Genomic DNA, 140996 nt, shown 5'->3' with positions numbered 1-140996 from the left:
CAAGAAAGTAGTGTTGAACAAGGACCTGAATGCTTGAGACAGAAACTGCTGGCAGCCAGTCCCCATGCCTGTCCTTGAGGTGATGATGGGGTGAGTGGGTTATCCCTGCCCACCCTCAGCCTTAAATGGTTGACTACTGAAAATCAGGGCCTGTGCTCCCTGCAAAGCAAAGGGGGGAGGTCCTTTGAAAAGAGCTTGCTCCCTTGCGGCACAGCTGGGCTGCACTCGGTTGTCCTTATCTTCCCCTGCCCCGCTACCAAAAACCCTGCCACACACACAAACCCCACATGTTACCTCAGACCTGGCTTGTGCACTGGGGTGTGCTTGCTGCTAATGATCTTTCTTTCAGCCCCACAAGCCTAAGGTGAGGTGGTGTCTCTCACTGAGGGTAGGTGGAGTTACTGGGGAACTCAACTGAGCTTTGTGTTCCTACCTTCTGGTTTTAGGTCCAGATATCTGGAGTACAAGACCAGACTGGTACCTCAGCCAGGAGGTTGTGCTTGTGAGCAGAATAGGCTTTGCATTAGTGCTTTGGTAATTAAGGTGCACTACTACAAATGGCAGGCAGGAAACTATGGGGACCTGATTGCTTAGTTACTTAGGACAAAACATTGCCAATTTTTTAGGAAAAAATGCTGAAGGTATAACGTGGTTGCCTAGAATTCTTGGGGGGGATGGGGAAGAAGAGGGGTCAGGAGAGAATCTGCTCTGTGCTGGCAGAGGCTGGGCTGAAGCAATTGGCTGTGAAGTGTTACTTTTCTGGATGCGATTGTTGCTTGGGGCTTTGGATTATATTAGTGTGGAAAAAATGCCTCCAAGTGAATGGCCACAAATCATAGCTGGGCCAATAGGGAGGGGAAGAGGACTATAAAACAGGAAATCAATTTAATACTCAGTGGGTGTTTGCAGCGTGCTCACCCTTCCTTCAAATTGCCAAAAGAAAGATTAATTAAAGTTATATTGAGCAGCAAAAATGATGGAGGGTGTGGGATGGGGCTTGTGTGGTACAGCTTTCTCCATAATTAATTGACAAAAGCATTCTTGGATTTCATTACCCAGAACCTTGCCATCTCCTGCTCTTAAAGGGCAGCTGAAGCAATACTGGATTTCTAAGCAGGTGTTCCTCCTTTGCAGGTTGAGCCAGCAAGGATCACTTCATAGGCATTTGGGGAAAGTGCTGCTTCTGTCAAGTGGTGGCACTGTGCTATTTATGGGTCCTATCATTTAGGATTGGACCATGAAACACTTTTATCTGCTTGTGGCTTTGTTTCCTGGTTCCCAGGAAACCCATTTCTGCTGAGGTTGAGAGTTGTATGCACTGCAAGTTGGAGATGTTGGCAGGGGATGAAGATAGCTGGTATCTAGGTCTCTCATCTCTGTCTGCTGCCTTTATTTAGTCAGAAAAACTTTTGAGCACGGTGTGACAAAAGTTATAGGAGCTAGGTCTTATCTGGACTGCTTACTGTCAAACAGGGAGAGAATTGTATGTGGGTCCCTTTTCCCTGCATCTTGATCCAGCTGCCATCTGTGTCCCTTCTGTACTTTTCTTGAAAATCTGCATCTGATCTCTGCTATCTTTGTGAGACTCTTCCTGCTTGTACCAGCTGCTTTTTGGGGCTGTTGTGTATTATTTTCCCTCTACCTCTCTGGGGTAGGCTTTGGAGACACTAGGGCCTTGCCTTTGTGATGCAGTTTTAGAAGCCAACTCCTGTAAGCTGAGATGCAGCTCAATCTTCCAGGTTCTACCTGTGACTAGAGCATTTCCTCCCAAATTTTCCCTTGAAGATCTTCACCTGGTTTGATGCCAGAGCTTCCCTTAAATCAGGCTGAATATGAAGGTTTCTGCTCTTGTCCTTTTGAAAAGGAGCTGCAGAAATCCTCTCTAAGAGTATTTAAACTCTTTGAAGTGCAAGAGGGAGTTTCTACATACCATGCTGTTATAAGGGGAAAGCTCTGCACTCTGCACAGGGGTCAAGGTCTGGCAATCCTGGAAGTTTGTTTCCTCTGTTGATTTCCATAGTAAATTACTGAGTATGCTCACTAGTGCATGGCTGGGAGATATAGAGCAGGCTGAAGCTTTGGGTTAATTGGATGCAGCATCTCTAGTCTTTATTGGCAATATGAGCACCATGGCCATGCCCAACTTTTGCTTGTTGTGTATTATTGCTGTGATGGCTGATAGCACCTGAATGTGGGATACTGAAGAAAAGAACCTTTTTGTTTAAAAAAATATGTGTATGTATAACAGTCTCTTGATGCAAGGCCATCACTAGACGTTCCTAAAATCAATTGTAATTGATTGTGCCTAGAAGAGGAGAAAGTGATCTCAGCTTAGTGCAAATGCTGGGTTTGACACTTCTTAAACCAGCTAGGACAGAGAAACAATGGTTGAATTGGTTAAATCACATGAAGTTGGCAAATCAAGGGTTTGTTTTTTTTAGTTTGTTTTGTTTTTGGCAAGGTCATCTTGCTAGGCTGTTGGCTTAAAGAGAACTTACCATGTCTATTCTGAGTCACCATTGGCTTTTCATCTGCGTGGCTCTGAACTTTGTGTAACTTGGAGAACAGACAGACTTATGAACACTATCCCTGTTTAAAAGGAATTTCCCTGCACTACAGGCCAGGAAGGTGTCAGCTGCTCAGCTTATGGATGTAGATAGCTAAAGACCCAAAATGTGTGCTTTCTCATCATCCCTGAATGCTCTAAATGGAGATTGTTGCTTCATAGTCCCCTAGCTCAGTGCAGTTAAAGACTTTTTTTTTCTAGCCTACCTTACGTGCAGACTGCTTCCTCAAACACTAAGCAATAGCAAATGGAGAGATGTCCAGGCAAGGATGGGATGGGGTGATACCCAGTTGAGAGCTAGATGTTAGGGTGGAGGGAAGAAATGCTGAGCTGGCAGAAGCTGCAGAGGAAGAATCTGACTTTGAAGTGGTGGCACAGGGTGGGGGCATGCTGCTTGCACTTGGGAACAGCCTGGATCTGAAAGCCTTTCCTGGCTCATGAGAAAAGAAGGTGTTGAAATCAAGCCCCCTCCTCAGCAGAGTGGAGCATGCATGGCCATGGTGGAGTTAGACAGGAGCCAGGAAAGGTACCTGTGTCCAGGGTTGCCTGGGCAGAAGGACAGCCAAGTGAGTTGCAGAGCTTGGTTTCACTTGCATGGGGTTGAGGTCTCCAAGTGAGTTTAATTGCCTGTGGGGTGGCTCTGTGCATGTCTGTCTCTGTTGGGGGTAGAGATCAAACTACATATGTTTGTGTGTCCATGATAGCTTCCTAAAGTCTGTTGCCTGCCTACATGTAAAATGTGGCCAAGAGGCACTCTGCGGACTGCATACAGCTTTCATGGAGAACAATTCAGAAGTGCACAGCCAAAACCCCGTCTTGTATCAGCATTGTCATGGGACATACACTGTCACCTAGAGCAGAAGGCAGAGAGCACAAAAATATTACGAAGCTCACGTAGCTCAATTTACTTTGGATGGAAACAGGAGGGGTTAAGCCAGTCCCTTGGGTTTTGCATTCCACATTACTGGGGAGTAGCATCCTTAACCCTGTAAGGTGGTCTGAAGTACTGGGCAGCAGACATCCCCCTGCAGTGCTTTCTTATGAAGAGGCAGGTGTTTAACCATTTAAGAGCCCGTAGAGGGAGCTGCTTTGCTGCCTGTGGCATGGATTTCTAGATCTGTGTGTTCACATATGCCTTCCTGCATTGCTCATTGTACCAGGAATGGATTCATAGATCACTGGACTGGAGTCACTGCCATGTCGATGTGGGAAAGATTAGGAACTTGAGTGAGGAAGCAACCAGCAGCAGGACAGTTATGAATATTAAAATGAAAAGATCTTTCTCCTAACCTAATTATGGCAGGCACTATAATCTATGCCACTGAATTGTTCAGTTCTTGGTTAAAATCACATGGCATTCAGCCAAGGGAGAGCACATATCATTCCTTAAAGCTGGTCATTGTTTAGGCTCACATGTATGTTTGCAACTTTGGACAAACTCACGCCCAAAGTATTTCTTTGTTCCTGCATCGTCACCTTTGAAGAACGGAAATTCATTTAATATGAATCGAAATTTCTGGCCTAATTCAGTCTCCTGCAGATAACTTCCCAAGAGAGGGTGCTGTGGGAGCACTACACATGATAATTTAGGCAATCCAGGTTTCTGCAGAAGTCTGAACAGGGACCCAAACTCTGATTCCCAGAAGATTTTGTCATTTTTGAAATATTTGTTGCTGTTTAGAAGTGGACCATCTTCTTAGACATTCCTCCAAAAACTGAGATTTGTTTCTGAAACGAAACATCCTCCCTGGGCAAGGGAACTCCTGCCCACTGAAAAATGAATTGCTGAGTCCCTATTGCCAGGAAACCCTGCTGATGCCAGACACCAGCTCTGGCTCCAGACACCCTTGCTGTGTGGAGGGATTTACTGCCAAAGCCAGCAAGCCATCCCCAAAGCTAGCCAGTGGGAAACCTTTGATCATTCCTACTGAGGAGAAACAAACTGATCCAGATGAAAATGTCATGGCCGAATATGGCAGTCTTGATGCTTTTCTTTTACTCATTACTGCTGCTTGTTTCCCATCCTCCTTTGGCTTGAGTGTTCGATGCTCAGGATCTGGCCCTATTTCCAAAGTATTGGTTTGGGATATTTTCTCACTCCCCTTTCACTGGTTTCTGTCTTATTTTGAATCTTTGGTCTTCTCTCTGACACAGTTGTTACTTTGCCCAAAGGAATGTGTTGATTTTTTTTCTTCAAGGTATAAATCTTAGCATACTTCAGAATACTGTTCGTCTGGTTTCTGTGCCAGCAAGCAGCAGCAGACCTGTATTCCTGTGAAGAAAGAAATACAGAGGTGCTGGGAATGCACTTTGATGTGTTTATTTATTTATTGTTAGACTGCAGAGCGTTAGCTCTAATGAAAGTGTGGCCATCCCTGAAAATTAAATCTCCCAGCACTCAGACCTGTCAGGTTGGGAAGCATCAGCAAATGCTCGAAAATAACTTAAATGTTTTTGCCAGTGCATGAATAGTCATACTGTTGTTTGCCAGGAGGTGGCACTCATTATTGCCTACCTGTGTCTGCATATGCCCAGCACTCCTTGCCCGTAGCTCATGTTGCTAAGGTGGGACCCGACATTGGTTTTCACTTGTAGTGTTTGGATATAGTACAATCGACTCTAGAACAAGAAGAGCTGGTGCCGTAGGATATTTCAGTAATGCAGGTGATGGAGAGCAGAGATCTGGGTGGGGATAGACATTGTCCCTTATAAGTGCATGTGTGATTGATCTAATGGGGGGGTTCAGAGCACATCCTTTGATTGCACTGTGAGACACAGTTGGTGCATCTCATCACTTGGGTGACACAGGTGAGTCTGTGTCAGGCAGACACAGGCAGGCTGCCTGGGTTGCCTGACAGTGGCATCTGCTGATGCTCACAGAATTGGAGATGCCAAGGTTAATTGTGCAAATGCTTCTTCTGCCGATACTTTGCACTGGCATGAGTAGTCATGAGGCATCCCTGCTTAGGAACCCATCTGTCATCTCCACACAGAGGTTGTGAACACTAGCGAAAGATGAGTTTGAGTCATGAGTATTGATGAAACAAGTCTGAGGCATCTACTTGGGTTCACGTTGCTATTTGTTTTCCATGCTCATTGCTGTACTGCGCTCTGGGAAACCTGCTGAGCGAGAGTAAAGTACTTCAGCAAAACTGTGTTAAAACTATGCTGGAAGAACTGAAATGAAGTCTGTCAGTGTGAGCTGTGCCAGCTGGCTGTGAGTTCAGATGAGACCCTCGAGCTGATGACATATACTAACTTAGCGTGGCTCTGGCCCCACTGAAAGAGGGCTCCTTTGGCTCAAGTTAGAGGGCGTAGTCCTCCCTCTAGGGTCAGATCCCATTCAGCACTTAAACCTGTCATTTCATGATAAAAGCTTCAGTAGGTGAAAGAGTCTATGTTTGAGGTGGAGTGGGATGGAGGGAGCTTTCCTGGCAGGCAGGGTATGCCTGTTTCCAAGGCCTCTTTTTCTGTGAATCTCTGTCACAGCCATTCCTAATGGGTGCTACAGGAAAAATTGCACTGGTCTCCCATAGCATCCAGAAGGTGACTGCTTTGTTAATTCCTGTCATCAGGGTAAATCTATGGCCTATACTGATGCCTTGGTGCAGGAATGGGGTCTTCATGGCAAGGGCTTGTGGCAGGCAAATGGGTGAAAGTTTTGTTCCAGCTTGGTGGCTGGTGATCAGTTCAAAGACAGACAGCATGTAACATTTCTCAAGCGTGGAGTTATATTCTTCTTCTGCCAGCTCAAATGGCCCTCATATACTTGTATAAACTTGGAGGTGACTATGGTGAGGGTGAAGGATACCCGTCCCCAGGTATTTGCCTTGAATGTTAGAGATCAGCCTGTTTTTAACAAATCACAATATTGCATTTTGTTTGAGATTTGTTTTTAGGAACAGTGTTAGTCAGTTTTCTGACTGAATACCAGAAGCTTTTCTTGGTGATTTTTTCCTGCTTGTTGTCTTTGGGGGAGGAAAAAAAAGAAATTAAAGAGGACAAGAATTTTGTTAAAAGACCTGGATGAAAACACTTTTTATGGAAAGGGCATATTTTAAACTTTTATAAACAGTTTTGTATTGAATTCTTGTAAGAGACAGCAAAATTATTTTTCTCCTCTGAAATCAGATTGTGCTACTCAGAACTAGGGAAAGGAGAAAACACAATCAGGAAATGAAAGATGGGAATTGCTTGGAGGTGTTGGGGGAAAAAAACAGGTTGGAGGTGATTTGCAGGGAAAAGCAGTAAAGATTTTAGAAAGAAGACACTTTGGGCTGTCACATTGCTTTGGAGTGGGACCCTGCCAGAGCCACCCCCAAAAGTTACTGTGGAAAATGAGAACTGTGAAGGCATGGGTGGGTTTGGACTCTGTGGTTGGGTGTGAAGCACCTGGAGAAACTGTTCAGCCTGTCCTCTGCCTGGAAGGAGGTGTTCTGCTTCCTGGTGTCATCTGCCATACCTTCCAGGTGTCATGGCACCTCTGTGCTCAGCATGTGGACTGTTTCCCTGGGGGAGAAATCTGCTGAAAAGACAACTTGCCAGGCTGCTTTTCTCATTTGGGTGCTGGATTTGTTTGTTAAACACAACTGTCCTTCCCCTTTGCCCCAACAGACAAACGCAGTCTGGTTGTATATGCTGGGAGGTGGTCAGGCTAAACATTTGGGGTGGTTGGTGCAGGTTACTAGTCCAGTGTAGAAGCAAACTCTCTGATACTGGCTCCATCAACCTCAATAAGAGCTGCTCTGTTCTTACTATCCAGATAATGCATCTTCTTAAAGAAAAGCTGGCATGCTGTTGCACTGAGTGTTAAGGGTTTGCACCTGGCTGTACACTGCAGAGCACTCTGCCAAGAGAAATACTGGTTTCCAAGTTTGTTAGCCTGCTGTTTGGAGATTTTAAATTTTTTTGTTTGTTTCTGTTTTCTTTTTTGGAAATCCTCCCACATTAAATTAAAAAGGAGACCTTGGTAAAGAAAATCAGAAGGGATACTTTGAAATGCTTCATTTAACAGCAGTCTCTGAACTTGTGACCCTTTAAAATAAAGTACTTGGACTTTCCTGTGGGATGGCTCCCTTGGGGTGGAAGCAAGTGTCTTTCAGGCTTGCATGCCTTTAGGAAGGAGCCTTTGACAGCACAGGAGAAGTTGCAGTACAGCATTCTCATCCAGGACTTCCAGAGAGGAAAGTTGTTCAGCTGGTTCAGGACTGTGATAAATCATGGTTCCCCTGGAGCACACTGGGACTGCAGAGAGCTGGAAATAAATGCTAGGGAAATTCAGCTTTTGTAGTGGGCCATCTTTCAGGATGATGTATGGCTTTGTAACAGAAAGAGATTCCTTTGCTAGGGCTGGGAGAAAACTGCTGCATTCCATTGGGAAGAAAATGTAACAATTCTGTTGATATAAATCCATGCTGCAGGGTTGCTCTGAAAGCTGTGCTCTGGCATGAGCTACCTTAGCCTGAGAAACAAACTGTGTGGTACTAATGGAAAAAAGCCACTGAGACCCCAAGGTGGTGGCAATTAGTTTGGGGCTGAAATAGGACAGTAGGTTTGGCAGGAGAGTAGGAAATGGATATCAGTTGGCCAGTGTAATTGTGACTTACCAAATGTGTCTGGGGAGGGAATCGGATGGCATGGGATGCCGTTTGCATCTCTGCCCCTTGACTGCTACATTGTCCTGAGCAAATAATTTCTCTGGATGGATGAAATGGCTTTTCTTCAAATTGCAGTCACAGGAGCCTATGTCTCTGCTTTCTTCTACTGGCCATTCCCAATCAGATTGGGATGTTTGGCCGTTCTGGTAGACTTGTTAGCTGGTGAGGATCTGACAGTATTTTAGGTTCTTTGTTCATTGTGGAGGCTTGGATTGCCAAGAAGTTGGGGAGAGCCAGACTTCTGTGTTTGTGTAGCAAACAGAGGCTCTGTCCTAGTTATAATTGATGTCAGTCTTGACATCTAGTGCAGTCAGGTCTGTCTGCACTATTGTCACTTCTGGAGCTGTTGCTGTGATTCTGTAATTTGGGGTTTGTTAGCACTGTTAAGGAGACTCGACCGGAAAGACAGCCTCAAGGCTGGCTCCCATTGTTCTGCTGTGGCCAGGTAACCAGGGGTAGATGGCTTTGTTCCAGGGAAAGGGTGAAGCATCTGAGTCCTCCTCTGCTCATGCCAGGGCTTTGCTGCTCGTAGCAGCTCTTGGCTGGGGCAGTTTGTGGTAGCTGGGATGTGCCCAGTAGCAGGCAAAAACTTCTTGCTGTTCCCATGTCCTGGAACAGCGAACTGGCAAATGCTATTGCACTGACTGAAGTGCTGAGATGCAGAATAGAGGAGGCAAGCATTGCATCAGAACCAGTGCCACGTTGTATCAGAAAAAACTCTGAGTTAACCTTTCATAATTCAGTTGCCACAGATCTGATTACACGTTTCTGATATTCAGGCAAAGATCAATATTTCATTTCGTCTTGGCAGTAAAAATGAGATGATCAGTAAAAACCCATTGGTTTCTCAGGCCTTACATACTTTGATCAGTAATGTTGCTAGTGTAGCAATGGGATGTTTTTCCCCCCAAGTAGTGTAAATGTTGTTGAATTAACAAGAGAAGAAAAAATGGTTCCATCATTGCAGACACAGACTCACATTGCTCCTTGTGTTACTGAGTTCTCTTGAACTGTACCACTGTTTAATTTGGTCTGGGTTTGTTTTTTTTTTTTTTTTTAATTTTTCATCAACCTACGCAGGCTTCTTGCTTGAGTTTTAACAGCTCTGTTTGTAACCTGTTTGTTATCTCTGAAAGATCTGTTCTGCTTGGTCAACTACTTCATCGCCTGTGTTTATTTTGTTCAAATTCCCAAAATAGTAACTATACACTGCGGTGTCAACTTGGTCAAGATACTCCTGGGGTATAATTTTTTCCACTGAAATGATTTCCAGTCTGTTTCTCTGAGCTGTGAATGTCGAGGTAGCAGTTTGTTTACCTTAGTTTCATGGCTTCTGGCTGAAGCTCAAGGATTTTTACAAAATTAAAAACTCTGCAAACTTAAATCTGGGTAACTGATCCACAAGGGAACAAATAACTGGCATTTCTCCACTGGAGTGGAAATGGTAGGCTGGCTCTCAGCTTGGATTTAGAGCCATGCAGTGTGTCCGAGTGCTAACTGTGTGTGTGAGGTCCTGCAGGCTGACAACTGTAGCCTCTAGATATACGCTGCTGAGCTTGAGTCCTTCATCACTGTCCTCCTGTCTTAAGCAAATTATTGGCCTGGGGATGGTGCAGATGCAACATCGTGGGATCTGAGCTGCAATTTAGCTAACTCCTTCACACTAACTAAGGAAATGCCAGTGACTGTCCTCCTTGTAGGCTTTAATGAAGAGTGAACCCCACCACCTTAGTGCTTGGTTGAGTCAGGCCTGTAACAATGAGCAACATGAGGAATCCCAGCTATTTAAATGATGTTGCCTGTCCCCCACCGATGTCCACTCCGTCTGTACCTTTAAAACTACTGCTGTATGTTACCTTTTTTGGGTCCATGGAGTAATAGCCTTTTAGGTGTGATACAGGCCACATAGGAACTGTACTTTCCTTCCAAAATAAAAACTAAACTAATTGCAGTTTGTTTCTCTTCAGCTGCCTTTTGGGGAGATATCGCTTTAGATGAAGATGATCTGAAGCTGTTTCAAATAGACAGAACTGTTGACTTAACAAAGCACTCAGATGGAAACGCAAGACACACTTCAGGTAAGGGCAGCCCCGGGATGTTGATGCCTTCTTTTCCCTGGTTTTATTCTTAGGGAGTAAGGAGTTCCCTCTCACTTGTGATGCCTGTTCCCACAGGCAGGGAGGTGCATGCAGAACTTAGTTATGCAACTGAGGGTGGGATCCAACTCAGAACTTAGTTAAACAAAAACTGAATCACAATTTGATGCAGCTAATCCTATCTTGCTAAGGGAGAAGATTTTCAAATTTACAGCACTGGTCTCTTTCTACAAGGAACTGCCTTTCTACAGATTTTGAAGGAAATGTGCTTGAAATAGGGACGCTCAATGTATGATCTTAATGGAATAATGCATTTTTTCAACTGTCTACCTAGGTAAAACCCACTGCAGTCTTGCATACAGACTAGCTGTGAAGTGATGTTATAACTGAAATAGGTTAACAATTGTGTAGACTTTTCTGTAAAACCAATAGATGAGGTAACATATGCTTATGTTGCACAACTCTTACATATGCTCAGTCTTGTGCCAGACCAGAGTTGTTTCTTGACTCAGGAGCTCTGAGTTTACTCCAACTCTAACAGTCTCTGAAGCACTGCAACTGGTTTGGGGGGTTTGGAGGGCTCCCTGCAGTATTGTTGCCTCTACTCCACTTTATGCTGCAAGAGAGAAATTGTTGGAAGTCTGGGCTCTGAGCGATACCAGAGGGACTGGAGACAGAATAGCTCAGGACAAGCTTCTGTTTTCTCTCTGCTGTTACACTCTTAGGTTAGCAAGTAAGGTCAGAGTTTGGGTAGAGACAGAAATCACTGAAATCATATGTTCACCTGACCCCTGTGTGTCTCAGCTCATATTGTATCATTTGTAAGGACTGATGGCTGGTTCTGTATCTTTGTGACTGCCTAGCTTTGGTTTCAGAGCATCTAAGCACTGTGTAGGTCCTGTTCTGGGTATCAGTGCCCAGCTCCCTGTTGAGATGAGTGTGAAAGATGACACATCCAACACGGAGGCATGCTTTTGATGCTGATGTAACTGGTTAAACTTATGCAGATGCTGACATTCTGGGCAGAGGAGGGCTGTCCACTTCTTCAGATTATGGATTGCTCCCTGGAAATGTAATTATCCTGCGTTGTTATGTAACTTAGCCCTTTCATATCATGTTTTGGGCTGTGGCACATTCTCAAGTGAGAGGTGATTAGGAGTAGGATCAGAAAATGAGGACTAAGTAAGTGGGACAGGCAGTGTTCATCTCTTCCACATGCCTTTGTCAGTTCCTGAACTTACATGAGGATACTGGGGAAGAAAAGCCAGACAGTGTTTGACTTTTTTAGTTGTCATAGCTAGCATTTCTTTCGCTTGGCACTGGTGCCAGACCTGTGCCATCTGGCAAATGAACTGAATTTTATAACCCGCATCTGTATCATGTAATGCAGGCACTGGTCTCTTACAACCATGGCTCATGCTGTGTGGTTGGAGTAGTCTCTTCCTGACACCTTTCACCAACCGAGGCAAAGCTGGTGCATCATATGATGCTTTGCATTAGGTGAATGGTGATGTCATGTCACTGGCTTGGCCCCGTCCTCATCTCTGGCAGGCTTCATTCCTCCCGCTGGCTTTCAGCCCCTGGAAGTGCAAGCTGACAGATGGGCAGCCGCTGTGACTGCCATGCTTTCTGTGGAGTGTGCACAGGGAGATCTCTGTGTTCACCTGCCCTGGGAGGGGGCTCTCTGCAGGGATGGGAAGGGTTGATTCTTCTCTTGCGGGGCTTGCTTGACACTCATGTGAATTGTAAGAGGGTGGTCTACTTCGGCATGGTGGGGATTGGGACCCATTCTTCCCTGGGAGAAAGTCCAGCTCTCTGCTTTTTTATTTCCAGTGGGAAGAATGCAACCTCTCTACAGAAACAGCCTAAGACCTTTTATGAATGGGACCCCTTGAATTATAACATTTCAGAGTTTCCTAAAGCTGTTAATCGGATTAGCTGTATAGTGGAGGAAGTACTTAATATGTATATACAGACACACAGGCTCTTCGTATCTGGGAGCTGCAGTTCTGAACACGCTATTAGGCCAGGCATTCTTCTTCCCCTGTGTTGTTTCCTTGTCCCCAGAAAACACTGTTTGGCTGGGAGGAAGGGTCATGCCATTTGACACTGTTGGGCTGTTCATAGGTGTATGCTCTATTAGCTTGTGTGGAGCATCTGCAGCAGTCAGGCTCTGGAGGAAGAATGAGGTTCCTTCCCATGTACTTATGAGTGATGGGGAACATAGAATCATAGAATCATTCAAGTTGGAAAAGACCCTTGGGATCATCAAGTCCAACCATCAGCCCTACTCTACAAAGTTCTCCCCTACACCATATCCCCCAACTTCTCATCTAAATGACCCTTAAACACATCCAGGGATGGTGACTCCACCACCTCCCTGGGCAGCCTATTCCACTGTCTGACCACTCTTTCTGGGAAAATTTTTTTCCTAATGTCCAGTCTGAACCTCCCCTGTTGCAGTTTAAAGCCATTCCCTCTTGTTCTGTCACTAATTACCTGTGAGAAGAGACCAGCACCAACCTCTCTACAATGTCCTTTCAGGAAGTTGTAGAGAGTGATGAGGTCTCCCCTTAGCCTTCTCTTCCTCAAACTAAACAGTCCCAGCTCCTTCAATCGCTCCTCATAGGATTTATTCTCCAGGTCCTTCACCAGCTTCGTTGCCCTCCTCTGCACTCGCTCCAGCACCTCGATATCTCTCTCGTATTGAGGTGCCCAAAACTGGACACAATACTCAAGGTGTGGCCTCACTAGTGCAGAGTACAGGGGTACTATCACCTCCTACTTCTGCTGGTCACACTATTTCTAATACAAGCCAGGATGCTGTTGGCTTTCTTGGCCACCTGGGCATACTGCTGGCTCATGTTCAGCAGCTGTGGTTCTTCACTGGCTCCAACTGGAGATCATCTGCTTTAGTAAAAGGTCTGCCTTGGCTGGTGAGGGCTTAGACTGTCAGTTGTTTCAAGCTTTACCCTCCTTCACCTTCTTCCAGTTTTTGTGTAGAAAGATAGCTATGCCCTTCTCTTGGCCCTTGAGAGAGACAGGGAATCTGATCTGAGGACTGTCTGGATTCTGCCACAGATCTCTGTGCTGAGTTTAATTTCACAGCATGAATGTGCTCCAGGTTTGTTTTCTGCATTAATTTCCTGCTTGCAGAAATGCCATAGTTGCTATTCAGACCCTCAAAATTTCATAGAATCTTAGAATGATTTGGGTTGGAAGAGACCTTAAAGATCATCTAGTTCCAACCCCCCTGCCATGGGCAGGGACACCTTCTGCTAGATCAGGTTGCTCAAAGCCCCGTCCAGCCTGGCCTTGAACACTGCCAGGGAGGGGGCAGCCACAGCCTCTCTGGGCAACCTGATAAAGAGTCCCTCCCCGTCTTTCCTGTAGCCCCCTTTAAGTACTGGAAGGCCACAATAAGGTCTCCCTGAAGCCTTCTCTTCTCTAGGCTGAACAACCTGAACTCTCTCAGTCTGTCCTCATAAGGGAGGTGGTCCAGCGCCCCGATCTCCTTTGTGGGCCTCCTCTGGACTTGCTCCAACAGGTCCGTGTCCTTCTTATGTTGAGGGCCCCAGATCTGGACACAGTACTGCAGGTGGGGTCTCACAAGAGCAGAGTAGAGGGGCAGAATCCCCTCCCTCGACCTGCTGGCCACACATCTCTTGATGCAGCGCAGGACACAGCTGGCTTTCTGGGCTGTGAGCGCACATTGCTGGCTCATAGTCAGTTTTCCATCCACCAATACCCCTAAGTCCTCCATGGGGCTGCTCTCAATCTGCTAATCACCCAGCCTGTATTTGTGCTTGGGATTGCCCTGACCCATGTGCAGGACCTTGCACTTGGCCTTGTTGAACTTCATGAAGTTTGCACGGGCCCACCTCTCAAGCCTGTCCAGGTCCCTCTGGATGGCACATCCCTTCCCTCCAGCGTGTTGACCACACCACACAGCTTGGTGACATCAATGAACTTGCTGAGGGTGCACTCAATCCCACTGTTCCTGTCACCAACAATGTTAAACAGCACTGATCCCAGTACTGGCCCCTGAGGAACACCACTCATCACTGCTGTCCACTTGGACATCGAGCCGTTGACCACAACTCTTTGAGTGCGACCATCCAACCACTGAGTGCTCCATCTGTCAAATCCAATGTCTCTCCAATTTAGAGACAAGGATGTTGTGCAGGACAGTGTCAGATGCTTTGCACAAGTCCAGGTAGATGAAGTCAGCTGCTCTTCCCTTGTCCACCAATGCTGTAACCCTATCATCGAAGGCCACCAGATTTGTCAGGCACAATTTGCTGTTTGTGAAGCCATCTGTCTTCTTATTTTCCACACACCCTAACATAGTTTCCAGGAGGATCTACTCCATGACCCTGCCAGGCACAGAGGTGAGACTGACAGGCCTGTAGTTCCCTGGGTCCTCTCTATTTTCCTTTTTAAAAATGGGGGTTATGTTTCCCCTTTTCCAGTCAGTGGGAACTTTGCTGGACTGCCACTTCTCAAATATTAGTAGCTTAGCCACTTCATCTGCCAGTTTCCTCAGGACCCGCGAATGCAAATTTGTGAGCCTGCTTGAGAGTGGGATGCCTTGGAAGTTCAGTGTTTCCAAGCATTTTCTTAGCAAATATCAGAGCTAGTGTTTTATTCCTGGTATCTGGGACTTAAAGCAATGGACCAAATAGCATTGTCTTCCTAGTGAAGTCACAGAGCAGGGTCGTGGTTCCTTCTGTCTGAGGGATGTTGGCTCAGAGCTCTCTGGCGATCCTCTTGAAGAATGCTCATGTGGGGTTTTCAGTTAGGGGTAGCTGTCCCCTTGGTACCCACCTTGGTACCTTGCTTCAGAGCTCCAGAAACGATGTCCTCCTTTGGCTTTGTCTGAATGACTCTGTCCAGTATGCCTAGATTCTTTTTGTGTGAGTGGTCACATAGGGAATTGGCGTTATGCAGGGAATTGCATCACTTGTGTTCTGTACTTAAAGCCTTTTGGAGTGCAGCATATGACCTGATAGTCCTTATTCATGTGAACGTCCGTCTTGGGTGCATTTATCGAAGTGGGGTTTTCTTCAGATCCTGTTGAGGGAAAGGCAGGCATGGTGGCGGTCTACAGCTAAGTAGTTTGAGGTGTCTGCATGTTGATCTCTGTTGACTTGGTTAAAACTCTGAGCTGTGAGTTAGTAGAGAGTATTTGCATGCAGTGTGGAGTAACTCAGAGTGAATACCAGGAGAGATGCTCTTCTAAGAAGACTCAGGATTACCAACTAGTTAATTTCTTGTCTGTACCATTCCAGGATTTCCCTGAAGGTTTATTCCAAAGTGCTTTCCTCTGACCTGATTTTAAATCATTCCAGTTATATGACTTCTGTGCTCCTTTCCACAGGTCTCTCAACCTCAGCTTGACTTTACCAGAAGCTTAGTTTTACTCTCATCAGTCATCTGGTAAAAGAACTGTTTGAATTTGCACGTTCAACCTTTCTTTGAGTTCAGATAAGATTTTTCTAATCTTCTAAACCAGGAAAAAAAATGTCTGGGTTTTTTCCCCCCATTGGCTGTTCTCCTTTGAACATAGGTCATAAGCTCAGAGAATTGCTTGTGATCTTTTGTTTGCTGCCTTTCGTATTATAAGAGGTTCTGCAGGCCAAACCAGGCCCTCCACATCATCTATTCATCCTGCTATTACCATCTGTAATGCCATATAAAAATCTGCCAAATAGGAAGTTTCCTCCTCTCCCTTAAAAATGTTTTGCAGCTAGAAGAGGGGACAAACGGTAAGGGATGTTGTTAAAATGAAAGTGCTATTTTGCATTTAAAACGTTTAAATTAGCTACCTCCCTGCCTATTTCTATGGGATCAAGTTTAGATGTCACATTTACTATGAAAATCAGTTGTTCTCATGCAGTGGTGTTGAAGTGGATACCCTTAGGATTTGGCCCCATAGAGATACAGTAATGGTTCAAAACATAATGAAATTAATCCGGTACCTGGAGATCTGCCAGTGAGCGCTATCCTTAGCAAGCCCATGCTTCACCAACTCTAATCACTTTGATGAAACATTTTTCAAAGGGCTTACAGTTTTGAAAAGTTTCTCATAGATATTTTTTTTAACTTTAGTGAAAATATTTGATTTCACAATATAATTTTAGTTTAGAAGAAACTTGAGACAAAGCTTTGAGGATTCTTCTGTTGCTGAGAACCCCCGGATGGCTTTGAAATGGGAGACAAGAAGATCCACAGGCAGGCTGTGAAACTGCACAGTGTCACCTCTCTTTTGGACCCAAATGAGTCCACTGGTGCAAGGTGATTGTCTTTGCTTTATTGCTTTATCTGCTGAAGCATTAGCCACAGAGGAAGAAGATGACCCTTTCTTTTCTTGCCATGCCTATGGGAAGGATGTGCTTATTTAATCCTAACAGGTTTAATCTAAGTGTTTTCAGGCAGTTTAGGGATTAAGAGGACTTTTCTGATATATTACCTCTTTTCCTGATTTTTTTGTATCACAGAGGCAGTTTCTGGTCCTGAAAGGCACCTCGGTGAGTGAGAAAGGCAAGTTTGTCTCTTCTGAGCTTGGCACCAGCAGATCAGAAGACATGGGAGTCTGGCTGCCCTCCTCATGCCATGCTGTGCTGGACTTGCTGCTGAGGCACTGACTCTGCATCCTGCTGCCAAGAATGCTTTTCAAGAACAGTAAAAACAGGCTTTCTTTGCCTCTGATCCTGAGAGGTTTTTAGGCTGATGGCTTGAAGACCTTGATGAGACTTTCACGCTGCCACAAATGAGTGACAGGAAGGATTTACAGAGCATCTTTGCTAGCTAGAGTGAACAATGCTTCAGATAACAGTGCAGCTGGGACAGGGATGTGTTTGATCCCAGGATTTCTAGTGAAATCAGAGGGGATACAGAGGCTGCCATGAATAGCTGAAGGCTCTGACAGCAAATTCGTGCATGTTATCCTCTGGCAAACGAGGCAGACAGTAGTTCTACATTAAACCTTCTCTTAATAAGAGCTGGGAGTTGGTTTGTTGGCACACGCTAGCTCCCCTGTTCTTGAGCATGATGTGAAAATGCAGGCAGCTACCCTGCTGCTTCACCAGATCTGCACAATGCCCACATTTGCAGCAGGCTGCTTTGCTTTTCCTTGCTTTGGGATGCCTGTGGTCACCTTGTGTCAGAGGACTCTTCCTGTTTCAGGACTGGCATGTACATGACACGTTGTAGCATGACAACCCAGGAATCACAGATCTCAAAGCAAAGTGCATAAACTGCTTTGGGGCATTGAGGCAAACCTTGAAGAGATTTGGAAGAGAGCAGAAGAATGTGCAGTCCTGTGTGAGTGCATACCTGAAAGTTGTATGGTGCAGGGGGGGGGAGACTGCAGTGCTTTTCAAGTTACATAGCAGCTTTTCATTCACCTGTGGTGGGCTATCAGCCCCTGAAACATGTTTCACTGCTCTGTGGTTACATTCTTGAGGCAAGGTGTTGGTTCCCACCTGAGCTGGGATTGCTTGCAGGACAGGTTGCTGCTCTCCTGCTAAGAGTTGTGCTGTTTACCCTCGAAGTAGAGAACAAGGCTTCTCCTCCAGTGGAATGCTAAGGTGCTGGAAGCAGTCACAAGCAGGGCTTCTGCTGCTTCACTTTGGGAGAGGTTGCTCAATCTAGGGGCTGTGGCCAGGAGTAGTGCTGCACATTAATTCCAAGTCCTCTTTGACGCTACTGATGTGTTTCTAGTGCAAAATGCACTTCTAGAAGAATACAAAATCCAGGGATTTTAGACCACGACTGACTGAGATTCTAGGAAAGATCTGATTTGTGGATTTGAAGGAGAGACTACTGAATTTATGCATGCCAAGCTCAGAGCTGTTTTTCCCTTGTAACTCATGTTTGATGCTCTACTGTAGTGGCACTTGATTCAGGGTACAAGGGGTGGACTTCAGTATTGGTGGATTCAGGGCTGCCTGGGGCCCAACCTTTAATTTATTTAGGCTTAGAGCAAATATGTGTGTTGTGCTAACTTAATCTGAGCTGTATTGGTTGTAACTGGCCAGGAGCAATGCAAATAACTATGTATGTGCTGTAACATAACCCACATCTGTGAACTCTCTCCAGGGGTCTGTTCTTCCACTGGGAAATCTTTAGTGAAGGTTGTTTCCTCTTATGTGGGTAGAGGAACATCTTTGTTCCAAGAGACCTGTCTGAGGGCTCTTTCCATCTGTTTGTGTACCTCTTTTCAGTTTTCCACAGCACATGATGTGCACTCTAGGGATGTCTCTTTGCAGTCCATGCAGCTTCTTAACAGGAAGAGGAGCCTCAGCCCGCTCTGCAGAAAGGCAGGTGCCAAATGCCTGATGCTTGGCCTGATGCTGAGGTTTGTTTAGCTGTGCCAAATGATTTTCCTATAACTAGCCCCAATGTTTACCTTTTTGAGTCCATTCAGTCAGGGGTTTTACCAGAGCAGACAACCATGAAATGAATTTTCTGTAGTTTGCTAAGGCAAGGCAGGAGCTCCCCTTTGGAAGAATTGAGTAAGTCCTCTAGGGCTGAGAGTGTTCTTGTTCACACTCCTTTTCTGAGTTACCCCCTTGCCCAATTCCATGTTTCTGTGCAATAAGCCACTGATCTTCTCTTTGCAGAAAAGCAGATACTGTCTTTTTTCCTTCCAGCCCAGAGTATTGCAATCCTATTGCAACCTTCTCAGACCTGCCTGATTTTCTCCAGCATGAAGATAATTGCCTAGAAAGCCCATGACCCATCAGCTGTTGCTGATGAACCTTCTAATTCCCCCTGTAGTTAAGACTCTCCTGCTAGCAAATGCTAATCTTTAGGGTTGATATTTTCATTCCAAATGCTTTTCTTTTTTGATTCCTGAGTGCCAACTTGAAGTCCTTTTTGGAAGACATTGACAGGGATTTTTTCTCTCTAATTGCTGATCCTAGGGATGCCCTTTTGCTAGTTACAGGAACAGTCTGTCAGTCTGGTGCCTGAAGGTAGGAGAGGAGAGAAGGTGATGAAGTCAAGGTGCCCAGGCGTAGGAGGTGTATATGTCCAAAGAGGACTGATCTCCCTTGCAAGTTTGGAGAAGCAGCCCTGAGTCAGGATAGCGCAGCTGTCAGGAGCGGGGGAAGTTGGCTTGTCGGGCATGTCTGCCTGTTCTCATCCTGCCACTGCGACTGGATTGATTTGTCAGTCGGACAGTGCCTGTGGGGTGATAGCTCAGGCTTTGGGTCTAGAGCCCTGGGGATGTGCTACACAGTACATGTGCTGGCCCATCCAGTGAGCTGCAGCTCAGTTCACAGGCATGGATTCTGCTCTGGAGGGCTTTGCATCTTACACTTCCAAAAGCACAGCACAGGCCAGTTTTGTGCTTGGCTGGACCGTTTTGCCCTTTCCGCACTGCTTGGTTCCAGTAAGGAGGAATTCCCCTAGCTGTTCAATGTGAGAACAAGAGAGATGCAGCTTGTTTCTTTGCTTCTGTCCCTGTATGTGCAAGGGATTCTTCTGATTTCCTCACTCCACAAGCTCCTGTGTGTTGCACATTCAGCTCTCCTGCTTTAGAGATTCTCACTCATCTTTGGGCCACCCATAGCCCTTTCTCCTTTGCCCAGAGGGCTGTATTCTCCTCTCACAGGAGGCAGTTTCACCTTGCCCTCTGACCAGAGAGAGTTCGGTGTGTTCTGCCATTTTTCCCTTCCTGTATTCACAGGTGATTCACGGTGATTCATGGGTGATACCCATGGAGAGCTGTCTCACATGCTGACAAATGCTGCCTTACTGTTATCCCTACTTCCCAATGTGGTTTTTGTTCCTACTTTTGCTGTGTTTTGTACAGTCCCCATGTGACCTTGAAGTATGATGCAGGAGAGAGAGGTCCTTGAGTGGTAGATAACATTTGAGTCAACATTAGATGTTAATGGAGGGCTGTTCACTGCCTCCCTAGGCAGTGAGATACTGCTTGTGATGTGCCTGAGTAGCAACAAGAGGTGCTGGAATTTTTACTCTACCTGTCCTACCAGAAAGTATGCAGGCTCTGGTGCTTTTTTGGACTAGGGTCTTTCCAGTATGACACATTGCTTCAAAACCAGTTGGGACCACTGGGGCTTGCAGTATTCCTTCACACAGTGGGCTGTGGTGTTCCGAACTTGCCTGTGACAACAGAGAAATGCTTCACTCACCACAAGAGAAATAAAGTCTGTCTCCTCTTTACCCTTTGCTTGTGATAAAGGTCCTGAAAGGCATAGTAAAGAGAGTCCCAAGCAGTAGGTGAAGATACCATCTGGTCCTTGCCAGAGCACAACCCGAATGATGCAGCCCTACTACTTGCTCTGTGTTCTCCATGGAGTAAGATGTATTTTTTCATCTTGTCTAGGTTCCCGATGGCAGCTGGTCACATGCACCACAAAGTTTGTTTTGTAAATGCACTGTTCCCTGAAATCAAGTTTTCTGGATGGTGGCCTCCCGCCTGTCAAAATAAGTCATTTTATTTCAGCTGTGCAGCCAACATATTCAGCCTTACATAGTTTTTCTTTTAGTGATTTTATGAGCTCTGCAGTGTTGTTCAAATTAATCCACACAAGCAATAAAGCGTTCTCCATTGTAATGAAAATCCCCAGTTATTTCAAACTCTGCCACTTATTCATTCTTAGTGGAAACTTTGGTTGTGTTTATCCTGTGAGTCCTATTCATATGCTTTCAGAAATCAGCCAGGAAGGCAGGAGCTCAGTATCATGCTTGTCAAATGCTGCACATCAGAATTTAATCAGCTCAGATTTTGTTAATGAGCAATCAGCTCTCTTTAAGCACCCGAAGATATCTGCAAACACTATATACGTTGATGCTATGGTTGAAGCTGCTTCCAAACAGCGTGTTTCTATAGCTCCTTCCTATTCAACATGGTGCCACCATCAGCTTTGGGCATAGCTGCAGCAGTGTTGCTACACTGAAAATGCTGCTCCCTGCTTGACTTTGCCTTGGCTTTGGCTCCCAGCCCCACCACTTTCCCCATCCCCTAAGTTCTCTTTTGGGCATATCTCAAGCACCTGGAAGTTGGTCCTAGATAGCATTATTAACCCTTTAAGGAGCTGGGGTAGTCACCATGTAGAGCATTTGTAACATCTGATTTCTGTTTGCAACTGTCTTGCTCTTGATCTCTCTTAATTAAATTTTCTTTTGCTCTTGTCTACAGCTGGTGTAACACACTGGGAGGCTGTTCCTTTTACTGATGCCAGAAGAGTCTGAATAGTCTTTTGTGTTTAAGTGGAGGTTATTAAATAGCTTTATATTAATTAACTGTGATGCAGGGAACACATGGGCAAATGTACTTGAGGAGATCGATTTTTCCATATGGAAATTACACTGGAAGTTAAATCCATTACCCTAATAGTAAAATTCGACAGTGCTTAGCCAATAACGGCGGAATTGCCTAAATCATGCATTTGTTTCAGAGCTGGGCAAATGCCTAATTTCTTTGAATACTTGCTCAAATGAAAAATTGAATTTGCCTCAACTGTGTAGGCTGCCTTGTCATTTCCAAGAGTGTTTTAGCAAATTAATTTGGAGGCAGAAACAGTCAGTGAAAGAGTAGGGTCTAATAAGCTCTGAGAGCAGTCATTGCAGCATGGTCACTCCACGAGGCTGGCGTGGATTCCTTGACCCCCAGGCTTTCTCCTTTTAAGCAGGGATGTTGCTGTCTCCAGAACATAAAAGTCGCCTACTCTGTTCAGTGAAAAAGCTGTCAGGTCCAAGAAACAATCAGCAGCCAAAATGGCTTGATGGATAATAGCAAACAACAAATAAATTAGAAGTTGTAAACTGCTCGTGTTTGATTGTGAACAGAAAGGGGTTACATTTGTGGAATAAATGTGTTCACTTTGAGCTGCTTGTTTAGGCCTAATTTGGAAAGAAGGCTGGTGCTTGTAGCTGCAGTGGACAAAAAAACCTTCGCTGAGCTCCCCTTTTCAAATGGCAAGGACAAAGTATTTATTCAGCTGTTAAGTGGGAAGAGAAAGCAAATTAGTTTTAGGCTGAAACGCTGGACTGTTTGCTGCTGTAGTTCTGAGGCCAGATGGCGACTTGGACAGCCCTGGGGAACGGATAACAAGTTTCTCCGGGGCAAAGATCAGAGGCAAAAGGAAATATTCAGATCATCTTGCTGTTCCACTTCCTCGAGTGGAGAAGATAATGTGAGATGTGTAAGGTTGTGTTAGGGAGGGGATTGGCCACTCTTCTTTTTGCAGTTAATGGTGTTGCTGAATCCTGAAGTCAGTTTGTGGCAGAGTTGTTTTAAGACCTGAGTCCCCCACTGAACTGCAGCTGCCCCTAGGATGGATGGGGCAGCTTCTCTGCCAGCAGCTCTCAGTGGGCAGCTCGCTGCAGCAAGGGAAAGCTCCTCTGCCACTTACTCCCTCCCCCAGCTCCCCCGTGGCTTCTTTAATGACTGCAAATTATTTGGGCATCTGTTTCACCAAGAAGCCGGGACCTTGGGGCTGGAGGTGGCCTAAGGCTACCCAGCAGTGGCCATGTTTGGCTTGCGCTCCCACAGCTTTTCAAGGCCCACTTGTCCTTCTGCCTCAGTGCTGGCTCATGCCTCAGTTTCCCTGCTGTTGGCCGTCAGTTTTGGGTGTCCTTTAAATGAGCTGTGGTAGAGCCAGTAGGTAACCAAGCAGATGGGGTGTCTTGGCTATATCTACTTAGGGGGCTCAACTGCCTGTTAAACATGGTGCAGGCTCCTGGGGGGTAAGAAGGTATCAAAAACTCTCCAAGAAGCTCCAGGATTGGGAGCATCTGAATATCCAGGCAGAAAGAAAGCTGGAAGAAAAGTCTCTGTGCTGGCACCACACACTTTCCATGGAAGGAGTTTTAATTGCATTCAAACATAATTTAGCTTCCAGTGTAGTGTTTTCATTTTGAGTTAATTTTTATCCAGTATAAACAAGGTAGGGGGAAAACAAAAGGATTAGGAAGGGTGAGTGGGAGGAGCAGTCTGGCTGGGCTGTGGAGAGCCCCAGGCTCCGACTGGGAGCCCACAGCTGGAACGGGGCAGGGGGATGCTGCAAGGCAGCACAGGGAGCTGTGCGTGGCCGTGCCCAAAGGGGCCCAGAGCAGGCTGAGGCTGAAGCAATTCGACTGTGCAGGTCAGAGGGAAAGGGATCTTAGCAGAGCGGGGCCGGGAGGTTTTGTACTGCCTGCTAGAACAGTAATGGGCAAACCCAAACCAGCTCTTACAGTTTTCTTATCACCTGCAAGTTCACTTCTGGTTTTATTTCCTTTCAAAGGAGAGGCAGGGAAGGAGGAGGATTATTGTGAATTGAGAGTAATGTGGTGGAGAGGCAGACACCTGTTAGAAATAGGTCATGATCCATCAGATTGATGAGAAATTAAATACAACGGGGTGGGGGGTAGTTGGTGCTACACATTACTGCTTTGATGTGCTGGGAGGAGAGAAGTTGCGCACTGTGTGTGGGAACCTGGCCATACATGGTGAAAGTACTTGTGTATTCACTTTAGCTTTTAATTTTCACTGGCCTCTGTAAAAGCACAGTAAGCCAGGCGCTTGCAGGACTCTTTTTTTCACTGGAAGAAATCAGTGACATGACACAGGTTATAGGTAACTTTTTTCTTTCTTTTCTTTCTCATCTGTCTGTCTTTGTACCTCAGGGAACAGAGGTGGCTGTTACAGCCTGCAGGAAAAGGCTTCTTCCAGTATTCTCAGTCCTTCCTTGTCTCCAGAGAGTGTTGCTCCCCTTAAGAATTGACTCTTGGTTGAAAGGTTGGTGGAGAGGTTGGGTCATGTTCTCCCATTTCTTGCAGTGTCTTCTTTAAAAAGAAGATGCATCACAGCATAAAAGTGATGCTGCCACTTCCAGAACAGCAGGGAGTGTCCAGGGAAAACACAGGGTGTTGGGGAATGGTGCTGCCTGTACTTCTGCTCTGCCTGCTGTGCTGCTCCAAACATGGATGGCCAGCAGAAGGGCTTGGTGCATTAAGTGCTTTGTAGCTCATGTTCATGGCAGCCCTGCATTTGCTTAGTGGTGTTCACCTTCCTCTTTTCTTGAATTTCCCTGGGATGCCAGTGTCCTTGCACTGCACAGGCATTCACAGAGCTGATGTTGAGATGACACATCTGTTTGTCAAGCCTCTGGACCCTGGGATTCTCCTGAGTTATTGCAGCTAGTCAGCTTACTCTGAATATGAAAAACAGATTCCTGCAGGGAATTTGGGGTTCGAAATTCTTCTCCTCTTTAATTTATTTTTCTTTAAATAATTCAAGGGAACTTCAGCTGTTCCACTGACAGGAAATGCTGAACGATCTATCTCAAATCATTTGCTCAGATCTCCAGGGCCCAGGGGTTTATGAAAGGTTTTTGCTGTAGACTCTTCACCAGCTCTGGGAAACATCTGTTCCACATTCTGAATGCATTTTCCCAGCAGAGCTTGTTTTAATAAAATCATCACTTTCTCTGTGGTTAGAAAATCCAGTGCAATAAAGTGTTTTTTCTATGCTAAAAAGTTCTTGACCACTGGTTAATGAGGAAGTTACAAAGCAGCATGTAACATCAAGTTTGACTTACCTGTTCTTCCAGAAGCTTCTCTGATGGTCATAATATGACAGAGTTCACCAGAACTGAAGCTCTGAACAGTGATGACTGTTTAATATTACCTGCACTTCTTGGGTTTTGTTGATGCTTCATTGTAGCCTGTTTAAAATCCAGTCTCTAAACTGTGGCCTGTGACTAGCTTGTATATTGAATAAGACTATGAAAGTGAGATGTTTTAAGGCATAGGCAGGGGAGGTGAAATTGTTAATAATTTCTTAAATGTATTTTATGATGCTTTTTTCTCTTGGTTGTTTCCCAGCTCTGAAATGGCCTTTCCTTCGCAGTAAGGCATACTACAAAAAGTCTTGCTGCAGTTTGATCCACCTGTGACGAGATAATTATGTGTACAGTCAAGTTACTCTCTGCTAAATCAGAAAAACAGGAGAATCTGACAAAGCCCTCAGTGCTCACTGGGGATTCCTTTGTCCTTAACAGAGGTGATGAATGTAGTGGTGGTAGCTGCCTTCCAAGTTCAGCAATGGAGTCCTTCCCCTGTGTGGACAGCAATCAGGGAAGTAAGAGGAGCACCAGTGAACATGGAGAGAGTCTTCATTGGTCTGGAAAAGAAAAATTATTCTGACTTGGAGCTGCTCTGAAAGTGGGAGGGTTTGATTTTAATGGGAAGTTTTCCACTTTGGAAAAAAAGGGAGGTGTTGCAAGCTTCATCCCATCCAACTTCCCATGTAGGAACATTTTGTCTTCTCAAACTTCAGTTTGTCAGACACCTACAATTCCTATTGGCAGTAGTTGGGTTTTAGACTAAAATTCTAGATAAGCATTGTCTGACAATGAAACTTGATGTATCTCAGGATAGACTGATGTTTCTCCTTTGCTTTCGGTTGGGTAACTCATCTTGCCCCAGAGTAGTGTTTTCAGATAAAAGCTAGAAGACAGGTGGTGTTAAAATGATTTAGGAGTCAGCTGCCTCTCAAGCAACTTCGAGGTCTTAGAGGGACTCAATAGCAGGATGGTGGGTATTTCTAGGCCCACAACGTGCATCTTGATTCACCAGCGGGCTGCTTAGCTGCTTTGCCTAGCTTTCCTCTCCTTTTTCAGACAATAAGCCCCTCATGGTTTGTAATCAAGTGGAAGCAAGCACAGAAGCTTTATTTAGTAAGGGATCTGATTTCCCCCTCTTTGGTGGTTCAGACTACCTGGGCTGGAAAAAAAAAAAAGCAGAACATGCACAACAATAAATATCTTCAAACCAAAGTTGCATCCTGTAGAAGACACAATATATGGTCCAATATATTACTACTGCTCCTAGTCTTACCATCTCTTGTGGGAAGTATGCTGAATGGAGTCTACTTCCTGTTCTTTCTTCAGGTTACACACATCTCTTATCCTGTGGCAGTGGTACAAGGGAACTGTAAACAATACAGTTTTGATGGCATGCTTTGTGTATGCTCTCTCTCTTAATATGTTGTCTCTTATTTTGGTTCCAGCTGGACAACATGGACTTCTTTTAACAAAAATGGATTTTCATTTTCCTCTTCTGGAAGAGTGGGAGAAACTGCTTTCTTCCCAACAGTGCTGTAGCCTGCTGCTTTCTGCTTTGCTGGACCCTCACCTACCACCTCAGACTGCCTCTCTAGTTCCTGCAAACAATTTAGGCACCTGTTCTTCAGCCAGGGTTGCAAGCATGGTGGATTTATCTCAGATTTAGGGTGCATTGAAACTACTGGACATTTCTTTCAGTCAGCCAAGCTCCCTTGGCAGTGCTGGTCTGTGGGAAACAGAAAAAAGAGTTGTTGTACAAGTGCACTGTAGGTAAAAGATGAAATATTCCCAGTCTGGGCAGAGAATCTCTTGGGTGTTCTCTGCCAGGTCACACGCAGAGACTAAGTTATCTAGTTAGGGAGTCCAGCAGTGTCCTGCTGGGGTTGTAGCTGTTAAGCAGAACAAATTGTTAGGAACTTCCCAAAAATGTGGGAGTTGAAAGAGCTTAGGAGATCCTGTACAGCTTCCTGCACGGAGGCATGATCTAACAAATTCTGTGTCATCCTTGGTTTTGGGAGAAGCAGACAAAGCTTAAGCAGTCAGGCTGGAGAAAGGCAATGGCTGGTCTGGGATGGCAGCAGGTGGGAAGTACTGAGGATGAAAGTGATCTTGGAGGACTTGTTAACTGTTGAATATACATTAAGAAAAACAGAAAAGTTAGTCCTACTTTGCTCATCTCTTTATGGGTTACTGTAAGCGGTAGGCCAAGCCTGCCTTTTTATTACTATGTTGGCTTTCCACAGAGCAGTGTGTCAAACTGAAAATCTCCACTCTCCTCTCCAGTGTTTCTCATGATAATAGGCTTCAATACATACATGGGCATTTCATGCTCTGGAGCAGTAAGGCTGGAATCTGCTCTGCTGTCGGACATGACAGAATAGTCCATCAGAGGGTTACAACTTCAGGAATGTGTTGAGGGGGCAACAGGACCTGCACATTGACTGCAATCTGTCTGCAGCTGCTTCCATATTCAAGGTGCATTTCTTGGCTTCCTTATTTATTGATTTTGGCACAACAGTTGCTTATCTTTGTTTTGTTAGAATCCTGAATTAGCCTTCTCTTGGGAAGAATCAGAAGAGAGGACTAAATGTCTGTCAAGTCACTTTAATCTTTGGGATATGTTTAGGTATCATAAGGATAGGAAATACCTAAAAGCTCAAGGAAATCAGAACAGGATCTTCCAAAATGTTCATATATGATTCAAAAACACCCTTGTGGAAGACGAGGGTATGGGTGCTCCCTAGTACTAGTGAGATTAGTAGTGTTTGAAAATATCCGGTATATCTGCACACCCATATATGGCCTTTGTGTGTGCTCTCCCTTTTCATCGGCTACAATGAGACAAAATATGCAAAGATGTTGTAGATTTCATTAGTCACACTAGTTTATTCAAACATCTCCTTTGCATAAGAAACCAAGGCTTGCACTGATCTCTGGGAAAGAATGTGCTCACAGCTTGGAAAAGCAGTCTGCGCAAATGACACTGCAGCATGGCAGAGGTCAGCAGCTCGGGTGCAAGAGAGGGGGCCCGGCTGTAGGGTTTGGTGCCATCATTTGCAATTCAATCCCATACAGCTCCCTCTTAGGGGAACAATTCACTAAATACAGAGTTGTTCTTTTTTCTTAATTCACCATATAATTCACCTCCCAAGTTCAATTAAGAAGCAATCTGTTTGTGACTGAAGCAAGCTGCATTTATTTAGAAATACAAAATTATCCTTTGCTTCAGCAAAGACCACATGCCTTAATAATTCTGGTGGTGAATGACCGGTTGGGGTTTCCTTTAAATGGAATGGGATATTGTGTGAAGAATAGCATACTTTTGGGGGGGGTGAGAAGTCCTGGGGATGTAAAATTTAACTGAGGAGAGGAACTTTTGTTGAGCTAGGGCTTAAGGAAGTGACGAGGACTGGGCATGAAAGAACACAAAGGGAAATCTTAGGATGGGACACTGAGGCTGGAAAAGAGTGATAGAGTTCAGAGCAATCCATCTTGTTGAATCAGGCTTGTTCCTGTTCACACATCTAGTGGCTTTTGTCCAGTCAAGCTCTGTTAAACTATGGCACTTCCTTTGGGAGACAATCCCCTGATTTAGTGTGTCTCTTGGACCGGGAAGCTTTAACCTATAGTCAGCTGAGAGTCTGTGTATTTTATTATCCTTTGGTTCATTTTGTTGCTGTCTTTCATCATCCCTTTCCTGATATTCTAATTAGTTACAGTAGTATAAAGTTGGAGAGATAGAATTTGATACCATCCTCTCAGCCCTCCTCCAAGGTGTCAGAGATGTACCTTTTCCTCTGTCCTTGCCCCCTGGGAGGGGCTGGAGAAGAATTTGCAAGAAGCCAGCTCCAGAGCAAAAAGAAGGGTTTTCCAGCTGGCAAAGCAAGACTGGTTCAGGGGCTGGAAGATGTCCAGCTGTCTCAAAAGCAGGACATCCCTCTTAGAAGTGTCCACACAGCATCCAGCAGTGCTGTATGACTAACAGTATCTCCCTTTCTGCATGTGGTGATTGACCATGCTCTTTGTGCTTTACCCTGCCACCAAGACTGTAGAAACTTGCTCTTGGTAGTACCTCTGCGGAGATCAGCTCATTCAGCCTCCCTTCTGTTCCCAAGGGAGCCATGATACCAAGATAGGGAAGGAGGAGGCAGGGGGACAACAGTGGTGGTATCAGCACCACCTTCTTAAGGCTGTGAATGTGGTCTGTGCCAGTTTTATTTCTCTGTTATACATCTGGCTGTCTCATGTGTTGTGCTCTCTGACTCTAGGCACCATTTTTGAGTTTTCCCTCCTACTACAGTCACCATGGAGAGCTTTGCTGCCAAAGAGATGCTGGCTGGTTTTCCATGTTGGATCTGTGACTGTTCAGTGACTTGCTGCCTAAGTTTCTATGCTCTCTATAGTTCCTTTCTGGCTTCTGTGGTGTTCCCAAGTTGGGCCTTGCAAAATGGAAAGCCCAGGAAACCTGTAAGTTGAACAGCTATAGAAAAAGGAGCTGCCACCTTCTCTCTTCCCCCTCCCCCATTTTCCAACCATTTTTCTGTCCCTTTCACTGCATTTTCTTCTGCTGTCCCTGTCCCGAAGGTCCTCTTGCTGCTGGATGATGTCTTAGGGCTCCTTCCCTCCCCACACTCAGCGGCTGCTGGTGCTACATAGAATTCAAATCCAAGACTGCTGGTCCTCCCTTGGTGGGACAATCAGCAGATCCCTGGGTGATTTTATGGTAGGGTGCAAAATCGTTAAGCACTCTGAACTTCTTATTCATTTAGACATTTTTAAGAAACTGAGAAATACCACAGAAAACCAATACTGTGAAAATAGCTCTGCTTCTTTACCCTTTTTGAAATACTTAGCCTCTCTGAGTTTTGGGGTTGTTTTGGTTGGTTGGATTTTTTGATTTGCTGTCTAGTATTGGGGGAGTTCATTTAGAAACAGGCATTTTAGGGGAAGTTGAAGATGATGATGGTGGGAAGAAAGATTAGAAAATATGTTGTGAATAGAAAAATATACTTACACAATCAGGACAGAAGATGCATAATTCAGGGTCTTTCCAGTGCTTTGAAAACTGCTTTGATTAAAACAGTTATCCATGAGCTGCCTGTGAGCATTCAGAACTTCACTGTGTCTGGCACCTTGCTAGCACAGTAGCCAAGTGAATATGCAGTGGAACTTGGTCCTTCTCCTGTGTTACCCTGTTGTGATTCTCTCTTATGTGCTGCTCATGGGAGGGTTGTCTGTAGACCTTAGGACTGTAGGTACCAGGGTGGACGTAACTGTGCTTATAGAAATCAGGCTTCAGTGGTAACATTGTGTAAGGGAGGGAGATCTCAATTTGCTTCCTGCAGCACAGGTAAGTTTGCACAGCTGGTATTTTCCTTTGTAGTGGGCAGAACTACTCTGAAGTCCTTTGAAACAGAAGTGTGAACAAGTTATTGTTTTAAATTGGTTTCTGGCACTGGGTGACATTTTAAATCTTTTTATGTAGCAGAATGGATCCAGTATTGAGGGAAGATCCTATTTCTATGTCATACATCAGAAAAACTAAAATCTAGTACTGGGCTATTGTCAAGTATTGTGGTACTTTAATGGTCAAAACACCAGTAGGGGCTATAGACAGGGGTCTCTGTCTCCATTCCCTAGCAGTGACTTTTCTGGGGAGCTAGGATCTCTCCCTGAGTCTTCATCTTATGGTAGAGGATTCTGGATACACTGAGCCCCCTCAGCCCTCTTGGTGTGCCAGATAGCCTAACCTGGTGGAGTCGCTTCTTCAGCCCCTGAACCCTGCTGCCAGCAATGCTCTGCTCTAGCACACTGAGAGGCAGATGAAGCAGCAGTGCTGTCTGGAGGAGAGTGTTGGGCACAGTGCCATGGAACTGCTGTGGTTTCTGTGCCCAATAGCTGTGACATCAAGCAGTCAGATCCCTCTCCCAACATGTTGGTGTCTTGTGCATCATGGGAGTATCATGAGTCTGTTTTCCATGAGGAAATAGAAAAGCCAGGCAGGGAGGTACTCAGAGTGGGACCAACCAGTTTTGTTTTGGTGTCTGAGCTGGAGGGAGCCACCTCCATGGACAAGATGGGGACCTCTCTGTGCCTGGCAGTGCTGTTCCAAAAGGAAGGGGTAGCTGGTGCTGGATGAAGCACAAGAAATACCCAGGGGCTAACATGGCAATTCTTCCTGCTTTGATAACCAGTGGGTATTAGCATCACAGAGAAGGACTTTTATTTTCAGATTAAGCTGAATTTAGACCAGATGTATGAGTTGATAAGAATGTATTTGAACGTAAATCATTCTTTGCCTTGACAGTGTACCTTGTAATTTTGAGATTTAATAGTGATACTTACAATTGCTACCATCCTCCTTGTGTAGCTCCTATTCTCAGTAAATGGCCATGGAGTTAGCCTTCCCTAGAAGAGACTTTGTGCCTATTCAGTATATGGGGAAACTAAGGCACAGGGTGGTAATGAGTTGCAAGATGTCACTGTAGGCTAGGAACAAATCCAGGAAAAGAGCCCAGCTTTATCAGGCTCTTAGTCCCCACTCCCTGTACAGGGAAAGCAACCAATTTTTGTGGCCAGCAGACCCCCAAATGACATCACTGTTAGCTGCTGTCCTTCCCATGTCAGAGCTCTGGCAGCCAACTCACCAGGAGATGTGTCTCTGCTCTTTTTTTATTTTGCAGGAGGCCTGGGAGAACAGTCTCTTGTGTCAAGTGAGAACGCCACTTCAACCGGTTGTAGTAACAAAGCAGTTAAAAAGGGTAATGTGGTACCCCACCCAGACCTTTGGGTATCTTTTATTTACTTTTTTATCCCCTGTAAAACTGCGTTTTGTCCTGTGTACATGTGTGTGCCTCTGTGCCTAGGAGACCAGCCCTGCCCAGGCATCTGCATTTGTTGCTGTTGGTGGACTCTCTGCAAGGGTGGGTTTGCCTTGTATAGTGTAGTGGGTTGACCCCAGCCAGCAGCCAAGCACCCACACAGCTGCTCAGTCACTATCCCCCTCCTTCAGAGCAGGATAGGTGAGAGAGAAGGGAAAGCAAAAGTCAGAAAACACTGGTTGAGATAAAGACAGTTTAATAAGTGAAGGAAAGAGGGAAAAAACTAAAACCAAGGGGTATAAAGTCAATTGCTCACCCCCATCCACAAGCAGACCAGTTTCTGAGCAATGGCTACCTTTGGAGACAAAACTCCACAGATTTTATTGCTGAGCATGATGACATATGGTATGGGATATCTATTTGGCCAATTTGGGTCAGCTATCCCAGCTGCATCCTCTCCCAGCTTCTTGCCTATCCCATGTCTACTCACTTGGGGAAGTGGACAGGACTCAGTAGAGTGAGAAGAAGAAAGCCTTGATGCTGTGCAAGCACTTTTCAGCAATAGCCTGAACATTGGTGTGTTATCAGCACTGTTTCAGTCGCAATTCCAAAACATAGTACTTTATGGGCTGCTATGAGGAAAGTTAACTCCCTCCCAGCCAGACCCAGTGCATACAGGTAGCCATAACGCTATCACAGGGATGTTTCAGTTAAACCAGTTTATACATCTGTTCACCTGAAGCTATCACTCAGGCCAAGTTTCACAGTTGGCTTCTCCCACTCATATAGGTAGGGTATTGATTACAGGATCAGTCCAGACCTGTGATCTTACAGGCATTCCCACAGGGTTGCCCTGTTCTATACAAGATGTGGGCAGGAGGGGCTGTTGTTTGCCATGTATAGACAGAGGCACTGAGTCAGAGAGACCATGCAGCAGTTCAGTCTGTGGGGGAGATGTTTGCACTCATGGCTGCTGTGTTCATAGCCCAGTGCTGTATTCCCTCATTGGAGCTGCTTATGTCTCCTGAGGTGGTAGCAGGCCTGAGACAGTGGAGCAGTGGACTTGGGGAAGCACTTGGGGGAGATGCTTCTGCTTGCAAAGCTGTGTTGGTGCTTCTGGTGGCCTGTTTCCACTTAGACATGAGCTGTTTCTGCTCTTGGTGTAAAGCTGGGCTGTCTCTGCTGTCCAGATGAGGCTAAGAGACTCCTGAGTGAGTTTCAGAGAGCAGCAGGGACTGTTTCATGGCATGTCACAGATGTGGAGTGCTCCCTGGGATGTGGGCAGCGTAAGGAGTCTTGCACCCACAGCTGGTGTGGGTGTTGTTCATCATGGAGGGAGGGGGTGGATTTTAGAAAGAATCTCAGTTGTCCCAGGCTTAGCAATAGTACAAGTCAGTAAGAGAGGGTTTATCCAGGTACTCTAAGCATTAGCAAGGCTCCCTGGCTTTATCTTTCACTGAAGAAACCCCCTCCATACATGCAACTTGGTAGTGGCTGTAAGCAGTGCTTCAAGCATGCTGTCCAGACAGCATCTGCTGCCTGCTTTCCCCAAGTCCCTGCTAGGAGGGTGTGTCAGGTCTCTCCAAGGACTCACTGCAAATTTAAGTTGTTAAAGGCAGAAAATTTTATCAGGAATTAGGAGCAGTCAAGAGTTGTTGCAGGACTGGTGCAGAGAATTCACCCAAGGTGTGTTGCTGGCAAGGAATGGAAGCATTGGTGGCACAGAAGCATACACCCAGGGTCCTCTGTGCAGGTGCAGGAGAGTGCGGGGCAGATGGCTCCTCACTTGGTTTTGCTGGCAGGAGCTGTCTGTGTGCAAATCCATGGAGATTTTGGGCAGCCCCAGGAGCAGTCTGTGACTGGGAGACAGGTGTCCACAAGACTACTTCTGTCTAGAGACTCTCTCCCTTCTTCCAGCTGTGGCCCTTGTAATGCCACAGCACTACCTCTTTGGGTAGGTGTACGCAAAGAAGGGGAGGATGGTTCTTACTTCATTGGGGAACACCCAACCTTGGAGCATCTGCCTTCCAGGGTCCATTCCTTCCATCCTCCTGCACTACCTTAATTTCCTTCCCATTGTTTTGATCCCCTCGGCCTTGACAGTAGTGGTTTGCTTACTCGTGCTTCTGCTGGAGGGATGAATGGGAGAAGAGACTCTCAGCAACCCCTCTAGTCACTAAAGGAAGGTCTTGGCAAGGCTTGTGTTTTTTCATAACCCAGCAGCCCACCTCCCTGACTTGGGAAGCAAAGCTGTAGCTGGTCTTGCTGATTTCCAAACAAATCACAAGACCACAGCTGGAGCTTAGATCCCTCCTCTTGGAGCTTCAGAGAGGTCCACAGCACTGAGGAGCCACTGCCAGCAGTGCTGCCTCTTGAGGTGAGAAGGGAGTTCCCTCTGGTGTGATCCTTTAGGCCAGAATTCTCTGTAGGGCCAGCACTCTCTGCAGGTGTTGCAACCCCTGTACTCTATTACTTCTTTGCCCAGGTCCAGCTGATGTGTTGTCTGCGTGATGCAGGTAGCTCATCTAAGAAGTGGTGTCTATGCAGTTTGCTACACATGCTAGTAAAGCCCAGCTGGACTGTGGCAGCTTTGACAATTTGGGTCACCCATGGCACAGCAAATAGGGGGTGAACAGCCAGGAAGCTCTGAATGGAAGATATTTTCTGCTGGGTCAGACCCACACCACATTAAAAGTGCAGCTCATGTAGGCATAACCAGTATCCAAGCAGAGCTGCAGTAGCACAGATGCAGGGCAAGGGGCAGGGTCTGCCTAGAAGCCCGTGTGAATCCTCACACAGGTTTTATGGTCAGCACTGAGCACCACACAGCCAGGGCTCCTCTGCCTTTTCAGCAGGAAATGAGACACATGTCCTGCTCTCCCTTTTGTATTTTTTCTCCTTTTCATTAAAATGAAGAGATTCAGCATGGATGGAGATTTGTGCTAAGTATAGAATGCCTCAGCTTTTCCACCCTGAGCATCCCTCCTCCAGCAGAGACCATCTGATCTGTATATATTTCCAAATTACCCTATACTTAGCATGTGAAAACACTTTTATGTAATAATTTTCAGCCTTGAGTATAGGTTTCAGTCTAAGGGGCCTGTCCTTTTCTTCCAAGGCCAGCTCAAATGAATAGTTGTTGCTGTTGTGAAGCTAGCCCCAATAGAACAAACCTTTCTCTGCAGATCTGGATGAGTTGGGCAGGTTGAGAATATACAGTGATGTCTGGGCTTGTTTGACCCCCCTCCTCCTGTTCCCCTTGTTTAAGTACTGTGTCCGCATCTATGAAGTTGCTGTTGGAGAGAGTGGCTGATTAGAGACAGGGGGTGTGTCCCTTTACACCTTTCTGGAAGAATGGGTTTGGCATAGTGTGTATGGAGGCTCCAAGACAAGAAGGGCCAGGTTGCTACAGATTAACTGTCTCTAAGTCCCAAACAAATCACTGGCAAATCTGGCTATGGCTTTTGGTTTGGATTATCATCTTGCTTTTTCTGTTTTTCTTTTTCTGAAGCTCTGGGGTATTACCTGAGGGCTGCATGTGGAACTAAAGAGTATTTAAACAGTGTTGCCACTCTGTTTTGCAGATGGCAGACAGAACACAACGCTTGTGAGGAGACCGAAGAGGAAGGAATATAAAGATGAGTCTGGGATGGGTACACACTCCTCTCTCAGAGTACGCCGGGCCACCACATCCAGGGCTGAGAGGATCTGGCCAGGGGGGGTGATCCCCTATGTGATCGGAGGAAATTTCACTGGTCAGTAGTGAAAACATTGCTCCCTGTTTGCTCAGGGGTGAGTGCCTCAAAATGTGTGGGAAATCTTGGGAGCACAGTTTTCCCACAAATGGCTCAGGTCCTTGGGAGCCTCTCTTCTGAGGCAGGGTGGACATGTGGTTGTACAAGGAATTGTGCACTGTGGAAGCCTGAGACTGAAGAGTGCAGTAAGATGGTTCTTCTGTTGGAGTTCAAGAAGTAATTGGGTGACTCGGTTACTTTTCTTGGTTGCTTCAGGGTCCAGCACCTGTGAGCTGTGCTTTACCCCCTGTGTTTCCAGAAAGGAATCCTCTCTGCTGTTGGAAGAGCAGGAGCAGAAGTACCCTGGGTTGCTTTCTGAATCCCCACTCAGAGAACTTTCTCTATGCACTCTGCTTCCTGATCTGCTGTTTTCTGGGCATCAAACTTCAGGGTCTCCTGTAGGTGTGTGAGGGGGAGGAACAGTGAGCTGTGTCCTGTGGTGGATGAGGAGCTCTCCAAAGTATCCTTTTTAGGATCTTTATGACATCTCCTGGGCATTGTCCAAACTAAAATTTCTCTTGGGGTGCAGCAGATCTCTTTCAACAATCTCACACAAAGCAGATGGACAACTTGCTCTGATGCCACCTCTCTGTAGCTCAGTGGTTCCCCATGGAGTTGGTTTCCTTGACTCATGGATGACAAATGCTGTGTGCCTCACTGGAGCCAGCTCCTTCCTGTGTCCCCCAGGCTGCCTCCACGATCTCCCACTTAGATCCAGCAGACCTTATTCCCTTGGGCTGTCATGATGTACTTTGTCCCAGCACCCACACTGCTGCCAGGAGTCTGTGAAGCCCCAGTGGAAGGGTCTGTTCACCTCCTACAAAGGGAGGGACATCCTGCAACCTGGCAGGATATTGAGTAGCCTACTAGCCACAGCTGTCCCCCCACATTTGTCAGAGAACAGCCGTCCCCATCACTCAGGGTCTCATGAGAGAGTCTTTTCTGTGTTGCATGTGTCCCACTTTCACAATCAGTCCAGAGTAGGTAACACCATCCTTCCGTTTTGAAGAAATTCTGTGTAAGAAGCAGCTCTTGCCATAGCACTGTTCTATCTTGTGTTCATCTTGGTGTTTTCCCTCAGTTTAATCCTACCCTGGAGCTCCTCTCTGTATTCCTTGTGCCTTTCTGATGTACTTCTGGCCTTTCTCCACTCTCTAGTTCCCCTTGAGAGTGGCAGCTTGCTCTGCAGCCCTGTGTGTACCAGAGGCTATGCTGGTAAGGCCGTACAGTAGAGAAGCCTCCTGAGGCTGTCTACAGCTCTGGGCCATCGCTTCGCAGCTCTCTGTCTGACTGTTGCTGCTGAGTGACTACTGGAGGTACCCCCCTCCCTGGGGGTTTGTGGCCAGTATGTTTGGTGGCCTGTCTTCTTGCTAGCATGAGACAGGCATAATACCCTACTTCTCAGTGTCTCTGTTCAAGTCCTAAGCTGTCCCTCAGTTTGAGCACAGAGCAGCATTGTATCTCTACACCTTCTTATACTGCCCTGAGACTGCCTCTAGCTCCTATATAGTTTTTTCTTCTAATTTTAAAGATAAACTACCTGGCAACAACTTTGCTGTAGTTTTGAGGAGCGTCTGTAGGACTCATGAGATTCCTGGGTCTTGAAAGATGTGTGTAGCCATGTTACATTGGGTCATGAGAGCAAATTTGGCACACCACTGAGTAGCTGGTGCTCAAGATCAGAACACTCAGCATCTCTGCTAGAATGACTTCTACCTAGTGAGGTGAAATTTCTCGTATGCAGAATTATTGATGTGCTTAACCAATTTTGCTACTTGTTTAATTAGAGCAATTAATTCATCAAGCAGAAGGAGAGAAAAGGATGATATAGTAAGTTAGTGCTGTAGTTGGAAGTGGGTCCCAGATTCCTAGAGGTGTCTACAGGTGTAAGATTGACCGTTGGAAAGATTGACTGTTCCCTATCTAGATGAAGTCCTTTAGCGATTTTCCTGAAAGTCAGGCCTTCACTGTTTGCTCCTCTTGGATGTCTTTTTCAGGAACCCAAAGAGCTATCTTTAAGCAAGCGATGAGGCACTGGGAGAAGCACACTTGTGTGACATTTGTGGAGAGAACTGATGAAGAGAGTTTCATTGTGTTCACGTACAGAACGTGTGGGTGAGTGACACACACATTCCCTGCAGCTAACTGCACTGCAAACATCCCTTTCATTGACAAATGTCTTTGTAAGTCTAGCTCTGGCCAGAATAGACCAATGGCTACGTGGGGGAATGTGTCACAGAGATGCATCAGGTCACTTCCTGTAAGAATTACCAGGATAAACTAGTATTTGCTCAGAAGTTGCTAAGCCTGTCTGGCTTCTTTTTCCTGTGATAACACTTAAGTGTATATATGCATTTTTATAGATATGCACTTACATGTTTTCTTTATACATACACATGTAAATACATAGAGTGTATGCAACTGCTGGCCTGTCCTGGACCCTGCCAGACGCCATCCTCCATTCCTATGTCTCAGACTTCCTCAATTCACTGATGTGCTGCATGGGTTTGTGGGTTTTCTTTTGCAGATGTTGCTCATACGTGGGTCGCCGAGGAGGGGGCCCTCAGGCTATATCCATTGGAAAGAACTGTGACAAGTTTGGTATTGTGGCTCATGAGCTGGGTCATGTGGTGGGTTTCTGGCATGAGCACACACGGCCTGACAGGGACCAGCATGTCACGATCATCAGAGAGAACATACAGCAAGGTAAAATAGCACTTCAGGTTATTCCACCTGGCTTTTGGGTGGGTGGACACCTTTCTTGATGGACTTGTGGAAAATCCTAGTGGTCTGTGAGCTGGGATGGAGAAGAAGAAATATTGCAAGTCCTTGCCTAGAATAATAGTCAAAATAGTTGGGTGAATAGAGATCCAGCTAGAATTGTTGCAACATAGGAATATATATCACTTTCATTCTAGGCTCCCAGAGGTGGAAGGCTTTTTTTTTTTTTTTTTTTTAAAGTGATTTGGTTTTTTCCCTTTGTGTTTGGCATCACAGGTCAGGAGTACAACTTTTTAAAGATGGAAGCTGGGGAAGTGAACTCACTGGGAGAGACCTATGACTTTGACAGCATCATGCACTATGCTAGGAACACATTCTCCAGGTGATAATCCAAGGTTACATGTCCTTAGGACTGTTTTCAGTAGTTACAACTGGCTCTGTGGGATACATGGAGCCTAGAAGGAGACCTGTGATCTATTGCAGAGATGTGGCAGTTTCAGTGAGCTCTGCTGAATTGCAAAGCTTGAAAAATATTTGGAAAAGCAAGGTGGGTGAAGAGAAGTATGGTGGACTCCTGTTTTCCCCTCCCCACTATATTCACCCAGTGCTGATAATCTCAGAGACCTTCTAAAGCCATGTTAACATGTTTTGCAGCCTTTCCAGGCAGTGTATATGTGTGTCTGTGCCTATCTGCCCATGTGCAAGGAGGGTAATGCTAACACCAGCTTTGAATCTCTTGGTTGTCCAGCTCATGCTTTGGAGTCATAATTGCCTTCAGAGACCCTAGCAACTTTGCAAGGGGAGAATTTAAACTCAAGATTGTGATCTTTAATTGCTTGGGTATTGTTTTTAACCATTTAAGCATGTGCTTTAGATCATGGCCTCTGCAGCTTTGTGATTCTGTGGTTTTTGGTCCTGTCCTGTCCCAACTAACTGGCCCATTTCTGTGTAGGCTGTTTGCCCTTGACTCCCATTTCATTCCTTCAGATGGAGCCCATTTTCTGATCAGACAGCTCTAATGGATAGAGAGGTGAAATGAACATAGTTATTTATGTCCTGGATTTGGAATGAGAGTTACTGGATGACCAGCTTCATTTTGCTGCATTATTTGAAGCTTTTTTCCATAAATCCCACTATTGCTTCTTCCCAAGATCTTTCCTTCACTACATACAATGAGTAAAGGGGATGGGAGGCAGAGCACAAATATTCAAACTCTTGAGAACTTTTTGTTGCAAAAATTAAAGGTGTCTTTGCGATTTTTTTTTTTTAAATTTCTTACTACCCAGTTGTATGGAAGTGTCAAGCCTATTGTTTTGTGCTTTTGTTTCTAAAGCTTCACATCAACTAGGGGAAAATTATCAAACTTGTGAAAAGCTGCTTGTTCTGGCAGGAGGAGATGGTGGCGGGGCAAGGGTGCTTTGCAACTTTCAGAGATTTCTTTGGATCAAATACCCAAAGCAAACAATTTTTCTTCCCTTGAGGTATCTGCTAGACCCTTCCAGCATTTGCTAGACTCTAAATGGTTAGAATTGTCTTGCACAAAAACAGGATTAAGTTATTACCGCCATTTATATTGTAGATGCCTTTGAGTCTGTGTCTCTTGAAAACCAGGGTCCTTCAGAACACTGCTAGGCCAAAAAGGGATAAAAATGGCAAGAGTCCTTCTAAATTTAAATTGGTGCTTAATAGGATTTTTAAGTCTGTTTTCTTTAAGCCCTTTGTCTCTGTGACCCACCCTCACCCCAGTAGCAGTCTTTGTGCAGTAATTGAACTGAGCACTAAGTGCCTCTGTGGGCTGATTGTGCTCTCACCGTAAATAAGCAGTGCTGGGAACAGGCTTTTACTTTACCAAGACCTGTCTTGACATCTGCTTCCCTGAGGGAACGATGCTTACTTTGACCAATCAGTAGAGATTTGTGAGTGTATGCATGTCTCCTTCCCGCCTTACCGAGTTTTGTGAGTGCTGGCCAATTGCAACCCATAGAGCCCATGAAGATAGTAAGTTCCAGCAAGTTTCATTAAGATCAGTGGCTAGGAATGGGAGAGAGCCCTGTGTGACCCTGCAAGAGAAGGGCTGTAGTGGGTGTTTTAATACATTAGCAGACACCAGAATGTCTACATAGGAAAAAGATGGTATGAACACCCCACCAGCGGAGATGGGGTGTGTGAGTGAGGAGGAGGTAAAGGACACAAAGACATGTCTGTGACTTAGTGTCTTAAAGCAACTCTTATGTGGCACTTAGCTCAACCTTATTGTTTACAACTCCTGTGAGTATTGATGGTGGCAAATCATATGGTGTTTGCAATGGTCAAGTGCTGCTGCAAATCCTGGGCCTTTTTTATTCTAAACTTTGTACCTAGGACAGAAAGTGACAGCTCTTCTGAGACACAATGAGTCCTAGCAATGGAAATTGTTTCCAGTGGTGCTTTTGAAATTTGCTGTAGGAGTCACTCCTCATTTTCAGTTCACAGCAAGACTGACTTCTAGTCTGTGGCTAATAGGAATAGGAGGATGGCACAAGAGACTGTAATGATGGCAGTTAACAAGTTTTTACCATGGGAATTTCTGTTCTTGTCTATGTCACAAAGTTGCCTGTTTTGCAGAGTGTAGCTGCAGGTTTTTATTTCCTGGTGCATTCCTTACAGATGTGGCAGCAAATTAAATTTAATATTGCTGGCTCATTAAACAATTTCTTTTACAGCTGTCAAGACCCATAAATGGCAGCTTAGCAATAAGGAAGTTTAAACCTCTACAGAGCCCTGAGCAAATAGTGGGTCACCTTAATTCCTTAAATCATTAAGTCTCTTGCTAGCAGACATGGCAGCACAGCCCAGAGTTACAAAACATAGCCTCTGCAAAGCTTGTGTTCAAATTAGGATGCAGGTAGCACTGCCTGCATGTCAGCAGGCATCTTCTTGATGTAATTGTAACACACCATCCTAATTCTGCGCAAGATGTCTACGCATCCTCCACAGGTTTTACTGTGTGAAGTAATGTTTTCTCTCTTCTGCACGTGGGGATATAAATGTAGAGTTGGGACAAAATATAGCTGCCTGCAGCTGAGTGCTTAACCTGCCTTGAATAGCTGCTTCTTTCAGTGGTGTTTAAGCACCTGTATCAGTTGCCCTCAGATGGCATGGTGAATGTTCAGCATTTCTCAAGATTAGTTGATAATTTCATGATGTTTGCATAATGCTTTACACATTCAGCGTACTATAGGATGCTAATGACTCTTGAGAGTGTCTCTTCTCTCTGTTGTTCTTAGCTAGTAGCAATGGTGGGTTGTTGTGCTTGGCTTACCACTGGGTTGGGCAGCTAATGCATGTTCTGCCCATGCCTGGACAGCAGGAGAATGGGGCATCCAGGATTGCTGAGTTCTTTTCCTACCTCTGGGAGGAGAGGTTAGGTATCTTATTCAGGAATGGTTCTGGTGTTAGAGTTCCTGAGCTGCTCTGTTTAATGCTGTCTGCTTGGTGGTTTTTAATTTGTGAGCCAAAGTATCGGTGCTATTAGAGACACTCACCAAACATGCAGCTTAACATCATAAGTGTTGTTAAACAGATGGGGTTTGGGTGGACAGCATGGGACTGCTGGGACTTGTGTGGTTTAGGCCAGAAAGACTCTCCTCTGTTCTCAGTTCCTTTGATTGTAAAACGAGAGGAACTATACTTACCACCACCTAATTTGGAGTCATGTTCAGCAATGCATGTGTAGAGAGTACAAAATTCAGTTGGTGGAAAAGGCAAACCCAGAAATCTTACTGCCCCAACCTAGGGTACAGCCTTCTGGAAGAAAATGTGTTTGGCAGGTAATAAGGGTAATTTGAAGCTGTGGACTGTTTGCATTGTGTGAGCAATATCCTAGGCGTATGCTATGTGCAGAAGGCTGTGAGTACGTAGTTGTGAGGGCTAGAATGGGAAAAAGAATCAAAAGTTTGTATGTACAAGTGGTGGTTTCTCTATTAAACTTTGTCGTTCTTCCCTGGTTGAGCCTGGAGATCTGCAGAAAGCATTTCACTGGCCACAGAAGTACATCCCTGCCAAATGCCAAGTTCTTTTCTGAACTTCTGAGGAGAGTTGAAAACTTACTGCGAGCAAACCAACCTGCTTCTCTGTTCATGGTGTTTCTGGAATTGGAGGATTTATTTTTGATACATAAACTTAAATAAATTCAGCCCGAGGCAAGCAGCTGGCATGTAGAATGCCAGCTGGAATTTGTCAATCAAAATTTGATGGGCTCACCTCAGAGCTTGTAAGCACTGATTTTCGTGCTGATCAGGAGTTTTCCTACCACTGAAAGAAAAACATACCCCATGCAAGAGTTGATTCTAGTTTTTAAAACAGATTAAATTCCTTCCTCTCTATTTCTTTCTTCAGTCTGAATATTTACAAAATCATTTTCCCCCATAAAATGTGTTTAATAGTATGATAATTTCTGTTCAAGAATACTGACTGCAGCTCTGGACATCTGTGATCCAGTATTCTGTGATCTGCTTGCAGTATTTATTTAAAATCAAACCAATGCAAAAAAATCTCTCTAACTCTTTCCCAAGGCTCTTACACAGCTGAGCAGCCCAATGAACAGAATTATTTGTGTACTTAGAGCTTAACCCATACCTGAAGACTCTTGTATCAGGACTAGGCAGCACTGAGATTACTGCTTCTGCCCTGATTTCCCATCGGACTATACAGGTAGTTGTATCCTGTCCTTCAGAAAGAGAAGTCTTCCTCACTGAGCTGATGCTGAAATTTCAACTGTTAGCCTGGGCACCTCCAAGCCTGTCAGGCATTCAGGGGTGCAGTGAAATAGTTCCTGTGGTCTTGGACAATCTGGCCACAAAAGCTTGGCCTTCATCAACCTGGAGTTCAGGTTTCTGATTCCTCCCTCCCACTTTAGCCCTGCAGTCCTAATGTTGCCTTGGAGTCTCTCTTGCATGAAAGCTCTTGCTTGGATGCATGGACTTTGCATTTTCATGGAAGTGAGGCCCGGTCTTAAATCCTTTACTGGAGTGAGATCAGAAGTGCAGTAAAGAACTCCTAAGTATGAAGTACCACATGGAAGAAATAGTTGTGAGGAAAAAGAGTCAGAGACAAGTGGAGTTACTAGCTTGGAAACTCATGCAGAACAAAGCTAGAGCACTTGGTTTTTTTCTCTTGTCTGTGGCAACCACAGTCACTGCCAGCCCAACCCCATCTGGTACTGAACAAACTCCCCTTCCCTCTGCTCCTTTGGCTTAAATGTCCAATCTGTGCTCCTGCTGAGGCAGATGTACCATGAACCTCTGCAAGAACATTTCATTGCCTTTTCTGATTTATGGCAAGGAATGTGTCTGTACTCAGAGACAGCAGCAATCTTGATATATCAAAAGAGGAATTTACTGGCTTGGCAGACTTGCGTGTACATTTGGAAGTGATCTGCTATAGCAAGAAGGCCACCTCAAGATATGCAGTTATCACAATCGGCATTACTCTTGCTTGTTAGCATGGGATATATGGTCAAGGGGATGGTGTGGGAGACCTGCCAGGATGACTTTCTGTGCATCATGTCACTTTCCCTACTTCACTGCTCTGTGTCTCTCTGTTCTTCACTTTAGAGGGGTTTTCCTCGACACCATCCTTCCCCGTCGTGATGATAATGGGGTCCGGCCAACTATTGGTCAGCGTATTCGCCTGAGTCAGGGAGACATCGCTCAGGCGAGGAAGTTGTACAAATGCCCAGGTAAATATGGCTTGTGGAATGGCTCCAGCTTTATTGTAGACACATTATCTGGAAGGCCTTGGAGTTCAAGAGCACCTTAACAATCCCTTTGATGAAAGAGACTCAGGAAATGTAGACCATCAAATTCTTCAGGCTGGACCTGTGTGAGGATTGAACTTGCCTAACATGTGTCGCCTATTAATACTTTGCCAGTATTCCAATTTTGTTTAGGGCTTCAGGTTAGTCCGGTGGAGGCTCTGTTCATAGAAAATGAACTTGATGTACAAGACCATGGACAGAGTGGGGACTAGGAATTAGCAAAGTGGCAGAGGGATATCTGGTAAACTGGGATCCCTACACACCAACCATCAAACTTCTGTTGAATTAGAGATGAGCCTTAAGGAAACTGTAAGTGTGTTGCACTGAGGCTTGGGAGATAACACGGAAGAAAGCTCTGAGATGCTGATTTGTGAAACAAACAGGTGCTGGAAGCTGGTGCTTTGGGCTGTTCAGGAGAGGGCTATATCCCTCTTTCTGCTGCCGAAGGGTTGATAGACTGGGAACAGCTTTGATAGAGAACCCATCTATGTATGTGTGACATACTAAAGACCAATAGTCTGGGTCTTGCTTTATGTGGGGTCTGAAAAGATTGGCAAAAAGATCATTGGGATCACAGATATGGCTGGGAGACTAAATTTACCCATCGGAACAAAAGGATCCTTTTAAAGTGGAGGTGTTAGACAGTGAAAGTTTATGCCACAGTTTTAGCTGAATAAGTTAATAGAGAAAACCAGATTTCAGAGAAGCAATCTGCCAGACTTAAGGACAGTATGTAAAGAGAGGCTTCAAGCCAAGATGCACCCAGTCTGGTGCCTGTGGCATGGACTGCAGCAACTGAGAAGGGAGATAGCATGAGAGGTGTGATGCTTGGAGTTAGAAAATTTAACAGGCTTTGTTGAATTTCTGCAGGTAATGAAGCATCCATGAGAAGGTAGTGGAGAATGAGAGATGAGAGAGTTGCCCTAATTTTGCAGAATGACTCTGTAACATTTGTAATAATGCAGGGAGACAAAAAAAGGACTTTTGCAAGCATGGCCCAAGAGTTTATCTAAATGGATTGGTCTGGCCAGTGTATTGGTCCAGTTGAGAGTGGCTTTGATCATAAACCTAATATGATCATAAATGATTAATCCTCTTCGAATAAGCATATCACAGAAAAAGGGGAGAAGGTGAGGACGAGGAATAAGCTTTACCAGTATACAGAGTTGCATCTTAAGTGAGTGGCTGGCTACCACTGCTTTGTGAATCATTCATGAGGCCATGGAAAATGGTCGATAGCTAGTGTGCGAATCTGCTGCCTCTCTGTATCCACCTACAGGTCAGACAGTTCATAAGGGTCCAGAATAAATTCTGAGGACTTCAGGGTCTGGGATGTTTGGGGATCACTGCTTAGCTTATAGTGAGTGGTATAACTTTCTTAGGTGTGCTAGGTCTAATTAACTTTTTCTTTTCTTTTACCACTCGTAATTTTCTCTCGCTTTTGGTTGAACAAGAGGTAATTCTTGGAGAATTATCTCACAGGTTTAGGGATTAGTTCATTTGAATACTCAAAAAAAAAATTTAGGGATGTCTTGCACCATGTTTTTTTATTGAGTCAGACTTAATCCAAACAGGCTGTTCATTCCCATAGCTGGAAGTATCTACTACAGATTCAGATTTCTTAAGACAAACTGAAAAGCCGCTTTGGCCTGAGGCTAAAGTCAAACTAAAAGCTGCAAAACAACTTTATTTAAAATGAGGACCCTTCTGAGTCTCAAGTTTTCCACTTGCAAAGTAGAACTTTTCTGCCTTTTAGTTTTTTTTCCACAAAGCTTTAGCAGAGGTTGTTGCAGTTCAGAACTTACTTTGCAGCAGAATGATAAGAGCTTTAAGCCTACTAAACAAATTTTCTTGAAACATCTATTGTTTTGGTTTGGTTTTCTTTTTTTCTTTGCATCAGAATTTATACACAGGTTGCGTTTGAAGAGAAGAGATGCAGTATATTTAATGACATTAACATCTTCAGCTGCCATTTGAATCTGTAGCTTGAAAAGTTCTCTTCCTCTGCAAAATGCAAACCACAGGAGTTCAAAACCAAAGGACTTCAGTTGTATGTTCAAGCAGGGTCTGAATTTAGGCTGAGGACAACTTTGTTCAGTAGTCAAGCTGAGGATTTTTAGGTAAAATGCAACACCATAATCAGAAGTTGAGTGGCAGATGGTTTCCCTTTTAGAAAGAGAGTCTCCATCTGAGAATGCCTGAGAAAATCCTCCCAAAAAAAGAGCTAGCATGGTCAAGGATGAGTTACAAGCATGCACTGGTACAAGTCAGAAAAACTGCTGTGTCTATTGTAAGAAACAGGGCTCTCCAACTCATTAGACTGGAGCTCTTCTGGCTGCTACAGTTAGGGCTGGCTTAGCTTTTCCATTCTAAAACCCTGCTGTTTTAAATTGCTCTTAATTCCCCAAAGCTTATACCTGCTGGGTTAAAGTTAGTGCCAAGCCAGGTGAAACCAATTGAAGTTTGCTGAAGGAATTTCTGGAAGGCAAGTTGCATTCTGCTATGTAGTAATAAATGTTAGATTTGATATGGCTGCATGGTTGAGGATTTGATGAGTATAGTCACTACAAAATACTTTAAAACAGCACATCCTGCTGTTTTGTGCAGTGCTAAAGGAAACAGACCTGTGTGGCTGTGCTAACTGTGTAGGAATGGTTAAACATAAGTTGAGAATGGTCCTGCATTATATCATCCCTTCCAATTCTCTCTGCATTTTCAAACAGATGTAATGTACCAGTAACCAGCTGATGAGCAGTGAGTGCCTGTCACTCAACTATTTCGTTCACAAATGACCTATGAAGCATTCACTTTTTCTACTTTGCTTTTCACCTCTGTTCCTTTCTAGCTGCTTACGTGTAAAACAGACTCTTCACCATGGGCGAAAACCATCTCAGCTCAGTTTCTTGGATCCCAGAAGTACCAAACACTAGTCTTGTTGGACCTGTTGACTTCTTTGCTACTAAGTGGAATACAGTTGTATTGCTTTTTGGTGTGCTCTGCAAGAGATTGTGCCCTACACACAAATATGCATTACTCATTATTATCACGCTTCCCCCTGCATGTGCAAGCAGTCACTCTCCTCTGTGCTGAAAGGCCAGCTGCTCCCAGCATGTTTGGAGAGTTTCCTCTCCCAGGTAGATAGCTAGCTGGGTCTCCTTTCATGATGTTTTAGCAGAGTAATGTTTCATAGTAGATACATTAGTACCTGTTCCATAATTACAGTCTTGCCAGGAACTGTGTAATTACACTTAGGAGAATTAAGTCTGGGCTGTCAGAAACCTTCACTGTGGTACAGCTGAGGGCAGTAATCCTCTTTGTCCTGTGTTGTTATGGTCATGTAGTATGTGTTCCCAGTTATTTAGAGCTCTCTTTATAATTTCATATTTGTTTAAATAGATTTTTTGAGCAGAGAAAAAGAACATTTATTTATCTTGGTGAGTTACGGATTTGAATCCCCTCTTTATAGGGACACCTTGTCAGATGTTGGCATTCCTAGAGCCATCCTAAGGTGGTGGTCACTCCAGACCATGCATTGACCAGTGGTGATGCCAGAGGATCAGCTGAAGAATGGCTCGCTGTCCTCAGAATAAGTATGGCTGGGACCCAGCTTCTTTGAGATGTTTGTCTGCTGGGGCAGCATGCATTTCCTGGTTGAGGAGCATACTGGGAGCTGGAATTATCCTAACAGATTCTGACACAGGTAACAAGGCAAGGCATCTTTGCAAGAGGTAGAAAGGAATGAAGTGTATTTATTCTGCACATAGAAGTCCGATTTCTTCTCCAGTTCATGCAGGCTATCACCTTTTACAAGCATCTCCATCCACCCAAAGAATACAGACAGCATCACCTACTAAACATTTTGGGAGAGGTGGGAGGATATTAGCTATTTCTGCAGAACTGGAACTAAAACTTGCTGTGCAATGCTCCTTTGTAGTTGCAGGGGAAGTTGTCAGGGCTCAAAACTGCTTGAGAAGGAAGGAGCAGTGTAGAGGTTTGGACCTTTCATTTATTTTCTTCATTCCTCTGGGGCAGATGTGTGCATTTACCTGCCTGTTTTTCTCAGTGGTGCTTTCTTCTAGTAGTTTAATATACCTTTGGCTTTCCTGACCAGAATCACTTTGCCAGATCCCATGCTGACCTGTGCCTTGAAATATGTGCAACTTGTTCCTAGGAGTGACTCCACCTTCCAGAGCATCCCTGTGAGCTGTTTGGTTGGGCAAAAACCCTTTTTGTGCCCCTGCCTATTGTTCATCTAGTCTGATCTGTCAAGCTGTAGATCAAACTACTTCAGAGAAACTAAGAAATTCTGGTCTAGGTGACTCCCTCTCCCCTTTTTGAAGATATTAAACTTTTTGAATGGGACCAGTCTCTTTTCACCTCCAACTTCTGACCCTCCCATCTAAATGTAATCATGGCTGAAAAATTAGTGAGTGTGTGATAGCATCAGGCAGAGGAACATCCCCTGGAATTTCCATGAGAAAGGGAGCCAGATGTTCGGACTTGTCAGATCTTTCAAAGCACTGCTGCTTAATGAGGGATTTTTGGGAGCTGTCTTACTGTCACTGAGGAAACCAAGCTGCAGGTCAGGAGCAGTTTTATAACATCAGCGGGTTAGGAAATTGGAAAAACAACTGGAAAACAGGCAAGCCAAGGTCCCTGTTCCTTGCGATAGGTGTTTGCATGTGTCTAGTGAACACTCTGAAGGAAATGGGAGCTTTGATATTTGTGATCCTCCCATTTAGCCAGTCAGCTGCTCTGCAGATGTAGATGGTCACTCCTTGTTCCAGCTCAGTCTTCCTGGCTCAGAGAGCAGGAACTACAGTAGTCATGGCTTTCCCAGATGTTGGAAGCTGCAGTTCCCTGAAGTAACATATATGTGTTCATATTACTTGCTTCTCAAAAGTTGCTCTGGAATCTACATTTCATCAACTGCAGCAGGCCACAAAAATGGGAAGGTGGAGAGCAGAGTGAGCTGCAGTGCTCACGTTTTATCCTGCACAGTGTGACAGCAAGGGTAGGTGCTCGACAGCCGAAGCGTAAGGGCAGTGGGGCTTGCCCCACTTTTGTTAGGATGTTTTAACCCAAAAAAAAGACACTTAACAATGGTAACTAAGGAGAACTTAATTGAGCAGCTTGTAATGAAGGGAAAACAGATTTTCTGGCAGCAGTCTTGGGGTTGTGAGGTGGGGTGGGGTTAATATTTTGCATTTGATTAGTAGATGAGATATTCCTCTGTAGGGTTGAAACCTGAAAATGCTGGTGTGTGGAAGGAAGATGAAGGAAGAAGGGTGCCTTTTTAAAGCTGTTTCCCCTGTGTCCTTGCACTGATCATCTTCTATCCTGGGAATTCTGACAAATTTCACATCACCCTTTTGTCAAGGTCTCAGGTGGTCAATATGCTTTGGCCAGTACCATGAATGAACATCCTTAGAGTACCAGCCACCAATCTGCACACAGCAGCCATGTGCAAACGTTCTGGTAGACCCTGATATCTTTCAGAGAGTCACTCATTGTTGCTGTATTTTTTTCCCCTCTCCTGCAGCTTGTGGAGAGACCTTGCAGGACTCAACAGGAAATTTCTCAGCCCCTGGTTTTCCAAATGGCTACCCCTCCTATTCTCACTGTGTCTGGAGAATCTCAGTGACCCCAGGGGAAAAGGTAGGTGCCACACCAGCATAAGGTGTACTCTGCACTTCCCTTGCATGTGGTTTTGATTGTGATGACATTGTTAGCAGCTGCCAAAAGATCTCTGCGTGCCTAGAGTGCAGGGATGGAGCCTGGAAAAACTCCCGAGCACCACCGCTGTCCTTCCAGAGATGGGATCAGGAATACGTGGTCCTGAGGTGAGGAGAGGTAATGCTGGAGCAGAGCCCTCTCGCAGGTCTGGGCTGCATGTTGATCTCTGATCCTTCCTTTCAATTCAAGACTGAACGCTGCATAGCCTTTTCCTGCCATCCACTAGTTCTGGCTGAACTCACCTTTCAAAGCCAGGTGCCAGTCAGATGAGTTAGGTGAAGTGTGCCAGCAAGCTGGGGTCCTGCAGGGAGCTGAGGAGCTGTGAGTGACATCAGTGGCCTGGCCCTGTCACACAGGCATAATGTCCCTGCCAGGGGACTCCCACTCCCTGCCTTGAACTGCTGAGCCCCACTGAGCATCACTTTCTTCCCAGATCCTTTTGTTTTATTGATCTTCCTGTGGAAATGAAATCTTTCCTTAATCCACTAACACCAGCCCTTCAGGCCTTTCATGCCATACCAAGCTGCAAGAATACATAGCCTGGCTTGGGAGCTCCTCGGCAGAGTGGCTTTGCTGAGGACCACCCTCGAGATACACTTAAGACTCAGACTTGAACAAAGAAGAGCAGAGCTCACTCATTTTGCAGCAGCTGCCTTTCTCTGGGACCCAGTTCTGTCACCTGCAAGTCCAGTCCCATGCAGTGCTAAGTTCCCACCATTAGCTGCAGGGAGAGTTTCGCCAGGGGCAGAGGTGCCAAGAACCATCCAGGTTTTGAAACTATAGCACTGGGAGTTTTGCGGTGTAAATCTTGCTGTAAATTCTCCCTTTGTCTCTCAGCCTCTTCAGAAGAGCTGTATCAGTCGGGACCCAGCATCTAAATGCTGAACGACTAATGTTAAAAAAAAAATCAAGTTTAAATTAAATGCTTCAACTTATCTGTTTAATCAAATGCAGCAACTGGTACAAAATAACATCATAGCACTGAGGCATTAGCTTAGAACAGATATTGGGCTTGTAGTATTCATCTGCATAGAAACAGATGAACCTTCCTTTGCTGTCCAAAGTCAGAAAACTGCAAAAGTGTGTACAAAGCAAGCGACATTGTTACAGACTGCACTCTGCACATCCAGCCAGAGCTTTGGGGGAGAATATCTGTTTTAACCTAATGATGTTTCTGTGACAGACTATAGATGTAAATTAATACATGGATCAAATCTTGTGAGGACAAAAATGCCACAAGTACACTCTATTGGTGACTTCTGTATGCCCAGAGCAAGGCCTGTAATCCATGCTACAGAGGAAGGAGACCAAAGGGATAAAATTTTAACGCTCAACTCTGCTTGAAGCCACTGAACACAATTGCGTCACAGTGATGGTGTGAATGTAATTGTCAGGATGTGGAAACTTGTCAGCAAAATTAGCTATTGCTTATAAGCATTGTTTATATAAGGGTATAGACCCCAAACATCTGTGTTTTGGGGCAATGTGTTTCTCTATGATGTTCACGTTAATCAAAACCAAAGATCCAATTTTTAATTTTAAAAAACCCAAATTGGGCTTTTTTTAAGTAGCATTTTAGTAACTGAGGAGCAGTGACTGTGAATTACAGAATGGATAGCAAAATGCTATCTGCTGTCATGTACTTTCATGGTTTCATTAAAATAAAAGCAGCGTTTATTTTTTGAGGAAAGCTGATTAAAAAATCCAACTGTCTTTTCCTGCATACCTGCATACTCATTTAGGTAGCACTGTAGCAGAGGTGAAGCACATAATCTATTGGGTCTTCTCTTTAAAGTAGCTCCCTTCCCAAAGAGAAGTGTGCATTCTCTCCTTTCAGATTATGTTAAACTTCACATCAATGGACCTATTTAAAAGTCGCCTTTGCTGGTATGATTATGTGGAGGTGCGTGACGGCTACTGGAGGAAGGCTCCATTACTGGGTGAGTAGCTATTTCATTTTAATTGCATTTTATGTGGTGTTCTTGATGTTTAGGGAGGTGGGTGGGGAAAACAAACAGAAACAAACCTTCCTTTACCTGGAAGGAGCCTACATCCAGCCAGTGCACTGGCCATCCATTAATGTCACCATCCAGAGATGTTGGTGCGCTGTATTCACACCAAATGATCCATGCTCCAAGCCCTTTGGTAGCAAAGACTTTATTCCTTCCTTTTACAGCTTGAGAAGCAAGGCAGAGAGGTAAGTGAGCCAGGGGCATGGCTGGGACTAAAAATGTGGTCTCTGGAGTTTTATTATTGCTTTTTCCTAAGACTGGGGTGGAATTGTCAGACAGTCAGAATGAAGCAGCCATACAGCTCCTGGCCCAAGCTACTGCCATTATTTCTCAAGTGTTTGTGTTCTCAAATACACCGTAGTCTGTATTTTGAGCCTCTGTACTGCTAGCAGGGAACTTGCTAGACCATGCCTAGGATGTCAAACTGTGCAAGGCGTCTACTCTGCTCCTGTTCCCAAAGATCTCAAGATAGTGCAGCTCCTCTGTGTTTTCCCTATTCCTCTGCCTCCTGCTATCATAACTGCAAGTCTTCTGTTACCCTGAGTGGGCAGTCAGAAGCCCCACCTGCTTTGCCACTGGCTCTGAACCTGACACCACACCCTGACCTCGATGTCCCAGCTTGTAAAATGCTGCACTGCAAACAGCCCCTTGTGCCTGAAAGGAAAGAAGCAATCAGGTTGTGTAGCATCTCCAGCTGTGTTAGAGTTGCTGTGCCCCGTGCTGCAGCACAGGACTGGGCTAGTCGGTATGGGGTCAGTGGGCTTGGGGAGGCCTGAGTACTCTCCTTGGCCACACTGGACATCACAGCATTGGTACCAGGCAAGGTGCTGAGGCTGAAGCCATCCTGCTCTCCAGAAGTTTCTGTGGGCCTGCCTTTCAGCACATAGTTGGTAGCTGTAGCTGGTTTTACTGCTTCCTGCCTGTTTTGGGGTTGGCAGCATTTATTGCTGTTTTCTGCTGCACATGCATCAGGTAACATTGCTCCAGCAGCTGCAACTTAGCTCTTTGTTATTTTATTTTTTTCTGCCCAGTAATTTAAAGGTATTTCAGAAGCCAAGCACATCCCCGTCCCCCTAGTGCAGGTGGACTCATGAGTGTTTCCATCTGGAAGGAGACGCTGCATGAGTGGCCACAGCTCCCGCAAGGGGCTGAGCCCATGAAATTAGCTCGGAAGAGGCAGACAGACGGCAATTCAGCAGGGGGCGGGGAGGGGGATTAGTGTGAATTGTGAAAGCATGGGCTTCTTGCGGAGAGAAAAAAATACATGTGCGCTGCATATTTTCCCAGGGAAGTGTGTGAAAACCCAGCCTTTAAATGGTGTATAACTTTTTATGAATGGGTCCTTTATCACACTCTGAGGAGTTTGTTCATTCTCGTTCCTCATCTGCGTTTCCTCTCCTTGACACCCTTGTTAAACTCCAAGTCTAAATCCAGGAGGCAGTTGCTCAGTGACCCTCGAGGAAGGAGCTTTGCAACTCTGATGCTGTTTGTTAGCATCCCCTTTGGGAGTGGAGATGGGAGATGCCAGTGATATGCTTCAGGCTGTCATGCTGCCCCAACAGCACTGGGCAGCCTGAGGGCACAGGAGCTCAGAATTGAGTAGCTGAGTAAAGCTAGGGTCTGAGATAATATTTGGATGGGTGGCTCAACAAGAGAAAAAAGTTGGCAATTAAACTGCAGTTGAAGAGAAACAAAGTTTCCAACACACCTTCTGAATTGCACTGACTGACCTGTCACAGAGGCATAGCTCTTGCATCCTTGAAGGTCATAGCCTTCCTGAAGCTGCCAAGTGGTGAAGATGGGGCAGGCAGAGCCAGAAGTCACAGTAGATGACTGGGCAGCTGACTAAGCAGGGGGCCCCTAGCTTTTAATACACAGGATTCATGCCAACTACTCTGCCCTCCATACATAGGAAAAGCAATAGCCTTCTCTGCCTGCCAGCCAACAAGTCTTGAACTGTCTGTTTCCTTATTCAGTGTAGGGAACTACCAGAGCAGCCTGCTGATGGGAACTAAGGTGCTGTCTTGCAGGTAAGGCATTAATCAGGTTTTTACCCAGTGGAGGTTGTTCAAAGAAACCTTTGCCTGGTGTTGCAAGGCCAGGATCCCTATCACTGCTGCCCTGACTGAATTCAACCTGAGGAACTGCTCTCTGTCAAATTCCTACTGGGGATTCAGTTGGACAGGGTGCCAAGGCCATGTTGAATTCAGTATATATCCCTCCTGGTGCCAACCGAAGTGAAAAACGATGTTTGCATGAAGTGCTCTCATGCATACTTGATGTTTGCTCTGTTTCTGTGAGGAGATTCTTGTTGGAACAGGTAGAGGAGCACCAAATTAGGGTTGTTGAGGTTGTTTGGGCTGCAGATGCCATCTGCAGCTGTTCTGTTTCAGGATTCATCCTTGCTGGCAGGATTTGGGTGTTTACCAGTGCTGATTCATGCCAGAGAGCTCAGAGCTGGGTGAACCATGGATCAAAAAGGCTCTTGGTCTCTTTCTCTTGAAAGAGATTGAATGACTGCAGAGGCTTCACTGGGAAGAGGTGAGAGCAGAGGATGAGATAAGGGGTGTTTTCTTATCAGCATGACCACATCCTACCCTCAGTTTGACTTAGACAATTTGCTTTTGGGTGCAAAATGCTGATGGAGTTTCCAAGGCCTAGCAGGTGGAAAGGATGTTCCCTAATGTCACATCTTTAGAAGGACAGGGCATGGTTCCCCACCCTTGCAGCTCATTTGCCCAATTATGTGATCAAAGCAAGAGCCCTTTTGATTTTACCAGGGTAATAGAGGCTGCATCTGTGACTACTGGATTCTGCTCCCAGCTGAAGAAAACTTTTATTAATTTAATAATTGAATATGAATTGGGGGGGGGGGGGGGGAACAGAAACTCATTCAAAAGCACAAGTGGTGGGAGTGAAAGGGTGTTTTACAAAAGCAGAGTTCCTTTAACCACAGACTCTTTGCTTCCTGGAGCCACAGGTGCCTGCTACGTGGTGCTATCATCTCTTTCCTGCCTTCTAGGTAGATTTTGTGGTGACAAGATCCCTGAACCAGTAATCTCCACGGACAGCAGGCTGTGGATCGAGTTCCGGAGCAGCAGTAACATCCTGGGCAAAGGCTTCTTTGTGGTCTATGAAGGTACAGCCCTTAGCTAGAAGTCTGTTGCATTGCAAGGAGCAGCCAGAACAGGATGTAGGGGTTTACGGGATCAGCAGGAGTTCCACTTCACCGTGTGGTTAGATACAGCCCCCGCTCTTGTTTTTAGGGGAATTGGCAGATTTTGCAGACCGTTTCAGCAGACAAGGCATGGGTCTTTCAACTAGATCATCATCTTTTTGGGGGGACAACAGGAGCACAGAGCAATAGCTTCCATTCATAGGCCAGGTTCTGTTTGCTCTAACTAGCCCCTGCAAGCAGCAGTGCTGCGTATAACAGGAGTTCCTTCCAGTAATTGAACAGGAAAAGTTATTTTTTTGATCATACGTTTTATATCACTTAATGCAAGCTTATTTTGGAGGGGTTTTTTTTCCTCAAATGTAAAGACTCTTCTGTGGTTTCTTCCTGGTATGTTTTACTTGCAGAAGATTAGAAATTAGCATGTCAGGTCTTCTGCAGGTCAGGTACTGTGGAGACTTGCATGGCACTGGGATGCTGAAACCACTTCGGAGGAGGAGCCATACTACCAAAGTCACTAACAAATCAGTAACACCCATTCTCCATATATGTTTATTTCTTACAATAATGATTCTAAAATGTATTAAAAGCCTTCATTGTTCTCTGGGCAGCAGGCATTTTCTTAGAAGTACCGGTGTTGTCAGCAGTATTGAGGTTGACTGTATTGGTACTGACGTTATATCATCTTCTTTCTGCAGCCACAGGAACAAGCATGACACTGGAAGCCCAGTGCCCAAGTCTCCAATATACTCATATAAATGATACTAACAGAGGGAAGTGAAGAAAGCACAGGACTGTTGGGGAAGTGCAAATAAAGCATATGAGGATTTCACAACAGTGTGGGGCTAACAAATCTGTTTTATGGGAGAAATATCTGGTTTCTGCAGGAATTGTTGCCCCAGAGACAGAGGTAGCTTGCCTGATTTTTTTTTTTTTTTTTACATCTCTCCTGAGAAGCAGCTGTTGCCTGGACCATGTGGTTTGTAACACCCTTTTTATGGTAGTTTGTTGGAATTAGAAGTGATCAAACTAGTGTGTCTCTAATAGAGTGTTTTATTTTGGCTTATTGCTTTCGAGGGGCTAGTCAGCTTAATTCTTACAATGGGTTATTCACCAGTGATATCTGCTCCAGCTTTAAAAGAAAAAGAAAAAAAGCAAGGCAAGGCATGTTTTGAGGAAGCAACTTCTCTGTTCTTCATTATGCATGTTAATATGGTGTCATGCTTCATATTGCTAAATGATATTGAAAGAAAAAGATTTTTTTACATTGGCTACATGCCAAAGTCACTTTGCAAAACTTTCTTTTCTCTTGGTAATTTTCCATTTTTCCTGTTGATTAGTAAATAACCCTAAAGGTTCAGTAAACAAGAGCAATACTTGTTTCACTTGACTTTTGAGGAGAGCAGATGAAAGTGGAATGTGCATCTAGTGGTCAAACTTTGCATCCCTCTGACTGTTCCTATTTGCCTGCTTCATCAAGACTCTGTCTTTTTATTTAACCCTTTCCTGCAAGAAACTTCCATTGGAAAGGTATGAAATCTATGACTAAGCCTGAGAGCAAGCACAGACTGTGATTGGTGGAAGCCAGCTTGTGCCACAGAAAAAGTGATGGCGCTTTGCATAGTTCTTTTCTTAGCTCAGCCTCTTGTCAGAGCAGCAGGTAGTAAGATTATCTGCATCTGTCTCCATAACTTATTTGCTGAAATGGGAGAGTTTCCAAAAATCTTCCTTAATCCTTATTTCCCTCTCATGCAAGCTCTGGTAGTGGCATGTTTCTTTCTTCCATTGTCAGGTAGCTTACTCAGCTGTTTTGTGACTTCTGTGTCTAGGCAATAAGGGTAATTTTTATTTCCAGGAGGGATTGCCCTTAAATGTTTAATTTTCTATCAATTTTTGTCCAAAAGCTCTCTGTGTTGCTGTTAGTTCCTCTTTTAAACTCTTATCTGTCACATACTAAAAAGTCAAAGTGGGTTTTAGCACTTCTTCTCTGTCCCCTGCTTTAGTGAGAGTGCATGTAAATGCTCATGCATCTGAACTTTGCTGGGAGCTCAGTGAACGAGGACTGATTTTTGGATTTGGATTTCTCCAGATCTTGGCCCTAAAGTTTTCAGTAGATGAGAGGAAAGAGGCAGAAGCATGTAGTCACATGATGGGAAAATTACTTGATACTAAATGAGAGTTAATGTAGTGAAAGTGTCCTCATGGTTCAGTCATATTGTTCCTTTTCTTCCATGAGATTCAAGATGGGAAGATGCTGGTGGTTTTGCCCTACAGCACTACTGGCAGCCCCAAATTTGTCATCATTATTGCCTTCTCAGGCTCTATCAGCAGATGTTCCTTCCATTTTGCAGTAAAGCTTTTCCAGTACACTTGGTGCTCAGCTGAATTTCAGTGTGAACTACTGCAGTAGATAGAGAAAATACTGTTTGCTGGCTGACAGTTTTATGGCTGTTAAAAAAAACCTGTCAGTTCTCTGCTCTTGTAGTTCTCTTTCTATTAGGTGGGGGAGACAGTTGTCTAAAGTGTCCCTCAGAGGTTCTCTCTAGACCCACTTGTAGCTCTGAATATATGAACTGAAACTACAGCCTAAATTATGCCCTGCAGCTGAATTTTGGGTGCAACTACTTGGTGGTGCCTTAGCACTGATTCTCTTAAGAAAGAAGTTAGCACTGCAGTAGTGAAACAGTGCTTTTAATTAGGTCGAAGTTAAACATTAGCAGCTTACAATGCAAACCAAGACAATGTTACCCGATGCAAGCAATTTCCAGGACACTAAAGGGAAACCCGCATCTGAATTGCTAATGCAATGTGTTTTGGGGAGACCCCAAGGGTGAAGGTGGTTGATGTCTGACAGGTGTCATTGCAGTGCCATCTGTCTTGTACTTACTGTCAGTGCTTTTTGTCTGTTTGACTTTAAACACAGCCAAAATACTCTTTAGACATGTGCAATGTATCACCGGGTAACATTGGTTTTAGCCTGCAATTTTACTTTGTTGCATAGTCTTGCAGACAATTATGCTGAACTGTTATTGTCCTTGAGGTCTCTGCTAGTTTTGTATTAAACTAGAATTTAATTAAATTTTCTCTTCTTGATCTTTAACTTAGTCTTAACATTTAGCACAAAGCTTAATTTTTCATGCACAGCAGTCAACCTGATGGTCTCCTGGTGAACTGCTCAACTCATGCTTGTTAATATTGCCATCGTGTGGCTGGATTAGATCTGCAACTGTTTTTTATTTATTTTTTTTTCCCCAACTTTTCTTGGTCCTTAGCGCTGGTAGCAGGTTTTAAGCAGTTATGAAGGTGACCAGGAGTGTGAAACATGCAAATCCGTAAAAGTTCTCTATCCCAGTGAGTTCATCTTGTAAGGACGTTGGCACAGCAAGACAGGAGACACTGTCACTAAGACAAAATGTTAGATAGGTGAAAACTTCCTTGATTTGTAGTTGCCTTTGTGTAACAAATGGTATTGATACAGATTTGAATGAGGAAGAAGGCTATGTATGGAGCAGGCTTTACCTAAGGAAAAACCTTCAATCTCGTAGTTTTGATGTTTTTTTTTATGAAGCTATTTGCGGTGGAGAAATTCACAAAGATGCTGGCCAGATCCAATCTCCCAATTACCCAGATGACTACAGACCTTCCAAAGAGTGCATCTGGAAGATCACAGTTTCTGAGGGCTTTCACATAGGAATCACATTCCAAGCATTTGAGGTGAGAAATGTCATTGTATATTATATTATGGATTTTATTTTGCCTATGTAGATCCTTTAAATTAAGAAGAGAGTGATGTAAATAATAATTTTTTTAAAAAATCTTTTTAATACTTGAGAACATCCTTTCTCCTCACCAGAAGTTTGCTCAGAGATTTTGAAGTGAAGTTTTAAATAGGATGAGTTTTGAAAAACTGTTACTCTAGACAGAAGGAATTGGAGGGGACACAAAGTTGTTGATGATGTTAAGTAGGACCTCATGAGTCCTTAAATTTTCGCTCTGGCCAAATGAAATTGAATGGTCACAATCCAGGCGAAAAACTCCTGTTGATGTCACTGTGCCTTGGCAGATTGCAGGATGTTTGTGACTCTCCAGGGAAACACCATATTCCCAGATGGCAGACAGGCGTTGAAGAGCTCAGAAAGGTTTTCTCCTACTGGTTATAGGATGTCTTACACTCTTAGCTAGATCCCTAATGATCTGTTTCTGACTTCTGATGTATAAGTCACAGACAGGAGTGGACAGAACCTGAGTTGGTGCATAAATCCCATCTAGCCCATAGGTTTCTGTGGCTTGTGCACACTTACTGTGCTTGTCCTGGAACAGGCTGACACCGCTACCTCCTAGCTGTGACCCCACATCTATTCCTTGAACCTTTTTGTTTGTAGTTGTTCTGCTCTGTTCCTTACAATTTCTCATGGAAAAGCAGCTTGCAGATAGTCAGGGACTGGGTTTCACTGAAGGATAGCCATGAAATAGCAGTAGAACTGAGACATACCTGGGCTTGAATGCAATTTCAACTGCATGACCGTTCAATGGCAGCCATGAGGCAAGTACCTAGTTGTGACTGGTTGTTTGGGATGCTCCTTTGGAAGCTGATCTCTGGCCAGATTCTAACTGGGTAACTAGTCTGACTCAGAGCACTCATACTAGTGAGCTACAGGCACGCTCTTTTCCCATTGCAGATTGAATGGCACGACACCTGTTCTTATGACTACCTGGAGATCCGAGATGGCCTCACTGAATACAGCCCACTGATCGGTCACTTCTGTGGCTACGAGAAGCCAGAAGATATCAAATCCACTTCAAATAAAGTATGGATGAAGTTTGCATCTGATGCAACCATCAATAAAGCAGGCTTCGCAGCAAACTTCTTTAAAGGTATGTGATCTAGTACCCTCAATGTCAAAGTTGGAGAGTATTCATCCCTTCACTTACTGCCATCCCAAAGTGATCAGCTACCATTGTATCTAGTTGTAGTTAAGAGCTATTAGACTTGTCCGTACAACCACCAATATCAAGTTTATATTCAAATTGCTTTGAGAGTGTAGAGGGGTTTGATGCTGAGGCATGAACACCGCCTCCCTGATTAAGACAGAAAGCAAGCCTACTGGGTCAGTACCAGCACAGGCACTAACGCCTTGCGTTGCACAGCTGGACAGAAAGTGACCTCCCTTTATCCATGCCAGGGGACACTGACATTTTCAAAGAAGGTGCTACTACTGCACAAAGTGTTAAAAACACCTCTCTGCTTAAGTTCTATTCCAAAAGAAACCTCTGGAGAGAGGGTAAATTTGAATGCAAGTAGAATCCCAGGGAAAATTTCTGAGTGCTTTAGGAGACAAATGTATTCCTAAGCTGAGATCCTTTTCAGGAGGATGCGAATAAGACTTAAGATTTTTCTTAAGAACTGGACCCAAGACATGGTCCTTTACCAGCATCCTGGTGACTTGATGGAGGCAAGAACCAAATGTCTAACTATTTGGGAAAATACATGCGGAGCTGCTGCGAGGTAGATAGTCATGTTTCTCTTAGGTTCAGTGACAGTTGTACAGAAATAATAGCTACAATGTCAATATTTGGATTGCATAATTTACTTATGTCTACTTTAACTTTTGTCTTTCGTTAAAGGGTGTCATGGTCCGTTTGGATCTCTCAAATTTACAGGACAATGTACTCTGTGAATTAAACTTTATTTCATGAGCTTATTAAGAAATACAACAAACGTGTCAGGGCTCAATCCCCTTTGCTCAGACTAGTCTATCACATGACTTCACTTATTCACCATTCAAGTTATAAGGTTTCACAGTTTATAACCCGTAATTCTTAATCTGTGCACTTATGCGCAAAAAAAAAATATTTAAATAAAGCTTAATTCACAGAGTACTTTGTCCTGTAGATTTGAGAGATCCTAATGGACCATGACAAAGAGTTATTGCAAGATCACTGGCAAATACTGTGATGTTTAATTGCAGTCCCTGAAAAACTCTCACAGTGCCTAGACTTCCTTGTTTAAATTTCTCAGATTCCATAAAGACACAGAGAATACTTCTTCCTAAAGACATTTTGGCTTCTTGCAGGAGCCGATAGTGCAGACTAACTGCTGCAGAGATGTCTTCCAGAGACTGGCACTACACGGAGACTTCTTGGCCTGCAGCAAGTCATTCTCTAGAATCTGAGGTTCACCTGCAAGTTTGTAGGGGAAGAACGTTACACACTGAACCTGGGATGTTTTTCTTGTGATACAGATAGTCAGAAATAAATTTATTTCTTTTTTCTGTAAAAAAATTCATAAACATTCACTACTTAGTACAATTGCAGACACAGGTATTGTCTGTGAATTTTTTCTGGCAGACTACATCTTGCAGTGTCTGCTTGCGCTTCAAATGTTTGAACCAGAAACCGTGTGGCTCATGGATGGTTAGGGTGTTGCTAAATCCATGCCGATGAGTCCAGCTGAGGAGTAGAATATATTTGCTTGGACCAAGCACCACAGTAGCCATAGCTACACAACTTCTAGCTAGCTTGCATTATGGACAGAGCTGATGTCAGTTTGCAAAAGCTGGGTAGACGTACCTACAGGCAACATGTGGAGTTTCAAGCTGGGATCTGAAGTCTGCAACCTGTACCTCCATATCCATACCAGCCACTCCATGAACAAAATAAATGAACAAATTAAATGGCTCTGCATGCACTCTTCAGGCTGCCACCCATAGCTAATTGAGCAATGGGTCAGCTTTGCCTTAATGAATTATGACAGGAATAGAGCTTCAATTGCATATCTTACAACACTGAAAGAAAATAACTCGGCTTAAAAAACCCCAAGCAGAGTTAAGGATGGAATTGGATGTTATGCTTTGTGAGAACTTGCATTGGTAACATCTAACTTTTCAGAGAAAATAAACCTGCAAACAGCTAAGATTGAATAAGACAGCTCAGAGAGGGTAAGCCATTGGTCACATCCAAGAGACAATGTCAGGAGAATATAAAAAGCAATTACCTCATGTCCATCCCATCAGGTATATCTCAAGGGAAAGCTCTAGGATTATTCTTTATTACTTATCTTCATTTTTGTAACAAATTGTATCACTGGAGCCTGTTTTGTATATGGTTGAAGCCTTAGTAGTGATGTGCTTGTCTTACACTCACATTGTTGTGCCTTCCTTCCTCATGGCGAGCATTAGAGGAAAGACAATACTTTGCAAAATATACCTGCTCATAGCCAGGACATGTCCTTCTGTGGTAAAGACTGATCACAGGGGTGTTTGATGATCTGCAGGAGTTGTAGACTCTCTCTTCTCTCAAGCAAGTGATTTAACAGCCAGATTAGACGCTATTGAACCTGTACCCAAGCATGGAGCAGCAAAGAAATACTCTACTATCTTCATAGTGAATCCACAAACAGAAACCAGAACATAAAATTTGTTTGGACTGAAACTATTGCAGTTGGGGGTTCCTGACTGTGGGAGGGCTTTGCAGGAAGACAGTGTTATCAATAGAAGGGAACAGAATATTTCGGTTGGAAGGAACCTACAGTGATCATCTAGTCAAGACTGTTCCTATGTGAGCTACGTAACAGTAACTGTTACTGGAACATTATATCGGGTGTAGATGTCAAGGTCTTGGCAGTGGGAGGCTGTAGGGGCTGCCCCATGCCAGACAGATGTTTCAAGCTGGCTCCTCAGTGGACCCACTGCAGGACACAGCTGATCCCATCAGCTGAGCTGGTGGCACCTCTGTGAGAACGTGTTTAAGAAAGGTCAAAAATGATGGAGAGAGAGAGAGAGAGGAGAAGGGAACAAAAAGTGTGAAACAGCTGAGGTAACACCAAGGTCAGAGGAGAAGAATGTAGAGATGCTTCATGGCAGAGCAGATATTCCCTGCAACCTGTGGAGGACCCATGCTGGAGCAGGGGGGAAGTATGAGAAGGAAGGAGCAGCAGAGTCATGTACTGACTGTAGCTCCCCATCTCCTCCTGCCATTGCACACTTGTGGTTTTGCTGAAGGGACTGAATGTAAGCTGCACTGATACAAGGCAGGGGGAGAGGAGTCTGGAATGAAGTTGAGCCTGGGAAAGGGGGCAGAAAGGTGTTTTAAGATGGGGTTTTTTTTCAGGTTTTTGTTTCCCAATACCAGAATCAGTATTCCAATATTTATATTAATTGATAATAAATTAAGTTAAATTCCCCAAAGTTGAGTTTGTTTTGCCCACAACAGTAACTGATGGGTAATTTCCCTGTCTTAACTCAGGAGCTTCCTTGCTCATGTTTTTCCCCCATTCCACTGGAGTGGCGAGCTGGGGAGTGAGCAAGCAGCTGGGTGGGTGTTTGACTGTGAGCTGAGGCCAACCCACCACAACCATTTTAATAAAACCATCTATTAAGGGATGCACGTGGAATCAGGGGTCAAGGTGAGAAGCCAGTACCTCTGGCTATCTGTATATTAAAATGTCAGTTCAGGTCGTTGAGATGTGATTGGAAGAACCTGACTTCAAAGTCTAGGGTAGCAAGACTTCATGTGTCTGTGAAAAGAAAGAACTACTTGCATGTCCTCCCAGCTCCCTTTCTGCACCCTGTTCAGTGGGGTGTGGCATCCTGCAGTTCGATTGCTGTGGGCATCATAATGGGCTGGTTCCTGCTAGCTCAGGTCACTGAAGAGCACGAGGAATTTAAAAAGCAAAAGAAAAAAACAGGGGCAAATGAGAATAAAAGGCAGTGAATTCTTTACAGGAGACTGTGTTTTCCTGCTCCTGTCCAGAAAAAGCACTCTTGACTAGTAACAGTAATTGTAGTCCTTTATGGTTTTGGTGGTAAGCTTGCTTTAGCACTTGTTAGTTGCCTGCTCTGTGGGCTCAGCTCATCAGCTGGTGCTCTGGTTCTTCTGTCCGGATGTGTTGCATGAGGAATATGAGGGGGTATGTGTGGTCAGGAAAGTGTGACTTGTTCTGGTTTTCTCCTGACAGAGATGGATGAATGTTCGCTGCCGGACAATGGTGGGTGTGAGCAGCACTGTGAGAACACACTGGGCAGTTACAAATGCACCTGCGAGCCTGGCTATGAGCTGACAGCTGATAAAAAAAGCTGTGAAGGTGAGTAACCTACAGATTGAGCCATCTGTCTGTAGGATGGGTACTACAGCTAATAATGAAGTTGAACCATCTTGGAGATTGTTTTCCTTGCCCCTACATCCTCTTTCTTTCTGTTTACCTTCTCCCACTGAAAAATTTATTTTTGTCAACGTCTTCCATCGAAAAACAAGTTTTGGTTGAAATACTGAAAATATTCTGATTCTCTACTGCTAAACATCTCTAAAACCAGTTGTTCTTCATTGCCAGAGATCCCTGTTCAGACCACATCTCCCACCGTGCAGCATAAGGAGGGTGGGTATTAAAACCTAACCACTGAGTGGCCCAAAAGTATTTCAATCTAAGACTGAATTTATTATTTTTTTAAAGAAATTTCTTTTGTAGAATAAAATATAAATGTTTTGCATGTGCGCAAAACAGACATTCTCCATACTGAGGAGTAAATTCCCTTCTGTTATGGGGGGGGAACCCCCATCTTCGATAGAAACTGTTTCTGTTCACTTTCTATTTATACAGTTAATCTCTTGCAACAAGTGTTTGCTCCCACCAACAATACAGGTGTTGGTGTGGTGAGAATCTACACCTTGTTCTTGTCTCGTAGCTCTGCCTTTCAGCTGAGATGTATAGGGAGCTCCACACGCTGTGAGTGGTGCTCTCAATGTCACCTGGTTTGCCCTGACTTCTACTTTTGTCAGACTGTTTGGGGAAGGTTGCTATCGACTTGGTGAGGGCAGAGTTAAATGTGTGCAAAAGGCTTTTGGAAGCTTTACTTTTATTTAATAATTTCTTGCAATTTTGAGCAAGCCGGTTGGTTTAATTTGGCAAGTGTTTGTTGAGCACTCAACCTCTTATTTTAAACTTCATTTGTGGGCAATACAGGAAGGATAGTCTTTGATATTGTAGTGATGCACATCAGAGTAAATTGCTTTTGGTTCTGCAGACACACTTGCTTGCTACACTTCTTATATTGAAGCTGCTCCCTTGGGTTAGTTCTCTTAATGCAAAATGATTCTGGGAACAAAACGCAGGAAGCTTTTATCCCTGTGGGTTTTGAAGATCTGGCTGCATCTCATTGCTCCCAAGAAAGAGCAAGAAAAAATTGCTTCATTGCAAATAGAATTTTGCGGCAAAAGAATAAACTGAGGTTAATTCCTTTGAGGTAAAATCCATACCCTCCAACAAGAGGGTGAAGCTAAGATGTCCTCAATTTTTGAAGGAAACAGGATAATAAAGCTAAGTCTTTGGCTTTGTTTTCAGTTTTCCTTAGAGAAGATGCAGTCCACATATACTAAGCCACGAAGAGTTGACAGGGGTGTCTTCCCTAGGATTGCATTATCTTCTAATTATTCCATTACTGATAAACTTGAAATAGTAAGGTTTGTAGGACTGAATGTGGGTGAATTTACCACGCTGGCCTTTACAACCGTATTGTGCATGTCAAGTCAACTGATCCATAGTAAGCCCAAGGCTACGGTAAAAAGAAGATCAATCTTACATGGTTTAAGTGGCTCCCAGGACCATAGCCTGGCAGTGTGGTTTCACTGGTGATTTATAGCAGGTGAGGTTTCTGTCTTCTTTGCAGCTCCCAACATTTTAAACCTGTTCTGGAGACCAGGATTTGAAATATGCCACCAACCAGGATCCGATTAATTTCCTAAGCTAACAGTGTGGCCCAGTTTGTGTGTCTGAACAGAACCAAGTAAAACTTGTGTTCATTTATTGCCTCTCCAGCTGCCTGTGGGGGCTTCATCACCAAGCTCAATGGGACCATTACTAGCCCTGGATGGCCCAAGGAATATCCTACTAACAAAAACTGCGTCTGGCAGGTGGTAGCTCCAGCCCAGTACCGGATCTCTCTGCAGTTCGAAGTGTTTGAGCTGGAAGGCAATGATGTACGTAACCAGTCCCTGCATCTCAGAGGTGTGACTACTGGCTAACTCAGAACTGGATAAATCCTTGGGGTACAAGGAAGAGGAGACTCTGTCTTACTGGTGGAGCTTCTAGTTGTTTCCCCACCCTTGATATAATAAGCCAATAACAGTAATTGTTCCTCTTGAAGTCTGGATCTGCTTTCTGTATGGAATGGAAGGATTAAAGCTGTTCTGTTATCAGTGGGCTTCTTTTCTCTACCAGTTTTGCATAATTGTAGGTGTTTTCCATCCCTAATGGGTGTCCCATCTCCCCTCTTCCCCAGAGCTGCCTTTGTGGGAGAATAATTGGAAATGAAAAATGAAGTAGAGTTCTTCAAGGATAAAAAAAATAACCAGTAAGAGTTTGTTCTCTCCCCTGCCAAGGGCAGGGTGGAATTTGAACAAAGTATTCAGGTCTTGCTTTCCCCACTGTAAATGGGAGCAGTGGCTCTTCCTTAATTCAGCAGGCTGCTGAAGTTAGTTGTGATTTAAACCCGGCCGGCAGCCAAACATCACGCAGTTGCTCACTCACCCTCCCCCCGCCCAGGGGATGGGGGAGTTAATTGGAGAGGTAAAGGGAGACTCACAGGTTGAGAAAGAAACAGTTTAATAATTGTAATAAAATAAAACAATAACAATAATAGAAAGTACAAATGGGTAATTCACAGTGTGATTTCTCACCACCCACCGACTGATGCCCAGACTGTTCCCGGCTAGCAATCCCAAAATACCAAGATCCTGCAATCACAATCCCAGAAGTGAGAAAGAACCCTCTCCTTCCCAGCTGCCCCTCCTTTATATACTGAGCATGACATTACATGATATGGAATATTTCATTGGCTAATTTGAGTCTGGTGCTCTGGCTGTGCTTCCTCCCAGCTTCTGGTACACACAGGCAGGACGTGGGGAGTTGGAGAGTGCATGATCTCTTGGCAACAACTGAAAACATCAGTGTATTATCAACATTATTCTCATACCCAATCCCATACTGAATCCAAAACACATCACTATTCTAGATACTAAGAAGAAAAATTAACTCTATCCCAGATGAAACTAGGACATTTATTCAACACTGTCAATTTCTTGGATAATATGGGAGTAATTATTTTAGCTAAATTAAATGGTGATAAACACACCCATGCGTTAAGACCTGGGCAGCAAGGGAAGGGGGTGAGAACACTAATGGAGGAGAATTTGAGGAAGTTAGGAGTGTGTTTGAGTATAAGGCTGTTTCTGTTCCCTCTCAGTCAAGCCTCTGTCCCCTTCCAATGAAATGCTCTGTTCCAAGTCCATGGAGCTAAGAAATCTCCTCCTCTCTTGACAGGTCTGTAAATACGACTATGTCGAGGTTCGTAGTGGGTTAGCTTCTGACTCCAAGCTGCATGGCAAATTCTGTGGCTCAGAGAAGCCTGAAGTAATCACATCGTATGGTAACAACATGAGACTGGAGTTCAAATCAGACAACACAGTCTCCAAGAAAGGCTTTAAAGTTCACTACTTCTCTGGTAGGTGGCTGTATTCTTTCACTTACTTAGCTGTCTCCTCTGACTGAACCTCTTGTTTTGGTGAATTTTCTTCAACCTCCTGTCAAATCAGGCAGAACTTGACACAGTTAGTTACATCTAAAAAGCATGGTTGCTCTGTGCTGTGTCACCTTTCTCCTTGGTTTCTCAGTGCAACATATGGTCCAGTTTCATAGTGTGGTGTCAGCAAGATGCATGGATTTCATCAATGCCTCCAGCCCTTCCACAGCAGGAAACAATGGGGAACCCAATCCTAGAAGTTATTCCTGTCCCTGGAGTCATTAAAGAAAAGCTTTTTCTTCTGAAACAAGAAGAGTTAGAAAATTTCCAGAAGTCTTCTATATAGCAATCCTTCCCATCAAAGCAGTGCATCCTAGTGGAAGTTTCTAAACCTCTGTTCTGAATCCTTTGTAGCTCTTGGCATCAGTGATGTACTTTGTTGGCAGAGAGTTCTGGAGGTTAATTGTACATCATATGGAAGTAGAAATGCCATTTCATGCTGTGTTTTCAGCAGAGACCGAGGACTATTAATGTTTTTGAGGAGGATGATCAGGCAAAACAGCCTTGAATTAAGACAATTGCAGAATAGATTCAGATCTAGGGGTCTGACTTATTAAATCTAGCAAGAGGAAGGATGAGGTGGGGTATGTTTCGTCTAGAAATATATTTGGGAGTGAGGAGATGGATGAGGTTAATGAGGTCCAGGGAGGGCATTGGCCCAAGAAGAATTGGAGATAAACTGCTCATAAATTAAATTGGACTGGAAACCATGAGCAGATCCTATGCTCAGAAAAGTGAGATTCAGGAATGCATAGTCCTAAACATATAGGAGTGAACATCCACTGGGGCATATTTCAGCTTCAGGGGGCAGCTTGTACCTTAGATCCTCTTCTCTGTGTGGCTGCTTGTGCTCTTGGACAGAGCTATTTAAAGATGGAGGCTCGTCAGAGGATGTAGGAACTTGAAAATATAAAGACTGGCCAGTATCTTTTTGCCTAGGCTAGTGAATTTGTGTGATACTTTTCCTAGACTCTATTCTAAAAAAATGAGACAATGCTATAGGTTTCTTTTAGATATGAGTCTTTAACTATTCAAAACCTGCATTATATAATAAACCACAATTATGATGCATTTTATGGAATGAAAGATAATTGAAGAGAATTGTATCTGGGATAAAAAGTTGACTGGACTAATCCAACAGCAGAAGTTGGAGGTTTGCACTAGTATCTGCCAGTCTGGGTATGGGACTCCCAGCTGGCGACTGTGATAGTCTGTTTCTCACTGTCAACTCAATGTTCGTCGGTTTTATTTTGCCCAGACAAAGATGAATGCTCCAAAGACAATGGTGGTTGCCAGCACGAATGTATCAACACCTTTGGGAGCTACATATGCCAGTGCAGAAATGGCTTCATGCTGCATGAAAATGGCCACGATTGTAAAGAAGGTAAGGTCCCTGCTCCCTACCCTCAGGAAAGACAAGGTGCTTCAAACACCATTTGAGCCAGGGTGCTTCCTGCCCAGTGCTGGAAGGGTGTTTGTACAGTGTACCAGACTGGGACACTGAAAAAGCCCCAGCTAGCTGAAAAACTACTTAGAAAAAGGAAAAAGAGGGCTTGTTTTCAGCTGGATCCATTCCCCAGTCTGATCCTCTATGTGGCCACAGGGGATGAACAGGGTGGGAGAAAGAAGTTGGGCTAGCGAAAGGAGCAGCTGTGGAACATGACCATTAGACTAGTCACTGCTGCTTCATTTAATTGTTGGATTTGAGTCAGAAGAGAAAGGATAAGCTGATCTAACCGCTCGCTGCTGCCAAAGTTACCTTTCTTCCTGCAGCCCTACTGCAGCTGTGTGTTGCTATGGCCTTCCTGTGTATGGTCTCTGGTCCTTGTCTGATCTTTCTATGAGCTGATTCAGCTTTCCAAGTTGGCAAAACAACTCAAGGCTGAGACAACACCAGAGTCAACATGGTGGAGGCGTTGGACACCATGTCACTGGGAATAGGGCAGATGAGATGGAGGAGCAGGAGAATATGTTTGGGAGTGAGGAGGTGGATGAGGCTTGGGGAGGTGTGGCTGCAGAGCTGTCTGGAAGAAAGAGATCGGGGGGTTCTAATTGACAAGCAGCTGAACATGAGCCAGCAGTGTGCCCAGGTGGCCAAGAAAGCCAACGGCATCCTGGCTTGTATTAGAAATAGTGTGACCAGCAGAAGTAGGGAGGTGATAGTCCCCCTGTACTCTGCACTGGTGAGGCCACACCTTGAGTATTGTGTCCAGTTTCGGGCACCTCAATACGAGAGAGATATCGAGGTGCTGGAGCGAGTGCAGAGGAGGGCAACGAAGCTGGTGAAGGACCTGGAGAATAAACCCTATGAGGAGCGATTGAAGGAGCTGGGACTGTTTAGTTTGAGGAAGAGAAGGCTAAGGGGAGACCTCATCACTCTCTACAACTTCCTGAAAGGACATTGTAGAGAGGTTGGTGCTGGTCTCTTCTCACAGGTAATTAGCTATAGAACAAGAGGGAATGGCTTTAAACTGCAACAGGGGAGGTTTAGACTGGACACTAGGAAAAAATTTTTCCCAGGAAGAGTGGTCAGACAGTGGAGTAGGCTGCCCAGGGAGGTGGTGGAGTCACCATCCCTGGGTGTGTTTAAGGGTCATTTAGATGAGAAGTTGGGGGATATGGTGTAGGGGAGAACTTTGTAGAGTAGGGCTGATGGTTGGACTTGATGATCCCAAGGGTCTTTTCCAACCTAAATGATTCTGTGATTCTGAGCTTAATGAGGCCCAGGGGAATGAGATGGTCCATTTCACCAGCTTCCAAGTTAGCTCAAAAAAGTGGAGGACAAGCCTATCAGAAATATGCAGTAACACTAAAAGGTCTTGTTAGTGACTGAAGCCTTCACTGTTTCTGCCTTGTTGAGGGTCTCGGTGGGCAGAGAGGAGCATGTAGGAGATTACATGGTTCCCATGTGAGACCTGCCCCGATGCCTCCATCTTGTGATCTCTCTCTTAAGCTGGTTGCGAGCACAAGCTGAGTGGTGCAGAAGGAATGATGAGCAGTCCAAACTGGCCTGACAAGTACCCCAGTCGGAAAGAGTGCACCTGGGACATCTCTACAACACCTGGCCACCGAGTGAAAGTAGTGAGTAACCAATGAGTGGGAGTGCGAGGGGAGAAGCAGACTGGATTGTGAGGAACTGAAGTGACTTTCCCCTGCCACTGTGTGAGTGGGAGGTTGACCCGCAAAGGTCCTGTGTGGGGTGTTCAGAGGAGGACATCCCAGGAGGCTGCCCCTGGCCTGCAAAAGGGCAGAAGGTCTCAGAGGGACGTGAGGCAGGGGTGAGGCAGCTTGGAGGAGACTTCAGCAGGTGACAACTGTGGAGCATTGTGCACTCTTTTAACAGAAGGTCTAATATGCCCTCTTGCCCCTACCCCTCCTTGTGACCCATTCTGTTGGGACCATCTCTGCGTAAGGTGGTGGCAGGGCCAGTCCCCAGCCCTGCCGAGGGAGAAGTGTCTGGCCCATTTTACAGTGTGGCCTGATGCATATGGCAGGACTTGTCCAAAGCTGTGCAGATGGCCCATTCACTGGGGGAAATAATGCCTGGATCCCTGTGCTCAGTGAAAGTAGTATTGAAGAAATGCCCATTCAGTGTGCTAGGCAGGGTTCCCAGCAGAAAATTAAGAGTATATAAGGCTTGCAATTGAAAACTGTTGTCATACACCCATGTGAGGCAGCAAAGCTAAGGCTACATGGCACATTCATATGAACTTCTGAGCTTTGCCACCCTGAGATCACTCTTGTCTGAAAGTGCACTACTCTTTTCTAGTTTGTGAGATGAGTGGGACAGGCATACCATTTGACCTGTTTCTCACTTGACATTTCATCCTCTGCTAAACTGCATATTCAGATTTATAAATGTCTGTCATAATTCTCCTTATTCTTGCTGTAGACCTTCAATGAGTTTGAGATTGAACAGCACCAAGAATGTGCCTATGACCACTTGGAAATGTATGATGGGCCCAACAGCAAGTCACCTATCCTTGGCCGCTTCTGTGGCAGTAAGAAACCAGACCCTGTAGTGGCTTCTACCAACAAGATGTTCCTCAGGTTTTACTCCGATGCTTCTGTGCAAAGAAAAGGTTTCCAGGCAAAGCACAGCACAGGTAAGCTGGTTGCCTGCCAGTACCCCAGTGCAATAAGATGTCATCAAATCTCACTGCGTTGTTTACCAGGCGAAACAAGACACGCTTTTCTCCCAAATAAGCTTAGCTTGAATTTTAAGTGGTTGTAAATTGTGCTAACCAGTTCCCAGACCATTATTGACACCATACCATAAATGCCAGATTCCTTATCAGCTCAGAGGATTCTTGATATCAGACATTCCTGCTCAGTTCTTTTGTTTAAATTGAAGGTGTTTGGTTGAGCAGCAACCCATTCTGTTCTTCATCCACCCTCAGAAAATGAGGTGATGAAACTTAGCCTGTGTATTGGCCCACACATGGAACAGGCTGGTTATGGTGGAAGCAGAGATGTGCTGTGGACAGACACAGCAACTTGATCTTCTATCTGTGGCAGCCCAGAGGTGCGTGTGTTGTACCAAGGTTCACTTTTTTAAAATCCCTGCCACTGTAAACAGATGAAACATGCTCTGAGCAGCAGAGCATGAGAGACTGGTAAGGAGGCATCTTCCTGACTGGCTGCAGGGAAACTGCACCAAAGCACACACATTTTGCACAAGCACAGGGATACCTTTGTGCAGTGCATGAGCAGAAAATAATTATTTTGGTCCCCAGTTTTTTAACGTGCTTCAACTTACTGCTGGTAAAATTCTTGGAGTCAGAATTCCAACTGCAGGACAAATGCAAAGAATGAGTTTTCCTTCTAAGCTGCTGCTCTGTTTGTTCAGAGCATAATGTGGCAGGAACCCCATCTCTTTCCCTCCATGTTCTGTACCAAAAGGACCAAGCTTCTCTACACTGTGTGGGTCAATGGATTTATGAGTAACTGGAGAATTCACTGGTTTATGGTAGTTTGATGCAGTGGTTAATTACCTTTCCTGTTGTACGTGCACTTCATGCTGGAGGTCTTCTCTCCCTACAGCTGGCCCAAAATTGGGATGACGAGTCTTTGTTGAGAGGTAGGGCCTTTGATGAGACTGTGTTTTGTGCTCTTTTCTTCCTCCAGAGTGTGGTGGGCTCCTAAAGGCTGAAGTACGAACTAAAGAGCTGTATTCCCATGCTCAGTTTGGGGACAACAACTACCCAGGTCAAGCAGACTGTGAATGGGTGATTGTAGCTGAAGATGGTTATGGGGTGGAGCTGATATTCCAGACATTTGAGATCGAGGAGGAGGCCGACTGTGGGTATGACTACATGGAGATTTATGATGGTTACGACAGCACTGCACCCCGCCTGGGACGCTTCTGTGGCTCAGGGGTAAGCTGTGCTGGTGGTGATTTCATAGGCATAGCTGGGGGTGGCAAAGAAGGGTACTTGCATACCCTTTCTAGAAAGGGGCAGATTTTGCTGCTTCTGTTGCTAGAGATCACAGCCATTTTATCTGATGCGCAAAGTTGGTCTGAAAACCTTGCTGACTGACTTTCCCTTATTAGCCCAGGGCCATGGACAGCAGCATGGGACTGCTGCACTGCTATACCCCAGCTCTGCCACGAAAGTGTTGGAAACAGATTCCAAAGGCCAGTTTCATCCTCAGTCACTTACTGCCTGAACCAAGTCACATTGCGAGCATGCTATGACGAGGACAAAGGGTGGGAAGGACTTGCAGAGCTGATTGTTGACTCCAGGGTGGTGTGCTGTCTCCTAAAGTGTTATCTATGTCCCCATAGTGACTCTGTTAGCATGAGCAATAGTGTGTGGTATTTAAAACCAGAGGTTCTATATTTAATTTCTCTAGGACTTCAGCAATGAAATGGAGAAGGTACTTATTGCATTTAAAGAGAGACATCCAAGGAGCAGGTGTGTTGGAGAAGTCCTTGCAAATTGGGGAAATGGTCTGGAAAATAAACAAAGACAAAGCAGCTTGGTGTGAAGAAGTTCAGGGCAGCAGAGTAGTAATCTACCTACCTGCACAATTTCAAATGGCGAATGTCTGGGAAAACATTGGTCTTTCAGAGAAGCACAGGGAGGTTGTAGGATGTCACAACAGTGGGGGAGATAACCAGAGTTATAATGTAAGGTATGTGGCTAAGTTATTTTGCTGCTAATGAACCTTGGTAGGGCCTCAGCTGCCCAACAGGGTCCAGTTTGGATTGTGTCGTTTCCTGAAAAGATTAGGACAAATTAGAGAAAACTCAGAAGATTGGAACAAGAACATCCAGGGAGTCCTGTGAATATGACCTACAAAAAACAACTGTAAGAACGGGGATTGTAGAGCGAGCTGGCATCGGTCTTCAAACATAAAGGGCAAGCATGCAAAGAGCAAGGGAACGTGCTCAGAAAGTCAGAGCAAGGCAGGAGGTACTCAGCTCAATGTTTGTGTTTCCTGGCCACTCTGTGAGCTTAAATTCTAGCATCCATAGTGCAGGCAGTTATTTAGTCTACAGACTTGACCACTCTGTGCTGTCTTCTTTACTTTTCTGCAGCCTCTGGAAGAAATCTACTCTGCAGGGGATTCCATCATGATTCGATTCCACACAGACGACACCATCAACAAGAAAGGCTTTCACGCCCAATACATAAGTACCAAATTTCAGGATGCATTACACATGAGAAAGTAGTTTGACTGCTCCTCACATATATTCTCATCTGAAGATTGAGACATTTAACTGTGGTCTTTGTCTTTTTTTTTTTTTTTAAAGCTTCTGTGCACCTGGCCAAAAGCAGTGTCCAGTATTTTCTGTAACTAAAACTAAATCCAGTCTCAAAGGTTTGCCTCTGAAATTATTAGCATGACCCTTTCTTGTTAACATTCCCAGGACCAAAAATTTTCTTCTAATCATACCTGCCAGGGCATAAACAATGTATTTTGCACAGCTTGCCATGGGACTGTGTGAAGACTGAGGTTGAATTGAGAAAAGCCTTCATCTCTTGCATATCCTGTTTCTAGGTGAAATTTCCTAAGCATTCTGTACACATGAGCTGTGTGAACACATTTTCTGGAGTAGATGATGTGGACAGCCATCCAGTAGGATTTTCTCAAAGGACCTTGGGAGTGACCCACTCTTCCCTACCAGCCCAAAATACTCTGTGCAATAAGTGAACAACCAGGTGGCTGGGACTTCATCACTCCCTCTGTCCCATGTATTTATTGTCTTAGTTATTGTGGGTTGAAAGGTAGGCAGAGGCACAGGGGCAGTCTCTTCAGGGCTGCTAGCTACTTGGATCATGGTGAACGAGAAGGGCCCCATGCCTGATTTGCAGTAATTGTCATGGTATATGTTGAATGGAAGTATTTTGATGTGGTGGCCAAGGGAAAGGTGGTAGCTGACAGGGAAGTGCTGTGGTGGGGTGCAAGGCATGACTGTGTAATGATGGCAAAGCTTAATAACTGGAGGGCTGATAGCATGCTCCAGTTACACCACCAGGCAAGGCAGCTCAGAGGACTGTGGCAGCAGTCCAGGCATTATCTTAAATAAGGAATCTCTCCTCCTCACTCCACCCATGTTTGCTTTCTCAGCCTTCTTTACACTGCTTCCTTTCCTTAGTACCACTGCCATGTGAGCCCTTCCTTCTCACAGCTGAGCTGCTCTCCTCAGGGCACCCCACTGCAACCTAGGAGTGCTCTGCAGCATCAGCTAGCCAGAGGATCTCACCGAAGGAAATGCTGGGCCAGAGATAGTCAGGGTGTCCCTGAGGCAGAGGGACATGGGCCATGCTACAGGACAGCTCTGGTAAACTCTGAGAACCTGTCAAACATGTGCAAGCTCCAGGCACGGGACTAGGAATGGGAGAGCTCTGCTGATTACTGCTTCCTCCCTGTTCCTCGCTGGCCCATGGCCCAGTCTCTTAACTTCATGGCAGGGGTGCAAGCGAGATGGATACTTAAGCACTTTGAGCTATAAGGCTCAGACATGCTCTGTGTTGCAGTTATTTATGTACATGGAAGCTACTGAGCCATGGACTTGCAGAATTAACAGGTAGCTTGGCACTTCTTTGGGAAAATGTAGGGAAAACTGCTTTTGGGGGAACCACTGTAATTGAGCTGTTGATATGGGAAGAAAAAAAGACAGAAGAAAAAGAAAGACTTTATTTTGAATGATATTTCGTTAAGGCACTCATGGGCAATTATGAGCTAAAAGCTGAGGTATGTTAGCTTTAATAACGTATTTATAATCCAAGGATTACTATGTTTACATAACCAACGTACTGTCAGGCTCCGGGGTGACACCTCCTCTCTGGTGTATGACTGTGGAGAAGTGTGGGGCCAGTGCCACTGTCGGGCACAAACGACATTCCTGGAGATGAGGGCATTTTCAGATGGATAATAAATAGACCCAGCCCTCTCCAGAAGTCCTTGAATAGAATATGGTCCAAGTATTGTGAATACTAGGAGAAGCAAATGCATGAAAATATTTTCTTGCTTAGAAAAAAAAAAATAATTTATACACACACACACACACACACACACACAAGATTATATGTATATAAAACATGCATGTAGAAGACCAGTAGTCAAAGCCTTAATAAGTGTCACGTGAACAATACTGTACCATTGACTGTAGCTTTATTGAAGGCTGTATAAAAACATGTATTTCTGTTTTGGTTTTTTAGCTTTGTTTTGTTCCTCTTTTCAAATTTTGTGGCCTTTTTACAGGCAAGACCTCTGATCTCAAGCTGTTTGACCATGCAGGTCTGGGGAAGTGAGCTCTGCTAGATGGAGTCTGTGTTTGTCCTTCTCTTCCTTGCCCCCATTCAAGCAAAATCGCAGTGACTCAGGTCTGGAAATAAAAGCGTGACACCGATCCCTGTGAAACAGAAAGTTTCAGGTGGCAAGCAGCGGTTCAGGTTTCCTGGCTCTCTAATAGGAGCAATGACTCTGGAGAGAAGTGACTGTAGGAGCTTCCCATGTACTTTAACCGTATTCTGGTAATTTCCCATCTTCCACAGCCTGGCTCATTGCAGATGCTTGCAATGTAGTTTGGTGGATCTATTACACTTGTTAGCATTCATGAAGGTGTCTCTTGTGACGGTGTGCTCATAACTGTTGTACTGTGCATTTCAACCAATGATCTATGTAGAATATTTCTGCTGTACTGACTGGGCTTAGCAGTCAATAATCCTAAATGTGTGAAAGTTTCTTAAGAAAAAAATGTCTGACTCTCTAAGGTGTGTACATGTATTCTGGTCTTTATGTGGTTCTACATTTCACTAACTAAAATAATTTTTTAAGAGGGCAAGAAGAAGAGGAAGTGGGAGCAATCGCATATGTACCTGTGCCCAAAATAAGTCTCTGCATTCATTAAAGACTGTGGATTCAGTTGCACGTTCTGTTGTATGCATGCATTTACCACTTCCACAAGGGAGGAAATTTCTTAATACGTTCCTTGTTCTGCCAACTGTTGTTTGTGTCTACTGCTAATACTGGGTGGGATTTACTCTCTGCAGGAAGCGACTTTCCCTTGAGCCTTTAGCTTTGTCTTGGCTTTTGCAATCAAGAGGGCATTTCGGAATAAGTTGGTCAGCCAAAGGGCTACATCGTTGTGTTTCGTGTTCTGCCCTCATGCTCTAGTGGGCTGAGATGCAGATCTGCAGCGATAAACATTAGGGATCTGGGAATTAGTCCATAAGTAGACTTCAAAAGAGGAGGCTCGTTTACTACACTACAGGGTATGGCCTTCAGCAGCAGGTCCCAAAGACCGTGGGACATAAAACTCCTGTGTGAAGGACGGCAGGATGAGCATGAGGCAGATGTTCCTTACTGCAAAATTGTGGTCTGCACTCTCACTGAGGCAGCAAAATGCTCAGTAGTTAGGCAGCACCTAAAATGCTTTTCTTCCCCTTTCTGTCCACTGCTTGATGTCTACTCTGCTTGCTAAGGAACACGTCTGTGTTCTTTCCCCAACACATACCCAGTTCATGCATGTCCCACCACCCAAAACATTTCCTGTGGTGTGTGTCATGGCCACTCAAACCTTTGTGGTGATGAACTTCCTCCCAGCTGTTCCCAAAGGCAAAGAAGCAAGGGAGATGAAGTAAGGAATAAGCATCCCCATGTAGCCTCCTGCACCAGAGTATCATGGCACAGTATAACGCTGGAATGAGCCTGGAGGCTGACAGTCAAGTCATCAGGTGGACATAATTTCCAAAATGAGGGCCAGAAGCCTTCAGTCACACAGAGATTTACAGTCCAAAGCAATGCTGAAATATTAGAAACAATGCAGCCCAAGTGAAGCTGGTAGGAAATAGGAGGTTAAAAAGGTGGAATATGAACTGGCGTCACAGCTGTTGTAATTTGTAATTTGAGTCAGATAGATAGGTTCTTAGTGTGTGCACAATCTATCTGTTGTGTGTGTAAAGGTCTTCTGCAGGCTTGTATCTTCCCTGCTGTTCAACTACCATGTTCCCTCAATGACTGTCTGCTACCAGGGCTGTGTGACATGGCCAGTCCTCATTTTCTCTGCTTATTTCTAGAAACAAGACTTCATTTTCCAGACAGCACCCAAGGACTGTCCAGTCACCACATGTGAGAAGCTGAAGGGAACATCCATTGTTTGCCAGGAGCTACTTTGTCTTTTAAAAACACAAGTACCCTATGGTACAGCACACTTCAGACAAAGAAAGATGCCTCAGACCAGACATGCTCGTTAGTCTCAGTATCAAGTCAGCAGAAATCCCCCACTTTGTCCTGGCATTTCCAGCAAATGTGCTTTGGCAGACAAGGTGCTAGCCTTAGAAAGCAAAAGCAGGATTCCCCTCAGGCTGATTTGTGGTACATATTAAACATGCTCTTGGAGACAGGAGCAGTTTTATTTGCCATGGGGCCAGCAGAGAAGAGACAGAGTCCCCAGCACCCTGAAGTCCAGCTTCCCAGGCACATGCCAGACCCTGCCCCTGTCCGGGACCTGGCTCTGTCAGGTGTGCTGGGACCTAGCCAAGTTGTCTGAGTCAGCCTGAGAGAAATGCCATCATTTCTTCCTCTTTGCAGGTCTGCAGTTCAGTTTCTAGCAGGAAGAGAAACTCATCTTAAAAGGAGTGCTAACCCTGGCATCAGGCAGTCTTCTGTTAACGCATGCAGGAATTTCTCAGGGAGAAGAGTGAAATGGTGAGTGGGAGTTGTCTTGTCGGGTCGGGTCTGTTGGGTCTTGTTTAGATGGAAGCCATGGGGGGAGGTCAGAGTGCAGAAGAGGTGAGACCATGGGACCACTTAGCTGTTGCATGAAAGTTTCCCGGGAGTGTTTAACCCAGCCTTTCTCTGCCCTGACCAGATCAATCAAGCTGGCCCCTTTGTTAGCTCTGCATTTCCTTACAGTGCAACCAACAGTTTCAGACACCTGCTTGAATTTTAGCATCTGCCCCAGCTTTTCTGTCCTGGAGGTATCGCCTCATCTTAGGGTGTCTTTGCAAACAGGAGTCTTTGCAGTGGACCCTTTTTGAGGAGATTTCCTGTCCTGGGAGATGGGGACCTGCTGAAATGCACACTGTCTGTTTAGAAATGGTCAGGTGAGAGTGGCTGGGAGCAAAACCTCCTTCCTCCCAGAAGCTAGGTGGCTCTGAGGTTAAAACAACATTTGCCTCTGAAATGTAATAATGAATTAATTCCATGACCATTCACTGAAAACATGCTCTCATTGATCTTGGATCAACAGCAGAGCTAGGGGAGTGCAACACAAAGTTACTTGTTAATAGCATATAAACAGAAATAATAGATTAGTAGCTTTGGTTTCTCTGTCCTCTGTTGATCTTCTTTCACTTCCCCATATTGGTCCCCTTGGGATCTCCCCTTGTCTCTCTTCCACAGCCCTACCCAGTGAATGGCACGTAGCCTTTGCCAGCTCCATCCAAGAGCTGCCAGATGTTACCCCTGGAGCTGTATAGGCACAGAAGAGGAGATGGTCCCTGCCCATGAGCTATCACAATTTGAGCAAGTGCAAGAGCAGCTAGGGGAAAGGGAGTATTATCCGTATGTTGAAGAGTTGATGCTGAGAGGTGGAAGCTTCTGTGGTAAATCTAAGTAAATCCAGAGCATCTGATCGCTGGACGTGTGTGTTAACTGCATTCATCCATCTCTCCCCCTGCTCCCTTCAGTGAGAAGCTCTCTGTACTGAGCTGCAGAGGCCCAGTGATGCTGATTTTGGTTGGGGAAGAGGCCTGTCTCCTTGTGGTCTCTCCTTCTGTTTCCAGGTCCGCAGGATGCTATGAGTTACTGAGTGCCAAAAAGGGAGAGGGAAAGGTTGCAACATTTATTTTTTTTACTTCAGCTGCAGTATAAGGCTTTCTCTCACCCAGGATGTACTCTTGGCAGGCAGTAGATGCTGTGGTTAGTGCTGCTGGGAAACCTACCTGACTCATATCAGGGTCACTGATACTCAGAGCCCTGTAAACATTCCTCTGGAGTAGTCAGGGCAATCTATGAACAACAGAAGGGGCACTGCAGGCACAGAAGGATATCACAATATTGAATTACATGCACTTTACATTTTGAAATTTCAGAAGTTTTAATCATGAGGATTAGGAGTGTCCTTTCTTTTCTGAAGTAAATAAATTGGAAGTCAGTAGTAATTTTCACATAAAGTACGTCCTTGTCTGTCCTGACATGGCTAACATACAAACTTGCATTTTTTGCAACTGACTTGAGACAATGGCTTTAAACCATTGTACAATTGAGAGAAGCAGTCTGTTTCTCAGTGTCTTGCTATGGCTTTCTCTATTTGCTTGCTAGCAGGTTAGACACTTCAGTTTCCAAACACGACAGTCTTAAGATACCCTAAATCCTGCATTTTGTAGTTAAAACCTGCATGCACAGTCCTAGAAATAATAATGAAGTCCACTGTCTTTAACCAAGAAGAAAGAAATAAAACAAATTTACGGCTTCAGAGAAGAGGCAAATGTGAAAATTGAAGCTCAAACGTTAACAGGTCAGCTGTTCACAAAGGTGTGTTTCAGTAGGTAAATTCAGGGAAGGCACAGTAGAAAATTTGGGTGAGAAATGTCTCTGCTGTATTTCATTTCCAGCTGACAGCCTGGGCACAGCAATATCTCTACCTCTAAGGAGTTTGAAAGAGATCCTTTTCACTCGGTGACCAATTGCTAGCTGTGTCTGCATGCTCAGAGGCATTTCCCAACATCTGTGGTCCCATAAGCTAAGCTGTTCAAAGATTACGCTTCCAGTACAATGTTGTATATAAAGGCTATGCTTCTAAACAAACCTCCAGCTAGTGTCTGTAATGGGAGGATGAATTCTGGATCTTTCAATAATCTGATCCCCTCTTTGACTTTGATGTGGATTATGGTCCTCAACACGCAGTGATGAAACTCAGTCCTAGATTGCAGAATTTAGACTGAGTTAAATCTCTCATAGCTTGCTTGCATTTTGAGCCTTCCTTCTCCATAATCTGCAGTATCCAGACTTTTATTGACAAGTTTTCACTGCACTGACCTCCTTGTTCTGAAGTAACCAGGACCTCCTCAGTGCATAGCAGCAGAACTTCCTGCAGTCAGAAAAAGAACAGCTTTCTGCCAGCTCCCTCTCTATTGGCTTTTTGTGGATGCAAAGCGAAGCTCTTTCAGCCTTTTCCTGTCATCCTTCCAGAGCACCAGAGTTTCAGTTCCAAGGGAGATCTCAGCAGCTCTGCTCTTTCACTCCAATTTATTTAATTCTCACATGTTTCCACAGCTGACTGGGGTTCAGGAATAACATTGAATCTAAGTGTCTTAAAAGACCTGTTTCATAGAGATGTGCGTACTACTTGTCTCTGGATTATAGGAGAGATGTTCCTTCACTGCTTGTCCTGATAACCCACCTCTGAAGCTAAGCTTCTCCTCAGTACCATTCCCAACACTGTTGCTAGCACCAATCCCTACAGACAGCCTCAGCTGCCCACAGAGCTCACCATGTAATGGACCCAGTATTGCTTCCAGCAGAAGAGCTGCACCAGCAAAAGAGGTTAAGAGCAGCCTTCCACTGTCTCCAAGCCTCTTTCTGCATTCCTCCCAGATGGAGCCTCCCAGAAAGTCTCTGTATCCCAGCTGCCAAACAGCACATCTAACAGAGGCTCTTCTGAATATCTCCCTTTCTATGTGTAGAAACAATGTAGTCAGGAAGGAGTTAATGTGTTTCTATCATTCTCAGCTGTCCTTGAAACAATAGGAGCAGGCACATGTGATTAGTTTGGAGCTCAAAGGTTGCAGGCAAAAGTCCTTGCTATTTCACAAGCTACCACTGTACTTCAGCTCCCAAGCCATAGTGGGATTAAACAGCCTTACCCTTTCTCACTGGGGAACTGTCAGGGTAAATGCATTAAATGTTAAGGTCCTGACTACTCAGAGGTCCTGCATGGTAATAACAATTCAGGCAAACCAGTTCATGTTTCCTCATACCACTTTCTTCAATAGCATGGCATGGCTCTTGTTTTCTCTGGAGTAACTAGCGTGCCTTCCTTGTTCAGCTCAAATGAGTATATTCTTATGCTGTCATTTCCAGTCACTTCAGAAGTACTCCTCCCCACTCCCATATCTGGCCAGGGGCACCTCCCAATTACTATTACTCAGTTCTGGTTTTCCTCTCTTTTTTTGATTTCTCTGCAGGAGACAATGACATCTTTCTCACCGTTTTACAACACAACTGTAAATTCAGTAAGTACATTGCATAGGATGAAGATCAACTGACTACTCACCATCATGTTATCTGTAGGAGCTGGGGGGTGGGATTGTAGAAGATAAATTGCTGCTTTTATGGGTGAGTGTTGATGCAGATCTTCTGACAGACTGTCCTAATGCTGCTGACATTATACTGTAGCAGTAAAGACAGGTGAGATGCTTAAAGTACCCAGATTCCTACATTTGTGCCTGTTTACCTGTTTATTTACAAATGAGCAAATCCAGCTAGAGGTGACTTTGCTAAGCCTGTAATGCAGCTGAACTTTCTTCCTGCTCCTTTCACCAAAGGGAACGTGAATGTCGTTTCTGATTTCATTTCTGTTCTCTCCCTGTGAGAGAGGTGGTGATGAGGGGAGCAGGCTATTAGCCATTGCAGCAGTTACCAGAGTGTCCTTTACATGTTCTGCCACTCAATTAAGATATGTGACACTGTTAATTCTTTGCTACAGTACATGGGCTTCCTCTCTCTTCCCACAAAAAGTTGTGGGCATGCAAAGATCTGGGCTTTCTAATCCTACCTTCTTTCTTGCTATACTATGAAATGTAGTATCTGTTCTGATGCACAGACCCTTTCTGGTTTTGCATCTTCCCAGCCAGGGTTCAATGGCATTTTGCTGCTGAGTTATCCAGCCAGGGATCAATTGCATTTTTCTGCTGAATTATAGGTGTTGCATATCATCAGTCCAGCCACAACCTGCCTCAGAATGGGGAAGGGCAATTTTTCTGGCTGCTGAGCTACTGGAAGATGGATGTAGACGTGGGTATTGATCATGGTTGTTCTTCGTTAAACAGAGCATCTGTTAGCTGTGGGGGCCAGAGGAGACCTGACTGACTTGTGGCCTTTGAGGAGACATGTACAGCTCTTGAGCTCTGGCCTGTTCCCAAAGCTTGCTCCCCACAGCTGTCTGGGGTGGATGCTGGGTCCTGTGGCTCTCAGCTGGAGCAATGTCAGCTTGAGATGGTGGGTCAGCTTGGGAGAGGGGATAACAAGTGAGGCACCTGCCATCATCGCTGCCTGTGTGATGGACTACCTCCTTGCTGGAGCTGCCTTGTCATTTGGTGTGATGTTTTGCAATGGCTAGAAAAAGCCAGATAGTTTTGGTTTGGGGTACACCAGGTTTGCTAGTGCCCTGCACTGCATGCCTTGCCTCTGCAAGTCAAGCACCAATAGATCCTTCAGGCCAACCCATGCAGGCAACTGCCTCCAGCATCACGACAAGAACAGAGCAGACTTGCAAAAACACATGTTCTTGGGGCTTCCTACTCCCGTTTGTGCTGCTTTTTCTTCTGAATCCAGCTTTCTCTGGCATATATTTGTGCTTATCTCTTGTATATGCTTTGTACATATATTTTTTTCAGCCTCAAGCCCCTTTTTGAGGAAAACCATATATTTCTTCCATTCATTCGGAGTCATTGTTGGAAGGACCAGAGTTTGGGTTCTTGCTTATGACTGGCAAGTACCATGTGCCATGACCTCAGGGCACAGCTGGGTACTCCATGTGTTACTGACCACATGCTGTTGTTAAAGTCTTGCAACTGCTCACTTAGCCTCTCTCCTTGCTTGTATGTTATGTAGTTTGAAACACTTTTTTTGAAAATATTCTATAACCATCTTATTTCTAGACTTCTGGACATCCATCTGGAAGCACAACTGTCCAGGCAGATTGTTCTTCTGGGGTAAGAATTTGTTTCATTACTTAATGCAATTGATTATGTGGAAAGTTTTCCCTCTGAAATCAAATCTCTGCTTCCCCTGTCCATCCCAGTGTGCAGTACAGCTGGGCTGAACACCACTGTTTTGATCCAGGGCTGCAGTTTTGTTCCTTGCATTGGCTTTTTTTGCTCTTTTATGGTAGCCACTCACTCAGCTACTAAGCACAGAGTTAAAGGATCACACTGCATGCATTTGACCTGTCTTTCTTTGTAAGTTATATGAGCCCTGGGTGGTTGGAGTAGCCGCAGGGATACCCAGCATTCTGGCCTTGGTCCTTGCAGTCATCTTGGTGGTGGTCTGTGTTCTCCAGTGGAAGAGCTACAACTGGAATCAGGTGACTACCTTCCATCTCCTAGTGTCTTCCTACTTCCAAGCCTAGACCTCCACATCAGAAACCTGATTCAACACCCTCTGCAACTCTCAAGAAGTTCAGGACCACATCCCTTGGCACTCAGAGTGTCTCTCTATGTCTCTCAAAGTCTGGACCTCAGCCTAGGAGTTGAAGGTTCATAAGGATAAAAGAGAAATTCATGTGAAAATACTGAAGGGGGACTGCCAAGTGGTCTGTTAACCAGCAGGAAATTTTAAAAACCCTGAAACTATCACCACTGTTCTTCAGTGGATTTCTCTGTCATTTCCCACAGGAAATCATTCATTTAGGGGTCCTCTCACTCCAAAATGGTGTTACTTAGCTCCAGAAATGCTTCCAAGGTGTTTCATAGTATGTTTAGCTTGGTCACCTTTTTCCTCTATTCCAGCCCATGGGGTGGGTCTTGGTGCTCTTCCTACCTCCCCAGTGCCGGGGTAGAGTTAGGGGTTTCTGTAGCATCATGCTTCCTTCCTCTGGGATGAAAAAATCACCCACACCACCAAAAAGACAGTCACCCTGCCTATAGAGAAAGAATGCCATGAAGCATTCTGGCAGCCAGACATTGACAGTTCTCTACTTAGAAGGGCCCTTTCCTTCCCCTGCCACTTCACAGATGTTTTTAACTAGCTCTAGTACTTGCATGGATCTTTGTTTCCTTGCTTTAGAAAGGAAGGTGTAACAGTACTGAGGGAAATTATTTCCCTGTAGTAGTTGTTGGTTAACATAATCTTTTTTTTTTTTTCCCTGGGTGTAAATATGAAAGTGAGAGCTTTCCCCTATGTTAAAAAAACAGACAGATTTTGGATGTTCTAATAAAAGCAACACTCAGCCATTGAGGTTTCCCCTCTGCAAGGTCATTCTCATGGCCAGGCACCAAGTGGACCCTGTGATTGTTCCAAATGAAATAATGTTTTGACATTCAGCTTAGAATATATTGAATATCATCCCCAGTATTATCCCCTGTGTGGTTATTTATCCTCGGAGTATGTCCTGAATTCTGGAGCTGTTTAGTAACAGAACATTTTCTCACTGCCCTGTGCTGCTTATGCAGTTGTTTGTGAATTGTAGATAGATGTTTGTCACTGTTTTGTTCATTGCTTCAGTCGAATCAACATCCCGATGGGCAGGAAGAACATGAATATGAATCATCCCCTCCCAGACCTCCAGACGTAAGTCATCTATTAACTGATTCTCAACATGGCACACACACTGCTGAATCAGTTACATTAAATGCAGGACTGGCTTTAGTAGTAGCCCTAGACTAAAAGAAAGCTCGTGGTAATCTCTCTCTCTGTGCTTGCCTGAGGCTCCTACATGACTGCTGTTTCTAGTTGCATGTCTATCAATTTGATGCAATCCCAGATGAGAGGCCACCAATGGTTTGCCATTGTTTTAGAGTACACAGGCATTATTACTGCATCCTGCATAGGCAAAAAAGGAGGGAGGAGGAGGGATGAACTTGACAAGTAAGAAAACATGACATTTTCTTCAAAATACTGCTAAACATTTCCAAAGGGAGGTGGGAATTCTTGCATATTGTATTCTCTGCAGTACTCACAAGGTCTCTGGGTACCTTGTGACAACCATCACAGAAATTATATTTTGCCTCTAGGACTTCTATATGACCATGATGCAAGGGGCAACAAATATCTATGTAAATGAAGATCAAGACAAACACCACAAATCGGACATCCAGAACCAACCAAAGCCCATGAGGACAAAGAAGCAGCCCAGAAGAGAGCCACCTGTTGTGGAATCCATTTATGAAAACCATCCTCCCTATCACTGAAAGAAAAGAACCAAATAGTGGCTGGGGCCAGAAATAACAGACACAATCCTTTTCCTGGACACCTGGGCTCACACGGTTGCAGTTTATGAACAAGAGAGTTTTCTCTTTGTGCATACATGAAATTCTGTGGAGAACAGGACAAAGAGACTTTGGATGAGGAAAGAACTTGTTTGCAATGATGTCTCTGATATGCGGAAGCAAAATCAGATTCCCCTGGAGTACCCAAGCTCTCTGGGAGAGATGGTTTTGCTGTCCCCCTAAATTAATTCATTTTAATAAAGAACATCTAAATCCTTGGAGTGATACTGATGGTAGAAAAGAGCAGCCAAAGAGTTGGTTGGAGTCCCCATCACCCAGGTGCCTGAGCTCCTCGCAACAACCTGCAAAGACAGGGATGTACTCTTCGTTTGGCAGAAGGACTCCAGACCATAAGTTATATGCCCAAGAAATTGGAAGGAGAATGCAACTCCAGCTGCAGAACTTAACCCCGTGATGACAACTTGCCTTAGTTCTCAGCTGTTCCTCACCTGCAATGGCCTCTCACTCATGCCATTTTCTCCTCTGTACCTTCATTTCAGCTGTGAGGTGGGGTGGGAGTGTGATTCAGGTAAGAGACACACTCCAGAGAAATTATTTCCTCAGCAGCCCCATCTTGATTCATGTGGGGGTGCTGAGTGGCCACAGTGACAGGAGAGGTTGTGCTAGCAAATGCCTCAGGGAAAGCAGAAGGCCTGGGGGAGATGGTGGGAGGAGGACAGAGAGGAGCCATGGGGAAGGTGCTCACAGCTTGTGGAAAGGCTGAGCCATAGAGTGCCTGAGAAATGAGAGGAGCCCCAGGAGCAGCCAGAGATCCCATTGAGGGGGTGAAGGCAGCCAGAGTTTCAACCTCTGAATAGTGGGGGGTGGTGAGCGCTCTCCTCCAGGAGGGATGCTGTAGCTGTCCTTTGTTCAGCTGTGGGCAGCAGGATTGGCAGCCCTAAGAAGAGCAAATAGAGCTGTTGATAGCCCACAGGTTGCATGACCCCCTTCCCCTCCCACACTGTGACCCTTCCCAACTGTAGGTGTGCTGTGACTGGCCAGGGGTCCTTGAAGGCAGCAGCAGTGGGTCCAGTGGAAAAAAACAGGCAGGACCCTTGCACCAGGAGGGACAGCCTTCCCCCAGGGAAGGCCACAGGTGCTGCAGACCTTCTCTGCAGTGGAGCAGCAGTTGTGGGTGCTGTCCCAACGCAAAGAAAATAACATCTCAAATCCTCATAAATAGATTTTTCTTTATTGGGTCATTAACATACACATATGCAGTACTATCCATCTGCAAAGCATGCTGCTCTTGGTGGGACATGTCCTGTGGGAGAAGCAGGTCATGGACAGCCATGGGAGCTGTGTTTGGGAGAAAATCAGCTGTTTGATGCAGCCACTACGCTCAGTGAGCCTGTGCACAGAGCATCAGTGTAACAGGCTGCAGTGTCATCGAGGGCCTCCCTGTGATGTGGTGGACCAGTTCTGGGAGGCTTTGAAGGTGTCTACTCTGTGCAAGGTACCTGTGTTTGGTCTGCCTTCCTGGAGGCCTTGGAAAGTGGTCCAGTGCTTCTGCCATTGGTTTTAGTAAGGGAGATGTAAAGGAGTAGCTGGGCTCAGGACAGTGTGGAGAGTGGTTTTGTGCTTTTCAGCGGGGGAGAGCACAGAACTGGTAGGCAGGAGGTACGTTGCCTGTCCCACTCAGTGTTGGGGTTATGTTGACTTCCTGGGAGTCAACGATGGACTTCAAGGTGAAGTTCTGCAAGATGGTGGCTATGAGTAAGAATATCTCCATGCGTGCCAGGCCCTCTCCAGGGCATATTCGCTTCCCTGGAGGTGAAAACAGCAAATAGAGCTCAACAGGTGTTGCCATGTAGACCAGAGTTTGTACTAAGCAGATGTGTTGTGCAGATTTATTTACCAGATACAGCCGCAGCAATGAGATGACTGTCAGGATTACTAAGGACATTTGCAAGAAAGATTTGCAAAAGTCCATTTTTCTCCTTTTGTTGGAGAAAGACCCTTGACATTTTGGTTGAGTGTGTGAAGGAAGAATGGGAACAGGAGAAGTCTTAAACATGGAGGGGGCATCACAGGAGGCAATATGAGAGCAGGCAAGGTGACGTAAAGCACTGGTGAGAAAGCGGAGAGTTGGGGCTATTGGTAGGTGGGTGGTTGCATGTAGCCTGAGAGGTACTTAAGAGGTGCTGGGGAAAAGTGGAGCTACCACAGAAAGACAGATTGGTTAAGGATGACTTTGGTGGTTGTGTAGGAAGGTGATAGGTATTCTAGAAAGTGTTGATGGGTCCCATTCACGTCATTACATTGGCAACTCCTAGTAGGAGGTTGGAGAAGCCACCAGGCCTGAACAAGATGGGTTATGCGCTGGGGAAGGGAGAAGCAGGGAGGAGTTATTCAGAGAGCAGGGAGCCCCAAGGAAGCACCAGTGAGACCATGCTGGGAAGAGGGAGTGTGTGTTATAGGGAAAGGTAGGGTGGTCTCCAGAGGAGGAGGTCAACAGAGCGAGGAAGAGAGAGAAAGTCTGTGCTTTACCTGCTGAGAAGGGCATGAAGAACTCACTCTTCCTAAATGTGCCATTCTTGTTCAAGAAATGTTCAGGGTTGAATTCATTTGGGTTTGGAAACTCTTTACTGTCATGGAGGACAGAACTGAGGATGGGATAGATTGTGGTGCCCTGAGGTAACACAAGGAGAAGAGCAGGACATGAAGGGGATGCCAGTTAGATCACTTAATCTTGACTGATTGTCAATTTAAGACTGAGTTTCCCAGCACAGCCCTACCAGTGCCTTTGGTTTCCCTCTGGGGACCCTTCCTTTGCGGAAGCAGCTTTAGAGAGACCTGCTAGATGTTACAGCAGGGACAGTTGCTGGCTGATCTTCCTGAATCCCTCTCACTTTCAGACCATTTATCCTCACCTTGCTCTGGTCATCTGGGAACACCCCACCTAATTCTACCTCTTTCTTAGTGTTTCACAGTAATAAATTTATAGATGCGCTATGTTCCTTCTTTTCTGCGAGCCCCAAAAAGCAAAATCACACAAGGTTATTGAAATGAAGCTCTCTTCCCCTCTCCTGATGAATTTCTTCTGCCACAATCCTCTTCCTTCCCTCTTCTTGACCAGTCATTAATGGGTACACAGTCACCCGGAAGAGCCATGAGCATTGCTGCAGCGGGCCAGGACAGGCCATGGGTTACTCTAGCCCACCAGCCTGCCTCTGACAGTGTCCAGCAGTGACTGCCTCAAGTGTGTAAGAACAGGGCAAACAGGTTTTGCTTGTTCCCTTGAATGCAAACACAACCTCCAGCACTTTGTGGCTCAGGGGCTTTCTGTGCTCAATAACCACCAACTGACTTTGCTTCCAAGCATGTGCACAGGCTCTCCTGGATGGTGGTGAGCAGTTCCATGGCTTTGCTGTCTTGTGTGAGGAGTCACTGCTCTGTTTTTTTATGAACCCACTGTGTTTCTGCAGATAGGTAAAGCTGCAGAGCAAGTGAGCAAAGTTGTTGGACAGAGCTACTGTTCCAGTCTTGGCTCATAGAGAGGCAAGCAAGTGAGCTACAGGAGCCTAGGGATAAAACCTTCATGAAGGGCTGGGTGACAGTGAGGTCAGGCCACAGCATTTCTAGCTTTTGGCTTGTAACTGACAGCTTAAGAGCAGATGTACTGCCACCTTGTTGTTGAACTTGAGGGAGCGTGCCCACCAACCTTGGGAATGATGTACTCTCTGAAACGGGTGTCTTTAGTCACAGTGTGAGGGAGACTCAGGGGGATGAGGGAGATGAAGCGTTGTATTTCATGGACCACAGCATCTGTGTAGGGCATCTGGGTTCGGTCAGCCACACAAGGTCTTCGTGATCGTCCTACTACCCGGTCAATCTCTTCTTGAACTTTCTCTGTCATGAGAGGCACAAACCATAAAATGGGTAAATGAAACCAAACCTACCTAAACAGGTTCCCTAAGCTGTCTACAGATCACAGATGACAGGAGCATTGATACTGGTTTTGGTGTTGACTAGAGCAGAGCTTCACTGTGACCTATGCAAAGAATGTCTTCCTAGTGACTTGGCTAAATAAGAGTACTGGGAGATAAAGATGTGGACAGTCAAGGCCCTGGCTGTGAGGGAAGTGCAGCTGATGATGCCAGTGAAGCTGAGGGGTCTCTAATGGCCACCCTGGGGAATGACAGTGCAAGGACTTTTCCCATTTGGGTGAAATATGAGAAAAAGAGGAAAGGTTTTGTGAGAAGAATGTGATGTTAGACATGTACCCAGCCCAGGGGAATAGCTAGAGATGAGGAGGTCACAGACTGGTACCTTGTATCTTCGGATATTTGAGAAGAAGCAGAAGCCCATATCTTATGGTGGTGCTAGTTGTCTCAGTTCCAGCAATGAACAAGTCGAAGGCACTGGTTATCAGGTTCTTCATGTAGAAACTGGAATTGGGATTCTCTTTCTCCTAGGGAGAAGGATGGACTGTTTCTCTCACAAGAAAGTGGCCCTTTCTTGTGTCATCCCAGGCCTTTCTTTTCACCTAGAGCTGTTGCATTTCTCTGTTAAGGTGCAGCAGCCATCTGGGATATTGCAATGCTATCTTTGTGCAGTAAGCTCAACCCCAGAGCAACCTTCTTTCAAGCTGTGCACCAAATAGTATGTAGTTGCCTGTCTGCCCTTGCTGTGCTAACTGCTTTCCAGTGAAAGAACTGCAAGACCAGACTGCAAATCTCCCTGTTTCAGTGAGAGCAGATGAAGTTCTTGTTGTCAAAGCAGCTGCAGGTAGTGGCTCGTGAGTGTGCAGATCCAGAGCTGTGAACTCTAGCACAGACACTGTCTGGGGTATTGTTGGTGTCTTCCCACTGCACAGCCTAGCTGCCCAAGAAGGGGTCATCCCACTGTCTGTCTTACTTAGGAGAGGGAAGGGTCTCAGCGTAGGTGTGTTTGGGGATGAGCTGGGGCTGTCTGCTGTCCTTACCTCTTGCATTTTGCTGAGGAAGCAGTCAATGAAATCCTGAGGGGAGCTGGGATCTAGGGAGTCTTGGTGCATCTTCACCTCCTCTGACACAAAGGCTTTTAGAGCATCAAATTCTGCAAATATTCTGTTGTGTGGGCCAGGCAAGTAACCGAGGATATTTGAGAACATCTGGTAGAGCTGGAAGGAAAGAAACAGGAAGGTCCTTAGCATGATCATTGCCCTATCCTTTGATATTATCAAAAAGCCTAGGAAGGCCACAACCCTCTCAGCTGGGCCAAGCAGAAGGGCTATGAGGCTGGGCAGTCTGACAGGGCACTAGGGGCTCACTTAGTAGTAGTAGAAACCTTAGACGTGGAGAAAAAGGGTGTTCAGGTCTGGGGGGAAGCTACAGTTAGCTGGCAAAGCCAACTCCATTGGTGAGGGTGCTTCTTGCTCTTGTATGAATTCCCTCCTGTGCAGCAGAGCATTGAAGGGGTCCTAGTTAGAAGACTGAAATGGGACTTCACTGGGAGGGAGGCCTCCTGCTCCCCTGGGAGGATGTTGCCACTGTGAAATGGCTACTGAATATACCTGTCCCCAGTGGGAGTTCATCATCTCAAAGATGTTGTTCATGTTGTTCATCAGGGCCAGGAACTTCTTGTCTTTATAGTCATACCGTTTCCCAAAGACAATGGAGCATATGACATTGGAGACAGCACAGCTCAGCATGAAGGTTGGGTCAAAAGGAGTCCCTGTGATTTCAGAAAAGTTACAAACCGTAAAAAAATCCCAAAACTATATCTACTTATGACCACTATGGGTAACCTGAGCTCTGGTTGTTAGTGGAGATACCAGATCACAGTCTCTGAGTGACACAGAAGGGTCCTCCAAAAAGAACAGTACATAATCAGGGAATTATTTACTCCTTTGAGGGGTACCTGGTGCATCGATGAAACACATGGGAACTTCAATTCTGTGCTGAAGATGTGGGCTCCTTTAATACAGTCCTTTTTTGCAAACATAAGCTATATTAGAAACGGACCATACCTTTTGTTTTGTTGATCTCTTCCAGCAAGTACTCAGTTTCCTCCTGGATTCTCTCTTCAATGCTCCTCTTCCCCATTCCAAAGTTGCGCAGAGTGGTGAGAGCAAACCGCCGGACTTGTAACCACCCCTCATTGTTGCTAAAAACAATCCCTGCAGAGGAAGAAGGAAGAAGGAAGACCTGGCTTGAGCATGCTGGATGTGAGATGAACAGAAGCTCACAGTGACAGAGAATCCTGTCCCTAGGAGAGCACTGACATGGTAGTGTCATAGAGTACTGTGGTTTAGAGGCAATCTCTGGAGGTCCTGTAGTCCAGCTGTCTGCTTTTGGCCTTCTCTACAACATCATTGTTAGGTTAATGGTTGGACTAGATGATCTTCAAGGTCTTTTCCAACTTAGACGATTCTGTGATACCTAATCTCCTTGTGAACAATTTATCACTCATATCTGCACATAATTTCCCTTGCTGCAGCTGGTGGGTGTTGTTGCTTGCCTTTTCACTGCCCATCACTGAGATCGATCTGGCTCCATTTCTCTGCTACCCTCTTTGGCTGGTGGAAGCCAGCAATTACAGCCCACTCTGCCTTCTCTTTTCCAGGTGGAACATACCCACTCCCCGCAGTCTTCCCTCATGCATGGTACACTCCAGGTCTAATCTGCTGAACACACCCTCAGCCCTTCCCTTCTCAGAAGCTCGGTCAGCACACATACCTAATCCGTTGTTAGCCCTGTCTCCTATTGGCATGTGTCCTCTGGCAGCAAACTCGTCTGCACGATCAACCAAGGCTTCTTTCACCACATCGTGTCCGTGCAGCACCACCACTGGGTCAGAGCCCAGGTGCACTGTGAACACTGGTCCATACTCTTCACTGAGCTGTCAAAATGCAAGAGATAGCTTGGCCATGGAGCAGAGAGGGAGGAGAAATTGAAAAGTGTCCTTGCTACTGCATCCCACTGCAGGCAGTGCAGCCTCACAGACCAGCAATGTCAAGATTTTGTCCTCTCATTATAAATGTGGGTGTGGAGAGGGTTCTCAGCTATCAGGTCCTGAACAACAATGGCAACAGCAGTGAAGGGGAACATCTGAGATCCCCATGACTTTTCTGCTCCTCTGGGATTGCCACTTATCAAGCTATGGCCACAGGTTGCCCCCCTGCACAGGTCCCACACATTTCTCACCCACAGAAGAAAGTAAGAGAGAAGAAGAAAGTGGTCTTACCTTCTGGAGGGTTTTGGCCAAGTTCTTTGGTTTCACCTGCAGCACGTTACCTAGGATAGGAAGGGGAGCTGGTCCTGGAGGCATCTTCCCCTTTCCAGACCTCACTCTCCATGCTGCAAAGGAGAGCAGGCAAGCAATGCAAACCAGGAGGACAACAGTGGCTGCTCCCAGGAGCTCCATTGGCTTCTGCGTCTCAGGAAGGAGTGACTCCGGCTGCTGGAGCCTGAGTTTATATACTGAAGGGTTATGTTAGCTATGTTAACTCAGGTTAAACCAGCAGGTTTTGGATCACGTGGCTGACTTTGTCAATGTTACTAGTCAATCATTTGTTAGACTGCCTCGTGTTATGAAACCAGGACTTCTCTTGGTGTTTGAACTAGGTGTTCTCCTGGTGGTCACTGAAGACACGCCTTATCTCAAATAACAGCAGAGGCCAACAGAGGTTAAGATATTTATAATGTGCTCATAAAACTTGTTTTGTTTCACCTAAAGTTCATTGTTAAAGAGATCACACTAGGGGTGCACTCTTCTACTGAGACGCTCCCAGAAATCCACTGTCATGAGAGCATCTTCCAAGTACCTCAGTGTCATTTGAATTTTCTACTCTTTGGTATTGATTGTACAATCTCTGAGTGGGGTGAGCCATCCCTGACTGTTCCTGAAATCTTCCTGACATTATCAATGGAGTTTGCACTGCATGTGATGTGCCAAAGAACATACTGGCGTGTTCTCCTCAGTGCACATCAATTGCCTCAGTCTGTCTCCCTAGGGATATCTGGTTTCATAAGAGAGGAAAGTATAAAATATCTATCTAGCAAGGACAGAAAGGTCTCCAGACATCACAACAGACAAAAAAGGACTTGCTGGGAAAGATAAGATAAAGACATAAGAAAAAGGGACTAGACATTGGGACTCTGACTTCATCAAGGTCTCCTAGAGAAGAGAAAGAGTGAGAGAAGCAGGTAGAGAAGAGAGAAATCAAGAACTTGAGAGCGTCTCTGGGGAACGGCTTCCCAATCTGAGACAGAGCTGCACTTGTGAGAGGTTGGGTATGTTAGTGCAATGGCAACTAGTCCTTGCACTTGCAACGACCAAAGAAGCCTGCCTAACCTACTCCTGGAAGCTGGTATGCACAGGTTCCTGTTTTGTTGATGTCTGACTCTGATATGAGGAACTGCTCCTCTGGAAGGGCCAGAGGTCTCTGGGAGGCTGCAGCGTATGTCTGGTGTGTTGCAAGGACTTCAAAAAGAGCTGGAGGCTTCCTGCCCAAGATTACTCCAGGGGCTGTGTACCTGTGAGGTCCCAACAGCAGTGGCAATGGCAGGTAGAAAGGACCCTCAGGGCTGTGGCACTGCCTGTGCTCAGCTTTCTCAGTCTGGCCATATCCCTCTGTCTCACCTGAGCTGTGACACTTTCACAGGCAGACAGATCTCATCCAACTGAGCAGAAGGTGTTGCTAGGATAGGGGATGTGGGAGTTGGTGGGAATTAATGAGGGGCCTGGGTGAACTGGGTGCTTGGTTGGAGTGTGCTGGCTTTGCTCTGCAGCAGTGTTAATGTGAGTTTCCCTTTCACTCAGAGGTGCTAGTGAAGGTCTCTGTCCCTTGCAAAAGTTTCTGTAGCTTCCCTATTGAGTTCTTAAGTCATCCTGAATTTCTCACATAGGCACAACAATTTGTTAGTCATTCTTTTTCAATCTCATTACACTTCTTAAAGACCTATACTTGATACTTCAGTGGAAAAACTGAATTGCCAAGAAATTTGGGCTAGTTGCTAATCTGCTGGCCTAAACTCCTGCATCAGCTTAGATGTTGCCAGCGCAGTTCATGGAAGTTCATGTACTCTAGGGACTTTCCACCCGGTGAAAGTGGAGTTCATGGGAGTTTGCACTGCAACATGAGGTCTCTCTGCTGCCAGCATTCATGACCTTACCATCTTCCCTGTAAAGTTCCCTTGTTCCCGGGGACAAGGGCTCAGTTCTCAGCTCTGCCTCACAGTTTGTGATATATGTTAGACAAAAGCCCTGGAACTAGGAATATTTTCAAGATTTCTCATTTTTATAAGGATAAAATAACTATATTCCAAATATTCTCACCACCCTGGCAGACACACTGGGGATTTACAAGGGATGAAAACCCATAAGACTAGTCACTCAGACTTTTCACTGTGCGAAACTATGGGCCTTTTCATGTCACAGTAGTGTCTAAGGGTTTTCTGAATACTCATTTCTGTTTGCAGACATTAAGCGTAGGGAGGGCTGCTCTGTCCTCTTCATCCATGTGAAAGTCCAGGAAGGCTAGTCTGAAATCCCCTCCTCTCCCATCTTCCCCAGGATCTTTGTTTCTAAGTTCATCAGAGGCATGCATTAGGGATATTCAAAGAAAAGGCTACCAGTGTTTTAGCTTTGCCTCTTTTTTTCTAAAATAAAGCACAAGGTTGAAGAAAAATCTGTTATCATTGTGTAGAATCTCCTGCAGGCTTGCTGCCTGCACCTTCTCATTTTGGACCTCAGTTCAGAGGGTGGCACTGCAAAATGCCACTCCTGCCCACTGTGCAGCCAGCAGCCCTCATCCCGGGGATGCCTGGTGTGGATATCCTGGCTCTCTGCAAATGCTGTTCAGCTTCTGTGGAGGCATGTTTTGACTGAGTCCCTCCTCCATGCGCTGCCATTTTGTACCATGGATGGTGCATGGTACAGGCCAGACATACAGTGATCTTGCAGGAGGCAATCCCACAATGCGCAGGGCATTTTGTACTCCTCTTCCCAGCACTTCTTGGTGGTGATGTTTAATACCTCCTTTTCTTCCTACAGGTCTCTAGAGAGCTTTCTACAGCCAGGCAACTCCTACACTGCAGCTATGTCTGCCCCAGTCTCCCAGGCTCAAAATTGTTAGGAGGAGAGGATTTTCCTGATGGACATCCCAGGAAGATTTTAGCTTGCTGGGGTCATGGCCAGCTTCAGGCTAGTGGCCTACAGAGACATTTGCCTCACCTGCTTTCATCCTCTGCATGTCCTGTTTGTGGTGGTCTTGGGTGCTAGCTAAGTTGGTGCTTACAGCCGTGTCGTTGTAATGCATGTGAACTACCAAATGAGGAAGAGATTTGCAAGGAAGAGACCTGCCTGTTTCCTCTCAGCCAGGCTGCTTTCTACTGCCTATAACAACTTCTTCTAATCAAAGCATTTCATTTACATGAATTTCAGGCTCATTTCACTTGCTTCCCATCTCCACATCATCCAACATGGCTGTCAAGTGTGTGTGTAGAAATTAGAAAAGGGCGCTTACCTGAAACCGTTCTCTGCATGGGTATTGCTTGGTGGATCTACAGCACTCCCACTGTTGTTTCACACAGAATTATTCTTCAAGTATGTGTAGACATTTTTCTTGTCAGCATAAACAAAGTATTGGTGGGTCAAAGTGTAATGAAAACTATCTCTCTATAGCTCCAAAGTACTTTGTTTATTTTTTATTGTTTACCCAATTATCAGCAGGTAATACAGTCAAATGAAGCAGTCAGCAGTCACACAGTGGCTGTTAGATTTGGGCAAGCTGTCCCTCAGCTTCTACGGATATAAAGCTTTCCTTCCTGCCAAAGTCCAAATGTTTTCCCCAGGTGCTGATCCACCGTGGCTGCCCAGTGCCCAGGCAGGCACTGGGACAAACACATTTGGTTCATGAGCACTGCTCAAACAGCAGCCTCACAGGCAGCCTGTCAAGATCCATTTGCTTCAGTCCCTGCTGTGCAGAACAGCTGAAAAGGTCTTGTACTTTGTGGAACAGGCCTCCTGGTTGGTGTATGAAATAAGCAGTGTGCAGGATAGGCACAGTTTCGTTCTTCACCCAGCTGGCCAGCTGGGATCATGGCATCCTGTATAGCTGTAGAGGAAAGACGGGCTGTGGGCTAAGGTGGAAAAGCAGAGGAAACACCTCCCTTGGACTGAACTACTGCCCATGCTTGTTGATGAGGGCTGGCTGGAGGGGTGAGCATGCTGCCTGATGCATGGTGCTGTGCAGATGTCTGGGAGCTGGAGGGTCTGCTGAAAGCAGAAGTGTGGGTGGCCACCAATGGAAGTGCATCATTAAAGGTCAAGATTAGAAATCATACTCATTTAACCCACACACTGTGCTGGGATGTGTGTGATGGTCTAGTCCCAAAGAAATAAGCAGCTTACAAAAAAGAACATGATGGCACAGACTGCCAGTGCTCCCACTGCAAAAAGTAGGGCACAAAAAGGCATGGAAAAACTATGCGTGGATCACCTCTGCAGCAGTGTAAAGACATTCACACCTCCATTGCATGAATGCAGAAACATCTATATGGAAAGATGGACAATAAGGCTTTTACTCAGTGTAGGTGCTGTAGCCTGATGTGTGGCTAGGGAGAAGGTTCTACACGAGACACATTGCAGGTACTGGCAGGCAGAGCTTTCTCTGGGATCACAGAGGTTCTCCTTACCTGTGTTTCAGGCCCATCTTAGGGGCCCACCTATCAGCTTTTGGGGGTGGGTGTCCCACAGAGCATATGGTCCTGCCACCTAGCAGCCAGGCCTGGAACAGTCCTACAGCTATCCCCACACAACCACACTGCAAACAGGGCTGTAGTCCACAGTCAGGACTGTTTAAGGGAAATCATCTCCTTTTAGTTATGCTCCTGAGCTCCACAGGTTTCCACAGATTTCATGTGGAGGCCTATTTCTGTGCTTATATGTCAGCACTCTGTGTCTGACATTTGAAGCAGTGGCACCTTTAAAAGAGCCAAAGAGCACGGTCACTCAGCTTCTTGCACTCATGCCATGTAATGAGCAATTAGAGCAGCAGTAGGGTACATGGGGAAAAGCAGGCTGATCTCCTGGATGGGCCAGCAGTGGAAGATACTCAGGGTGAGAAAAAAGGGTTTGAAGACCCTCCTGGGGCTCTACAGCAAATTGCCCAGATAAGCTCCTCTCAGATTAGTGATATCAATACAGACCTATCTCTTGACATAAGCTTAACTCCTGCCCTGTGGTTTTCTTCAAAGGGTGCAAGGAGACTGTGATGAGTTCAGAGCCAGGTGAGGGCAATGGAAGGTGTTAAATTGCTGGTCTGTGTCCACCTGGGTGCTTCAGGAATTTCTGATCCCAGCTGGCTCCACAATTTAAAAGGGCTAGGCTAAGGGTAGCTGCTTCATGGTCCTTAGTAAGAGAGCAGGATGGGTGTCACAGGGCAGTCTAGGACTGTATTTGGAGCTGTGCTCTTCTGGGGCTTTCTTAATCCTCTTGTTTTGGTTGTGGGGGCTCAGGGTAGTGCTTTTTATGATCCTGCCCTGCTTGCTTGTGGCCAAGAAAGCCTCCAGCTCACCTTACTTCCAGGCTGGGAAGGGAATTCTTCCTTTGTGCTGACTGCTTGGGGTAAGTGAGGGTGGTGTCAAGAGGCTTTTCTGTTGCTGTATCTTTGCACAGTTCAGAGGTGTGTCTGGAATGAGGAAAGGGCAGATTTTTTTGTAAAGTGTTGTCTAACAGCTTCAGTGCATCTTGCGTAACTAGGGGGCTGTTTGTATGACCCAGAAGTCAAGAGTTTTGGTGGAGTGCCGTGCCTGGATCTAGACAGTCTTGGCTGCTGGGTTCCCTCACATGCCCCTGCTGGCCCAGACTCTAATACTGTCTAGGGCCTTGTTTCCTATAGAAAACTAGGATTGTAGTGGACCTCAGCTTCAATGTGGAATGTTGAAGCCCCTGCTGCTGTTTCCTCTTTCCCTAGATACTGAGGGGAAGGCACATGCTCTGCAGAATGACTCTGACTGTGGGCTCTGGGTATCTGGGACTCCAGATGGCTCCAGAAAAGTATCGGTCTCCTATACTGGCTGTTATGTCTTTGAATGGGTGAGTGATCTTAGAGGTTCTACTGGGACTGTGGCTACTGCTGCTCTGGCTGTCCTGACTGGTGTGGCTCTGCCCCAGGATGGAAATTACCTCATGCTGGTTGGGATTGAAGAATCAGATGCTGCTGGACAAAAGATTCTTCATGAAGAGAAGCTGCTCAGGTGCCCTGTGGACCTTCCTGGTAAGACTCTGGCAGCTCCTTGGGAAACCTGCTTGTACCTTGTGGTGATGATTGCCCTTCCTTTTGGATGGCTGTTCCGAGTCAGCCTGGGGCCTGGGAAAGGGGACTTACTGCTGTGCAGAAGACTCGCTGGAGAAGGATTTGGACACTGGAGCCACCAACTTGCTGGGGACTTGTGCCTCCTTCACGTGGTCAGTAGGTGAATGTTTCTTGTGTCTACTAGCCATATTCTGACTGTACTAGTCCCTGCAAGTTCAGGGATTGAATCAGAGACTAGGTACAATGATTTTCCTAACTACCAGAGCTGATGTAGAACACTTTATCTTGACAGATCACATGTGGTCCAGTCTCCTGTACGTGACTTCAGGGGGAGTCTCTTCCAGGGAGATGCATGTCCCTTCTGAGCAGGCTTCCATGCCAGCTGCAGGCCATGTGTTTGACCCTCACCTGAGACTAACTTCCCTTGACTTATATTCAGAGTCACCAGGACACCTTCCATGAGTATCCTCTGTGGTTTTGTTCCCCTGCTCTTGTGCTTCAGCTGCAAACTCTTGCTGTTTCTTCCAGCCCTAGATGCTCCAAGCAGTACTGTCTGTTCTGCTGTCCTCAGCCAAGACCGGCTGCTACGTTCCTCCTTGCCTATCAGCCAGGGAGACTGTGAAGTGCGAGGCTGCTGCTACGATCCTAGGGACAGGGTGAAGCCTTGTTACTTTGGTAACACAGGTAAATGTGAGCAACTAACTAGCCTCCCTTACTCCTGGAGGAGCTGTAAATGGGGATTTCTCACTTCTCTGGCAGAGCAGGATTGATGTGTACTGGTCCTGCAGGTGTCTTACGGCTATGATTTTGGTTGTCAAGAATATTCTGTCCCGCTGAAGTGTCCAGCCCTTTCATGTATATTGCAATAGATCTGTGTTTATGGCCAGAATCAGTGTTGCTTTTAGAGCTGGTTGCACTTGTCTCGATGGGCTTAGCACTTGTTTTGGGGGTTACAGGCAGGAGAACTTGCAGGACTTGCTGGCCTTGTCTTTGCTGTGATGTTTGAGCTTCCTTTCCATCCCTTTTCTCGCTTAGCTCAAGACTGATTATATCTCTTCTTCCAGTGACAGCTCACTGCACACCAGATGGCCAGTTTTCCATTGCTGTCTCTCGGGATGTGACCTTGCCAGCCGTTATCCTGGACTCTGTGCAACTGGCCAGCGGACACAGTACTGGCTGTGTCCCTGTTGCAAAGAACAATGCCTTTGTTGTGTACCGGTTCCCACTCTCTGCCTGTGGCACCACTTTTCAGGTAAGAACTGCAGCTGTCACTAGGCTGGAATAGCAAGAGCTTGTAGGCCTAGAACAACCTTGATGTGGCTTTGGCTACTTAATGGGCACCCTGCAGACTTCCAGAAGCCAAATGCTGTTCTCTAGCCTAGCATTAATCCAGCTTGATGTTACTGAAGTGACAGTGCCTGGCCCGTCATTCCAGGTGACTGGAGACCAGGCCATATATGAGAATGAGTTGGTGGCAACCAGGGATGTGAAGATGGGGAACCTTGGCTCTGTCACTAGGGATAGCACTTTCAGGTAATACCCTCGGGCTGGTGTTGCTAGCTGCCACTGTGTTCAATGTTGCTATAGAAATTCCTGCTTGTCACAAGCTCTGAATTCACAACAGGGCGCTGGAGTAGGCTAAGGAGTGGTATGTCTCATTAGTGGTAATAAAGCTGGTGCTGATCCATGATACTCTGCAGACTCAAATCTGACCTCTGAAGGGAATTTCAAGTATTTGTTCAAAGGAAGTATTGGAGGAAAGATTGGGGATATGACTAATTAAAGCAGATACCATATTGTCATCTTGGAGAAAGGGGATATCGGAGTAATCTTTCTTAGCTGCCTGATTTGGGGGTTTCCTGTCCCACCAGGTTGCATGTCCGCTGTAGTTACTCTGTCACTGGGAGCTTCATTCCCTTGAGTGTTCAGGTCTTCACATTGCCACCACTCCCTGCTGTGTCCCATCCAGGTCCTCTATCCTTGGAGCTGCGTGTTGCCTCAGGTATGAGAGGTTTGCAGGACTTGCTCAAGCCTCTTGGTGCAGGACTCTTGTCCCTTGAGTAATAAGGGAGTAATGATGGGTGAACCCAGCACTGCTGCTTCCTTCCACAGTGGGAATTTACTGATGTGGCCATAAAGGATGCTCTCAGGTTGCCTCTTTCTGTTTGTTCATGCTCTAAAATAGCTCTTGGGTTTCTTCTGTCCCAGATGGAAGCTATGCTTCCTACTATACTGACGGTGACTATCCTGTTGTGAAGACTCTGAGAGACCCTGTTTATGCAGAAGTCAAGATCCTTCAGAGAACAGACCCAGAGCTGGTTTTGGTCCTGCACCACTGCTGGGCCACACCAAGTATCAATCCCCAGCAACAGCTGCAGTGGCCTGTTTTGGTGGATGGGTAAGTGACCTGTAAATAGCTTTGGGTCAGAGGAATGATTTACACTTTTTTACTGCTGGCCTCTCCTTCTCAGGTGCCCTTATGCAGGGGACAACTATCAGACACAGCTGGTGCCTCTGAGTCTTGCCTCAGGACTCCTGTTCCCCTCTCATTACCAGCATTTCACCCTCTACACATTCACCTTTGTGGACTCCACTTCCCAAGAGATGCTCTCTGGGCTGGTAAGATGCTGTCCTGGTTGCCTAGTTTCCTACTGAGGATGAGTAACGTGTGTGAGCAATAAGAACTACTTCATAACTATGAGACTCTTGGCCTTCTTGGGGGAGGTGGGCAAAGACTAGGGAAATCCCCTCCTGAAACAGGAGGGGAGAGGTTGATGCAAGAAACTCTTTATTCCCTGAGATGAATGTGGTAGAGCTAAGATGCATCACTGCAGGGGTGTGACAGAAAATGAGACTGCTAAGGGTAGGTCTAACTTAAGCAAAGTCTAGCTTGCTGCCTAAGCTGTTCTGTTGAACTATCTTGGGGTGTGTGCTCTAACCATGCTAATCAATATTCTCTAAACTAAATTTCTTGGCCAAAATGACTTGGAAATAGCTTTTGGTACTGGGGAAGCATGTGGAGCTCAATCTCATGAGTTTCTGAGCAGTTAAGTCTCACAAAGTTCACCATGCCTTGTACGGTTTACTCAGTGTTCCTGGGATCAGCTAATACTCAAAACTGGTCCCAGCTGTACCTGGCTGCAGTGTAGCGGTGCTTAGACAGCTGTGTCCCAGGTGTCAGGGAAAAGTGCTGTAATGCCAGATCTGACCAAGTTTGAAGGTGTATGGTAAAGGTATCAAAGCTGCCTGCAGCAGGCAGCAGAGGGCTCCAAGGCTACAGCCTGTATGCGAAGCAAGCCAAAGAAATCTTTCTGCCTCTCTCCCAAGCTGTTGCTGAACAGGGATTGCACAGTGTCAAGGCTTTTTCTTCTCACTGCTGTTTCTCACCCCCAAGCGTGTAGGCATGGGGTAGGCTAGAAGCTCAGAGGGGGCACAGCTGGGGTAGCTGACCCAAATTGGCCAAAGGGATGTTCTGTGCTGTATAATGTCATGCTCATCAATAAACACTGGAGGATTTTGTCTTCCAATGTAGCTGATGCTCAGACTGGATGGGCATCAGTTTGCTTGTGGGAGGGGGTAAGCAATTGCCTTTTCATCACTTGTGCTTTGGTTTTGTTCTTCCTTCTTCCCCCCCTTTCACTTATTAAACAGTCTTTTATCTCTCCAGCCATGGGTTTTCTTGCCTTTGCTCTTGCTATTCTCTCCCCACCCTGCTGAGGGAGGGTGGGGGGACTGAGGAAGTGGCTGTGTGGGTGCTTAGCTGCTGACGAGGATCAATGCACCACACCACGATATTGTCTGTCTACAGATACTGCCTGTGTGATTCCAGGCTGTGTCCCATTCTTTCTAGGTGTACCTGCACTGCAGTGCCTCAGTGTGCCACCAGTCTGTGCAGGAGTCCTGCACCACCACTTGTCCTGTTAGAGCCAGTAAGTGTCCTAGCCTTCCTGCTTCCCCATCCAAAGGGGCAACGAGGGTCTAGCCTCCAAGCTGGGAGGTAGGGGGACATGTAGACTACAGACTAGTTCCCTCGAGCCATGGACAGCTTGACAGTGCATTTTCTGCTCGTTTCTACTGAGGAAGGGCCCTTGCCATTATGCCAAAAATGCTGAGGTCTTCATAGGCTCTTAATTCTGTCTTGACTCACATGGAAGGCTTGGCCTTCAGAGCTGCTTATGTGTTGAGAAGCTGAGCTGGACAAAGTTTGACCTTCAGCACTATGTATCTTCTCATCTAAAGCCTTCATATTGCTCTGTAGGGGTTAAAAGGAGTGATGAACATCCTCTTCAGGACAGTTCCTCCCATGTCTCCAGCAAAGGCCCTGTGATTTTTCTCCAGGATGAGCTAAGATGGAACACGGCCAAGGGTGGCCTTGGTAAGTGTGCCAGCCCAGCATAGCCAGGCTGGGAAAGGGGGCTGGTCTAAGTCTTTCCTGCAGAAAGACTGAGCCCTTAAGGCATCCCTGTGCCTCACTGGGGAAGTGTTAACTGGAGCCTCCCTCCCCCACAGGAGCAGCTGTGCATGCTGCAGCCCCCTGGGCTCTGGGGTTTGCTGTTGTAGCAACTGGGGCAGCTCTGTGCATGGTGCTTGTGGCTGCTGTGCTGTGGAGAAGGAAGGTGCCTGTAACACATGAAATCAGTGTATTGCAATAAAGTGGCTGTCAAACTTGATTGGTCTGTGGGACTTCTCCCTAGCTCAGAGCACATAGTTGAACCGGAGTGTGTCCTAGAGACCCTCTCTGTAACCCTTTGCAAGACAAAAATTATCCTAATGGCTGAGAGCTTTCCAAATGCTGTTTCTCTGAATCTGTCTCACTTTCTGGCTATTATTCTGCTCTGGGATTAGTGTTAACTGTCTGCTGCTGTCAAGAGGGACCCTTGTCATGGCCTGGGCTGCTGGGAAGCTGCAGACTGAAACAGGAGTGATGCTGAGTGGTGTCTGCATTTCTGTCAGTGGCTAAGTACTTCTGAAGGCCACCTTATCTTGTCTCCTCTCAAACACTGAGTAGAAGTGCAGCAAAAACAATTAAAAACAAATCCTGCAGCTGCTTCTCCTTTGGGGATGCAGAGCTGGTATTGGTTGTGCAGAGGAGCTGGGAATTGCCCACTTGCCCCTGAGCTCACTAGGTAAGTCAGGGCTGTGCTCATGGGGCAGGACTCAGAGGTAAGGATGGTAAAGCACCACACAAATGGGCCTTCCTAATGATGGTGTATGTGAATCTACCTCTCTTGCTCTGGAGGATGAGAACAGGGAAACTTCATTCCAACTGAAAAAAATCAAAGGGCCTAGGTGGTTTGAATTTTGAACTTCAGGAAAAAATTCAAACTTGATTTAAAGATTAATCTTAAACCTTCATGTGAGAGCAGACAGTTAGTCTTCAGAACTCTAATTAAAGACAATTTGACATCACTGTAGGCATAAGTGCCACAGATGTGCTTTTTTGAGATGAGAAAACTTCCTGTTCTGAGCATCAGGAGCAGTTCAGTGTGGTGTGGTCAGTCACAGCAGCTGGGCAGAATCATTCTCAGCTTCCTGAGGTTCAGCAAACTCCTCCTGATGGTGGATGGGAAAAGGGGCTCCACCACACCCCCCCCACCTCTTCCTGCCCAGGCTGGGGGAGTTCGGGTGCTTGCACTCACACTGAGATCCCCTTATAGCTGATGGGGTAGTCCTTGAGCAAGTACGCTTGAGGGGAAGAAAAAATTTTTTCTTTTTTTCCCCCCATAGGTTTGATTACTCCCATCTTCTAACAGGGGGAATTTCTAGTCTTAATCATACTACTTAGGGGTCTTTAAAGGGGAAGAGCAGCTCTTCCCCTTATATGCGTGGAAGCACGTGAACAGTATCTCACTTGAGGTAACAAATACTGTTCTATTTAACTGGCTTCTGCCAATACTGTGTGATTGGAAGGTGTTAACAGGTGCTGGTAACTGCTTTTTAATTCCTTTCTTACTCCAACAAGAACTTTCAGGAATCATCTTACAATGTTTTTATTTTTCTAGCAGAACTGCTCTTCCCTGTTACTTCCAGGATAACCAGTGGTTTTAGTCTTGCCTGCTTTTAAAATCTAATCAGAAGAAAAGAAGATAAAACTCCTTCAAGTTGTATGGTGGGAGGATGAAGGAGATCACAGGCTGGAGAAATCATCAGCTGGAGATAGGTCAAACAGTCTTCTCTAGGGAGTGCCTCTGGTAACTAAATGGCCTTGGTACAGGTAGAGCTCTGTCTGGGAAAGCAGTGTAAACTCATAATGTGCCCTATGACAGGTCTTCAGCAGTTGTCTGTAATGTTAATTAACTGGTCAATTAGAGGAGTAATATAGACTACACCTTTCCAGTACACCAGGCAGGGTCCTCTGGCGCTGCTTTTAATTGTGTGTGCTAGCCAAGATCTAAACACCTTCCTGGCTGCTGCTGGAGTCTTCCCATGCCTCAGTAAGGCAGATAAAAACATTTACTTAGAGAGCTCTGATACCTGTGTGGAGGCTGAAGGGACTCAAGAGAGGAGAGTCCCTGCCCAGCTGCTCCCCACTGCCCTCCATTGGGTTGCTGAACCGTCCCAAATTGGCAGGGAGCTGTGGACCTGCAGTCTTTGGGGCTCAGGTGGGTTCCCCTGCAGGGACCATCCCTTCTGGTGCAGAGCTGCATCTTGCTGTAATGACCTGCTGCTGAGCACAGGGTGCATGCAGTGTTAAGTGGAGGTGGGTGAGCATAGAAGTGAACTTAATTCCCTTATCCATTCTATGGGAAGTCTTCTGTGCTTAGGTCTTGCCATTTGGTCACTAGCAGGAGGGAAAGAGCACAAGCAGCAGCGGCATGTGAGTTGTTTGTGTGAAGAGCTAGCACAGGGTGACCAACACAGAGGTTTCCCCTGGTGCATTGTCCCCTTCTTCCTAGTCTGTTTTTCTTCACCAGGGTGTTAGTGGCTTTTATTGCTACTTTGTTCTGCAATTTTATCTCCTGCAAAAGTGTACTCTTCCTTCTACCTTCACGGTAGATTTCTGGCTTTTTTTAATTTAGGTCTGTACTTTCTTTAGTTGGGTGTCACTGACTTTTCTCCTTTACTTTCTTTTGATAACTGCATATGACTTCTTTTGTCTTAGCTTCACTCCATACTCCATCACTCCTATACAGCTGTATAAACGGCTGAACTAAAGATGTTATGGGTTGCTGTAGATGTTGGCTTAGACTCCTGCAGGTGGAGGAAAGCTGCTCTGTCCAGGAGTGTGCCATGGGCTGTGAATGAAGAAGCTGAGGAAAAGCAGCCCTGAGGCCAGCCAGCACCTGTCAGTTGAGGCTGTTGTGCAGTGCTGCTAATGAACCCAAATTTTCAGAAAGAAACCCTAATGCTGAGCATTAGCATACTTTGTCTCCAGTGCCTTCACCCTTTCCTCTGGAAGGGGTGTGTGCTGCCCTGCCATGTCTACCCACTCTGTGGCTTTGGAAGCAAAGCCCAGCAACAGCACCTAATGAATGAACATCCATGCTCAGCCATATCTGAACTTTCCAAAGGCTCTTCTTGCTCTCTCAATCTTTGAGAACAGCACCAGCCTCAAAAGAACAAACTTGCTTCTTGTGCCAGAGCTAAAGAAGTTCTTTAAAAGCTGGAAGCTAATAATTCCTTTCTTGACCAGCTGTGCTCACCTGAAACCTTAAATGTGTGGCAGGTGCTATACTACAACCCCGTGTTCATTAATAAAATATCTGAAAGCAATTATAATAGTGATGCTTTAATTAAATTTCTTATGCCTGGATTACAATGCATCCTGGAGTGGAGAACTATACAGTATATTACATGTTATAAATATATTTCTTTCTGAAAATACTTGAATATATTTCATACAATGCTGTAATACAAAAGAGTGCTAGTTCAATTTAGTTTAAAAAAAACAAAAACAACAAACCTATAATGTGAATGGAGGTGGCGGTAGGGAATACCACTTCATGATGCTATGTCTTAAAACACTTTAAATTCAGTTTGCACTGATTCACATTCCTTTCAGTCTCTGTAAAGCTGGAGGGATAATGGAGGGTGTAAGTTAATGTAGGATTTTAGTCCCCTGTATTTCTGGAGATATACAGACTATTCACAGAATAATCAAGTTATAAATCTTTCTAGCTTTGGATGAAGCTAGCAAGACATATGGTGAATAACCAAGTCCCACAGCAGCAGCTACAACTGAAACATTAAACACAGCGCCTACTTTGGGGCGCTAATATTGAGTCAGCACAAATTTTTTTTTTTTAATTGGATTGTTGGGGTTTTTTTGAGATGCTAAGTAACAACCCTTCTGAGTACTTTGAGAACCAGGTTTGGGCTGCTGTTTTCACTCACCCCTGCAAACTACAGCTGCCCTGGGAGAGAGTGGCTGGGGTGCTTTGAATCTCAGAAGAGATCCTGCTCTGGTTTTGAGGACTCCAAGGGCTCTAGCTGGTCTGGGTGAGGAAGGAGGCACATCTGTTACTGAAAGGCTAAGCCTGTTGAAGTTGATCCACTCCTGCCAGCTTTTCAAATCTTGGTTCACAGGCAAGTTGGTTTGGGGAAGGATTTTTAAACAGCAGTTGCTTCACTTACAATTATATTGTAATTTAGGGGGTAGAATAATCTTTTAACAAGAGGCAAGGTTGGTTTATTTAAATCTTTACTCCATGTGCATTACCTGTTGTGCTAGTACCAATAAGAGCTGGTGTGCAGAGACCCACTGCAACCATGGGACCTTCAGAAGCACGTGCTGCCTATCCCCTGAGTCTGGAATCAGTGGGATGTGACAATAAGGCAGCCACCAAACACGGCCATAGTGTTACACAGTTGTTAATATGGCCTAAAAGAGCAGCAGCTTTAGAAGGATGTATGTATCTGAATAACTCTTCCTTGTAGCTCTCTTCTCCCTCTTGCCTTTTCCCAGCAGAGAGCGCAGGCTGAGCCATACAGCAGCATGACTACCCCACCCACACAGCCTCAGGCATCCACCTGCACAGCCAGAGGACTTGACCTGAAACTTAAGTAGGAATTCAAGCTGGGTTCCCCCTGCAAAAGATTGATAGCACAAGAGCTGGGCTGTCTGGTGAAGATGAGGTGTTGCCTTGGATGCACCCTCCAGTCTCTCGAAAGGCTGATTCCTACAGTGCCCCTCACTCTGATCTCTGCAGTGAGTCTGCATGATGCCAACTTCTGGGTAGGGTAGCACTGGAGTCAAGGCGCCTCTGCAGAAGGAGCATGCCCACAGGATTAGAAGCTAGCGGTGGATTTGGGAATGGCCTCAGGAAGTCCTGGCTTTACAGACTTGGTTTTGCTGTTGGATTCCAGTAAAATGGCAAAGCTGGTCAGATGCTGCTCTGAAGGGAGGAGCTGTGTTGGGGACAAGCAGAGACTGCAACTCCACCAACCCAGAGGGAGGGAGGCTGTCCTTCCAACAGCTGCTTCTGCACCGGGCAAGGAGTCCCTGGCACTCTTCTAGATGCTGCTGTGTCCCATAAAGCTTAAGTTTATTTCAGCTGGAAAAGGTCCCCAGAAAGCAATAATAATTTAAAAACCTCAGTGTTTCAGGTAATTCTGTTCCTAACCCAGAGAGGAGGAAGAATTTCCAAATCTTACTTGTCAAGATGCTAACAGCAATTTTCATCTGTGGCTTGACTTTTGTAAGTATACTTCAGATTCAGGAGCAATGCCATACATAGCTGCACATGCATCTGTCCACAAACCCTTCTCAGCCTTCCCCTGCCCTCTTTCCCTTCCAACACTCAAATGGGAGTTGCTCTGTTTACAACTGTAGGATGCAGATTGCACAAAGTAACGAAGTAACCTCAGGGTTCTTGGTTTTGTGTCCATTGGTGTTCCCACTTTGCCTTTCTGAAACAGAAACATGGAATGGATGTAAGACATTAGAAAGGGTTTCTCTGCATTTAACCCATTAGCTGAGTTGGGAAGGTGGAAGATAAGGCTGAGCCTCGTTCTCTCTTATATGGGCAGATTTTCTCTTTCCCCAAGACATCTGGTTGGCTTATTATTTGGGAGTCTTTTGAGTGACTGCAGATAAATTAATTTGCTGCTGTACTTTTTGTTAAAAGGCTGCATGATGTATCCTATATGACTACAGATGCCTTTAAATTGTGGTTTAAAAAAAAAAAAAGTGGAGGACTATTAATATGAAGGTATATGGGCTAGACCTCAGTTGGCATAAATCCATATAATTTGAACTTCAAAAATCTGACCTGTTCCTGTCTTTGCATGTTGGAGAATGTCTAGATGAAGGAACAGGACTGTCTCATTTCTGTGCTGAGAAGAGGCAAAAAAAACCCCAACCCACAAAGAAACATATGCTGCTTTACTTATTTTACCTTATTCCATTTAACTCAGGTTATCAGAAAGGCCATATGTTTTCATTCTTTGTATTTTGCCCCAGAATGATCATGGAGTTCCTCTCAGTTTTCCTCAGCTCCGAAGACATAATATCTGGCCTTAACAAATGGAAAAATACAATTAAAGTTGACAGCGGTCAGAACGCATGGCTGTGTTTTTAGCATTAATATGCTGTGCATATGTACCCGACATTCAAGCTGCACCCAAAGCAGCTTCCCCCTCTCCAGTTTGAAATTCCAAAACAGATGCTGTCCAAATATTTGTGGCAGCATTCAAAAAAAGGGAGAGCTACAAAATGCAGCACTTAGCATGGAGTCACAATATAATGGATGGACACAAACATCATTTTGTTGAGAACAACCACTATTTTCTGCCTAGCTGGAAGTGAGGGGGAGAGACTGGTGGGTGAATGTCACAGGGAAGTTAAAAATTCTGGCCTGAAGTATTAAGTAGGAAATGAGACATTTGGAAGAACAAAACTTAAGTTAGCTGCTGTGGACTGATTCCAGATTAATTTTTTGTTCGTTGTTTATTACATATGATTGAAATAAGTTGTAATGCATCCTGTTTAGTTGTAACAGCTTAGTTAGCTCAAGCCTCCAGGACTTGTGAGAGACAAACCTTTTAGAACACTTTTTAGAAATAGTTGCTGTTTAAGAAAGAAAAGCTGTAGTTTTGGATTTTTTTAACGCAATATTTCAAAGCTATTTAGAGAAAATAAATAGCTAGTAGCTATTTATTTCAACTCTTTAATTTGAAAATTTTTTCAACTCAAATCCTGACTGGTGCAGTACAGACTCTTTATTTTGCCAGGTACTAATATGGGGTTTTTTAAACCTGAATGTTGTATGATTTTTTTGTTTTGTTCAGCTCTTAATTCTTTTGCAATGGAATGGTCAAACTTCTGCCTTGATGTTATTCTTTACTCTTTGGCTGCTTCTCAATCCTGAGCACAGAGAAGTCCCTTGGTAGTAATTCCCCATGTGAAGAGCAGTGTTCAGACCTGGGTCTGAGGCTCTAGGGCCCTTTTCAGCCTTTGCTATACTGAAGGTGGGTTTTTGCAATTAGAACTGCACTGTCTTTCCTAACTTACTGCACCCTAACCACAAAGTAGTCATCATACAGTATCGAGATTCTGGTGGCTGTCAAACTGAAACTAGCATCCTTACCATGAAAGGTTCGTAATTTGAGGTTAGCTCATTCCCATGCAGCTGCATTAAAGCTGCAGCTCCCATAGATACACAGGTGGGTGTGTCTGCACAGGAATGCCAGGCTGGGATTGCCCAAAGCTTCCCAAATTAGATCCTACCCTGGAAAGGCGTTGAGGATAGCATCAGAAAAGCTCCTGAGCATAACCACTTTCATTGAGATGGCTGCCTCTGTATCTCTGCCTGGGCTGGAACAACTGCTGGGCCAGTCTGCTTCCCAGCAGCAGTCACAGCAAGTTAGCAGAAGACTGTACGTCTCATCTGTTTATCCCCAAAGGGAGCTAGGGAAAGTAAGGAAAAATGATATGAAGGTGCTAATGTGCTCTTCCTTAACCCTGGATTTTTGGGGATCGTTTGTAACACTGTTCTAGTCAGAGACAACTTCGGACATTTTATAATGTCACATGGTGTGGCAATGTACAGGCACTAAATTGATCAGGGCTCCTGCAGAATTAGCAGTCCAGCTTTCACAGGCTGGGCTAGACCCTCTCCTTACTGTTCAAAGCAGCGTCAGACTGTAATTGTTTAACGAGGGCAAGTATTTGACTGTATGATGCTCCATTCTCATTTGAGAACAGTTTTCTACCACTAAAACTAGCCAGGGTGGAAAGGCAAAAAGTTCTTGTCTTGGGGGTCATTTGAGCTGGAAGTAAGTTCCTTGTTCTCTGTGGAGGAATGATTCTGCAATGATTTGGGGAAAAAATCTACTTTTCCTGCCATAGGTCAGATCCAGGTCCATGTGCTGCCTAAGTTCATAACATGATGATCAAGTTATTCATCAGCCTGTTCTGGCCCTTTGCACAAAATAGACGTTGCTTTGCAGGAGTAAGCATACTAGCAGGAAAAAGAAAATTAAGTAAAAACCTGAGCCTGTTTAGAACAATGTAGGACAAACCACTGAGTCTTGTGCCAGTATGTTTACCTTCGCAGGTCCCCCTGTCTCCTGCTGGAAGAACCAAGTTCTCTCTTTACTATGAGAATGCTTTTGTGGATGTTAAAAAAAAAAAAAAAAAGAAAAGAAAAACAAAACAGCCGCCATGGAGCAGATCATTCATCATAGCAGAGTGGGAGCATGAAAGAGGATTTGCTTTGACCTAGTTACAAAAACAAAAACAAAGAGACTTTCTCCAATTGCCCAAATGACTCAAGTGGGGCTGGGTGTCAAGAGCAACAAATCTCTGCTTCCTTCAGAGCTGTATAATAACACAGGGCACCAGGCTCCAACCTGTTCCAGTTCAAGACCTTAGGAGATGTCTCTGAGCCCAAGGAAGCCCAGGTAGCAAAAGCCAGCCAATTCCATGTGCTTACATGTACAAACAGGAGCAGGAGCCAGGACAAACGTGTTTCATAAATTATAACAAAGACAGTGGCTTTTAATGCTGAGAGTATCAGGGCTTCAACGTTTGCTTTGCCAAGAGCTGCAGACAAGCAAGAATTTCTTGCTTTACCATTCTGGTACTGCTGTAGGAAGGGCCTGGCCTTCTGTCCAGCAGCATTTGCAGGGCTGTCATTGATTGCTAAGCCTAACTTTTTCTTTCAAAGGAGCCTGAGGGCAACTATGTATCCAATATGCCATAGGAGCAAGGTGCCCAGCTTTTCTAGGCCCCAGTGAAAAGCCCAGTGTCAGTGCATTGCTATTGCAGGGTGTGGGGTAAAAAGAGCAAGAGCAAATACAGGTAGGGCTGGGAAATAAGAGCTAGGAAGCAGAAGAGGAAATGGAGGGAGATAAGGGCATGAGTAGAGGCAAGGGTTTTATGTAGATATATGGGAGAAGAAAACTAGTGAAAGAAAAGAGAAGGCCATTCATCAGCTACAGAAAGCAGTCTGGAAAAATCAGCATACAAGATCTCTGGGGCTGCCCAGTTACAGCCAGGTTAAAAATTGTCCATTTGGCATCTCATTGTACAGCATTTCCATGACAGTAGTAGTTGTCCAGTATATATGAAAGTAGCAAAAGCTATTTCTGTTAGGAGCTAGTGGGCTGGCCCTTCACTGGAAGCACATCGATGTAGCCAGCTGAGGACCTAGCCTGCAATTCTCATGTAGGGAGCACTGACAGTGTCCTCAGTGCTGCAGAGAAGGGGCCAAGCAGGAGGTTACAGAGACAGGACTTTTCTGAAGCCCAGATAAAGCTGTGGTTCTATTCAGGTTTAGAGGGAAGGTTCACAAGAGTTTGTATTTTTTCCCCAGCTGGTTCACCATCTATTTTAGATGGAACTGTTTGATCTCCTTCTGCTTTGTGTTTCTTTCAGTTTCCCAAACAATAGGAGGAAGCTTGCCTGTTACATGTGCTTGGGCCTCAACTAAGCTTTTCCCAGCTGGAAAAATCACTCCATGAACTACAGAGGGTTTATTTCCAGCTGAAATGACAAGATTCCCAGTTCCCTTATGCATTTTGTAAGGTAGGTATAGGCTGTCTAAGGGGAACAATGGAACATTCCTGAGTGCTTAAATAACTGCCATTTCCCCACCATCAGCCCCACTAAAACCTGAGGAGGGCTTAAGCACATTTGAGCTGTTCCACTCAAGGTTACTGAGACCTCAGCTGAAAAAACACAGGGAGGTGCACAGCTCCATGTAATGCTCCTGCTTTGGTGAGTAAGATACGCAGGCTCTTCCTGTTGCCTGATTATATACACAAATATGCCAAATTCACCAGACCAGCTGGGAGGACTTGGCAAGTGCACAGGGAATATCTGTGCAAGGGGTAGCTGGCAGTCACTGTCATCACCTCAGATAGACACGCACTACACAGCATAGCTCAGAGGCCAGGCTGTAACTAGCCTGGTAGACCAGTTTGCCCAAGGGACCAGCACGGATCTCTTAATAGAAATGAGACCTCATATTTGACCCAAATGTTCACCTAAAGCAACAAGCAGGTCCTACCCATGAACACACACTCAGCAAACTTCATCTCCCTTTCCTCTGACAGGAAACCTTCCAGCTGATCCTGACTGTCCCATCCCATCACACATTGGATGCAATATGGGTTACTGTTCCACTGTATGAAGTGTGAAGCTGGATAGACGAGAGCATTAACGTTGACTGTAATGCTTAGGAGGGAGCAGAAAGACAAATAATTAGGCTATAGAATGGCTCTGGCTAACTGTCAACATCCCCTTGCCCCGTTGGGGATAAGCACCTTCTTTTAGGGACCCTAATGTTTCCATTATTCTCACACAGGTAACATTACCCAGTTAGGATCTTAGAGCACCTGGGCACTAAGGAAGAAAATGGCTGCGCTGGCCAGGACCACCATATGCAATGGGGAGAAGGTAAGGAGGAGTCTTCCCTAGCCAGCAACAACCAGAGGTAATTCTTGCACCACCTTCTCCCAACACTAAGTGAAAATTTCCCACAGCTCTGCTTTACCTGTACAACTGTGGGCAGGACCTCTTCAGAGCAGCAGAGGACAGTCCCAGCTTGTTCTGGTTTCTCAGCCGTGTCTTCCTCATAAGATCTCTCATTCTCCCCCAAGCATGGCTCTCACCCTAGGGAGCAAAAAGAAACCACAACTTGAAGGACCAGAGGGTAGTTGCTGGCAGACCTCATGTGGTCAATATATGATACTTTGGGGTACTCCAGGGTGGTAGGAAGAGGGGAGCTTCTTTATTTTGGACAGCTAAGAATCAGATCCCACAAATGAATTGTTAACACCCTGCAACGATGTCCAGTGGACAGCCTGTACCTGTATAGGACACAATGAGACAGGATGGATCAACTGTCAGTAACACCATCCTTCTATTTTGTTTGGTGACATTTCCGTGTCTAGGACCCTGCTGTTCTTTCTGACTTAAGGTTTCAGAGAGTGAGGGCACTTCACTGGTGAGTGCTGAGTAGCTGCCTAAAGGCACGTTTTACCTTATTGTTAGGCTGTACTAAAGGAAAAGATAGGTTTGGTTTCCTACCTACTTGCATGCACTCAGGGGGGCCTTTACAACAAAACCAACCCGAAAAAGCAGCTTGACTCCTTTCTCCTTTCTATTAGGCCAGGTGCATTGGTATCAGCCCTTTTCAAGGTGGTGACTTTTGTGGACCATGAATTAGAAGAGATCAAGCCTTTGTTTTCCTGTCACGTCTGCAAGCTACAGCTATTGGGCACTTACATTTGAAATGCTAATAGAGATTATCAGGAGGTCAGGGAGTCTCATGAGGCCCTCCCTAATGTTTGTTCTCTCCAGGCTGAGCTCATCTGGACTCATGAACTGAAAAGGAGCCATGCATCAAAAAATTTCATGGTTTTTTGCTACATAGTTTTAAATTTCCTAAGTAATGGCTGGAAAACCTTGGGAACTGAACAAAAAGGATCATGTCCCAGACAGGACTAGAGTAATGGGGAGAAACCATTCCTGTTTCAGTGAAGTTCTCAAACCATTGTCACATTCAGGGCATTGTTCTGTCCTGTCCTGAGGTATCTTCCCACTGTGCCAGCAGCAGAGCCATTACTCTATGAGTTGCGGCCACCTTGGGAGCACAACCTGGCGGCTGCCCAGCTGCACACGCCAGTCCAGGCAGAGCCTATTGTAATTCTTGGGGCTCTGCTGAGTTTTCAGTTCAAAACTTCAGATGAGGTCATGGGCTCAGCTGAAAACTCCAACACCGGTTCCTGTGCTATTGAGTTAATTGCCCATACGTGAGACTGTTTACTCATGGAAATAGCAAACCTTTGTGTTTACTACTCGGATTAATGTATCCTGTGGAAGGGTTTTTGGAGGCCTCAGCAGTTAGTCCCTGATTGTGCTGGTGTTGTCCCAGAAAAGCAAGCACTACTAATATCAGAGAAAGCCTGAGCAGTTGCCTGTTCCTGAAGGCTAGCTAGCTGTTGTCTGCAGTGGGGGTGGGAGAACAACGGACCACATGCAGTAAGTCATAATACATGTATCTGTTACTTTGATAGTAAACCTTGGGGGTCAGTGAACCTCGTTTGTTCATGTACAATGCTGTGCACTACAGGAGCTTGATCCATGATAATGGAGGTACAAGTTAAATACATTCTGCAAAGGCAGTACGTACCGAGATGTTCTTGCTGACGTCCAGACCCTAAAAACAAAAGGCAAATAAATACACTGATAGATAACAAGACAGCGAGACCATCTCACAGTGCTGGGAACAGATTGGGCTCTGTTGTCAGCTCTGCCCTGGAGTCCACCCATAGCCTTGGTCAAGCCCTTTATCTCTTTACCATTCAGTCCCTCAAGTGTGTGATAATCCCTTCTTTCCTCCTCCACCTCTCGGCTCTCTTTTGTATTTAGACTGCCAGTTCATGTGTATAGCAAGTAGTAGCCTAGGAACTCACGTAGCAGGATTCCCATACAGTACCTGCACTGTAGAAGTAATGGGGCATTTCATGCTCAGGGTACAAAATGCAATACTAAGTGACAATACTAAGGTGTAGTGTAACAAGACATCATGAGGATTCAGTTTAAAGAGTGTGGATCTTGATTCTGCAGTCCTGTGAAGTCATCAGGGCTTCCCATGTGCTTAAAATAATGTTCATACTCCAGAAGTTGGCTATACAAAAGCCAGAGCACAGAGCCCCTTTCAGGATTCAGCCTTGATCTGGTTTCTTAAGTCCATTGAAGTGTTTGCAACCTATTTGCAAATTTGAGGTGGAAATGTCATGAGAAGGTCTTTCCCATGAGAGACCTACTCCTTCCTCTTTCCTGTCGAGCTGGGAATACTCTGATTAGAGCCTCTGCCCTGGAATTTCAATGCTTCTGATCCCCACCGGAACCTGAAAGTGCTGAGACAGCCACAAACAATGGGAAAGAAAGGGAGAGGAAAAGCATTTGTCCTGGCTCCCTTGGACTTCAGCAACACGGGTTCCCTGAAACATGCTTTGGGGACTGGAGCTAATTACATTGATATGCTGACAGTCTGGTAATAAGTGTTGCCAGCTAAGGACTGGCCCACTAGAATTTTTATATGTGTAGTGAATGTGTGCTTGTTTAACATCCCTAGCAGCAGAAGTGAAGATCCTTATGACACAGTTCACGTATTGAGTTATCTGGAGTTAGTGAGGGCTGAAGCCCGTGCTGCTGTCTGCAGTGCTCCTCTCCACTGCACCAGTGCTCTGTACTTTTCTTGGAATAAAGACATAGTCCTTGTCTTCATTTAAGGCTGGGAGCAGAGAGGCACAGAGCACCCTGGCCCTCAGTGCCCCAGCCTCATTCAGTAGCAGACAGGGTTGACTTGTTCTCCCAGCACCCCACTCTAATCTGCCTGAACAGAACTTCTCCCTGCTTCTCCCACAGGTCCCACTCAGAGTCTAGCTCCAAGCTTATCACTCACCTTTCTTACTGCAGGGTCCTTTGATGGAAAAGCCTGTCCCTCAGCCGTACTACCAGCTTCTCTGAACTCATTCTCCTTGTTGTTCCTATTGTTTGACGACTTCCTGAGCCCCATCATCAGCTGGCTGTTTCCTGATTCCAGGTATCTCTCACTTCCTGCAATGAAATGCAAGGACTGGCTCACATTTCTCAGTAGTGTCCTGCGAGGACAGCCTCTGAGCAGTGCTGCCAGCAAGCTGAGACTCCAGATTGGATGAGAACCCTAAGGACTTAATGATGGGATCAGACCCCATGTGTCTTCATGCCACACTGCAGTGGAAAGAAGGTAAGTGCTCCAATAAAGTGTCTGACCACAGCAGGACTTTCTAATGGCTTCCTCATGGTTTTATTTTCCTTCCAGGCCTGCTCTGAAACTGCCAGGAAAGAGCATTTCTGAGTCTCAGCACTAGAGATCCCAAAGGTCATTTACACTCCAACTCAATCCTGCTAGGAGGTACGTTGATGTTCTGGGTTTCACTAGGTATTAGAGGCAGGCTGAAGTCCAAGGTTTGAAATAAACTAATCAACCTCACTTAGTGGGCTGGTTCACATCTAACGTTGGATCCAGACTTTTCAGATGGCTTTATCATCAGCAGGCCGAGCCCAGTCTTTCTCAGCCTTCTGGAAAAGTTGGTCTCTAGATCCAAGCTTTGCATCTGGGGCTTATTTCCAGTTGGTCTATAGAATAAGTCATCCTCCAGGAATGTGTTCTGTGCCTGCTTGAGAGGGTAGGAGACTAACAACAGGCATAAGGCTTTCCATCTTAGATCAAATCCTACCCTGGCTGGGGGGATTTTAAAGCCACATGGAAGGGCTCCACTAATGGACCCATTCAGACATGCTAAGTCTCCAAAAGAGAGACCCATTTTATAACACATTTGTCCTGATCTTTGTAGCCATAGCTGCAGAGCGAAAAGTCTGGCTTCACACATGTGAAGCAGCAACTGTTAAAATCCCAGGTGTAGACAAAGCATTTTAAAATGCATCTCTTAGATTTCCAGCTAAGGTTTAGTTCCACTGACACCTTGCTCTGTTCCCACCTGTCTTTCCTAGGGAAAAGGAAGTTGCTGGTCAGCTTATTTCACTAACTGGTGGCAAGCAGGAGGGCAGGTTAGAGGTGTTTGAACTCACCATTGCAGCTGCTCAGCTTTTCAGTGTTCACTCCTATTTCTGGGATGATGGAAAGATCAGAAGGGTTTCCAGTCTGAACCAAGAGGCTGTGAGGTCTGCTTCTCCCAGCAAAAAATGTCTTTGAGTCTTGGTATGAGGTGAGGAAGATGCTGGCAGCTCCACAGGAGCAGTGCTGCAGAAGGTACTCCTACACCAGACAAAAAGAAAGTATACAGACTCTCAGGCTGCAATGGCCCAAGGTAACCAGGTGGTGCAATGGTACAGACAAATTGCAATCATTCCAGCCCAGGGATGCCCAGCCTTGTCCTGAGACCCATTAGAACCCCGGCAAATTATTTAATTCGCTAAAAGACTGAGCAGCCTGGAGTTGGTAATATAGATTTTTCATGGGTTCATTGGTGTTTAACTTAAATTGCCTGATACTCAGCATCTTTTGGGTTTGTTTCCCAGAAGGAATTGAATACGAGTTTCTAAACACTGAGCTGCTCATCTAAGGCATTTGTGTAAATAAACAGATCCATTATAACAGTGACTTGCATTTTAAGATAATTCTATTTGTTTTGGAACATGCACAGACAACAATATCTTGTGTTTTTATTGATGGGATGCCATAGTTCACTTGCATGTTACCAGTCAGATTCACTGTATGTGATACTTCAGCTGGTGTACTTCTGCTGTAGCTGGTGTGGTGGGAAGGGGAGATTTTCTACCTTGCACAACCATGTTGCACGAGAGTGTAGTAGAGCAGGAAGCAAGGAGAGCTTTATCTAGCTGAAGTGAAAAGGGAACCAAACTGTTTATTGGTGTTGGGACCAGGACAGGCCAACACCAGTTTAGCACCTCTGGAGACCCCCAAGCGACTGACAGTTTTAATGTGCCAGCTCATCTAGATATGTTGCCACAGCAGCATGGCACTTTGCAATACCTATATGTTTGGGAGGTGCTTTGAAAATCTAATGAAAGATGCTGCTTTTGGCCCACAGCATCAAAGATTCCCTTGTAAAGCAAACGATGTAGAGTAACCATGTTCCCTTTGTGTCCCAGGATCGAAATGTCATCAGTCTCTGTGGTGATGTCTGCACAGCTTTCAAGAACAGCATTCAGGAGCACTGACTCTGGCTATCTACAATCCTCACAACCAGCTCTTAATACTACACTAACCCATCTCTGCTCTCAGGGTTGTGTCTTCCCTAGCCATGTCTGCATGGAGAGTGAACATGGTTTGGAAAGTAGCCTTAGGACACCCTCCAAAATGCAACATGAACAGCAACCTCCACATCTCCTGGCAAATGGGGGTAGTAGTGTTCCTCTTCCACTTCCCTCTGAAGAGGAAAATGACAGAGAACTGCTCAGATATAGGAGATGCAAGCACCACAGAGATACCTGAGAGAGCGCACCCAGTTTTGTAGAGCATATTGCAAGTGCTGAATGTTACATCTGGGGGTCCAATTCCCTACTGAACAGTATGGGACAAATGCAGCTGAGAATGCACTGCTGAGACATCTTGGAAAATACCAAAAAGATCAAAGTTTCAAATATTTAAATGAAAGCATGGTGTCTTTCATTTCAGTGGAAGCTGGGGAGGAGGGGGCATATAAACCAGATGATGATTTGACCCTGGGTTTGCAGCTTGGAAAAGTTACTTTGAGCGATGACTCACAGTTGTAAAGCTTCAGGAAATGTGTTAACAATTCCCAGGCTCTATGTAGGAGGCTGCATTCCTCTGAGCCTGAGATGGGTACATGGAAATGACAGGCTACTCTGCAATCTGACTCACAACTAGGCTTTGGCTCTGAGGAGGAGTCAGTCACCTACTGCAGATCCAGTCCCAGCAGGTGGGAAAGCAGCACTAGGGGAGGAATGATGCTGTCTGGAGAATAAAAGACTTGCCACAGCATGGCTGGGAAGAAATAGCTGAGTGTGACAAACCCCTTCTGTTCCTTTGGGGACTGATAAAATAAATAGAAAGGGAGGGGAGGAAAAAAGCTGGAAACCTTATGCAATGGCCAAAGAAAAAGAACTGAGAAGCAGAGGTGGGTTAGAGCTGAACAAAATATGCAGGGGCTAAAAAAATTCTGTTTAGGAGGATGCTGAAATGATTTGCAAATCTGAGTCAAATTCCCCAGCTATCTCTGGCTGATAAAAAAAAGACAAATGGGAACACTGTGATGTTTCATGTCAGAGATTCTTCATTTGGCAGCTCAGAAGCACAGGAAGGGAAAGAGGACAAGGAGTGGGTAGTGGTACCACTGCTTCTCTTTCCCATTGTGTCTGTTTTGTGGGAAATTCTGGGATTTTGACAGTTTGAAGCCAGAAGGAAAAGAAGGAGCTTTTAATTCAAAACACAGTTGCTAAAGAGGTCCATGGAAATGTTTTGTTTTTATAGAATTGATGGGGGGAGATGTGTTTTGGGGAAGTTTTCAACTGTAGAGAACTAAAAGCTACTGACTTCAAGCTGGCCATCGCATGAGGTGAGAGAGATGCTTTTTAACTCAACAGAAGCAAGCACATCTGGGAAACAAAACTGAACAAGAACAGAAACCCACCCCCACCCTAAGGGAATCTGAGCCCACTGTGGTGGGTGAGGGCTCCCTGAAGACCAGAGCAGCCAGCCCAGGTGGGTGTGGGGTCAAGTAAATTAGCATCTTCTCTCACACAGACTTGGAACTTTCCATCTGGGCCTTGAATAGATCATTTAACGGAAGATACTGTGGTGTCTGCTTACCTCTTTTATCTGGCTCATCTTCTGCTCTTTCTGCAAGCTGCACACTTGCTTTTGGAGACGCAGGTTGTGCTCCTGCAGCTGCCCAATCTTCTCAATCAGTTGGCAGATGTGTTCCAGGTATCCCAGACCAGATCCTAGGGCTTTGCTATTACCTTGGTTCACCTGCAATGACAATGCATATTGGACCATGGAGTAACAGCAGAACAATCCTTGCTAGCAGTTGGCAGCCCAGCACACTCCTTACAGTCATGTGGGCCACGGTAAAGACACTCAGGCTTCCTCTTGCAAGGGGTTTTGGTTATAGCCAGATCTGAGCTACACTGTTGCTTGCTCACGGCTCTTTTCTGGATTACTCAGCAAGATGCGCCATCTGAGGGACTCCCCTGATCACACACTGATGCAGAGGAAAACCTTGTGACAACCTGTTTCTAGTTCCACCTCCCAGGCTAATTTTTGTCTTTTACTGGCCATAGGACCCTTACAAACAAATATAGTTCTACTGTATGGTATAGATGGCTGCGGTTAGTTTGGCTCACTTAGCCCACAGCCCTCAGTGCAAGTCACATTTATGGGTATTGAGGCTGAGCTTGGCTCCTACCCAAAGGCACATATCTGCAGGTTGCAGTGATTTGGTGCTTTGTGACCATCCTGAGGGTATGTTTTCTCTGCCTTTGGCAATCTGCAACCATTACAGCACAGCTGAACTCAGACCCTCATCACTGGTGGATCAGTGCTAAACCTAAACCAAGCTGCCAAAGTGAAAGAACGTCTTTCCACTGGTCTTTAGCAGATCCTAGCTTATGTCTCTGCTACTACTTTCTCAGTCATTAAGAGATGCCTGAAGAAAGTCTGCAGGATCAAGCTTGCTGTCTGGCTATGGCAGGATATTCTGTACCACTGATCTCTCCAAACGCAGGACCTGCAGAGTCTCACTCCTGCTCAGTCAAGGGCAGTGCCAGAGACAAGACCGCAATCCTGTGGCAGAGGAAAGGCAACAGTGCTTCCCAGCCTCCTGCTCTGCACCTCGCTGTTTCTGACCCCAGGACTTCCCGGTGCACAGCAAGTGTCCTCTCCTGTGCTGTGAGCAGACTCTGCTGAACGTGCTGTTAACAGATGCAGAGGCTCACTTCCACCTTGGCGCTGCCTGCTGATGTGCATGGGATATCACTAAGTAAAATAAGCGTCGATCTTTACAAAAGCAGTGCTCTAAGTTTATCTTACTTCAAAAAATAAGTTCCTTCTACAAAAGCAGGAAGCTTACTCTGTCTCCTTTCCCACAACAATCTACATTTTTGGGGAAATGCCAGCCTTGGGACTCTTCCTGTCTTTTCATTATGTCAGAAAGCTCATGGTGTGTTCAAAAATAATCAACATTAGGATTTACTTCTTTTTAAACAAATGATGATACAATGTTATTTATAAACAGGTATTATTATGTCCAGATGCTTTTGTGTCTGAGGTTGGGACAGAGGTCGCATGAAATCATACGAAAAACTGTGATGACTGTAAGCCAACCAGTCATTCACATTCATGATTTTTATTTTCCTCTTGGGCAGAGCCTGCAGAAGTGGTGGCAAGACAATGGTTACTCAGCCATAAACTGAGTCCTTAGCATGTCTGTGCAGTGGGAAGGGTCACAGCCCAGGACCCACAGGGAGAACAAAGCCTACATGGTGTCTGTTGGGAAAAGCTTGAATCAAACGCACTATAACCAACATATCTGAAAGCACCTAGGGATTTGGGGGTGTCCAGCTTCAGAAGCATGATTTTCAGAAAGTACATGAGTATCAGTTTCTGAAAATCTGGCAGTTTTGAGCTGTCCTAAAAGTAGTCCTTTTTTTTACACTGTCCCAAAATGGACAGTCAGAAGTTCCCCGTTATCCTTGAAAATGTAGGCTTTCTGCTACTCTGTACCCTCTTTTTGCACATTTAACAACCCACCTTTCTGCCAGTTTGCTGTTGCAGTGACTGATGGCATGTCTGTATTGCCCTAAGGAGACAGTCAGCCAAATCCAACCTGTTATAGCTGTAGAAACATAAGGGAAGACTACAAAGGACAGAGGAGCTCTTGGAAAAGGGGATAAAGTAAAACATTTGGCTGTAACCTCAGGATTGGGGAGAAAACATGAAGCATTTGACTGTGACCTCTTTCCATTAGAGACCCTCTTTTTGTTCCATATTTGTCCTGTGCTTAATAGTCAGGTCCTGCTTTGTGTTCACAGCTGCTAGTTTATAGGGCAAAATGGGCAGGGGGAGGAGAAGAGACAGTGGCCCTGATTTCCAGTGCTCTGTGTCTAAGGCTGAAGACACATGAAAGCAAAGGTGTGTTTGGGGCAGGCATGGACAAAATCTGGCTTTTAGCAAAAGTTAGAGAGAACTTCCAGCTCCTGAGAATAAATACAGGTCCCCAGAAAATGAGAGGGAAAAGGTGTAGATCTGGTCTTGCGGCAAGGTGGATTTACCCCTGTAGAGGACCTAAACCAGACTGAAGGCTGGACTCAATATGCTGGAGGCCCCTGTTTCACAGCCATCTTCCAGAGGCTGTTCAGGGCAGGCAGTTAGAGCTATTTAATAAGAAATTAATTTGCATTTTATTTAAGTGATCTCAGCAATTGCAAATGAGCAAAAGGCAAATCAGGCAGAGCCTCCAGTGCCTGCCCATCCCTGCAGGGCCAGCCACCTCTGTGGCCAGCATGCAAGGGAAAAAGCTTTTAAGGGGGATGCTTCAACTTGCTTGCCCTGCCACAAGGCCCATTAGCATCAGGATTGCTCAGATATGGCACGCGTTCAATACAGAAAATTTGTGTAATTTAGCTGGTTGCCCCCAAAACGATTGCTCAAAGAGGGCCTCTCTAGGGACCCTTCCAGGACTTTCTCTTCCATAGACTGGAAATACCTAAACAGTCCTCGCTATCTTCTGGTCATGCCAAGTGCAGCATAGAACCTGCTCTGTCACATTCTGATCTAAATATTTTCTTCTCAGCACCTGTGAGAGTTTTATGCTAGCAGTGGAGGGTGAGCAGTCATAGGAAAACTGCAAACATTTTCCAGGATGGGTCTCTTCCAGTCTCTGACTTCCCAGTTGAAGGTTCCCAAAACATTCACCCAACAGAACTGAAATTTTTCCTATTCCCCACATGGGGATTGTCAAATAGTATTGGAACAAAAGCCATGTGCCCATTTTTGAGTTGATGAAACCTACAAAGAAGGAAAAACATGTCACCTACTTTTTTGAAGGTGAAGATGCAGAGGATCAGACAGACACAGTTTATGTATGAATCAGATAGTTAAAGTTGCACTAGGAAAGTAACAACTTAATGTATAAATAGGTGCCAGATTTTGCTTTCAGGTACACCAGACTGAACCAGACCCTCAGCTGGAAGAAAAGGAGTCCAAGGCTCTTGGCTGAGTTACTGAGTTACTCCCATTACAGACTTAAGGTGTACTACACTGACTTTACAGCTGTGTAACTAAAAAGAAATCTTTGCCCTTGTGAGTCCTCACCTGACTAAGTTTTGGGGACAGGTTTTCTGTACATGAAGCCCTGCTCAGCTGGTAATAAACCATCACAGTTGTGCTGGCCCACAGATTTCTTAGGAAGCCTAAAAATACAGGATCAATGCCTGCACTGGGAACTTTGGCTTATCTAGAGCCCTCCAGTCAATATTTTGACTGGTGTAAAATCACATTTTTCCTCTGAAGCCACCAGAGTCACAGAGCTGGGAGCTTTTCTTCAGTCAGGCTCAATGGCAAACTGTCCTGGGCTGGATCTGGCAGCAGGATCTGAGGCTGGCAGGCAAGACTAGCTTGCAGGTGAAACTCTTCTTCATTCAGATGGGAGCTCGCTGATGTTTCTTGCAGTGACTTAGGTTTCTGCACTTCTTGCAATGCTCTTCACTTTTTCTTATGGATAGTTTTGAGTTATATCATGCTCCATTCTCCCATAAATCCCTCACTGTCCACTCCCACTGCATTAGCATGGCCAGTACAGAGGCAGTATGGTCACTGCGCCAAGGAACGTAATTACTAACCTCCCATCACGGGCTTGGAGCAACTGATTAGTGACGCCACAGACTGAGCGGGAAGCATTTGTCACTGGAAGCTGACAGCACCCAAAGGCTTGTGAATAACAGGAAAGAGAGGGATCGTGCTGTGTATTTCTGACGGCTCCACCCTGCTGTCCAGGAGAGGCTGTGCTTACTGATAGCTTCTGGTTTCCTCTAAGCAGCACGCACAGGCTACGAGGCTGACCATCACAGGTTGTCCTATCCTTCCCCTGAACCGCACTACTCTCTGTAGAGAAGTATTTTGACTGTGTGATAATTAGCACTGTGTGAATAGTGGTGTTGTTTTCATTTAATGACGACAATGCTCCCACCCTCTCTCTTCTTCTAGGGGTATGGGCTGACTCTAAATGTAAACTTTATGGAGTGTGAGGAAGTGTTTGCAAAGCAAAAGCATCAAAAGCTATATATCTTCAAACTGACCTCAAACATTTAATTTGGCTTAAAAGGAAATGTTTTTAGTTAGTCTTCAAAGTTCTTTCACTTGTTGTTTGACAGCTTCCACTTTCTTTCATCTTTCTAAACATAGGCAAATTTCAAAATAACGACAGTTCAAAACAAAAGATCAGAAACCTTTGTTTAAGAAATGCCAGACTGAAATGATTTGATGTGTATTTTCAGCCAAAGCCGTTCACCAAATGAATCCAAATGGTCAAAACATTTGGTCATTTCCAGTCTCTTTTTCAACATTTTTCCTTCCTGTTCTCTTGGAAGTGGCCTCAGCAGTGAGGGAGGCTGGGAGGAAACCAAGGGACGTCCTCATCCAGAGACTGACTCCTTGCTTGGTTGTGGTGTGCCAGTAAGCACAGTGCCCTTGGTATTGCCACAGCCAGCTGGGCTGGGGAAACTGAACTGCTCTCCTGTTACTTGAAAGTTGTATTCCCAAAACCAGCAACAGAACTGAGGAAGTTGCTGTCACCTATGATTAAATAATGCTCTCACCTGGCATTAAATATAAGTCAGTGTAACCACTCTTGTGTCTCTATCAACATGAATTTAATGCAGCAGGGATTGATTCAATGGAACAATTTCGTTTGCCATGTTCTTTGCCAAGCAGAGTGGGAATACCGTGTGCTGGCCTGTTATCTTGTGGACAACACTGACTGCATTTCCAGGGGTATCTGAGTCCCTGAGAGAACATGAGGCCAGACAGGAGATTGACTCCTAAGAACCATGTTGTATCTCAGACCTGTTACAGGCAAATGTGAAAACCACGGAGTAAGCCTGCAACAGAGCCTCAGCTGGGGTGAACCAAGGTGCATCCATCAGCTGTATGGGCAGATGATCATCCGGACATCATTTCTGAGTGGGTCTCACTCTGTCCTGCCTCTGTTGTATGACAGTGAGGACAGATCAACCTTGTGCATGTCTGGCAAGGGCAGAAGGCTCTGGAGCTGCAGGAGGCTGTCCCTGTGCTCTGAGGCACACAGCGCAGCAGCAGCTGCAGGGTTGTGCAACAGCCATGGGCATTTCTTGCCCCAGTCAGCTTGGGTGCTACCTGGCATCCCAGCAGTTTGAAGAGCCCTGCTCTTGAGATATAGCAGCCTGGAGGTGCTCTGTGAAGAGGGGCAAACTTCCCCAGCATCTAGGTCACAGCTGTATTTATACAGCTCGAAAAACAAACAAAGAAAAGTGCTCTGGGGCACAGAGCTTTAGCACTCAGCCAGTGAGGATATTAAAAAGGAGGAGAGATAAGCCACCAAGAGCTTCATTTCCTCTTCAGCTTCTTTCTAATTTATTCTCTTGTTTATTTAAATGTTCTGCTTTGGGAAACTGAGGCTCCATTTCACCAAGGATTTAAAGGAATTTCATGAGCAGACAGAGCTGTCAGACAAGACCAAGCTGGCTGCAAACCCTCTGGAGTGCGACAGAGAATTTAGGTAACTTTATAAAAAGTCTCCTTGTATTCAAACGCTCCTGCTCCAGTCCTTGGCTCCTCTCCTGTCAGGTCATTGTCTGTTTGGGAACCGTGCAAAACAGACATCTGTCTTCTGCTGTGTGTGAGACAGCTCTGGGGAGGAAGAGGTTGCTCAGTTGGATTGTGTGTTGCTTGTACTGCCTCGATATGCAATGTTAACAGAGATGAGCCATCTCTGACCTTCCTCACAGCACGGGAGGGCTTGGCATGCTGGAGAGGAAGGCCATCGCCTGACAGTTCAGGGCCCAGGCAGAGAGGTCATGGTGAAGTTATATACACAGCACTTGTCACTTGGCTTCCTCCCACCCATCTCCCATTCCAATTCATCACTATTACTGCAATGAACGCCCTGAAAAGAAATCCCCGTTATGCACTGTTTGATATTTTTGGTGTGTCTGTGTGACCTTCACCTAGCCTGCTCCCTCCTTTCCTTTTGCTCATGGGGCTTTTTGGTCTGTCTCTCTATGAAGAATCAGCTCCTCAGATCTTCCCATCACTGGTTCATGGAAGTCACTGCAGTGGGCAGGCAAGGCAGCAATCTGTCTGTGTGTTGGCAGCATGGGGCTTCAGGCAAAGCACTGGGGTGAGTGCTTGCAAACATCCACTATGGGAGAAGGTGCACAGAAAGGCTTTTTATTCTCCTGTCAGTCGCACAGTGTACCCAGCAAGGGGGAGAGTAGGACAAGGTGCTGAAAATATTATGTCTTTGCAGTTTGGTCAGTCTCAGAACACAGGAGTTTCCATCACAGCTGCGCTGGAAGGTTAAAATGGGATCTCCAGCTCAGCAAAGATTTGAATTTGTGCCCTAGTCCCCTGCTCACTCATTATTCGAGAGATCTGGCTCAAGAGGACAGGACAGACCTGGCCAGGAATGAGCTACCCCTTAGACAAGTTATTTCCAAACTTCAGCATCCCTACAGCAGTCCAGCTGTTCCCAGAAACAGGAATAACCTGACCTTGAAAAATAAACTACGTTCTGATTGCCATCCCATGTATCAGAGGACAATGACTAACTTCATAATCTTAATTTAAGACCAGAATCAAATCCACCCTCTAATCTAGGGCTTTTTGAAACATCAGATCTCCATAAGCCATCAGTCATCCTTACCCAGACCCAATATATGTGAATTACTTCAGAATTTCACTGCTGTGAAAAGAGCTCTTAAAAATCAATTGCCAAGATTTGCTGCTTACAACAGCTTCAGGGGAGATTTTCTAACTCACTCAGATAAGTCCCAGTTCATGACAGAGGCTAGGACTTGAAGCCTGACTGAGGTATTTGGACAGGCCTAGCCGTAAGATTCAGTTTAGGTGTTTCTTACCTCACTCAGTCTACAGCATTCATCCATGTATTCATCCAGACTGTCACTTGTGGGGTACTTCTTCAGCTGATGTTCATGGATCTGAAGGTCTTGCATGCTGCCAAAGTTCTCTGGGAAATTGTCAGCAATTGTCTTTGGCTCTTCTATGGGAACTGGGGTGGGAAGAGTGCTTTCCCTGGGAAGATCCATCTCTGGGGTAGGTTCCTTTTCCAGAGATTGCCTTTCGCTTTGGTCAAAATGTTCATCAGGACTTTCTTCCTGAGGGCCACTGAAGTCTTCAAGGGAAGCTGTAGGACCCTGCACAGCATCTGCCTCCTGGCTAGAGTACTCAGCTTGCTTTTCACTCTCTGGATCTTGGTGGCTGACTTTTCTGGCATGCTCTTTACATGTTTTCATTATCAGATGGTCAATTTCTGGAGAAGAAGAGGTGCTAAGCACACCCGAGTCACAAAATGAGTCTCTGCTGTGAAGCACAAAGCTCTTCTCTGAACCCGTTGGTGTTGATGGAGAATTAGCCCCGCTTGGCAATTCAACCCCCGAGTCCTCGGATTCAAATTTGGAGAATCTGTGAAGTCGGCACTTGGACTCGAAGGCGCTGAGGTCAGGCAATGTGGCTACATAGTCTGTGCTTGCCGGGGTATCTGCATAGTCTGGATCTGCTGGTGCAGCTGCTGCATTCGGATTTCCCTGGCAGTCCAGTGGGAGGCTGGCACCGGGGAGATGGGACTCTTCTGTGCAGGCTATGTCAGCTGGAGCCTCAGGGATTAACCCTGGGTTTTGAATTCCTTCATTGCTCAGTATCTTCATATGTGTTAACACGACTTTGTCTTCAGCAGGTGGGCTCTTCTTACCTGCTTAAAAGAAAACAAGTAGAAGGTCACAAGAGGCTACAAAATTCAAGTGTCTGGTGCATCCCCTGAGGGATGTGAAATGTAAAGCTGTCTATAGTAATGTGGCAGAGGGGGACAGACCTAATTTTTCTTGAGCTGTATGAAGCTTTCTTGTAGGCTTTGCTACAACAGAAGTGTTGTGTTTCATAGCCCCGGAGTCCTTCAAGGGGAGTCATAAATGCACACAGAGTTCTGATTTAGTAGATAGGTAGAAAACAACACATGTAGCCAGATAACTTAGTGATTGCTTGCATACAGATGCAGAGAAGTACATATTCTTTCAGCATGATAGACATTAATTTAAGGTTAAAATATTTCTTCTGATTAAACGTATTCTGAACCAGCAAACAAAAGAGTAAAACGAAATCTGTCTTTCCACAGGCTTAAGTGAATTTTGGGTTGCAACAAGCAATTTGCAAACTGTTTGGTATTCTCTGCAGTATTCTCTGCACACATACAGGTGACGAAAACCAAGTACTGATAGGAAAAGCAAACGAGGCACTGTAGATCTTTTTCACTCCCTGTATGGTTTTAGCTATGAAGTAATTGCTTTAAATGAACTCTTACCTTCTTTTTAAAGAGAAAGGAGATGGGGGCAGCTTTGTTCATGAGCATTTTGCACATGGACAAAGACAACTTGTTTTAAATCACAATTATTTCACACGGTAATGTGGTAGAACAGTCTCTAGATGAAAGGCTGATCTACAGGAGTTGCAATATTTGCCCCCAGGTTTTCTTACTGTTTTTCTGAATCTAATATTTCACAGTGCAGACTTCTGGTTCACACTGGTATGAAAGCCAGTGTGAAAGCTCTGCATCCACCCTTTAACTAACTGCAAATCTCAGCTCCAAATCCATCTGTTCGTGGATTTGGAACCAGGAATTGCTGCAGTACAAAACTTTAGTTTCTCTGGTATGTTTTCCCTTATTAGTGCCTGACCCAGAGCACCTCAGAGGGCTACAATGCATACACTTTTCAGCATATCTTACTTCCTACTTAATTTCCTTTCATTCCTCTCTCCTACTTCCTTCCTTTTTGCCTGAAATCAAACCAGCAGCTGCTTCACAAACTCACTCCCAGTAATGTAATTATCCCTAAGTAGGCAGGGAAGCCTGGGACCCCCCCGCCAGCAGTAGAGCTGGGAGAGCTCCACTGTGCAGCCCTACTTTCACAGTAACCCAGAAAACTCCTGTTTCAGAAATAACCTGTTTTCCAGCCTTCCCTCCTCCAGCTTGCTTTGTGCAATGTCCACAGACAAGGGAGACTTTTACTTATTAAGGCCAAGCTAGCTATTACATGGATCATTTTCTACTTTATTTAAGTACCTTCTATTTGATCTTGAGATTTTCTTGGGATACCACCAAAACATGCCCTTTACTGTTCATAGGCAGCCACAGATTTAATATTTTACACTGGATTTTCATAAAGGGCTGTCAGTGATAAATAATCCCATTTGATGGGCTTTTTGTGGCACTTGGGCACATAGTGCTTTTAACCCCTTATAGAAGACCTTGCTTATCATATACAGAATTGCACCCGCCTCCCTTGGCAGGATTCACAGGCACCTCTCCACCATAAAGAGCCACATTTGTGACAGTCAGTGCCAGCCCATCAGCAACGCAACACCAGTATGCTGCTGTGGTGGGGGACAGGCGAAAGGCACTGCCCACAGAAATGCCACAGGAAAGCTCATCAGCAGCTGACTGTGCTGGGCTGGGTAACAGCCCTTCCACTCCTGGGATGAACGTGATGAACTCTGAACAGAGGACAAGGAATAGGGAGCTTGGTTTGCAGCTTCACGCACAGCAAAACGCCACCTGTAAGAGGGAGCTTGGTGCCAGGTCTTGGAAGGAGGTGCAGCTGAGTTGTTACTGATTTGGAGTGAAGAGGATCTACCTGCTCAGCTGCAAACACCTCTTGGCAGTGAGAGGCAGAGCTGTATCTGCATGAAAAATGAAAGGCTAACAGGCTTTTCTGATGGCATCACCACCCCACATGGCACAACAAAACCACCGAGAATCAGGAGGAGAGCAGTTGTGTTGCTGCACTTTCATTTTAAGAATAAATCATACACCTGTCACTCTTGCCAGAAATTACTATATGCAATAGTAGTTCCTTCCCACAGACTCTGAATGCCTTCAGTTATTAATCATGCCATGCTTTCCTTTGACTGGAGATTCTCTCACTGTCTTTCAGTATGCCCCTTTTTTTCTTGCTTAACCGGTTTCATGCTGGCCTACACAAATATTTCTTTGTCTGAAATCAGGAAGCAGCATATTAAAATGAAGTCTTGCTACTTGCAGAAGGAGATGTCAGAAACTTTAATTTGTATTTTCTATGACTACAGAAGCTACAATATCTACCAGAAAGTTTGGCTGGGGCAGAAAAAAATAAATGAGATGAAATCTCTGACCCTCTGTGTGAGTGTCCCCTCGATGCCAACAACTGCAATGCTGAGAAAGTTCTGCACTCTGGACAACACAATCCTTTGCTCTCTCCTTCCTGTGGTCACTAGCAACATTGCATGGTTTCACAACAATTTCTTGTTTATCTGTTGTAGGCTCCAAACCATCAGCACTGGCAGGTCCTGGTAACCACAATGTTTGAGCATTTCTGATTTATCCTCCCAACCCCTTGCAATGATGCAAAGGATGGCAGGATTTTGCAACACACGGGCACCTCATCCTCATTCATTCAATGATACTTTCCCATAGTCAATGAGGTCATCTGTGCTGCAGCAGAGAGATCTCCCATGATTAAGGCAGTGACCTGAAACTCAAGTTTTTCTTGCTGTACCTCACTGACAGAACAGTCTCTTCTTCCTCTCTGTTAACTGGGTTATGGAATCTAAACCATGGGGCTTCCAACAAGCAGATTGTTTCTGCTACAGATCTTGAAAGAGGCATTACTAAAACACTCAGCTCTTTCAAGCATATTGCCAACGAACACCAGAATGGTGCAATTAAAGCTCATCTGTGCAATTACAAAAAAAAAAAAAAAAAAAAAAAAAAAGTGAGCCAGACCCTCAGCTGCTACAAATTAGCTTGTTACCAGGGCGCCTAACAGAACTGTGTCAGCTAATTCTGGTTGTAGGACTTGGCCTCTAAGTGCTTTGTACAACAATGCCAGGGGCCCAGAGCAAAGCAGGGAAGATGGACTGCTGCCTGGTGCTGGAGGGAGTGTGCTGGAGGGGTACAGTTACAATGCTGTGTGGAGGCTTCTGAAAGGAGGTGTGAAGAACTTCAGAGAGCTGAGCAGCGGCATTAAAGTTGGTAAGATGTATTTACTTGTGCTGGAGGCTGGCCAGGTTTGACACTGCTGCTCCTGGGAAATCAGCCAAGATTTTTTTGTTGTTGTTTTTTGTTTCCTTTCCCCTGGACTGGTTTTCCACACCCCTTCTGGGGTGGGGGTAAGGTACTGAAAGATGCTGCTTTCAGGCAGCTGTCTGGGACACTGGTATGGCAGTAGGGGTGAGAATGGAGTTGTGTGTGCACGCTTAGGAATCAGTATAGCTTTCTGCAGCATCTTCAGCAAGGTGTGCCCACACTAAACATTGTCTCAGGTTAACTTGTGCTACTTGCCTAGTAGCCCTCTCGAAGGCTCTGTAATCACGCTAGAGATAAACAGGGTTCCCTGGGTGGTAATATAAGCCTGTAATTGATGGTGACTGATTACATGTAATCTTGGGCAAGTTGCTGGACTTCCTGTACCTGTACAGTTGGAGAATGAGACTGCTTCCCATCTCACAGAGAGGTGATAACTAGCTAATATCTGAAGGTAATTAGTAGGGAGTGAAAGGAATTGATGTGTCCCAGCTAAGTCTATAGAACTTTGTTTTGCTTCGTTTCCAAATTGCTTTCTAGGATACTTCTCTGTTGGCAGTTAGCAAAGGCTAGCAGAGAAAAATCCTTCAAAGGTGAATACCCTCCTACCAGCTCCTGTCCCAAGACTTTCCTTTCCTTGGAGTTTTAAGCCCAAGCATATTTTTCCTGTTGCACAATAACTAGCAGTTGCCAGGGCACAGCCTAGTGCATTAATACAGAGATTTCTGACCTGAGGAAGGAGGGTTGATATCTAAATGTGAAATTGCTTTCAAGCAGTTTCTTTATCCCAAGTAAGTTGCATGCAAGAGATGCACTCAAACAACTGCCCAGGCAAAACTCCCAGGCACTCCCAGCCCAATTCCTGCAAAAGCTCCCACCTTTCTAGTAAACCAAGCCAAAGTCTATATTCAAATCCCCTTGCTCCAAAGCACTGAAATCCAGGTCCAGTTTCTTCTTTTCTGCATCTATGCTTGTTGGCTCAAAGCCGTGTTTCACTGGCAATTCCTTCAGTGCAAGCCCTGCTACATCCCTGGGAGGGGTCCTTGGTCTCTGATGCACTAACTCAGGTATCATAGCACATGGTTTTCTGACGCATATGGCTAATGGAAGTACTGGTGGTGGGAAGAGGCCAGGCTGGCAGTGGGATGAGTGCTGCTAGTGGCAGCACAGAGCTATACTGCTGCCCTGTGCTGCTCTCCTCCCTTCTAGTCTGTGCCCGCCCGTCTTCTCAAAATGTTCATCTTGATTTGTAGGCTCCTTGGCATGAGGAGAATCTCTGTTAAACATGTGTACAGTGACTGGCACAACTGGAGCCAGAGTTTTGCTTGTCTCCATCTGCCGTTGGGTTACAAAGGATAGCAGCATTAGAGCCATGGCAGCCCTCTGCTTCTGCCCAGAGCTGCTTCAAGGTTCATGTGCACAGTGAACCCATCCACAGTGAGTGGTGTTGGCGGGGTATGCAGGGTTGCAGTCCCAGGGAGAGGCACAACGTGAGCAGTCCAGAGATGCTCATAGTGGCGCCTATTCCTCTCCCCACTCCTGTTTATCACAAGACATGCAACACCCTCTAGGCTTAAGTCCATAAGGCCAGTACTTTCCAACTGTAGTGTGCCACAGGAACAGAGCACCAGAAATAAAGGGCATCGCCAGTGACTTGTGTTGCTGGAATAGCAGGGATTTTGCACAGCTGCCCTGTGAAGGAAGACCAAAGTCAAACCCCATCATTCCTACCAGTCTGCTTAGTCCTGAGCATAGGAGCAAGATGCATGTGCGAAGCCCCAGAAGAGGTTTTTCAGCATCCCATTGAGAACCCACACAACCTGCCTAGTAACTCCTCTCTAGCTCCAGCTGTGCCAAGGATTAATTCCTGTGCCATGCAGCACAGGTTCTGCCATGGGGCTGTGGCCTCTAAGTAACTAAGAGATGATCATCAGCTTTTGAAGAATCATTATGCAGCAGTGACTAGTGAGCTGGAGTCAGTCATGACCTAGAAATGAAAGGCTGCCTCTCCCATTCAGTCCTTGCATTCCCTCATTTTCCTTCCTTCTTTTACAAAAAAGCCTCCCTTTAGTCCTGTCGCTGTGACACATTCTCTAACACAGCTGGCAGTGCAGCTCAGGTGGTATTTCCTTTTCACTGGGAAGAGGGGATTTTTTTTCCTCACCAATGATGGAGTCTCAGTTTCCCAGCATTTAAGAGAAAAGGGGTCACTTCCTTTCTGAAACAATAGGCATTTTTTGCTGCTGACTCTTCCCCCATATGTGCTGAGGGGTGGTGCTGAGTGGTGGGACTACACCTCCTCCTCAGCACTAGCCCACCAGCTGGCCCCCACGCAGAGCATGCAGGATCTGTGTTACCTTCCCAGTTGTGCAATGGCTGTCCCTTGCATAGTCCTGTGAACACAGGGAGTCATTGCATGGACAGGACCCCAATATTTAGAAGAATTGGATTATTCTTATACTGCCAAAAAACCCCAAACAAAACAACCCAACAAACAAACAACCCCCATCCAAAAAAACCCTGCAACCATTACCAATTGACCCTCTGGGAGGGAAATCTTATTTCCGCAGAGCTTTGCCATGGATTTCCATGGGGTGAGGATCTCCCCACTCCCTGTTGCTTTACAGGCCTGTTGAAGACCTGATCCCAGTCCTGGCAATGACGGGGTGCTGCTTGGCACCAAGTTTCTGCAGATAATCCGCTTTCCCAACACCTTTCAAGCAAAGCTAGTTTGTGAGCATGCTACTGTAACCTTGGGCTGCCCAATCTGAGCAAGGGCATCTCCTAAACGATTAGGACAATCATGAGCCCAAGAATTTCTAAGAGGAGTTTATGGAAAAGTTTTGTGTCTTCAGTGCACCAATTACAACCTCTGTCTACAACAGCAGAAACTTCAAAGGCTTGAAAATCACTGTCCTAGAAACGTTTTGGGTTTCTTACTGGAATTGTGACTGAAAAGTTCATGTTTGCAGAGGAATACACTCCCAGGTGGTAACTGAATATTTGCACAATAGACCCAATTCTCAAAATTTCAATTTATCCAACCGGGGAACTGAAATGCATGTGGATTTCATGGGAGTATATATATTTGCTTGAAATGTTGAATGCAAAGGAATAATTATGACAAAGCTGAGATCTTGGACAGTCCTTGAACAAAAAGCGCAAAGTTCTTGGATCATTTGGCTCCAAGGTGCTCTCCAGCCTCACTGTTAGTTAAGTGTGTGAAGTTCCTCTGGATGATTGTTTGGTAATATGTGACCAGAAATGTATAGTTTCCCCCATAGCTGCAGCTGGTAATGATAAATCCATATAAAACAGATGCTGAGAGAAAGATAACTGGGTTCAAGGACTCTGACTGAAGAGGCATTCATTGCTTTAATATGTATGTTTTAGAAGAGGAGGAGATAATTATAGCTCTTTTCAGTCATTTGAGGAGGAATGAGAGGGAGATTGATTGTTTACTGATGGATATAGTTGGGTGAACTGAAGAGGAAATGGATTTCCAAGTAGAGAGGCCACTTGACATTTTTACAGCTTGCTTCTATTCATTCCAAGTGACCTGTGAAGTTTTTGAAACAGAGTGACAGGTCTGATAGATTAGTGACCTCTGGCAGAATGTCCTGGGGCATAGCAGGTCCCCACAGACCACCTGGTTTATCAGTTACTTGTGTAGGCTGGCAGTCACCAGTTTTTAGACCAACACCTGACCTTGCGCATAGCACCAGCTAAAGAGCTTCTCCCACTCGTTACTGCATTTACCCTGCAACTTATTTCTCTGGATATACAGCCCAGTGGAAAAGCCAGGCCAAGGATAGTTTTGGTGCACAAGGATCTGTGCCCAAGTCCTCTCTACTCTGCAACATAACCACTCCTGGGGTGGGGACAGGCTCAGCTCCCACAGTCACCTGGGGCGCTTATTTGTGAGACTTTATCAGGGAGATGACAGCTCTCACTAAAGACCTGCAAATCCTTCTCCTTGGAAATTCCTGTGCGCTCCTTCAGGAGAAAGGTTCAAAACCTTAAATAAAGGAAATGGTGCTTTCACAAGTAGCCCCATATAATGGCAAAAGATTATTTGGCACACAGCTTGCTAATGTGTCTGAGCAGAAAATGAAAATGATGGAAACAAATATACCACACTTTGGCAAAAACTAACTTAGGAGATCTTTCCTTGCACATCTGATTTTCAGGCTGCCTCATATTGCAAAGGAGTATTCAGCCAGAAATGAACTAGGAGACAGGAGGCCCTTTGCAAGGATGGAACTTGCCCCCCAGGGACGACAGGTATGTAGTAATTCAGGTTTTATTGCCTATAATAAGCTTGGATAAACAACTGTTCAATAGCCCCACAGACCAAAGCTATTAAGACCCCAGTGCTTCAACTGAAGCCAAAGTGAATCATATCGGAAAGGTCACTGTTAACCCATTCTTCATGTGCAGTCATTGCTGTCCCTAGGCAAAACCTTAAAGAGCTGCTTCTACTCTAACAAGGTAGCAGTGGGCAGGTGCCCACATATTCTTCAGTATGTCTGAAATCTTTTATGGTTGCAATAAGAGTGGTGACAACTTTTGGGTTTGTTGTTCTTGCTGGGGCCACACAAGGACCTTGATGAGATGATGAGGAGGAGGTGGTCATGCAGAGCTCTAGCTGTAGTAAACTGAACTTGCTGATAAAAGAGGTCCTGCCACCCTGATACTTCTGTTCTAACAGGCCCCCCAAGGAAGGGGAAAATCCAGCCTATACGCCTGTTATTGAGCTGCCACTGTTTAAAAAAAAAAAAATAATTGTTTGGTTTATATTGTCTATCTTAAGCTGCATTTGGAAATGCAACTTTAAAGTCCCTGCCACAAAGCTTGCAAGAAACCGCATATTCTTGGCTCTTTTTGAGCAGAGATGGAGTCCAAACCAGAACACGTAATATTTGAGCCTCTTTTCAGCTGAGGTGATTAGGGAGCACTGTCCCTGTTTCTTATTTGGAGAAATTCTAGCTGAATCTCTTTTTTTGGTTCCTCAGTGCTCTGTGTGATCAGTCTGTTCCTGCACCAAACCTTCTACCTACCCCTGTGACAATACTGCTGTGTCTGGGTGATGAGGGGCACTTCCACGTGGAAGAGCAAGCTTCCTTTATATAGCTTGGGGGAAACAAGTTCATGGTCAAATTACATCCAGGGGGAAAAAAGAAGAAGAAAAAAAAAAAAAGGGGGGGGGGGGGGCAAAAAAAATCCCAACGGTTTCCACCATATTGTAAAATAGCATCTCTTCAAACACTCTCCACGCCTTGTGGTGATGCTGGAGTGCTCTTGCAGCAGCGCTGCTCTAGAGCCCTTTGTGTCACTGGGTAAAAATGCAGTCTCCAGACCAAAGCCAGGCAGAGCAATGTGCTTCAGCAGCCCTTGCTAGCAGTTACCTGCTAGAGCACCTCGGAAAGGCTCAAGCTCACACTGAGCTCCGAGTAGCTGCCCCAGAGCAGGAGAGCTGGGAAGCACAGGCCCAGCGGCCGGTGCCTGAGCAGGTGCCCACGAACGTGGCAGCTCAGGTGACTCCGCAGGAGCTGCCTGCACTGCAGCGGTCCAAGGAGGCAGGAGGAGTTCAGCATCCAGATGGGAAGCCAGGACCCCAGCAGGCATAACCACTCCAACACAGTGTTTTGCAACATCTTTACCGTTCTGCTGTTGCACAGTGCACTACGCTTAGACTCTGGCAAACCCTGTCTGTAGCCACCTCCCTGCCAGGCAAACCAACCCAGTGCAGTAATGTTAATGGCAACAGAAACTGCAGATTTCATTTACAGCTGGCGCAAGCCAAGCTGAAGGGTAAACTCGGATGCTAAGAGGAGGGGATTCTGCTGCCTGGGGCTTGTGCGATCTCAAAGCCTGTAGCACTGGCTAAGGAATAAAACATACCAGACGCATTCTGCCTGAAAAAGGCAGTCTGAGACCGCATCATTTGTTTTGACAACAGACTTACAAAGTTACAAGTGATCTGCTGCAGGACCGCAGCTGCCTTCCCTGCCTGGGCCACCTCATCTGCACAGAACAGGAGGGAGCAAATAAAACCTCTCAAATTCGGGGTAATCCCTGTTGGATGGGGATGTGCCAGCCTAGAAAGCGATCCGATATCCGTTGCCCGGCGCAGTGACGGGCTGAGGGCAGACCCGATCCGCCCCACGTTAGTGCCAAACCCGAGCGATGTCGGCGGGAGGTGTGCCGCTCGGCTGCCACCCGCCACCCCCCCTACCCCCCCCCGTTTCACCCGTCCTGCTCCCACCGCGGGCACTTCGCTCTCCTTCACGCACAGACCGCTCGGGCTCACCGCGCTCCCGCCCCTCCTGCTGTTCTCTCCCAAGCCTTTCCACGCTTTACCGATGCAAAATACACCCGTTTTAAGAGGAAACCAAGTCGGTTCCTAAAGCGCGCTCCTTCCCCGCGCCAGCCCCGGGGCAGGAGCTGACCGGCCGCAGGCTCAAGCGAGGGGGCTCGCTGCAGCCTTACCTGCGTGCGGGCAGAGGCAGCCGGAGAGCAGGGAGCGCAGCATGGGGCGGAGCGGCGCGGAGCGGTGCGGAGCGGAGCGGGCAGCCCGGCCGGCGGGGCCCGGGAGCGGGGCGGGCCGGGCTGGGCTTGCCCTAAGTACCGTCTGCGCGGCCGCCGAGGGGAAGGAAGGGGGTGGCGGAGGAGCGGGTTTGGGGAGGTGTGGCGGCAGCCGCCGGCTGGCTCCGAGCGGGCCGGGGCAGCCCCGGGGGGGCGGCGGACTCACCTCTCCTCCAGGGCGCTCCCAGGGTGAAGCTCCGGTGCCAGCTGAACATCCCGGCAGCAGCCGCCCTCAGGGGCGGGCGGGGGACGGGGACGGGGGTGTCATCGCTGCCGGCCCTCCCCGGGCTGCTGCGCGTCCCCCCGGCGGGCGAGCGGGGCCGTGGCCCGGGCTAGGGCATGGCAGGGCAGCGGGCAGCGCTGCCGTCGCGGAGGCTGCGGAGCGCCGAGCGGGCGCCCGGCCAGCAGTGACTTATAAAGGGAGCAGCCCAGAGGAATGCATCTCCTTTGGCTGATAAGCCGAGATGACTGGAGGGGTTTGAACTACCTTTGCAACCCCCGGAGGAGAGAGGGGGAGCAAGGAAAAAAGGGACGGGAAAGAAGAAAAAGAAAAATATTTCAGCACTTGCATAATGTCAATAAATAACCCCCTCTCAAGTGGCAGAAAAGGGAAGGCTGGAATGTTTTGGGTGGGGAGGAGAGAGAGTGGAGTGGGTTTGGTGGGTTTTTTTCTTTCCAGTTTTTTTTCTTTCTCTATTTAAATCTCATCTTATGTGTTCGTAATGCAAAACTCTGCCTTGGTTGTAGCTGGGGCTGCAGGCTATGGGTAAGAGGGGTGAGGGGGAAGTGGCAGGACTTTCCCGAATGCAAGCTCCCAAGGGCAGGTTTGTGGTGTCACCCCACTGGAGTGAACTCCAAAAGTGCAGGACAGGCATTAAGAGCTCTGGCATGCCCTGGCCACGGCTGCACTCTCCAGAGTGCTGCCTTGGGAAACGTGGGAGACATTATTCCTAGACTAGGTTTAAGCAATACAAGCTCCCTACAACCAACAACCCCGTAACTTGTGGGGGGTCTCTGCTTGCTAAGAGAGCACCAGTCCCTGCATTACTCTCCCATCCAAACTTCTGCCAACTTGAGCACTGTCAGGAGAAAATGTGCTGTCCCACCAGTTAAACCAGCCTGACTCTGTGGACTTCAGCTATCCACAGGGTCAGCAGCCCCAAGACCACAGAGAGCCAGTGGGTGCTACAGCCCTGCTACAAATGCCGTGAGAAAGTCAGGCGGGAGAGGAGCTGCCAGGAGAGATCCAGTCCAGCTGTCCCCTTGCTCTGCTCCCCCAGGTGACAGTCCTCCTGCAACAAAGACAACGAACCTGATACCAACTGAAGTGAATTGACATTTTGCTGTAGCGGTCACTGGAGTTTGCTGATTGACACCAGCCACAATTTAAAGACAGGGTGTTTAATTGGCCCCTTTTCCCCATCACATTGCTCTTGTATTTAGTTATTATTTTATTGCTCACAAACTCATGTCATCCAACAGAAGGCATCCTTCCTCCCCAGGCTGGCAGATTCATTATACTGCTCCCCCCTCGCCTCCCACTGCAGTGGGACAGAGTGTTTGTGGGCTGCACCCAATTTCCTTGCAGTGCTCCAGGCACTCATCATGCACCTAGCGCCTGCTCCTGTTGTTCTAGGAACGCCAAAGAGGGTTGTGTCCAGGGCTGGTGAGAAGCAAAGCCATAAATTC

General features: G+C 45.6%; 4 protein-coding genes across 9 annotated transcripts; 2 read left to right on the top strand and 2 right to left on the bottom strand.

Moving 5' to 3' along the window:
- The first annotated feature begins 31607 nt into the window (after window positions 1-31607).
- TLL2 (tolloid like 2) lies at window positions 31608-76919 on the top strand. Of its 2 annotated transcripts, XM_074830030.1 has the most exons (19): window positions 31608-31668; window positions 35313-35483; window positions 37520-37637; window positions 38050-38228; window positions 38520-38625; window positions 43838-43962; window positions 49583-49698; window positions 51614-51716; window positions 54811-54927; window positions 58532-58677; window positions 59643-59838; window positions 63920-64045; window positions 65774-65934; window positions 67277-67457; window positions 68794-68919; window positions 70489-70616; window positions 71428-71641; window positions 72663-72913; window positions 74080-76919. In XM_074830030.1, the coding sequence occupies exons 2-19, from the start codon at window positions 35378-35380 to the stop codon at window positions 74212-74214; spliced, it is 2634 nt and encodes an 877-aa protein (XP_074686131.1). In that variant the 5' UTR covers window positions 31608-31668; window positions 35313-35377; the 3' UTR covers window positions 74215-76919. The 2 variants fall into 2 exon arrangements, with proteins under 2 accessions (XP_074686131.1, XP_074686132.1); XM_074830031.1 differs by lacking the exons at window positions 31608-31668; window positions 35313-35483; window positions 37520-37637 and having other exon boundaries at window positions 38125-38638.
- A 10457-nt stretch (window positions 76920-87376) lies between these two features.
- Window positions 87377-96690, bottom strand: LOC141925895 (cytochrome P450 2C19-like). 2 transcript variants are annotated; one of them, XM_074830754.1, is made up of 10 exons: window positions 96657-96690; window positions 93374-93609; window positions 92866-93028; window positions 92157-92306; window positions 91701-91861; window positions 91131-91307; window positions 90476-90617; window positions 89868-90055; window positions 88694-88835; window positions 87377-87970 (listed from the first exon to the last, which is right to left on the bottom strand). In XM_074830754.1, the coding sequence occupies exons 1-10, from the start codon at window positions 96673-96675 to the stop codon at window positions 87789-87791; spliced, it is 1560 nt and encodes a 519-aa protein (XP_074686855.1). In that variant the 5' UTR covers window positions 96676-96690; the 3' UTR covers window positions 87377-87788. The 2 variants fall into 2 exon arrangements, with proteins under 2 accessions (XP_074686855.1, XP_074686856.1); XM_074830755.1 differs by having other exon boundaries at window positions 90476-90614.
- A 137-nt stretch (window positions 96691-96827) lies between these two features.
- On the top strand, window positions 96828-104101 carry LOC141926208 (zona pellucida sperm-binding protein 4-like). Its single transcript, XM_074831632.1, has 12 exons — window positions 96828-98758; window positions 99108-99229; window positions 99308-99410; window positions 99978-100133; window positions 100514-100701; window positions 100885-100982; window positions 101321-101451; window positions 101658-101847; window positions 101921-102068; window positions 103300-103378; window positions 103708-103824; window positions 103959-104101. The coding sequence occupies exons 1-12, from the start codon at window positions 98560-98562 to the stop codon at window positions 104099-104101; spliced, it is 1674 nt and encodes a 557-aa protein (XP_074687733.1). The 5' UTR covers window positions 96828-98559.
- A 3061-nt stretch (window positions 104102-107162) lies between these two features.
- LOC141925892 (uncharacterized) lies at window positions 107163-139686 on the bottom strand. Of its 4 annotated transcripts, none has more exons than XM_074830746.1 (9): window positions 139474-139684; window positions 128506-129356; window positions 121202-121363; window positions 118477-118663; window positions 117308-117462; window positions 116030-116056; window positions 114389-114507; window positions 109787-109906; window positions 107163-109298 (listed from the first exon to the last, which is right to left on the bottom strand). In XM_074830746.1, the coding sequence occupies exons 1-8, from the start codon at window positions 139520-139522 to the stop codon at window positions 109810-109812; spliced, it is 1647 nt and encodes a 548-aa protein (XP_074686847.1). In that variant the 5' UTR covers window positions 139523-139684; the 3' UTR covers window positions 107163-109298; window positions 109787-109809. The 4 variants fall into 4 exon arrangements, with proteins under 4 accessions (XP_074686847.1, XP_074686850.1, XP_074686849.1 ...); XM_074830749.1 differs by lacking the exon at window positions 139474-139684 and adding an exon at window positions 139212-139319; XM_074830748.1 differs by lacking the exon at window positions 139474-139684 and adding an exon at window positions 139212-139283 and having other exon boundaries at window positions 128506-129359.
- Window positions 139687-140996: the final 1310 nt, after the last annotated feature.

The sequence above is a fragment of the Strix aluco genome, chromosome 7, assembly GCF_031877795.1.
Source record: "Strix aluco isolate bStrAlu1 chromosome 7, bStrAlu1.hap1, whole genome shotgun sequence".
NCBI lineage: Eukaryota > Metazoa > Chordata > Aves > Strigiformes > Strigidae > Strix > Strix aluco.
The sequence above is the reverse complement of the archived record's forward strand: the minus strand, read 5'-3'. Positions and strand labels throughout refer to the sequence as shown.

Coding starts and splice junctions, on each gene's coding strand:
- TLL2 (XM_074830030.1), top strand. CDS start 35,378: ATGGGTACACACTCCTCTCTCAGAGTACGCCGGGCCACCACATCCAGG. Junction 54,928..58,531: donor CTTCTTTGTGGTCTATGAAG/GTACAGCCCTTA, acceptor TTTTTTATGAAG/CTATTTGCGGTGGAGAAATT. Junction 59,839..63,919: donor CGCAGCAAACTTCTTTAAAG/GTATGTGATCTA, acceptor TTCTCCTGACAG/AGATGGATGAATGTTCGCTG.
- LOC141925895 (XM_074830754.1), bottom strand. Junction 90,056..90,475: donor CAAATATCCGAAGATACAAG/GTACCAGTCTGT, acceptor CTCTCATGACAG/AGAAAGTTCAAGAAGAGATT. Junction 88,836..89,867: donor GAGAGTACATCATTCCCAAG/GTTGGTGGGCAC, acceptor GTGTTACCTCAG/GGCACCACAATCTATCCCAT.
- LOC141926208 (XM_074831632.1), top strand. CDS start 98,560: ATGGGTGTCACAGGGCAGTCTAGGACTGTATTTGGAGCTGTGCTCTTC. Junction 102,069..103,299: donor AAGAGATGCTCTCTGGGCTG/GTAAGATGCTGT, acceptor CATTCTTTCTAG/GTGTACCTGCACTGCAGTGC. Junction 103,825..103,958: donor CACGGCCAAGGGTGGCCTTG/GTAAGTGTGCCA, acceptor CCTCCCCCACAG/GAGCAGCTGTGCATGCTGCA.
- LOC141925892 (XM_074830746.1), bottom strand. CDS start 139,522: ATGTTCAGCTGGCACCGGAGCTTCACCCTGGGAGCGCCCTGGAGGAGA. Junction 129,357..139,473: donor GGGAGCGCCCTGGAGGAGAG/GTGAGTCCGCCG, acceptor TCTTTTAAGCAG/GTAAGAAGAGCCCACCTGCT. Junction 116,057..117,307: donor AGGACCCTGCAGTAAGAAAG/GTGAGTGATAAG, acceptor TTTTGTTTTTAG/GGTCTGGACGTCAGCAAGAA.